This window comes from Artemia franciscana, chromosome 6, assembly GCF_032884065.1.
Source record: "Artemia franciscana chromosome 6, ASM3288406v1, whole genome shotgun sequence".
In the NCBI taxonomy this organism is placed as follows: Eukaryota; Metazoa; Arthropoda; class Branchiopoda; order Anostraca; family Artemiidae; genus Artemia; species Artemia franciscana.
Window position 1 is genome coordinate 34,749,210 of NC_088868.1, and position 144,179 is coordinate 34,893,388.

Consider the following 144,179-nt stretch of genomic DNA (forward strand, 5'->3'; position numbering starts at 1 on the left):
CCATGGATGATGATCCTCTCACTTATCTCCCCCCCTCAACTTCCCTCCCCCCCTTCAAACCAAAAAAATACTCTTGAAAACGTCTGTACATTTCCAAATAACCATTACTATATGTAAACAATGGTCAAAGTTTGTAGCCCCTCCCACGGGGACTGTGGGGGAGTAAGTCGTCCCCAAAGACACTGTTAACTTCAACTGAGGATTTTCGTTTTGGGTGGTGTTTCAAGGAGGGGGCCAGGTTTCTCGGCATTATTTGAAAAACCGTTACCCCTCTTCAGTACCTCACCCATTACCTTGACGTTTGACTTGTTGTCCCAAATCTTTATGGCAAATCCTGAAACACAAGCGCGTTTAATCAGAATAAGAAGCTTTTCAACAGTACTAAAAACTTTACTGCTTCTTTATTTGTTATGTCAAAAAACTGAAAACATTTAAAATGTATTTTATTTTCAGTAAAGTGCAAATTATGTTCTGGTTTTTAGGAGGTGTGGGGGTTTTCAGTCCTACTCATACTAATTTTTGCCTGTTTTGAGTTTGAATCGTTTATTTATTGTAATTTCAGTTCGTTTTGAGTTTATTTCATTTTTCGATTGTGATATGTGGTAGTTTTACGGTTTGAAAATTTTATTTTATTCATTTTTGGCTTAACGAGGCTATTAAATTATGTTAGTTAATTCTGTTAGTTTTTAAATAATACCGAGAAATTCAGCTCTCTCTCTTTGAAAGATCCCGGTACCTGCGTAATATATGCCACTCACTCAAGTTTACGATGTGTAAAACTCGAGAACAAACCAGTCTCTTCGTTACTACAGAAAAAAAATTTGGGCTATAAATTTGCAAATTAGAAGGGGGGGGGGGTAAAGTATTGCAAGTCGGCATGCAAAATGTGTTAGGTACAATTATTCTGCATATTATTAAGAGTTGTTTTCTGACTTTAAACTGTCTAAATACTTTACCCCCCCCCTCCCTTATGTGCAAATATACAGCCCAAATTATAAATTTCCCATCAATTCTGTCACTTGTCTTTGTCTTGTCTCGCGCTAAGCTGAAAGAAACTAACAAAGAAACCGGTTGGTTCTCGAAAGTTCTCCCCATTTTTTCCTTCGAGTTTTGCCTCTTTGTTCATCCTTTTCTGCTGTATTTTCTGTTTTACGGCAGAGATGAAACGATTTTGAATATATTAAAAAAAAAACAAAGAAACATATTTTTCGGGGGGTTTCGGAAAGTCGTCAAAGTAAAAGATGATGAAGCTTGTACGCATATTTTCCTCCAATGGGAAAATAAAAGCTTGTAACCTAGATGCCACGAAAACAAGCAGTGACCCAGGTAACTTTTTCGCTACCTGGTAAGTCCAGGCTTTCTCACCAGGACACCAAATACTGACAGCGTTATAAACCCAATGATAGATCGCTTGATTCAGATTTCCTATAGATATATATACTTTAAGCATAGCAAATATACCCGTTCAACGGTCAAATCCTATCTCGTCAGCTGTCTATCTTTTATGTATTTCTTTTGTTTTTCTCTACTGTAATATAGTTTCTACTGAATTTGAATTGCATGTTTTCACAGTTAAACCAAGTGCCAAGTTATTTTTTCCTGTTAAACTTAAGGAAATGGGAACTGAATGGGAGGGGGTTACGCATTACGCATTAAGGCTTTCTGGTGAACTTTTCTTTATATCTCAGCTGAGGTTGTCAAATTACGCCCTTACATGTTTGGGCAAACTTATCTTATCTTCATTATTACTTGGCAACATTCAATGTTAGTCACCTTTTTGAATCAGGAGTGTCAATTCTCGAAAATTAAAACGGTTTCTGAGCTTAGAATAATTAAATAAAAAAAAGTTTTTGCTACTGAAAGTAAGGAGCGACATTAAAACTTAAACCGAACAGATTTTATACTGTATATGAAAAGGGCTGTCCCCTCCTCAACCCTTGCTCTTTACGCTAAAGTTCGACTCTTTCTCACAGGTTTATTTTTAAAACAATAAAAAACTATAGCGTACAGAGCGATGCGTTGAGGAGGGGACAACATATTAAGAATAATTTCTGTTCATTTTAAGTTTTAATGTCGCTCCTTACTTTCAGTAGAAAAAACTTGTTTTTTTTTATTTAATCTCTGATGGTTTTTTAAATAATGCCAGGAAATCTGAACCCACCACCACAGAGAAACCACTTCACCCTGAAATATTCTCGAGACAGATCAAACCCAGTAAAATTTACTCCGGACAAGTACTCTTAACCACTCCGCGCGTAAAATTGTGACGGAAAAGACAAAGTTTTGTTATTTGCATCCAAATAACAAATACTATGAGTAAACAATGGGCAAATTTTATAACTTAAAGACCTATCCCCTGGGGCTGTGGGGGGGAGGGTTCATGTTATACCCAAAGGCATAGTTATTATCCAACTATTCAACTTCCAACTATGATGAACAAAATGACAATCTCAAAATTTTGACTAGACTATTTTGGGAAAAAAGTAGCGGGGGAGGTGACCAAGTTCTCCTACAATTGTGATTTTTAAAAAGCTTATTATTCTAATTAAACGGTCCCTGTGTGTCCGGGGTCATTTTCAAATAACTGGAACAAGAAGTCAAACATTAGCGTAAAGAGTGGGGTACTGAGAAAAGGCAACTCCCTCATTTATGTAATGTGTTTTTTTTCGTTTTAAGTTTTAATGTTGTTCCTTAATTTCAGTTGAAAAAAAGTTTTTTTTATTTAATAACAACAACAAGCAGAAAACATACAAAATCTTTGGTTTACTATCACACACAAATTATAGTTCAGAAGCTGTTTAAGATAATATTGTATGTTAAGATTGGGCAAAAAATAACACAAACAAATTATTGCTTAAATCAGGCATTCTTTAACAAAATTCTAATTTTAGCATAAAGAGCGAGGTAATGACAAGGAGATAAAACTCCATTATACGTAATATGAGAGGGTTCGCCCCTCGTCAATACCTCGTTCTTTATGCTAAAGTTTGAATTTTTTCCAATTCTTTAAGAATCCCCCTGAATCTCAAAAGCTGTTTAATCAGAATAAATAGCTCCTTTGAAATTATTAAAAATACTTTAGCGTAAGGAGCGAGCTATTGACAAGGGGACGAACCTCCTCATATACGTAATAATTTCTGTTCGTTTTAAGTTTTAATGTTCCTCCCTATTTTCGGTTGAAAGAAATTGTTTTTTTTTAATCTAATTTATGACTGTTTTTTTTTAAATAATGGTGGGAAATCCAGAATTTCCTTCATGGAAACTCTCTTCGTCCAAGAAAAAATTCCTCCGTGGAAAGATCCTCCCACGTAACACCCCCCAACCCACCCCCACCTGAAAAATCTATATATATAAAAATAAGTTGTCTGTGTGTCTTCGAGTGACGTCACTGTCCGCATATGACGTCTGAATTATTTCATCATATACCAATTCAAAAACGAATGTATTCAAGCCGAAGTAGCTCAGTTGGTAAAGCGTTATGTTCCAGGTTCTAGGTCCGAGAGGTTCCAGGTTCGAACCTTGGCTTTAGAAAAATAAAAAGAAAAAAAAACAACTAAAAACTAATAAAAAAAACTAAACAAACTAAAACAACTAAAAAAACTAAAAACTGAAAAAGAAAAAAACACTAAAAAAAAGAAAAAACTGAAAAATAAAGGAGAAAAAGAAAACAAAAAAAAAATAAAAAACGTAAATGTATTCAAGCCGAAGTAGCTGATTTGGTAAAGCGTTATGTTCCAGGTTCTAGTTCAGAGAGGTTCCAGGTTCGAACCTTGGCTTTAGCATTAATACAAAAGAAGAAAAAAAACTAAAAAAGGTAAAAACTACAAGAAAACTAAAAAAGAAAAAAACTAAAAAAAAACTAAAAAAGGTAAAAAGAAAAAAAAAACTAAAAAAACTAAAAAGAAAAAAGAAAAACAAACTAAAAAGGCTAAAAAAAAGGTAAAAAAAAACTAAAAATAAAAAAAGAAAAGAAATTTATTTCATCGTATTCCAATTCAAAAACGAATGTATATACAGACCGGGACACCGGGATACAAATGACGACCGAGACCAGGTTCGAATCTTGGCTTCAGCATTAATACAAAAGAAGAAGAAAAAAATAAAAAAGATAAAAACTACAAATTAACTAAAAATAAAATAATAAAAACAACTAAAAAAGCTAAAAAACTAAAAAAAAAATAAAAAAAGGTAAAAAACTAAAAACTAAAAAAGAAAAAAAACTGAAAAATAAAGGAGAAAAAGAAAACTGAAAAAAATAAAAATAAAAAACTAAAAAAGGTAAAAACTACAAAAAAAACTAAAAAGAAAAAAGAAAAAAAACTAAAGAAGCTAAAAAAAGGTAAAAACAAAAAAAAAATAAAAAGAAAAAAAGGGAAAAAACAAAAAATTTGGACACAAGGAATATAATTTTTATAATAACGACCGGGACACAGGGACACAACTACAATGGCGCGTAACTAATATGGCGCGTAACGACTTACGCGCGCGGGGGGGCTTGGGGGGCGCGAAGCGCCCCACCAACAAGGTGTTGGGGTGGCGCGAAATTGATATTTTTGTTGACATAGATATTTACTTTATTAATAAACACAATTATAACTCTTTAAATTTAAAAAATACTGCGCTGATGGAAAAATATACGTTCTTGTTGGCTTACAGTAGTAAAATTTAACCATTTTCTAAACACACCAAAAAATAGCATAATAAATAACTAACAAAAAAGAAAAAACATGCCACAAAAAAAATACAAAATAAAAAATATCAATCTCTTTCGCATTATCCCCTCCATAATAAATTAAAACCTCCCAACAACCCTACTCCCTCACTACCACCCACTCCTCCAGACCGCCTATCCATCCATTCCTTCCAACCAACCCCAACCAACCACCTCAAGTCTTAAGGGGATAAGACTTAAAAAAAAGATAATGTGCTGATTAAATAAAATGTATTATATTGCAATTCGACTTTTTGGGAAGACACGGTACAAAGCCCCCTACAGTCCCTGCACACGAGTTTTCTAGGGACTAAGAGGCGCAAGGAAACAGAGTACACTTACAAAATATCTTATGATACTTTTATGTTACTTTTAATAGATTATGTTAAAAGGGCGGGGTATTTGTCTTCCCTCTCTGACGTACGCTGAGGGAATCGTTAGATTGGTTTCAAATATATGACAATTGACGACACAAAATGGAACCAATGGAACTAAAACACACTTTTCAACGCAGAAATGAAGCTTAGTAATCATTCTTTTTGTCTCTGAGATTGTTGTATTTAATAATTTTGATAATTATTATATCACGATAAAGTTTTCAAATTGGTTTAAATGAGTATGGTATAAAGCAGAGTCAAATCCGTGACAATATCACTTCTGGCTTTAAGCTCAATGGTCAAAGATTGATTTTGTTTGATTGTATTCTCAGATACAATCAGCTATACCGTCAATTCCCTGTCTGTTCAATAATCCATAGTCCATTAGATGTTGTCAGATACGGAGCTATCAAGATGGTTTTGCACTGAAGTAAAACCTTGTCTGCAAAGTATTCTAAACATTTCGGTATTTTCAGTATTCAATAAAGGATATGGCTTTTTGACAGCAAATTTCGTGCTGAAGTTTAAGATATAATCATGTGGCAACAGATATGAGATGGTTAAACTGATTTATTTAGCCACTTAATGGGGGATTTTGATTTCTTGTATGAAAAGGACATTCCTTGCATTCAATATTGCTGTGAAAAAATTTGTTTTTCTCCTATCTTAATTCTTCTGGTGGAGGTATTTTTTACGTGTCTGGGCTATTTTTTGTGACAATGTATGGATTTTTGACAGCATTTTTTTTTTACTGAAATATGTTATAACCATGTAGAAAGATATGAGACGGCTAAACTTTTTCTTTGGCCGAGGATTGGGATTTCTAATTCCTTGGATGGGGATGATATGGCATGCATTCAATATTACGACAACAATTATTTAGCTCCTAGCGTAATTCTTTTGGCGGATTTTTTTCGTATTTGGGCTATTTCTTGCGGTAAGGATATAGATTATTGACAGTAATTTTGAGCTGAAACTCAAAATAAAACCATTTGACACTTGATATAAGACGACTAATTCGGTTTATTTGGCAACATATATAATACGAGTTTTTAATTTCTTGTATGAAAAAGGACGTTCTATATATAACATAAAATATTATATAATATAGTATATATAATAAAGAATATTTCAACAACAGAAAAGGGTTTTGCTCCTAATTTACTTTTTTGTTAAAGTCAATTTGGGACCTTTTTTGTGACTTTTATTTTTGTAGCAACGCCATAGCTTTTTGACAGTAATTTTCGTACTAAAGTTAATGTATCATGTGGCACATTTGTGGCAATCACATTTGTGATTGCCACAAATCATGTGGCAATAAATCTAAAACGGCTAAAATCAATTGTTTAGTCATTAAAAAGGGGATTGTAATTTCTTGCACGAAAAAGAAAATTCCATGCATTTGATTTTTTAGCAAAAAAACTTGATTGCCTCCTAATCTAATTCTTTATGTGGATTTGTTTTATTAATATAATTGGGTTATTAATTACTTGATGACCTAATTTAAAAATTACGGGTCCACCTTTTCTTGATAAGTACTTATTATCTGTTATTTATTTAATAGCATGTGTGCATGCTTTTGTGCTCTCTGCACTTAAAAACAGCTAACTTAATAAAGCTAGAAACGTAGAGGTTTTAACACAAGAATATAAAGCAATCTATGTAAGAAGGCTGTCCAGACTATTTCAAACAGTAAGTGGGGGGTTGTAATATATTGCAAAATAGGACCGCACAAGTTTTGCAGAAACGAGCTATTTTTGTTTGATGGTTGGATTCGATATTCCATTTTTTTTTTTAATGTTGACCGATCTGAAAGAAATCCTTGTGTAGCTGCCAGGATTGAGTGACCCTAGTGGAGAGGCTTGTCTAAAAAATGTGTCAAATGTTTTCAAATAATATTTTTGAATTACCTCAATCTTCTTCCGATGGAAAAAGGCTATATCTGGGGGGTTGAAAAATCGCTAAAATTTTCAAACAAAATGTTGATTATTTTATGACATCGTCGTGCTATTGAAATCGGATATTTAAGCGAAGGTTTATCAGCTGCTCCGTTCATACATTCCCTTTATAGTACCAAGGGCAGTGAAAATGAAACCTGATGGTCTAAATTGATTAAGTGGAAAGTTAGACAGCCGTATGTACATTAAAAATTAGGAAAAATCGAGAATTCAATTTTAATGAAAAAGACCTCAATATAATGTTACACAGCTCTTGGTAGTTGCGGGTACTGAATTTAAAAAGGAAGGGTCGTTGAAAAGGTAGTAAAAAATAAATAAAAATATTGGTAGTGCAATTTGCAAAAATGTAGGCTAAAAAAATATGTTTTTCAGAATCTAGGGGTGGTAGTTTAGTTTTTTTTTTCATTGAAAATAATGAACAACAACTTATTGTGAATGAAAATACCCAAAAAGAGGTACTTGTATATTATTCAGAACACACTCAATAAGTGAATTTAGGTTCTTTCGTAAAACAAACTACGATGCAGGTACATTATACCAAAGAGGTACTTGTGTATTATTCAGAACACGCTCAATAAGTGAAGTTAAGTTCTTTCGTGAAACAAACTACGATGCAAATACATTTTAATGAAATATTTGGTACTTGTTCATTATTCAATTGATTCAAATCAGAACACACTCAAGAATTTTGCTGAGAAAATCCGGTTCCATAGCCACAAAGACAGAACTCAATTTAGTTTGCTGCACATAGTGATATAATATAGTGTCTGAACATGGATTTTGGGATGAGGATTTTAGATTTGCCAAGGCTGAAAAAGAGTCAATTATGTTTTTCCAGGATAAAGTTGCCCACAACAAAACAATGCGTCAATGTTGCCCACAACAAAACAATGTTGCCCACAACAAAACAATGTTGCCCACAACAAAACAATGCGTCAATGGACACAACGTGACTTTATAACTTAACCTAACCTGACATCATAGTTTGTTTCAAGAAAGAACCTATCTTCACTTATTGAGTGTGTTCTGAATAACGCACAAGTACCCTAAAAGGTGTTGGGGGGAGCTAATCCTATCCCACTTCTCCCAAATTTAAACAATCAGTTTTACTTATTGATTTTCACGATGCAACGCGGTAAAACTGACGTAAATGTGACACTGAGCTATAACTTCATTCTGAACCAAACAAAAGGAAAATCATAGAAAATGGCTATTTTCTTGTGCGAATAGACATAAGCTACACGAAGAATATGTTTTCTTTTGATATTCTAAGTTCTTTAAATAAAGTTGGAAAAAAATCATGTAAAAAACTTATGTGACGAGAAAATGTCACATAATATCCGGATATTGGAAAAACACTAAAGTTATCTAGCTAGATTGTCACTATCTTATAACTTTTGCAGAAACAGAAGAAGATAAGAAACAGAAGGTTTTATTAGCCACCCGTTTCGCATATTTCGCCCAAAATATGGTTAAAAAAACTTGTATGACAAAAAAAAATGTCACATAATATCCGGCGATCGGAAAAGCACTTAATCTATCTAGCCAGATAGTCACCATCTTACGAGTTCTGTAACCAGAAACAGGAGGTTATATTAGTCACCCGTTTCACACACTCCACTTAAAGTATGACAAAAAAAAATCTCGAGACAAAAATATATCATGATATTTAGAGTTTAAAAAAAGCACTAAAATTACTGAACAAGATAGTCACCATTTCATGATATTGTTTCGTAAACCGGAATTAGAATGTTTTACTAGCTGCACGTTTTGTACATTCGGTTTAAAGTATTGGAAAAAAACAGTTACCTATGTGCCAAAAGTATGTTACATACTCTCTGAAGATAAGAACATGAGCCAAGAGCTCATATGGCACTTGTGACGAGCTCGGAACCTAAAATTAGACTTGGTAATAGAATTATCGATTTCATCGTCCTAGCACGTCAAAAAGCACCGAACTCGCCAAAGCACTAGAAATCCCTCCAACTCCCCCAAAGGGATTAGATCCGGTCCGCTTATGTCAATCGCGTATCTACAACTTGTGCTTATTCTCGAACTCGCCAAAGCACTAGAAATCCCCCCAAGTCACCCAAAGAGAGCGGATCCGGTCCGGCTATGTCAATCATGTATCTAGAAGTTGTGCTTATTCCTCCCATCGAATTTCATCCCGATGTCTCCATTCTAAGCGTTTTCCAAGATTAATGGTTTCCAAGATTTCCATTTCTCCCTTCCACCGCCTATATTCCCGGATCCGATCCGAAAATGGAACATCTGAGACATGCGATCTTTCTATATATCAAGTTTAATTAAGATAAGATCACCCATTCGTAAGATAAACATACCTCAATTTTCACGATTTCTCCTCCCTCCAGCCCCGGTCTGGTCCGGTTGTCAATACGTATCTAGGACTTGTACTTATTCTTCCCACAAGTTCCATCCTGATCTCTCCACTCTAAGCGTTTTCCTTATTTGCGGTTTCCCCCTCCAACTCCCTCCAGTGTCACCGGATCTGGTCGGGATCTAAAATAAGAGCTCTAAGACACGAGTTCCTTCTAAAAATCAAATTTCATGAAGATCCGATCACCTGTTCCTAAGTTAAAAACACCTTATTTTTCTAATTTTTCTGAATTGCCAAATTATGTCCCCCCCCAACTTCCCCAGAGAGAGCGGATCCAGTCTGGTTATGTCAATAATGTATTAAGGACTTGTGCTTATTCTTCCCACCAAGTTTCATTCCGATCTCTCTACTCTCTCTACTTTGGAAAACAGAGTTTTCCAAGATTTCTGGTTTCCCCCTTCAACTCTCCCCAATATAACCAGATCCAGTCGGGATTTCCAATAAAAAGCTCTGAGTTAAGAGGTCCTTCTAAATATCAAATTTCATTAAGATCCGATCTCGTAAGTTAAAATCCGGTTCGTAAGTTAAAAATTCCTCATTTTTTCTAACTTTTCCGAATTAACCGTCTTTCCACTCCCCCCAGATTGTAGAATCGGGGAAGCAACTATTTTTAATTTAATCTGATCTGGTCCCTGATACGCCTGCCAACTTTCATTGTTCTAGCCTATCTGGAAGTGCCCGAACTAGAAAAATCGGGACCGACAGACAGACAGACGGATAGAAATTTATGGCATCGTTTAGCGACCGAAATAAGAAGGTTTTAGCAGCTGTATGGTCTGTGTAATCTGCTTAAAGTATAGCCTAATAATTTCCAAGGATTAAAAAAACACTGAAGTTATCTAAAAAGACAGTCACCTCCTTGTGGCATCGTTATGGGACCGGAATCGGAAGGTTTGAATAGCTTCCCAATTCCTTCATTCTGTTTATAGTATGGTCAAAAATATATTTCTATGACAAAATATGTCACATAGTCCTCGGGGATGAAAAAACACCATCGCTATTTAATAAGACAGTTATCCTCTTGGTACAAGGGGGCACAGCTTGGGTTTTGAGTTTTTTTTTGGGTGGAGGGATAAAGATAGTACGACAAAATTGTCCAATGTGCCAGAAAATGTTGAAACATAGGCGAAATTAAACTAAAAACAAAAGTTGAATTATACTGTCAGTGCTGCACGCTACAGGGGGAGGAGTCCCGCTCTTAACTGCACCCCTGCTTAGGGCATTGTTTTGCGACCGGAATCTGTAGGTTTTATTAGAAGCACGTTTCTTAAATTTTGCTTAACGTAGGATACTTTAAAAAAAAAAAAAAAAAAAAAACCGAGTGACTAAAATAGGTCGCAGAGCCTCCGGGAATTAAAAATTCACTAAAACTATTTAGCAAGACAGCCACTCATTTATAATAGCTTCGTGCGTCCGGAATCGGAAGGCTTCATTAGCTATATGGTTTGTATATTTACATAAAGTATGGCTAAAAAAAAAACACTTGTGTGATAAAAGTATGCCCCATAATCTTTGAGGATTGATCAACAGTAAGCTATCTAACGAGACAGTCACCATGTTATGATGTCATTTTTGACCAGTTTGATTAGCTGCATGCGTCTTTATATTCTAGTTAAAATATGGGTATGAAATAAAATGCAACAACAACTCTGTGATAACAGTGTCATATTATCCCCCGGGATTAAAGAACCAAAAGTTTTTTAACGACCCAAGTCACCATATTATGACGTCATTTAAGACTTAAATCGGATACAATTAAGCAAAAGCTTGATTAGCTAACATGGTTCATATATTCCGCTTAAAGTATGGCTAACTTCTTATTTCCGCTTGGACTAAAGAAAAGACGGCAAACAATATTTACGAAAAGCGGCAGTCTTTGTTTACAAAGAAAATTGTCATTTTGCATAATCTTTTAGTTCACCACATCCTGTGTGCGTATTGTAACATGTGCACAATATTTATGCATAGTAAATTAAAAATTGATGCAATTTAAATCTTCCGCTGGTTTTCTTTGCCGGTGCATATAAGTTTTATCTCATTTAGATACCTTCCACGTCTTTTTAATCGGTCAATAATGCCGCAATGAAGATTAACAGGGATGAACGATCAATATTATTTAACAGCTTTGATTCGCTGTTTAATTAAAGCTGTATTTAAGAGCAAAGTTCTTCGGTACATTTTTATTAAATTTTGTTTTCTCGTGAGAAACTGTTTTGCTAGGAATTTTGAACAGAATCGTATTTTTTTTTCTTCATGTGTTGAACTCCACGACTCAGGTCATGGTGGCCCAATGTTAGCTCACAAAGTATCTACAGTGCTAGGGCTAAACCCATGAAGTTTTTTTTTGTCTCGCCTCCTCTCTTAAAATTTGGAAGAATACCTCTCCTAATCTCATTGGCTTTCTGATGAAGCTTCAGAAATCATAAAGGCACGCATTTTTATGTGTGAATTTGTCCACCTGTCTTGTACACATTACGTCTTCAACTGCTTTTAGTTGTGTATAAGATTGGAGGGAAGTAGAGAGGGCATTCTGGAGATCCGTATAAGGGTACAAATTCACAAAAATGTTTTTTCATAATCTGGGGGGATAATTTGTTTTTATTCTTTTAGAAGAAAATAGCGACGAAGACCACACTGCCTTTCCGTAACAAACAAATACAAAGTAGAAACAATAGGGAAAATCTTTTCAAGACAGTGGAAATCAGTTCTGTGAATATTTCGGCCCTATGTCCGAGGGCCGTCTTCAGCACAATACGAGAACAAGAGAGAAAACATGTATATATAAATAAACTTACATTAAATTGTGAGAATTAAAAGTAAATGATGTTATTTAAAAACTTTTTTAAAAACAGCCCTAGCATCCTTAATTCAACGAACTTCAACCAGGACTGACAAAAAGAATGAAGTGAGAATACAAACTCATTCAACTTAAAGAGAACAAAGTGATTAAATGCAATTTCTCAGAGCCAACCTTGCTTTTTTAGCAGCCTGTCTAAAAGGCCTTTTCGTAGCTGGTTCAGTACTATTATAAATCGGTTTAGTAAAATCAAACATTTCGTGGTAACGAACTGTAGTAAGGAGGGACCCGGCTCAATAGTAAACGAAACTCTAAAAAACGGAATTTTGATGCTAAAATATACATAAAAAGCTTTAAAATGCTGATTTTAAACATATAAGTTTCATCAAATTTAGTCTTTGTCATCAAAAGTTACGAGCCTGAGAAAATTTGCCTTATTTTGGAAAATAGGGGGAAACACCCCCTAAATGTCATAGAATCATAAGAAAAATCACACCATCGAATTTGGCGTATCAAAGAACCGTGTAGCAAAAATTTCAAGCTCCTATCTACAAAAATGTGGAATTTCGTATTTTTTCCAGAAGACAAATCACGGGTGCGTGTTTATTTTTTTTCCCCAGGGGTCATCGTATCGACCAAGTGGTCCTAGAATGTCGCAAGAGTGCTCATTCTAACGGAAATGAAAATTTCTAGTGCTCTTTTTAAGTGACCAAAAAAAACTGGAGGGCACCTAGGCCCCCTCCCACGCTCATTTTTTTCCAAAGACAAGGGATCAAAATTTTGAGATAGCCATTTTGTTCCACATAGTCAAAAACCATAATAACTATGTCTTTGGGAATAACCCAATCCCCCAAAGTCCCTGGGGAAGGGGCTGCAAGTTACAAACTTCGACCAGTGTTTACATATAATAATGGTTAATGGGAAGTGTACCGACGTTTTCAGGTTGTTTTTTTTTGGGGGGGGGGGTTGAGGGGAGGAGGCTATGTGGGAGGATCTTTCCTTGGAGAAATATGTGATCGGGGAACAGAAATTCAATGACAAGGGCGCAGGATTTTCTAAAATTATTATAAAAAAACAATGAAAAAATAAACATGGAAAAGTTTTTTCAATTGAAAGTAAGGAGTAGTATTGAAAATTAAAACGAACAGAGATTATTACGCATATGATGGGTTCTAAGAATACTTTAGCATAAAGAGCGAGGTATTAAATACCTCGCTCAGGAGGAGATAAATACCTCGCTCATTATGCTATAGTATTTTTAGTAATTTCAACTATTTATTCTACGGCCTTTCTGATTCAGGGGTTTCTCTTAAAGAATTGGGACAAAACTTACGATTTAGTGTAAAGAGAGAGGTATTAACGAGGGTACAAACCCCCTCATATACATAATAAAAATTTAAGAATATAAAAGTTTGTTACGTAAGTTAATTCTTAAGTTACGTATATTTTTTTTACTAACAAAACATCCGTTAAAAATTAAAATTTATAGTTGCCTTTTTATGTAACCGAAAAATTGCAGGGCAACTATGCCTCCTTCCCCACCCCTTATTTCTCAAAATCGTCTGATCAAAACTAAGAGAAAGCCATTTAGCCAAAAAAGAAATTAATGTGCAAATTTCATTTTAATAACTTATGTATAGAGAGCCAAAATCAAACATGCATTAATTCAAAAACGTTCAGAAATTAAATAAAAAAAACTAGTTTTTTTTAACTGAAAATAAGGAGCGACATTAAAACTTAAAACGAACAGAAATTACTCCGTATATGAAACGGGTTGTCCCCTCCGCAATCCGCAAAAGAATATATTTGATAAATTTCATTTCTGCATTTATATACGAAATTTATATTCGTATATAAATGCAGAAATAAACTTTATCAGAGATATTCTTTTTGGTAATGGATACCCCACTCCTTTTGTCAATTAAATAAAAAAAAACAAGTTTTTTCAACTGAAAGTAAGGAGCGACATTAAAACTTAAAACGAACAGAAATTACTTCGTATATGAAAGGGGCTGCTTCCTCATCAACGCCCCGCTCTTTACGCTAAAGCTTTGACTCTTTCTCTCAACTCTTCTTTTTAGAACAGTAACAAACTTTAGCGTAAAGAGCGGGGTGTTGATGAGGAAGCAGCCCCTTTCATATACGAAGTAATTTCTGTTCGTTTTAAGTTTTAATGTCGCTCCTTACTTTCAGTTGAAAAAACTTGTTTTTTTTATTTAATTTCTGAACGTTTTTGAATCAATGCATGTTTTGATTTTGGCTCTCCGCAGAGGAATAATTAAAACGAAATTTGTATATTTTTTTTTTTTTTTTGGCTAAATGGCTGTCTTATAATTTTGATCGATATGATTTTGATAAAAAAAAGAGCAGGGGAGGAACCCTAGTTGCCCTCCAATTTTTGGTTAATTAAAAAGGCAACTAGAACTTTTAATTTTTTACGAATCTTTTTATTAGTAAAAGATATAATTTTGTCCCAATTCATTAAGAATGACCCCTGAATCAGAAAAGCCGTAGAATAAATAGTTGACATTACTAAAAATACTTTAGCGTAAAGATCAAGGTATTAGGAGGAGGTGAGCCCCTCATGTGGGTAATAATTTCTGTTCGTTTTAAGTTTTAATGCTGCTCCTTACTTCCAGCTGAAAAAAAACTTTTTCATATTTTTTTTTTCATTGTTTTTTTTTTAAGTAATGCTAGTAAATCCTGCGCTCCCTTCATGGAAATTTTCTTCCCCCATGACATATTCGTCGATGGAAAGCTCCCTCAGCATATCCTCCTCTTCTCAACCCCTCCCTCCAACCAAAAAATCCTCCTGAAAACGCCTGTACACTTCATAATAACCATTACTATATGTAAGCACTGGTCAAAGTTTGTAACTTGTAGCCCCTCCCACGGGGACTCGGGGGAGTAAGTTGTCCCTGAAGACATAGTTATTAGGTTTTTCGACTATGATGAATGAAATGGCTATCTCAGAATTTTGATCCGTGGACTTTGGGAAAATAATTAGCGTGGGAGGGGGCCTAGGTGCCCTCCAATATTTTTGGTCACTTAAAAAGGGCACTAGAACTTTTCATTTCCGTTAGAATGAGTCCTCTCGCAACATCCTAGGACAACTGGGTCGATACGATCACCCCTGGGGGAAAAAAAACAAAAAAACAAACAAATTAACACGTATCCGTGATCTGCCTTCTGGCAAAAAATACAAAATTCCACATTTTTGTAGATAGGAGCTTGAAACTTCTACAGTAGGGTTCTCTGATACGCTGAATCTGATGGTGTAATTTTCGTTAAGATTCTATGACTTTTAGGGGTTGTTTCCTCCTATTTTCTAAAATAAGGCAAATTTTCTCAGGCTCGTAACTTTTGATGGGTAAGATTAAACTTGATGAAACTTATATATTTGAAATCAGCATTAAAATGCAATTCTATTGATGTGGCTATTGGTATCAAAATTCTATTTTTTAGAGTTTTGGTTACTATTGAGCCGGGTCGCTCCTTACTACAGTTCGTTACCACGAACTGTTGGATAAAATAATTAACCATAGAATAAAAAGACATTCTTGTAAAATCGAAGAAGATACTTCACAATGTGAGGCTACTGATAAGCCCTCAAATATTATCTATCTTCCGGGTATCCCAAAGATCACAACACAATTAAAAAATGTTTGCACAAAAAATAATCTGTATGTAGTTTTTACTAATAATTTTAAATCATTAATTTCTTAAATTCTGGTAAAGATAAGACTTGATTCTTCTATACAAGACCAACGGGATACAAAAAAAATGACTCTCACACATGATCGAAAATGAAAGGACTTATTTATTTTATTTAAACATTAACATTGTTTGTTCGAATATCTTGAAACCCAATCGGTAAGTAAATCATTTGCAGTTATCAACTGCATATATTTCCTGCCCTTCAATACATTTTCAGGGTGGCACTAGTTAGATTTCAGCTTGAAGGGTGGGGTCTTAATGGGGTGGCAGTTTCTCACAAACTTGATGATTTGTTTTGGCAAAAATGAATCAATACGAAGAAGAAAATGCTTAAAAATAATTAAAGACCTAGGGTGATTTTAAGTTAGAAATAAGTAAAACGAGGGTGAGTTTCAGCCAATGGGAAATAACTAGTTGATCCTTTTCTTCTGGCTGGGAATCACCCTCGTTTTGGTTTCTTAATTATTCATATAGGTACCTACGTTTTATACTAACTCCACTCAAGAAATGAAGTTAGGTTAATCCTAACGAAACATACCAAAAACTGATGAAAATACATTATTTTAGTAACAAATTTATGGAAATTATAAAATTTAGGAAATTATAAAATTTATGGAAATTATATTTACAGAATTATGAAAAGCAGGCTGTTAAGAACCCATTATATTAAATACGTGACTTATCTTAACCACCTCTGTTTAGCCAATTAAATATTTAATTTAAATATAGTAGCATCATAGTTTTCTCATTGAGACAAAGTTAATTATAACCGATTGCTGACAGGCTCAACTCAGATCATAAACAACAGTGTGGTCGCTATAATACATAAGTACCTTCATATGTATTTCTTCTTGCAAACTTCATGTATATACAGTGTGGTCAATGACGAGTTCTGATGTCGTCCCTCACTTTTTTTGAAAATTTTATTTATTTAAGTATTTAATTTTCTTTAGAAATCGCATTAATTCATTTACCGTTATTTTATTTAAAACCACAGAGTTGGCTGCGCTCCACAATCGGGAGTACTTCTCTGAATTTAAATAGTTTCGCCGTGCGTTGTAAACTTTCTCCATGTTGAGCCCCCATGCGCCACGGATCGCCACTCAATGTCATTCCTGGCGCGTGCCACCTTATGTACACAATTTTTTTTGAGAATTTAAGATTCCGATTTATGGTCTAAGCTAACCTTATATGATTTTACCTGGCTTAACACGGAAAGGCTTTCTAGTTCAATGTCTTCGTACAAAATTACAGCGTTTAGCTAAATGAATTGGCTTTAATTTGGCTGCAAGTAAAATAATGTCTGATTTTAAGTGAGCAAAAGGGACATAGAAACTGTTCATTGTGCCCAAGGAGGTATCCAAGAATTTTGTTTGGGGGGGGGGGGGTTAAAAAAATCTTTAAATAACGCATCAATAATCTGTTTATATGCGTCACGTTTTGCGAGTCGGGCGAAAATTCCGGTTGGGGGGAACCAATAACCCCCCCTTCCCTTGGATACGGTTTTGATTGTGCCTGTTTGCTATTTTGCTTAAAATTTTCGCTTCTTATCTTGAATATTAAAACAAGAGGAAATGTTATTTTTTTTTAAAAAGGTCTATTAAAATAACATGAACGTTTTGGCCCAAATACGTAAATATCAAAATTTTGAGATAGCCATTTTGTTCAATCTAGTCGAAAAGCCCAGGCTCAATAGTAACCAAAACTCTAAAAATGGAATTTTGATACTAATAGCTATATCAAAAGAATCGCATTTTAATGCTGGTTTTAAACATATAAGTTTCATCAAGTTTAGTTTTACCCATCAAAAGTTACGAGCCTGAGAAAAATTTGCGTTATTTTAGAAAATAGGGGGAAACACCCCCTAAAAGTCATAGAATCTTAACGAAAATCACACCATCAGATTCAGCGTATCAGAGAACCCTAAAGTAGAAGTTTCAAGCTCCTATCTACAAAAATGTGGAATTTTGTATTTTTTGCCAGAAGACAAATCATGGGTGCGTGTTTATTTGTTTGTTTGTTTTTTTTTCCAGGGGTCATCGTATCGACCAAGTGGTCCTAGAACGTTGCAAGAGGGCTCATTCTAACGGAAATGAAAAGTTCTAGTGCCCTTTTTAAGTGACCAAAAAAATTGGAGGGCACCTAGGCCCCCTCCCACGCTAATTATTTTCCCAAAGTCAACGGATCAAAATTCTGAGATAGCCATTTTATTCAGCGTAGTTGAAAAACCTTATAATTATGTCTTTGGGGACGACTTACTCCCCCACAGTCCCCGTGGGAGGGGCAACAAGTTACAAACTTTGACCTGTGCTTACATATAGTAATGGTTATTGGGAAGTATACAGGCGTTTTCAGGAGGATTTTTTTGGTTGGGGGGAGGGGTTGAGAAGAGGGGGATATGCTGGGGGAAGTTTCCATCGAGAATTTGTCATGGGAGAAGAAAACTTCCATAAAGGGAGAGCAGGATTTACTAGCATTATTTAAAAAAAAATTAAAAAATAAATGTGAAAAAGCTTTTTCAGCTGGAAGTAAGGAACAGCAATAAAACTTAAAACAAACAGAAATTATTACCCATATAAGGGGCTCACCTCCTTATGATACCTAGCTCTTTACGCTAAAGTATTTTTAGTAATTTCAACTATTTATTCTACGGCTTTTGTGATTCAGGGGTCATTCTTAATGAATTGGGATAAAATTTAAGCTTTAGTGTAAAGAGCGAGGTACTGACGATGGGGCAAATCCCCTCATATATGTAATAAAAACATGAGAATACAAAAGTTCTTTACGTAAGCTAATTTATAAGTTACGTAAATCTTTTACCAATAAAAAGATTCGTAAAAAATTAAAAGTTCTAGTTGACTTTTTAATTAACCAAAAAATCGGAGGGCAACTAGGCTTCGCCCCCGCTCTTTTTTTCTCAAAATCATTCGATCAAAATTATGAGAAAATCCATTTAGCCCCCCCCCCAAAAAAAAAAAAAATATGCAAAATTTCGTTTTGATTATTCCTCTGCGGAGAGCCAAAATCAAAACATGCATTGATTCAAAAACGTTCAGAAATTAAATAAAAAAAACGAGTTTTTTTAACTGAAAGTAAGGAGCGACATTAAAACTTAAAACGCACAGAAATTACTTCGTATATGAAAGAGGCTGCTTCCTCATCAACGCCCCGCTCTTTACGCTAAAGTTTTTTACTGTTTTAAAAAGAAGAATTGAGAGAAAGAGTCAAACTTTAGCGTAAAGAGCGGGGCGTTGATGAGGAAGCAGCCTCTTTCATATACGAAGTAATTTCTGTGCGTTTTAAGTTTTAATGTCGCTCCTTACTTTCAGTTAAAAAAAACTCGTTTTTTTTATTTTCTCAAAAAGAAACGGCCAGATTAGGAATGTCCAATTTACGTCATCAATTCGATCCAAAAATGACATAGCGTTGCCGGGACCCAGAACACAAGGGACAATGAGAATCCATATATAGAAGCCTGCCGCGTGCCATGCTTGGGCCCGGCGGCGAAGCCGTCGGGACCCAGCACTGTCTGCGGTTAGAACACAAGGGATAGTGAGAATTCATATATAGAAGCCTGCCGCGTGCCATGCTGGGGCCCGGTGGCGAGGCCGCCGGGACCCAGCAAGTACGTAATAAAAACATACAAATATAGAAGTTCGTTACGCAAGTTAATTCGTCAGTTACGTATATTTATTACTAATAAAAACATTTGTAAAAAAAATTCTAGGTACATTTTTGAGTAACCGAAACATGGAGGGCAACTAGGCCTCCTCTCTCACACCCTTTTCTTATCAAAATCGTCCGATCAAAACTATGAGAAAGTCTTTTGGCCAAAAAATAAATTAACGTGCAAATTTAGTTTTAATTATTCGTATGTGGTGAGCCAAAATCAAAACATACATTAATTCAAAAACATTCAGAAATTAATATTTTAAAATGTATTTTTCTTAACTGAAAGTAAGGAGCGACATTAAAACTCAAAAGGAACAGAAATTATTCCGTATATAAAGGGTCTGCCCCCTTCTCAACGTCCCGCTCTTTACGCTAAAGTTTGATTCTTTGTCACAGTTCTACTTTTTAAAACAATAAAAACTATAGCGTAAAGAGCGGGACGGTGAGGAGGGGACAGCCCCTTTCATATACGGAATAATTTCTGTTCGTTTTAAGTTTTAATGTTGCTCCTTACTTTCAATTGAAAAAACTTGATTTCTTATTTAATTTCATAAGGATTCCTAATATGACCTCTTGGATGTAATTGCTATAACTCGTAAGTACCTGCCTTTTGTTGTATTTTCTTTTAAAAAATTTGAAAAAAATCTTACCCCTAACATTTTCGTGAATTAGTGCCTCTGTCCCAAAAGAGCTTCTTTGGGCTGGCTTTAGTCCCCGTTTTTCCTTTCAACATTTGAGCCAAAGATACCTTTCTAACTATATTGGTGTCCCCACATTATTCTTCCTAAACGACTCTTTTGGCAAAACGGTAAATTTTCCTTCTAATCATGTTTAAATATTTAAAGACATGCTATATGGAATAGAGCCAAATATCTCTGATAGAGTCCTGTTTTTGGCAAGTAATTCACCATGAATGATGATTATATGATGACGATAATTAGGCCCTAAGAAGGGTATAAGGTGGGTCAGATGAATCGTTCAATTTTGTAAGGTTGTTATGTTGGCATTCAATCGGCCCGTCAACTATTGTTACTGAAGCATTTGGAGTTCTTTACAAATGGATCCTCAATTCTTTTATAATCGGCAAAACCTGATTCACATATGGGCATACCGCACGTCAGGATCTCTTAGAAATCTCGCATGTCATCTGTATAACCAAATACGTTTCGGTTGTCATTTGGAGCCTTCACAATCATGTGTAGAAGTCATTTAAAACTGCTAATCTTCCCGCGTCAAGAACCGCCTATGCGACGTTGTGACATATTATCTGATGCGCATTTTTGGGAGAGATCTCGCTTATTGGCGAAAATGTAATCAAGTCCCGCCTCGGGACCACCAACCTTTTGGAAACTGTGTGCGGGCAGGTATATAGAAAATTCAGGTGTTAGGAAGTAGTTTCGAAAGTGGATGGATGTTAATATGAAATATTTGGAAATTTGATAAATGTTACCCTGCTTTCTAATGGATGGTGATAGGCCTAGGGCCACTGATTTCTCAATCGCAGCTATTATGGCACGCTCGGCGGCCAGGCCTATGGAGAAAGGTAGCTAAACGATTTGTGATATAAACATCCAGGTGTAAGATTGCAGTTGAGTGGGACAAGTCATCTTTGTAAAACTGATAAATCTTCTTTTTACAAAAGAATGGCGAAAGGCCGGAGCCCACCGATTTTCAATTGTAGCAATTATTGCTGGCTCAATACCTTTATACAGGTCTAAACCCATGAAGAAAAGATTACCTGCTGTTTTATGATATACCCTCATTACACTTTACGACCTACTGTAAATACTGTGGTATCGCCTAAATATCTAATTCCATCTCATAAATACCTGGAATTTTCTTTATGTTCATTTGAATATTAGTGAAATTTCTGCGGGATAGCTTCCTATTCCATAAATCATTTGATCATAAAATTTCTCAAATAGCTACAAACTAACAAATGAATATAGCCAATTTAAGAGCAGAAACAATGTAATAGTTTTAACATGAAAATATAAAGCAGTGTATGATTTGCACAAGGCCCTATCCATGGGGGAGGGGTCCCCCTGAAACATTTGTTCTACTCGTAAAAAACATAATAAAAACGAATATAAACAAATTTCTGATGCGTTTTTTAAACTTTTTTGTAAATCCCTTCCCCCGAACAAAAATCTTTTGTCACCCCCCCCCAAACAAAAATAAATCCTGGATAAGGCCCTGGATTCATATTTATATTATTTTGTTACTAAAAAATCTTAACACAAAAATGTAAAAGCGGCGTAATGGCGGATTATCTTCCTTCGTCCCCAAGCATTCTTGTAGATATCACATGTTATCTATTGCCATCTCACAAGCACTAAGTTTTTTAATGTTCATTTCAATATTGATTGAACTTGTGTGAGTTTGCTATCTAATCCATTAATCATTTAATCAGAATATTTTTGAAATAGGTATAAGCATGGGACTAAATAAAGCAAAGTATAAATACAGAAATAGTGAAATGGCTTTAACATGAAAGTATAAAACTGTTTATGAATAATATTTCATCAGTTTTTTTACTGGAAAATTCAAGGCAGCTGAGGTAAGGCCAATTAGGGTGGAACCACCTCCTACATTTTTAAGAGCATATTTTTTATATTTGCATTATAGATCGAAAAACCCTAGCCTAGATTCTGCACCCCTACATTTTTTTAAAATATTTGTGGTTGTGTTAATCCCAAAGAAATCGAGAAAATCCTTATCCCAATTATGGGGCATATGCAGATTTTGAATATCACCTTAATATCTAATATCATCTCAACATACTTTGAATTGTCTTTATATTCAATAAAATATTCGTGGAATTTTTGCGGGGTAGCCATTCTACAAATCATTTAATCGTAAAATTCCTCTAAATAGGTATAAATACCAGAATATATAAAACAAAGCATAGATACAGAGACTGAGAAATAGTATTAACATTAAAGAATAGATCAGAGAATGAATTACATTTATATTATTTTTCTATAAAAAAAATCAAACGCAGCGATGGCAAGTCTAAAAGCGCTAAACAATGACACCAATTAGGGAGGATTACTTTCCAGATTTTGAAAAGAATATTTTTAGTAATTTCATTTTCAGTTGAAAAAAATGCCTTCTAGATTAAAGAAATGCTTTGTATCTTGCTTTAAAAAGAGCGAAAAAAATCCTTGCCGCCATACATTTTTCTGAATATTACCTAAATGTCTAATGCCGTCTTGTAAATAGTCTGTTTTTTTTTATTTATTTGGATATTATCGGAACTTTTGCTCGTTATTAGATATTCCACGAATCGCTGATCATAAAATTTCTCACATAGATAAAAATATGTAAATGAATAGACCAAAGTTTAAATGCAGAAACGATGAACTGGCTTTAATACAAATCTATTAAGTAGTGTATAAATTATATTTGATTTATATCAATCTATATACTTTATTTAATTTTTATATTTATTAATTTCTATTAATCTTTTTAATTTATTAGTTTTTATATTTATATCAATTTATCACTAAAAAATCTGATCCAGTTAAGGTAAGTCAAAAGGTTTTAGATAAGGGTACCAAATAAGGACCAGAGGGGAGGGAGAAATTGTCCCCTAGATTTTGAGGGATAATTTTTTTGGGCATTTTCATTTAAAAAGAAAAACACCTCTAGATTTTTTAACATTATCTTTATTGTATGTTCATAAGAAAATTGAAAGAAGTCCCGCCCTCCATATATCCCCGTAAATATGTATCCCTGGTACTTCATCAGTCAAAATAAATCTAAGCCAGGCAGCCAGAGTTTATGGTTGTTTACATTTTTTTAGTTATTAGCTGCCTTAATAAGACACTTTCATTTAGATCTTTGCGATACAGTAAGTGAACTTTCATATCAGAACCATGACTTTCAAACTGTTGTTATGAATAAAAAAAAGACGACATAATTTTATGAAAATATAATAACTATAAAAACTACGCTGAGGCCCTAATATTGGCAATTGAAGCACTCTGAAACAGATGGACTCAGTACATATAGCTTAATTAGTCTGATTGTAAGTAAGAGAAAAAAATGTAAGTTAATACCCTATAAAATATGTCCTATACCCTATAAAACCTATACGCTATAAAACATCTTAAATTACCACGGCAGAATACGCCACTCAAGCAACAGATTTTAACTCCATTCCGTGCATTGTGATATTGCCTGATTTTCGGTAAGATCTTAAATCGTTTTCACAGCAAACAAACTTAAAGTAATAATTTTTAAATAATAACAATTACCAATTTGATGTTAGGCATAGTAAATGATAATTGAAGATACTGAAGTTATTAGATAATAAATGATAAAAATTACAAAATAGTCATAAAAATAGTAATTAAAAATTGGCAATAGCTAAAAATTATAAAAGTAATAAGACCAAGAACGTATCTAGGGGGGGCTGCCCGTGTTGAATCCTCTCTCAAAATTTATGTCCAACTCATAACAAAATTACATAATAAAAACGTATAGGCTATAATTTTTTTACACTTTTTGTACCCCCTTCCTCTGAAAGAAAATTATTTATATGCCTATGACAAAAGTGATAAAAACTATAATAATCGACTGATCAATAATATTTACCAATTGTGTAATGCGATACATTTTTTTGGTAACAGGCAGTTACTTTGTACGTGTTAAATAAACAAAAGACTATTCTGTCTTTTCAACTCTGGAATCTGTTTTTCTTCTTTTTTGGTAAAGCACTATGCTAATTTCATACCTAGTCCAAGTTTGATACCTGATTCATATTCTGGAATATGTGGTCCATCTCCACTCTCCTTGTCTATACCCCTCTGTTTATTCTTCTCTGCTTTGTCTGTTTGCAAAGATCAAGAGATATAGATACCAATGTGCTACCTCCTCGCTTTAACAAGACGCATATAAGATCTGCGGGTTCAATGAATATTTCGTATATTTAAAATATTGACAATCATTACTGCAAGGCGGAAAAATACACAGCCGGTTCATAAGTTATATTGAATAATTAAACTATTAATTTTATATTAATTGAAATAAAATAAATTTATTGTCATTATGGATTATATTATGAAAAATATATTATGAAAAAAAAATATATTATATTATTATATAAATAATAATATTAATAAATATATTAATAAAATAATTAAATTAATAAATATTAATAAGGTGTGCAGAATAATTTCAAACTCAAATGGCTTATAAACGGGACTGAGCTTTAGTTAGGCCGACGGAGCGACTAGTGCTGCCCCATGTGTGTCCACAGTAGCTTCCCATATAAGGTAAGCCTACAAGGCAATTTAAAAAGGGTGCCAGTGGCGTCTCACAAGAATGATTGGAGGGAGAGCGAGTCGTATTTTACAAAATATAAGGGAGGCAATTTTATTATTTTTTTGAGTTTTTAATACAAATATATAAAACTCGCATTTTGCAATGGAAATTCAAGAAAGGCATCTTTTTAAATATAGGGCGGGTGTTAATCTATGGATCCTAAGTATCCCCCCCCCTTTTCACGTCCCTGGTGGCTGCTATATTTGAAAAAATGTAAGAAAAGTGTCAGAATTCCCTAAAGACCATGAGTATTATCTTGCATACTTATGGTCTTCAGGGAGGGGGGAAGTCATTTGTTACCTTGTTTTTCAGTCCCATCGCTTAAACCTGAAGTACCGCATGCCCAGGTATTTTTTTTTTAGAAATATGACGTATATTCAATTTTGCTGCATTTTTTTTTACTGTTTTTAATATTTGGTAAATGACGACTTATACTTATTGACGACACGACTGCCTGTCCATGGATTATTCTTTATGGTTGATTGTGTGAATGTAACTAATGTAGGAAAACAGTCTTCCTTTTCTCCTTCTGTCTCTCTCTTTTTTTTTGTGTGTGTTTGTGCTGTTGCATTGGTGATTTCTCTTTTCATGATATATATATATATATATATATATATATATATATATATATATATATATATATATATATATATATATATATATATATCATATATATGTAAGTATGTTTGTAACAGCATAATCAATGTAAAAAAAACAGGAATTGATGAGGGGTTTTTTTGGCACAGTTTTGTGTCCTCTTTCAGAAATTGTCGTTTCAAGTTCATGCTTCAATTGCAGTCAATACATTAATGGTTCACCAGCTGTGTTGAAGTCTTTTAACTAGGTCATCGGAAATTATAATTCTTAAAATCAGACATTGCATCTTGCATTCTGAATGCTTTAAAATACCAAGGCAAATTGAAACCTAATTGTTAGAATTGGTTAAGTATAAGCTTACACAACCTTGTTTGTCTTTAAAAGTTAAGGAAAGTCAAGAATTTAATTACTAAGCAGTTTTGGCAGTAGCGTAAGATAACCCGTAAAAAGATAAAGTCATACATCACCCAATAGTTTCAAATAGTGCAGCTTCCATTTGAAGGTGCAGTTGTCTTCGGGAGTATATAAGTTAAGGTTCATATAGTTATAGGTAACTATATATAATTAGTTATAGTTAACATATAGTTAAGGTTCATGTTCACACTGCTACAAGGGATTTTGTGGCAAGCTTGCTACTCTAATTTGCCTCCAAAATGCAAAATACTTATATAGTTAATTTATTTATTGTCAGAACTGTATATTCACCGAGCTACAATTACGATGTTACTTACAATTTGTCTTGGAGAAGGGTTTAAACTTACTAATAAAATAGGAAAATTGTCCCGCTTTCAACTATTTTCAGCCCATATTCAAGTATATAAAACAATACACACCAAATTTCAAAAATATAATTTGGTACATGGATGGAGCTGAATCTCAACTATGGAACGATTTCAAAATGGTATGTTACATTGATTTATTAATATCGTAAGAGAGCAGAGAAATAAGAGCGCAGTGGATATGTACCTTAATATTTGAATTTTGACAGCTGAAATTATTTCTCCAAATTGACTAATTAGATTAACGATTTATTTTCATGGTTAAATGTGGCAACACTGACGGAAATGTGGTACTACCCTAAAAACTTCATAACCTTTGAACAGCTTAAAAAAATAAATAAATTATGGTCTTCAGATATAAATAGACGTAAGACGGGTCTATGGGGTGCAAAAATGTTGTCTTATATCCTGGGTACCTTAAAATTTCCCCGTGATTTCTTCTATTTTTATAGACTTTCGAGTGGCTTGCGTGTAGCCTACAACAGAAATAACTAAATAATTCAGTTTGAAACATTTTTGAGAATCATCCGTTGCCGCATAATTTCAAGTCACAAAAGGCTCGGTTGCTAATTGCTGATGGAGCAGAAAATATGGCCATAATTGTTGCATTCTCTTTCGACTCGCGGCGAGTTTAATAATTTATAAATGCTTTATTACTTTTTTTTTAAAGACAGCTCTGTTTAATATCATTTATTTCTCATTTTAAATTTGATCCATATTGTTCAATATATCCTTCCTTAAATGGAAGGAGGCAATTTTCAATTAATTAATTTGTAGGCTTAGCGCCTCACACAGCGTATTGTCTGCTGACTTCATTAAGAAAGTAAAAAGTATCAAAGAAAATTAGTCTCCTATTTTGTGGGATAATTGCTGAAAAACCTGAAAATTTAATTTATAATTCATCTTTATTCTGTTTTCAAGAATAATTTTAAAGCAAAATCTTATCTGCATAAAGTAGGCTTATGTCCCCTTAAGACAATATCAGCAGCTTAAATATTCTAGTTGACTTAAAGCTGGTAGGTCTACTAAGGACAAAATTCTGGTTTCCTTATTCTTCCCTGAATTTTATAGTCCTTGAAAGGACAAGTATGTAATAGTTCAAAGTCAGCTAAAAAGGAGCTAAATGGCCCTGGGGATTTTTCTTTTCGACACTATAACCAGATTTCACAGTTACTAGTTTGAAGCACTTGACAGACGCTAAGTTGCAAAATATAAAGTTTCGGGAGGGAGAATAAATTCTTTAGATAGATTGGGAGTTGTTTCACTGTATGATAGTGACCAGTTTTTATTATGCAAGCAGGGAAAACAGTCATAAAGCAAATTATAAAAATGAAAACTTCTTAGAGCCAAAGAAGGCAAATTTTATATGCAAATGTCATTTTCAACAAATTTATACATTTCTAAACCTTATACCTCGAAGTTTAAAACGATTTCTGTATCCCTTAGATGAGTACATGAAGACAGAAACACCAATTTTTGTCAAATATTAAGAAAAAACACCAAATATTTTGAAATTCTTAAATTCTTCTTCGCCTTGAAGCAATTGCATTCATCAGGATCATTGAAGAAAGAGGGGTACATATCCGGGTAGTCAAGGGGCATGGGACTATATAATAGTTTTTTCTCCAAATTATTAGAAACAACTGCCACTCTTTTCTTGACCCTCCTCGCCCCCCGAAAAGATACCTCTGATCAGGATGCATCAGTGCTTTAGGACTTTCCTTCTTGGCTGTCCAGACTGTGTTATGGCTGGACATCAGTTTTATCTGAAAGTACGACTGATGTCTTCTGTTGATGCACTTTATTAGTCTTGACGTTACCTTGTTGTTGATGAATGTTTCTGTTCATGACGGAGGGGGATCAGCATTGATACCAACGGAGTTTATCTTTGACTGCAGTTTATGCTTGTTTACAAAAGTCAAAAATGTTTTCTGTCAGTTGATAGAGATTTGCATCGAGAAAACATGTTCTTGCTAAAAACTCAACAATCCACATCCCGCGTTGTCAACGTGTTATATTATGGCCCCCATCATTGTTGATAAGGTGTAGAGCTAAGATCCACGGTTCTGGCATTTACAAGACACGCACAAATTTGTGTAAAAACTTGTTTTTTAAAGATATAGATAACCCATAAGCAGCATCCCAAATAATACTTAGGTACCATAAGTGGTGGTCCATCATATAGCCGAGAGAATTTGTATGCTTGTGTTACCTTCTTATCCCATGGTGAAGATCAATGGTACAAGTCTACAGGTTTCATGTTCAGCAGAATTTCCATAAAATGTTTGTTTTCTCGAGCCTTCATACTACTTTTAAAGCACTAAGCACAGTGAAAACAAAAACTCACATAACCCCATAAATCTTAGAATAAAAGTCGAGTACTTAATTCTTAATGAAAAAAGCCTCTGTGTGTAACTGTTAATGTTTTTTGTAGTAGCAGGTGCCATATTAAAAAAAAGAAATTGAGGTGAAAAAACAGCAAAATAAGCTAAAAAATTACCCAAAATCTGCCAGAAGATGTAACTTTTGTTTGAAGGTGCCGTTGTCTTTGGGAATTACAGGTTTTGTTAATGTCGGGATTTTCATGGATATTTTTTTTTTTCAAATTTAGGCATTTAGTTTTACTTATTTATTTATGGTTTGACTTATGTTATGGTTGGCAACGTTGACGGAAATGTGATACTGCTCCAAAAATTTTATAATTTTAAACAAGCAAAAGAAATATCTTAATAATCTTAGTTTCCAGTTATGAATAGACCTAAGATAGCTCCAGGGAGCTAAAATTGTATTGGTTTTTGTTGTTTTTCGTACGTCAATATTAAAAATGGGCTAAATGATAGAAGTTCAAAGCTTCTTTCCCATTTTATCGTAAGATCCTAGTTGTTACCCAGGGTGATCCAAAAAGCCCCAGGGAACAATCTTAGTTCTTTGAACTAAGTTTGTGATATGTTACTTTATTAATACCTTTATTGTGAAGGTCTACTCGAGACTCTTTGCTAAAAGTATTTTTGAAACAATTTTATTTTTATATCACTTTTGTATTTATAGCATATATATATATATATATATATATATATATATATATATATATATATATATATATATATATATATATATATATATATATATATATATATATATATATTATGTTTCTTTTTTCATAGGTCTAACTGATATAAATGATCAGGATCCACTGGCAGATTCGTTTAATGATTACGATGTTGACATCGAAGATTGCTCTGATACAGAATCGATTCGTTTCGCCCCTAGCCCTGAAAAAGAAGTAAAACAAGAAACACTTACACCCTCGCCCCAACCTTCTCCAGTTTCATCAACCGTTGCCTCAATTAGTCCTGAGCCAGCAGCAGTGGAAGAAGTACATATAAGTAGTGGAAAGGACAGGAAAAAAATTCCTAGTTCGAAACTAGTCCCAAAATGCACCTGTGATGAACTATTGGCAATTGAATGCCATCTTGAAACCAAAGAACTATGGGATAAATTTCATGACCTAGGAACAGAAATGATTATTACCAAAACTGGGAGGTAAGTGGTGTCATTGATTAGCTCGTAACTATGCCTAGAGAAGAATTTTCTAGAGAAGAGAGGGACTAGCAAGTTTTTTGGGTTTCGCAAAACAGGCATGATTGGGAGGAGGATGCCTTTTAATTGTTTTAGGAATGCATAAATTACGCGAAATAAACTGATTTTCGCATCAAAATATGGTAAAAAGTGGACTGTGTTCATTTGGCTGAGCTGTTCCCTCTCACATGGAGTTCGCTTTTGGTACTTAAGGAAAATGAAATGAAGTCTGGTTCCCCCCCCCCCCAATTGACACGACTGATTTAGATGCAACCCATTTTTCTTTTTCCAACAATTATGATTTTCAAAAATAAATTAAGAGCTTAAATGAGATTAGTGGCTAGGTCTCTCTCGAAACTAGAAGGTCCTTAGATTACAATATTATCATCTTTTTCAATAAATAAGTAACAAACTTGATAAGTGGTTTACTTATCAATTTACTGTACATACCGATATAGAAGTAAAAAAAAGGGACATAATATTTCCTATTTATTCTAAAGGTTTCTTTCCTGGTAACTATGGGGCGTAGTCACGAGGGGTGAGCATCCAGGGATCCGTTTATCTTTCAGAAAATTGAAGAATGACGTCTTTCAGGTGAATGAACCGATTATTAACTGTAATTCACTAAACAAAGCGTAAAAGGAAAAAGTGCTTTTTGTAGCTATTGAACTGGTAGATTGTGGAATATATGGCACAGTCTGTATCTACATTGTAGCATATATCTCTGTAGACCATGAATTAATACAATCTAGGCCTAAAAATATAGAATATATACGGTAAAACTATGATAATTAATTAAAATGAGGGTGGCTAGCAGACGAATAGACTGAAGTCCCCTCTGAAACTCCCAATTTTTGTAATTATCTTCTATTTTCTTTTGTTTCCATGTAACTTGCCAATTTCCACGTAGTCTGTTGAGGCGTTTCCTCTTTGAAAACAAATTCTAAATCCTAGGGCCGCATCCAGGGTTTCGATCTGGGTCTGGAGGGGTATTTACGTTTTGGGGGAGTAAAAAAAAATCACTAAAAGCAACAACTTTTATATATATATATATATATATATATATATATATATATATATATATATATATATATATATATATATATATATATATATATATATATATATATATATATATATATATATATATATATTAGTTTTTTTGTAAGTCAAACAAATATTTCGGGGGGAGGGGGGCAAGGGTATTTAGGGTCCAAACCGGACAATTCCTCTTGGTATAGCCCTTTTACACACTTACCTGGTCAAAAAGTCAAATCATCTTACATGTTCGGCTTTTAATGTCAATCGAATGAAAAAACATTTTTTTTTAAATGAAAGTACGGAGCAACATTAAAACTTAAAACGAACAGATATTACTCCGTATATGAAAGGGGCTTGTTCTCCTCGACACCTCGCTCTGTACGCTTAAGTTTGACTCTTTGTCTTAACTCTACTTTTATAAGAAAAACTTAAGCGTACAGAGCGAGGTGTCGAGGAGAAAAAGCCCCTTTCATATACGGAGTAATTTCTGTTAGTTTTAAGTTTTAATGTTGCTCCGTACTTTCATTTAAAAAAAAATGTTTTTTGACTCTTTGTCTTAACTTTACTTTTATAAGAAAAACTTTAGCGTAAAGAGTGGGGCGTTGAGGAGAAAAAGCCCCTTTCATATACGGAGTAATTTCTGTTCACTTTAAGTTTTAATGTTGGTCCCTACTTTGCATGTTTTGATCTTGGCTCTCCGCACATAAATAATTAAAACAAATTAGCATATTAATTTAATTTTTTTGGCTAAATAGCTTTCTCATAGTTTTAATCGGAAGATTTTCAGAAAAAAGGAGCGTTCCCCCCTCGTTGATACCTCGCTCTTTACACTAAGGCTTAAAGTCTGTCCTAATTCCTTAAGAATGACCTCTGAATCACAAAGGCCGATGAATAAATAGTTAAAATTTCTAAAAATACTTTAGCGTAAAGAGTGAGGTATTGCGAGGAGGTAAACCCCTCATATGCGTATTAGTTTTTGTTCGTTTCAAGTTTTAATACTGCTCCTTACTTTCAGTAGAAAAAACGTTTCATATTTATTTTTTCATTGTTTTTTTTTTCAAATAATGCTGGAAAATCATGGCCCCCTTCCTCGAAATTATCTTATCCCATGAGAAGTTCCTTCATGGAAATATCCCTCCATGTAACCCCCCCCCCCCCAACTCTCCCCCCTAAACCAAAAAATCCCCCTAAAACGTCTGTACACTTCCCAGTAACTATTACTATACGTAAATAAAGGTCAAAGTTTGTAACTTGCAGCCCCTCCCACGGGGACTGCGGGGGAGTAAGTCGTTCCCAAAGGCATAGTTATTAGATTTTTCGACTATGGTGAATAGAATGGCTATCTCAGAATTTTGATCTGGTGACTTTCGGGGGGAAATGACCGGGGGAGGGGCCTAGGTACCCTCCAATTTTTTGTCACTTAAAAAGGGCACTAGAACTTTGAATTTCTGTTATAATGAGCCCTCTCGCGACACCACCGAGTCGATACGATCACCCTTGGGGAAAAAAACAACAAATAAACCCGCATCCGTGATCTGTATTCTGGCAAAAAATGCAAAATTCCATATTTTTGTAGATAGGAGCTTGAAACTTCTACACTAAGGTTCTCTGACACGCTAAATCTGATGGTGTGATTTTTGTTAAGATTCTATGATTTTTAGGGGGTGTTTCCTCCTATTTTCTAAAATGAGGCAAATTTTCTCAGGCTCGTAACTTTTGATGTGTAAGACTAATCTTGATGAAACTTATATATTTAAAATCAGCATTAAAATTCAATTCTTTTGATGCAACTACTGGTATCAGAATTCCATCTTTTAGAGTTTCGGTTACTATTGATCCGGGTCGCTCCTTACTACAGTTCGTTACCACGAACTGTTTGATGATGGAAATAATTATAATCTGGATCATAAGACTAACCAATAATTCTCATATGAACTAGAAAGACTAAAATAGGTACTAAACTTTATAATATTGGAAATAGTAATTTTCTGAAAATTGTAATGTATAGAAATTCAGTCTCCCTTCCTCTCTTAAATAAAATGTTTGACTTGTATTGGGTACTGACACAAGAACTTTTTTTTGAAGTGAAGATACGTGTCAACACGGTAGCTAAACTCTATAAGAAACTAAACAAGTCATAGAAATTTGTCTGATCTATTAAAAAGGGTTCTGGGTTTATCCTTGTCTACTACCTGAGTACATGATGGATAGTGTCTCCCTGAAAATTTTCAGCAGATACACTTTACAATAAACGTAATCTAATCTGTATTTGTGCAAATGGTGAATGACTACAAATATTAAAACAGTTTGTTTTTCACTTTTCGGATTTTTTCTTCAACCATCAGCAAATTTTTGTGAATTTTGACCAAGCAATAGTTTTGATTCCTTTTGGAATGCATATATTCGGAAACTCTGTGTTGAATTAAACTTGTTACTTTTCTATATACTTTTAATTAAGAATAACTAGTTGATAGTTACTTTTGGTTACCCTATTTTAATCTAATTTAAACTGCTCTAATTAATAATTACTTCTCAAAGCAAATTAGTATAAATACAACTTCAGTATAATTGTCACTACTTTAATTTAAGTTACTTTAACTAGTCTAACTAATTTTTCAAAACAATAAATGTAAGCACAGTTTCAGTACATTCTTCATTACTCTTCTTTAATTGACAAGGGCGAACCAGTTTAAGCCAAAATTCAATTGCAGGATCAATTCAACCCAAATCATTTCCTGTTCAACCAGTGTTATTAATATTGATAAATTATTTTTAATTATCTTAAAACCCAAATAGCGAAATTTTGACTGGGTATATCAAAACGACTGTTGAAGCATATAAGAGCTTCCTTACATCAATTACAAGTTTAATCCATCATTTTTGACACCCGAAAGTAGATCCATAGTGTGATTTTAACTACCCCCTTCGTGTTTGCAACTACCTCGGTTAATGTTTAAGGGGGCATGAACTTGCTAGAAAGCTGCTACTGTTGAGGCATATTTATAATTAGACAAGGTTGCACAGAAGGTAGCAGATTCACTCGTAGAAGGACCAGGGAGAGGGTAGCTGCAGTAGCTTCAATTCACGGAAATGTTGGAAAGCGGGTAGGGTGGGGGGATGCAAAACACATTTTCAAAATCTATGGCTGTCAACTTTTTAGTTTCCTTCAATGGAAATACTAATGCTCGGGCCACATTACAGTCGAACTTGAATCAGAATTACGCACTACTACAGCGCCTATTACGTTCGCCGTTCGTAATTTCTTGAGTTGAACATTGTTCAACTTTTAAGCATAAATTTTTGGTCTGATCAATCAGAGTCAAGATTTAAGGCATACTTTTTAAAACTAGAAAAGATGGAAACTTAGAACAGTGGCTCTTCTCTCTGGGATATGAATCTGACAAAAGCATTCGTTGGATACAAATTACTGCTGGTACAAACTCTTTAAACTAATTTTTCGCAATTTTAATTTTTTATGTTTTAAATACAGGTGTGACAATAAAATCAAGAAAGTTGCCCTGTCATTCATGAGATTTGACCTTCTTTATCGATAGATGTGACTATGATGTGGCACGGGCATAAGAAAAAATATATCAAAGAAAGCTTTTCAGAAAAAGATACTTTTCAAAATCTAGGCAAGGCAAAAAGTGTGTATGTGGGAGGGGGGCAACACATACACACACACGCGTAAATTTGACGTCTCCTGGGCCTGGTTAGCTACCTCCTCCCGCTGGTGAAAATTAAGCAAAATTTAGCTCCAAATTCGGCAGTTATTTTAAAAGATATTGTATTATACTAATAAATTAGGTAATTTTTGTTATAAGCATAAAAAGAGCGATCACTGTCTCATACTTTCATGGTAAAACGTGGTATTTTTGTGACGAATTTTCTCAAGACGATCGCATTATCTATAATTTTTCGAGAAAAAAATAGCCTTGTTGGAAAACCGGGTTAACTAATGCGTTGAGTTGGTTAACGCTGTGTGAGAAAACTAAACTGATAGGGCTTGAATCTCAAGACCTATTGAGGAGAAATTTGAAAATCCATTTATGGAGAGACATATAACTCCGCCTTTTTTCTAAGACATGACTGACTCTGTTTTGAGAAATCAGTAATAAAAAAAAAAACATTCTACTAGCAGACTGTCTGTTTCTTTGTGCCTGAATCTTAGCTCCGAGGGAAAATTTCTTTGGTTACTCTTGAAAGGAACCAGCCCATAAATGCAGAAAAAGAAAGCTGGATCCAACTATAACTTGAACCTAAAGTCAGTTATATAGGCCCAAGGCCTTATTCAGGATTTTTCGGGGGGGGGGGGGGAGGGGGTTACAAAATAATTTTTGGGGGGGGAGGGTGTCACAAAAACGCATAAAAATTTGTTTATATTCATTTTGATACGTTTTTTATGAGTCAGACAAAGATTTCAGGGGAAAGGGGGCTCAAATCCCCTAAGCTCTCCTCTCATGGATACGGCTTTGTATAGGCCTGTACAACAGTTTTAGTGATATCGTGAATTAGTGCCCACAGTAGCTGAGAGCGATAAACTTAGAAAATCGAGGGCAAGGAGTATTTTCTTCAATTTTTCTTAATGAATAATATAAGCTTACGAACTTGTTTGACGGCTTGACGGCAAGTTTACCAAAGTTTTTGACGGCTTGACGGCAAGTTTACCAAATAATTTGACGGCTTTAGCTTCTGTTCATCGTCTTGATTTTGGTCTGAATGGTTGACAAGTAAGTGATGTGACGTATGTTACACACTTCTCGGGTGTAAGAAATTTTTATTATAAATATTATTTTCTTTAACAATATGATTGTCGGCTACTAGATTGTCAAGAATAATCCAGACTGTCAACTTCTTTTCTGTCGGTAATTCTACAATCCTAATTTATATTCTGGATTGTCAAGCAACAGTGCTTTATGCTTATTCGAATTCATGCCTTACTATGTCGACTGCATTTATAGTGCAAACTTTTGAATTGAATTTTTAGAACGAGAGGCTCTTACCTAACCTTATGGGTATTTGGGTCCTATTACTTTTATGATGTGTTGTCTTCTGAAAATTTAAAAGTAGAATACTGGGTGTATGATTTTATAAATAACCAAGTTTTAACAGAATATAGAATAACAAGTTTCTAAAGACCTAAATTCAAAGGACCTTGGAAATGGTTTATAAGCGGATCTCTTAAGTGTTTAAAGTGAGTTCCTCTTGTGCAGTACTTCACTCAGGTTCTGGTCTTGTGTTTTTTTTCTTTTTTTTAAACATGTATATAGACGTTGTAGAATAGATGAATAATTTATAGTAAAGACACTCTTCCTGTACCTTCTCCCACGTCAACCCGTAGCCCTGAACGATTCGGCTACACGCTTACCAATACCAGATGATTGTTAAAGTAAATACACGACACCAAAAAGGAGTAGAGAAGGTTTACAATAGTTCTACCATCAGTTAACCTCTTGCTGTACCTATAACTTCCTTTCATCTTCCTGATTTATGTGTGACGGTTACAAGCCATCGAGACGACTCAAATTGCTCATTTTATGTTGTTGTTTTTTTTTTGTATTTTCTTTTGGGTACCTGCCTGACTGACCGTATTTCAAACAGTAAGCTTTTTAGTGCAACAATTAAAGATATGTTAATTATTAGAGGTTGATATGTCAACAATTAGAGGTTGATATGGCTAGGACACGCTCTGCGGATGAAAGATGAGAGGTTGCTAAAGATCGTCCTTTTCGGCCAACCTCACTAGGTCCAATTGGAAAGCAGATGGTTCCCGAATTAGGTGGGAGGAGATCGTAAGCAAGGATTTAAGGCAATTATGAAGCCGAGGGTGTAAATAGGTATAGTTTACATATATAGTTGGAGCACGCGTAGTTGTGTTGGCCCCAAGCGTCTTGGTGCTGAAGTGAGTTGTTAGTTGTGATAGCAATATTAATTACTCGAAGTTAGATTCTCAACGATAATCCAGAATGTGAGAAATATTTTCGCCTTGGAACTCCCAATCCTAACAAAAATTCCAGGTTCTTACGTGCAAAGGAATTATGTCTATTCAATTATATTTCCCGTTATATTAGTTAAACTAGCAGTTTTGTCATCAGTTTACCTCTCATAGTCTTCATAACTATTGCTTGTCTTTCAAATGTTGCTGCTTTTGCTTCCTGATTAGATTTCACAAGTCGTTGATCCAACTGAAATTACAGTTTACTGGTTGAATTATTTTTTGTAATTACTATTTTCTTATTATTGATTACTGGAAGTCAAACTGTCAATGGTAGCCCAAATTATTAGGAATTTATTTTTTGGTAGTCTCGGAATCCTAATTTGGTTTCCGGATTGTCAAGTGAAAAGATATTATGTTTGTTTACTTTCATCCCCAGCTACATCGAATCGACAGTATTGCCACTAGTTAACCTCTTATAGTCTTTGTAACTTCCGTTCATTTCCTGATTTGGGTGCGAAGGGTTAACAAGTCATCGATACTACTTAAATTACACAGTTCTCAGTTGGTGGTCCTGTCGGAACGGAATTCAGAACACGCGCAATCTCTTCTAATAAATGTCACCCAAGTTCTTAGACACCACCTTTCCATCCGTTGTTTTACTTGGATTTATGAGGAGGCTTTGTCAGGTGGCAATGATCGGTGAAGATTGAAATTAAAGAATCTTTGGTGATTTGGAGAGTCCGAACCTCATACCTTCCTTGACTAGGTGTTATGTAGCAGGACGTAAATATTTTCATATCTTTCAATAAAAAATGTATTCGTAAGTTAGCGCTTACCTCAGTACTGGAATTGGCTATGATCACCTTGGCTAACGCTTTCAACATTTTCCCTTCAAAAATGCTGAAGGAATTTTGACAGTTGCAAAGAAAAGAAGTGATGAGAATGCAGATTAAGCTGAAATTCTAACAAGTTGTTGGGAATAGAAGGATAATTAAGGGAAACAGGAATAGAGGGGGGGAAAGTTTGGCTTACTACAGTTTGTAGCTGTTGTTTATTCGAAATACCAAATAAGTTCAGTTACTTTTATACATTTTTAGAATTTTATTCTAATAATCCTTAATTTTTAATGCTCTTAAGTGCTCATGTCTTTAATTTTTCGTTACTGGCTGATAAATATTCTCATTCTTAAAGATGTACCCTAAAAGTACGGACAAATAGAAATAGGCTTGCTACTTGTCCCTGTAAAAAAAGGACCCAGAAACCAAAACCACGATTTGTTATCCATTGTGGAAGATGTTCGGCCTTTATATTTACGAAACTTCAATAAAAAAAAACAAAACGTTTTCTTCAACTGAAAATAAGGAACAAAATAGAAAAAAATACAGATAAATAGAATCAGGCTTGCTACTTGTCCCTGTAGAAAAAGGACCCAGAAACAAAAACTTCGATTTAATGCCCATTGTGGAAGATATTTGGCCTGTATCCTTACTGAAAGCAAGTATAACTGAAAGCAAGTGATTAAATAGAAAAAGTACGGACAAAAAGAACTAGGCTTGCTACTTGTCCCTGTAAAAAAAAAATAAAAAAAATAGAAATCAAAACGTCGATTTGATGCGCATTCCGGAAGTTATTCGGCCTTTATCCTTGAAAAATTAAAAAAAAAGTTTTTTTCAGCTGAAAGTAAGGAACAAAATAGAAAAAGTACGGATAAATAGAATTAGGCTTGCTGATGTCCCTGTAAAAAAGGCCCAGAAACCCAGAACGTCGATTTGATGTCCATTGTAGAAGATATTTGGCTCTTATCCTTAAGAAAATTCGAAAAACATTTTTTTCAACCGAAAATAAGGAACAAAATAGAAAAAAATACAGATAAATAGAATCAGGCTTGCTACTTGTCCCTGTAGAAAAAGGACCCAGAAACAAAAACTTCGATTTAATGCCCATTGTGGAAGATATTTGGCCTGTATCCTTACTGAAAGCAAGTATAACTGAAAGCAAGTGATGAAATGGAAAAAGTACGGACGAAAAGAACTAGGCTTGCTACTAGTCCCTGTAAAAAAAAGAAAAAAAAAGATAGAAAACAAAACGTTGATTTGATGTCCATTGTAGAAGATATTCGGCTCTTATCCTTAAGAAAATTCGAAAAACGTTTTTTTCAACTGAAAATAAGGAACAAAATAGAAAAAAATACAGGTAAATAGAATCAGGCTTGCTACTTGTCCCTGTAAAAAAAGGACCCAGAAACAAAAACTTCGATTTAATGCCCATTGTGGAAGATATTTGGCCTGTATCCTTACTGAAAGCAAGTATAACTGAAAGCAAGTGATTAAATAGAAAAATTACGGACAAAAAGAACTAGGCTTGCTACTTGTCCCTGTAAAAAAAAAAAAAAAAAAAAAAAAAAAAAAAAAAAAAAATAGAAATCAAAACGTCGATTTGATGCGCATTCCGGAAGTTATTCGGCCTTTATCCTTGAAAAATCAAAAAAAAGTTCTTTTCAGCTGAAAGTAAGGAACAAAATAGAAAAAGTACGGATAAATAGAATTAGGCTTGCTGATGTCCCTGTAAAAAAGGCCCAGAAACCCAGAACGTCGATTTGATGTCCATTGTAGAAGATATTCGGCTCTTATCCTTAAGAAAATTCGAAAAACGTTTTTTCAACTGAAAATAAGGAACAAAATAGAAAAAAAATACAGATAAATAGAATCAGGCTTCCTACTTGTCCCTGTAGAAAAAGGACCCAGAAACAAAAACTTCGATTTAATGCCCATTGTGGAAGATATTTGGCCTGTATCCTTACTGAAAGTATAACTGAAAGCAAGTGATGAAATAGAAAAAGTACGGACGAAAAGAACTAGGCTTGCTACTAGTCCCTGTAAAAAAAAGAAAAAAAAAGATAGAAAACAAAACGTCGATTTGATGCGCATTCCGGATGTTATTCGGCCTTTATCCTTAAAAATTAAAGAAAAAGGTTTTTTTCAGCTGAAAGTAAGGAACAAATTAGAAAAAGTACAGATAAATAGAATTAGGCTTGCTGCTTGTCCCTGTAAAAAAGGCCCAGAAACCAGAACGTCGATTTGATGCCCATTGTAGAAGATATTCGGCTCTTAAGAAAATTCGAAAAACTTTTTTTTCAACTGAAATAAGGAACAAAATAGAAAAAATACAGATAAATAGAATCAGGCTTACTACTTGTGCCTGTAAAAAAAGGACCCAGAAACAAGAACTTCGATTTAATACCCATTGTGGAAGATATTTGGCCTGTATCCATGAGAAAATCAAATAATTTCTATTCAACCGAAAGTAAGAATCAAAATAGAGAAAATACAGATAAATAGAATTAGGCTTGCTACTTGTCCCTGTAAAAAAAAAGACCCAGAAAACCAAAACATCGATTTGATGCTCATTGTGGAAGATGTTCGGCCTTTATCCTTAAGAAAATTCATTAAAAAAAAGTCCTCATTAACTGAAAGCAAGTGATGAAATAGAAAAAGTACGGAGAAAAAGAACTAGCCTTGCTACTTGTCCCTATAAAAAAAAAAAATAAAAAAAAAAATAAAATAAAATAAATCAAAACGTCGATTTGATGCGCATTCCGGAAGTTATTCGGCCTTTATCCTTAAGAAAATCCGAAAAAAAGAGTTTTTCAGGTGAAAGTAAGGAACACAATTAAAAATAAAAATGCACAGTGGTTCTGGAAGATGTTTAGCCTTAATCCTTAAAAAAACAATAAAAACAAGTATTTTTTCAACTGAAAGTATGGAACAAAATTAAGACTTGCACAGAAATTTTTACGTAATTGAGGAGAATTGCCCTCTGTTCAATACCCCACTCTTTACGCTAAAATTTTCTTATAACTTTTTAAAAAGGCTTATTATTATAATTTAACGGTCACTCTGCTTCAAGAGTCGGTCTTAAATAATTAGAAAGTCAAATAATTAAAAAGTCAAACCTTAGCACAAAGAGTGAGGCATTGAGGAGGGTGGAACCCCTTAATTACGCAATAATTTCCACACCCTCCTCAATGTTTCATGCTAAAGTTTGACTTTTGTTCCAGTTATTTAAGAATGACTTTTATTTTCTTAAAATTGACATACTAAAATTATCTGGTGTAATGTTTTTTAAAGTAGGTCACAACTTTAGGAAAATTCGTTTGCAGCCTTAATTTTAGGAAAAAAACATTTCTTATTTATGAATGATTTCATATGCATATCTTATCAAATCATTTCTTATGAATATTTGAAAAGTCACATTACAATTAACTCGATTTTTGATAGTACTGAATAATTTATCGGTATAAATATACAAAATATTTACAGTGTAAAATAAAACGAAATTAAAAATTCATGAAAAAACTGTCTTTCTTTTCATCGATTGTACTATGTTTGGTGATAGTATAAATAGGATAATAAATACAGCGCAACTGTCCTAACTTAAAAACACCGGCATACTGGAGGATTGGGTTCAGAGGCACCAATTGGGAGTGGGGGTAAGGGAGTAAATTATCCCTAATACATATTTTCAAAATTTCATTTTTGTGTGGTTTTATTGAAAAATATTACTCCCATCCGCTTAGGTTAATTTTTCTTTGTGCCTTTATTTTAAAAGAAATAAGATGTTCTTTGCCTTTAGATTTTCTTTAATCGGGGCCCCTGGCTGGGCTCTGATTTCTCCTTTGCGGAAATGGCAGTGAAGAGCTGTCAATTAAAGTACGAGAGATAAAGTGTCTTCGATAAATTTTTGTGTTTTCTTATCTTTTGGGACAATTATGTCAATTAGTGTTTTTGAAATCCAAAATATTATTGCCCAGCGGTTTATTTAGTACAATAGGACTTTACAATGGCCTTGTCAAAGCTTTTAAAGAATTAAGTTTTTTCTTGACAGAATTCTTGGTGCTTACACTTTGGAACTGCTTTATGTCACTTCAAGTAAGATTCAAACTATTTTTCTTTGGAGATTCGTGTCAAGAGTCCAAATTGAATTTTGTGATTTTCAAATAAACAATCTTATTGTTTTATAAGCGAATGTTTACAACTCTTAAGTTTCGCCTTCATCGATCCTTTGTGAGATTATGTCAAATACACAATTTACTCTTAAATTTCACGTCGTTTTTTTTTTATATTTTAGATTATCCCTACTGTCGCAGCAACATTTCTAAGTGGGAACTGGGAAGTAAGATATAAATTTATGTGATACTATTAGTTGGCTGGGCTGATTGCTCAGGATCAGCATGAGGAACATTACAAATTATAGGGCATTGTGGGATAGTTCTTATATAAATTTATTTATAAGATGTAGATTTATCAACTGTTTTATTATTTTGTTTATTGCAATGACCAGGTAACTTTCTGTTCTAGGCTTACCGGCAAAAATGAAGAAGGGGGGGAGATCTTCAATTAAAAATATGAACATGGGGACCTGAAATATCATTCTTACGTTTCAGGCCCCTTCTTAGGAAATCTTGTATGCAGGTTCTAGGTGTTTACCACCCAGAAAATACCCACTCCCCATAGAATACCCCTCGGAAAATACTCCTCGTAGATAATCCCCCCTTGGAAAATATTCCCCTCCCTCGTGGAAAATACCTCTTCCCCCGGGAAATTACCCCCAGAAAATAGAAATGTTAAGTCAGCAGACCAACTGATCATAAATAAGTATTAAGAAATTATCTAAAAACTGATGATTTTTTTAACACAACATATTTCCTTTTTCTATATTCTCCTTTGCTGAAAAAAGATCCCTTCTTCAAAATAAATTCATTCTCATAAGGTCCTCAGTCCTTTCTGATATTAAATAAAAAAACAAGATTTTTTTAAACTGAAAGTAAGGAGCGACATTAAAACTTGAAACGTACAAAAATATTCCGTATATAAAAGGGGCTATCCCCTCCTCAACGTCCCGCTCTTTACAAGTTTTTCAATGTTTTAAAAAATAGAGTTGTGAGAAAGAGTCATACTTTAGCGTAAAGAACGAGGCGTTGAGGAGGGGACAGCCCCTTTCATTTATAGAATAATTTCTCTTCGTTTTAAGTTTTAATGTCGCTCCTTGCTTTCAGTTAAAAAGACTTGTTTTTATTTAATTTCTGAACGTTTTTTTAATGCAGGTTTTGATTTTGGCTCACCGTACATGAATAATTAAAACGAAATTTGCATATTAAGTTTACTTTTGGCTAAATGGCCTACTCAAAATTTTGATCGCAGTATTTTGAGAAAAATGGGTGGGGAAGGGGGCCTAGCTGCTGTCCAGTTTTTTTGCTCTTAAATAGGGAACTAGAACTTTTAATTTTATTTACAATCGCTTTTATTAGTAATAAATATACGTAACTTACTAACTAACTTATGTAACGAGCTTTTCTATATTTGTATATTCTGATTACGTATATGAGGGTGTTCATCCCCTCGTCAATACCTCACTCTTTACGATAAAGTTCAAATTTTGTTCCAATTCTTTAAGAACGACCCCTAAATCACAAAGGCTTTAATTAGAATAAATTGCTCTTATCAAAGTACTAAAACAACTCCCTCATATGTACATTAATTTCAGTTCATTTTAAGTTTTGATGTTGTTTCTTATTTTCAGTTCAAGAAAATTGTTTTTTTTTTTAGTTTTTTAAATAATGTTGAGAAATCCGTCACCCCCTTCATTGAAAATCACGCATCCGTGATCTTTCTTCTGGCAAAAAAAAAAATACAAAATTCTACACTTTTGCAGAAAGGAGCTTTAAACCTCTTCAATAAGGTTCTCTGACACGGTGAATCTGATGGTTTGATTTTCATTAAGATACTATGACATTTAGGAGGTGTTTTCCCTGTTCTCGAAAAAAGTCAAATTTTCACGGGCTCGTAACTTTTGATGGGTTAGACTAAAATTGTTGAAACTTATATATTTGAAATCAGCATAAAAGTCCAACTCTTTTTATATATCTATTGGTATGAAATTTCCGTTTTTTAGAGTGTCGGTTACTATTGAGCAGGGTCGCTCCTTACTTACAGTTTGTTACCGCGAACTGCTTGAGTAAAACTTTCACACCGTCTTTTTTTTCTTTATTTTTATACAAATACCATAAGGGAGGGTAAGAAGTGGACTATGTTGCTAGAGTCAGAAGAACAACAGAATAGCTGAGGTGCATGGACAACTGAACAAAAGTTTTCAGGAGCGATTCCATTTTCTAAAGCCTACTCTTTTGAGGAATAGCACCCATTTTTTTATTGAACTCTGCCGTATCATCAGAATCATTCTAGTAAATGTTCTGGCTTATGAAATCAACAACGAATCCTGTATTCCGGAGCCAGCATACTAATAACAACTCACTGCATCACCGAGGTCTACACAGCTACGCGCGGTCTTCCTCCTTCCGATTTTTTCAAACCCTCCTAGGAAATTCCCAGCACACTATTGGACAAGGTTTATGGTCTAAAATAGACGTTGGCTATGAAAGTCTTTCCAAAAAATTAAAAATATTTTTCGAGAAAGGCTTTAATCCTCTAGAAATCAAATACATCTTGGTCGCAGGATTCATCTTCAGGCTGAGATACAGCAAAAAATAACAAAAAGGGCATCTAATTAAACTCAGATTTTCTGACAAAATCAAAGTTTGTGATCCAATCCCATCAACGCATCAAAAACTGTTCACAGCACGTTTTTAGGGGACGTTTTTTGGTTGGACGTTTTGGTTTGGACGTTTTTTGGCACGTAAATTGGTTGTGCGAATGCTTCTTGCTGTAGAATAATACAGCAAGCAATTCTTTTCCAGGTTACAGTGTAAGAAACATAGATTAAACATTATGCGAACTATAGATTAAATACAAACCAGTCGGCAAAATTGACAAGAAAGACAACAAACCTTCCTACCCTCGCCCTAGACATGTTGAATTGGAGTATACAAAGGACTGGCATGTAAACAACCAGTGGCATCGCTTAGGGGGGGGGGGGCAAGAAGTTAGAAGCCAAAAATTTGGAGAAAAATAATTGGGTAGCTTTGAAACTATAGCTTGTTTTAAGCTTAAACTTTGTTTTATACTTAAAGCAGATATTCCTTTTTATTAATCGATCCTCATTTTTAATATTTGACAAACGCAATAAAAAGAGGGATCCATTACAGTTCCTACTAGGTTCCAAATTAATATTTATTTTAATTCAGTTATTTAATTATTATTTGATAATTAATTATTAACATATTAATATTGCTAATTGTTAATATATTAATTAATATATTAATATTTAGCTCTTTACGCTAAAGTTTGACTCTTTCTCTTAACTCTATTTTTAAAACAGTAAGAAACTTTAGCGTAAAGAGCGGGGCGCTGAGGAGGAAAAGTCCCTTTCATATACGGAGTAATTTCTGCTCATTTAAGTTTTAATGTTGCTCCTTACTTTCATTTAAAAAAAAACTTGTTTTTTTTTTATTTAATTTATGGACTTTTTGAATTAATGCATGTTTTGATCTTGGCTCTCCGCACATAAATAATTAAAACGAAATTTGCATATTAATTAATTGCAATTAATCGGAAGATTTGAGAAAAAAGGAGCGAGGGAGGAGGCCTAGTTGCCCTTCAATTTTTAAATTACTTAAAAAAGCAACTAGAACGTTTAATTTTTTACAAACGTTTTTATTGGTAAAATATATACGTAACTTACGAGTTAATTTACGTAACGAACTTCTATATTCGTATGTTTCTATTGCGTGTATGAGGGGGTTCAACCCTCGTCGATACCTCGCTCTTTACCCTAAAGCTTAAATTTTGTCCCAATTCCTTAAGAATGAGCTCTGAATCACAAAGGCCGTAGAATAAATAGTTGAAATTACTAAAAATACTTTAGCGTGAAGAGTGAGGTATAACGAGGAGGTAAGCCCCTCATATGCGTAATATTTTTTGTTCGTTTTAAGTTTTAATGCTGCTCCTTACTTTCAGTAGAAAAAAACTTTTCATATTTATTTTTTCATTGTTTTTTTTCAAATAATGCTAGAAAATCCTGCGCCCCCTTCATTGAAATTCTCTTCCCCCATGACAAGTTTCTCCATGCAAATATCCTCCCACGTAGCCCCCCCTCAAATCTCCCCCCTAAACAAAAAGTCCCCCTTAAAACGTCTGTACACTTCCCAGTAACCATTACTATATGTAAACACAGGTCAAAGTTTGTAACTTGCAGTCCCTCCCACAGGGACTGCGGGGGAGTAAGTCGTCCCTAAAGACATAATTATTAGGTTTTTGACTATGGTGAATAAATTGGCTATATCAGAATTTTGATTCGGTGACTTTTGGGAAAAAATGAGCGTGGGAGGGGGCCTAGGTGCCCTCCAATTTTTTTGGTCACTTAAAAAGGGGACTAGAACTTTTAATTTCCGTTAGAATGAGACCTCTCGCGAGATTCTGGGACCACTCAGTCGATACGATCACCCCTGAGAAAGAAAACGACAAAAAACAAATAAACACGCATCCGTGATCTGTCTTCTGGCAAAAAATACGAAATTCCACATTTTCGTAGATAGGAGCTTCTACAATAAGGTTCTCTGATACGCTGAATCTGATGGTGTAATTTTCGTTAAGATTGTATGACTTTTAGGGGGTGTTTCCCCCTGTTTTCTAAAATGAGGCAAATTTTCTCAGGCTCGTAACTTTTGATGGGTATTACTGATCTTGATGAAACTTATATATTTAAAATCAACATTAAAATACGATTATTTTGATGTAACTATTGGTATCAAAATTCCATTTTTTAGAGTTTCGGATACTATTGAGCTGGGTCGCTCCTTAATGGACTGGGGTGGGAGAGAATCCTGCTCAACCTGTGTTAGCCTCAGGTGACTTGGTAACGCAGTGAGGTGCAAAGTTGAGCTAGAAGGGAGTGCAAGTAATGAGACCAATTAATAAGTAATGAAGTGGGGGGGGGCAAATTTTATTTGCCAAATTTTATTATTGGGGCAAAGCTTTTAATTGTTTTAAAAAGTAGAATTGTGGCAAAGAGTCAAACTTTAGCGTAAAGAGTGAGGTATTGCGGAGGGGACAACCCATTTTATATACGGAGTAATTTCTGTTCGTTTTAAGTTTTGATGTCGCTCTTTACTTTCAGTTAAAAAAACTAGTTTTTTTTCATTTAATTTCTGAACGTTTTTGAATTAATGCAAGTTTGATTTTGGCTCTCCACACATAAATTATTAAAATGAAATTTGTATATTAATTCTTTTTTTGGCTAAATGGCTTTCTCTTAGTTTTGATCAGACGATTTTGAGAAATAAGGGATGGGGAAGGAGGCCTAGTTGCCCTCCAATTTCTCGGTTACTTAAAAATCCAACTAGAACTTTTAATTTTTATTAGTAAAAAATATTCGTAACTTAATAATTAACTTACGTACAGGCCCGTACGCAGGAATTTTTTCGGGGGGGGGCAAAACCTTCGACACAGCAGATATAAAGTATCACTTTTTTATTTAGTAATGCAAAAAGCAGGTATATCGGAAAATACAGATCCTGTAGTATTGTAGCGGATGGGGGGGAAGAAGACTGAAGCCTCAACAGTATGTTTTAGGCTCAGGTTATGTTCATAGCGATTTAGAACCAGTGATTAATCTATTATATCCCACTGAAAGGGAAATTTTAGGGTTAACAGTGCAATATGGATTCTGTGGGGGGTAGTTCTTTTATTGCAAAAACGTAGATTTTGATGAAAAATGATAGTTTCCAAAATTGATCCATTAAAAGCTGTACTTTATCCTGAAAGGGGGGGGGGATAAACGCCCTAGTATATAGGATAATTCTATTTTGCTGTGGAAAGCAAACTCTCTTTACAAAAAAAAATAACAGCACAATTGCTAATTACTTCAAAGAGGGTAAAAAGTTAGACAGAAAATGGGTTAATAATTGGGCAGTGACTTGACCGGATAATGGCATGCTGTAAAATCCCCCAAAAAAGGCTTCACACATGTATCTAGATTCTTAATAAATGTCCTACTTTTGCCAGAAATCCCAAGAAACCATGGGGAAATTAAACATTTCACAAAGTTTCGGGGGGGGGGGCGGGCCCGAAGGCCCCCACCCTGCGTACGTGCCAGCTTACGTAACACACTTTTATATTCTTATATTTTTATTATGTATACGAGGGGGTTTGTACCCTCGTCAATACCTCGCTCTTTACACTAAATCGTAAGTTTTGTCCCAATTCTTTAAGAATGACCCCTGAATTAGAAAGGCCGTAGAATAAATAGTTGAAATTACTAAAAACACTTTAGCGTAAAGAGCAAGGTATTTATCTCCTCCTAAATACCTTGCTCTTTATGCTAAAGTATTTTTAGAACCCCTCATATGCGTAATAATCTCTGTTCGTTTTACGTTTCAATGCTACTACTTACTTTCAATTGAAAAAACGTTTTCATGTTTATTTTTTCTTTGTTTTTTTATAGTTATGTTAGAAAATCCAGCGCCCTTTTCATTGAATTTTTCTTCCCCCATGACATATTCCTCGACGGAAAGATCCTCCCGTAGCCCCTTCCCCTCAACCCCACCCCCCAAACCAAAAAAAGCACCCTAAAAACGTCTATACACTTCCCAATAACCATTACTGTATGTAAACACTGGTCAAAGTTTGTAACTTGCAGCCCCTCCCCCAGGGATTATGGGGGAGTAAGTCGTTCCTAAAGACATAGTTATTATGGTTTTCGACTATGTGCAACACAATGGCTATCTCAAAATTTTGATGCGTTGACTTTGGGAAAAAATGAGCGTAGGAGGGGGCCTAGGTGCCCTCCAATTTTTTTGGTCACTTAAAAAGGGCACTAGGAATTTTCATTTCCGTTAGAATGAGCCCTCTTGCGACATTCTAGGACCACTTGGTCGATACGATGACCCCTGGGAAAAAAAACTAACAAACAAATAAACACGCACCCCTGATTTGTCTTCTGGCAAAAAATACGAAAACCTACATTTTTGTAGACAGGAGCTTGAAATTTTTGTTATAGGGTTCTCTGATACGCTGAATGCGATGGTGTGATTTTCGTTAAGATTCTATGACTTTTAGGGGATGTTTCCCCCTATTTTCCAAAATAAGGCAAATTTTCTCATGCTCGTAACTTTTGATGACAAAGATTAAATTTGATGAAACTTATATATTAATCAGCATGAAAATCTGATTCTTTTGATGTATCTTTTAGCATCTAAATTCCGTTTTTTAGAGTTTCGTTTACTATTGAGCCGGGTCGCTCCTTACTACAGTTCGTTACCACAAACTGTTTGACAAGGGTCATAACGACGAGTCATATTCTATTTGGCACTCGTATATATTAAATGTCGCATATCAATTTATAAAGAAATTGGAGAGACAGATCTATAATGAATTAGTGATATTATATTCTAAATGAGCTATTCAGAACCAAGGGTCACAGAGTCACTGTATTAAATTATTTTAGATTAGCACATTCTCTAAATTAATATAAAATAAATATCAAAAAACATTTCGCCAACAATTCTTAAATAATTTTTTATAAGCTAACTCTATTAATCCACAGTAAGAAATACAGCGTTTGAACGAGATGAAATGTTTGTCATGGTCCAATGAAATATCATGGATCAATCATTCACCTAAGCAGTCTCCTATTTTATAGACGTATGTTCCCGACTGTAAGAGTGGCTTTCACCGGCCCTTTAAGAGCAGATGTCAAATATACAGTGATACTTGACGTGGCACCCGTAGACAGTAAGCGCTACAGATATGCCTACCATAGATCGTCCTGGCTTGTTGCTGGTAAGGCTGACCCTCCTGCACCCCAAAGACTGTATTCTCATCCTGACTGCCCCATGACTGGGGATCAGCTGAGGAAGCAGATTATCTCGTTTGAGAAAGTGAAGCTTACAAATAATGATATGGACAAACATGGTCAGGTTAGTAAAATTATTTGTGCACATCTTACTCTTACTAAAAACCTTACTAAAAACTCCCTGCAGGAACGAGCCACCTTAGGCCAATGCTGCTGCATACAGTGCTCCTCTACCCCAACCTGTTCAAACCTTCACAGTTTTATACCCCGTTGAAACTTCAATTTCCTTTTAATCCCTCCTTATGACCTTACTCTTACTACTACCCTACTAAAAACTCCCTGCAGGAACGAGCCACCTTAGGCCAATTATGCTGCGCACAGTGCTCCTCTACCCCAGCCTGTTCAAACCTTCACAGTTCTATACCCCCTTAAAACTCCAATTTCCCTTTAATCCCTCCTTATGATCTCTTTCCATTCAACCCCGGGATCATCGTTTTAGACTGTGGTGGATTTTTCCACGCATCTTTCAGACAGGTAAAAGTGAAATTTCATGGATCCCTTCGATGCCCTAAATGGTGTTTTATATAGGGACTCAATTACTTCGATCTCAAGGAGCAATGCAGGAATTTCTTTGTGCATTTCTGTGGATGTCCATAGCATTTTAGCTATTGGAGTAGAAAATTATCCTATTAAATTTGTTTGAACACATGGCACTGGCACTCAGTGCCAGTGCCATGTGAAAAAGATATTCTACTTTAATGAAAAACACACTTCTGTTAGACTTTTGGTCAAAGTTGTCACTAGGATGTTCTGGAATCAAATCCAGATACGGTTTATTGAAACTGTTCTATGTTAGAACTCTTAGAATATCGTTGTTTTCCTAGAACTTTTCGGAAAAGCCAGAAACTATGTAGGGTATTGTCATAAAGTCTCCTATAAAATGTTTGCTGGAGATGCAAATTTTTGCTTTCAGAGATCAGATATTCAATATTTTTCTAGTCATTTGTTGTTATTTTTTTTTCCTTGTGGCGTTTGTAGCTAGTAAAAAGTGATGTAAAATTAAAATAAATTAAAATTCCGACTACTAAAACACGAAAATTCAGTAGTCGCATATCTTTTTTTTTCAATTTGAAATTACAGGCTTAACAAATGTACGCAGGAATTTTTACTCAAAGAAGAGGATCACAGCCCCGCCAAAAAGATGAATGTTCCTGATCTGCATGTCGGTTGTACTGAACTGTAATTGTTCCAAATCAATCCATTGAAAGGAGGCTGGGCCTCCATAGTATAGTTCTATTTTTCTTTAGGACTGAACGTTAGAGTTAGTAATTCTTACAGAAGGATCAAAATTGAAGATATCCCGTTTTTGTTCTACTTTCAGGGAATGTTTCTCATCCTTTTTTACATATTACAGATTTTTTTATATTAAGTAGCTATACAGTTCAAAAGATGGGCTTGAATGTTCCCCAAACGGCCGTTTTGTCATATAAACAAATATAAACGTAAAGGAGAAAAATATTGTATTCTCTATATTTCTGTATTCTCTATATTTAGCATTAACAAAAACTACACTATTAGATTATTGAAATGCATTGAAAATAAACAATATTGTTGCTTACAAACGATAATATTTGCTTGTAAGCTTATCAACCACCCTTTCATTTTAGAGGGCCTAGTTCTTAGATAAAAGATTACCATATGCACCAGACATTTTTAAATGGTACGTGTCTCCAGAAGCCTCGTTTTAAATAGTGGTAATCTGGGGTGCCAATTAGGGGGCAGGAGGGAATTTAAAAAAAATTAAAAATGCTTTGTTTTGTGGTTTCTTTTAAAATTTCCGAAAAACATTCTTTCCGAAAAACATTCTTCTTCCTCTATGGATTTGAAAAACACAATTTTGTATGTAAAAAAAAAATGTCCCTCGTCTGCACTTTCATGAATTGGTGGCACAGAAAGCCGTACACAAAATCTGGGTCGTATCCAGGATTTTTTTCCCAGGTAGGAGGGGTTACAAAAGGATTTCTTTCGGGGGATACAAAAAATAGCTTTGAAAACCTATCAAAAATTCGTTTACATTCATTTTTGTTACAATTTTACGAGTCAGACAAAATTTCGTGAAGGGGGCTCAAACCCCCTAACCCCTTCTCCCTGGATACAGCCTTGCATGACATTACTTATATAGAAGATAATCAACTTTAAGTGGTATCTCACACTTATTAAAGCTTGCCATAATTTATAAATTCGTTTTCCAGATAACACTATTTTCCTACCTATCGAAGCAATCGATGCAGAAACATGTCTTTTTTTATCAGGTAGAAACTCTAAGGTTTGACAGGTCCAACGACACGCGCTCAGTTATGCACATCGTGAGGGCTAAGAAGTATGTTCCACCCCCTGTGTGACTGCCATTGTTTGCGCTAAGAGGACCGTAACCACTGAGCCCCCCTTGTCTGTCTACTCAATAACGAGACTTCAAAGATGTGGAAAAATAGGGGGATTGGCATGAAATCATACTGTCAAGTCCATTTTGGTGTGATGCCAGTTGTGGAAGCTATTGTGTGTGAAAGGAGACCGATTGATGTGATTGAGAGAAAATGACTTTTCGGCCCAGTCTTTTGGACATGTATTAATACGGGTGTTCAGAAAGAGGGTGGTTAATATTGTTATATTTATTATTTAGTTCATTTAACTTTAGAACGCTAGGACGATAAATGTTAAAGATGTACATTTTGGAGGAAAAAGTTGTTAATTTGAATTGATAATTAACGTGTTGGTAAGAAAGGAGGGGGATACTTTATTCAGATATTCATTATCTGAACTCTCTGAATCTTTCATTTTAAAAGCATTTTTTTTGTACTTATCGGTTATATAATAGACACTATAAAATTTCGACAGAAGAAAGTGGTCAAGTAACTTCTTTATACTGTCGATCATTTGGATGGCAAAGATCAGATGGAATAATAACCAATTAGTTTACTTTGACTAGTGATAGAAAATAGTGTCTCACCAAGGATGTTCAAGTTAAGATTTGGGATTTGCCAGGGACCGAAGGAGAGGTAATTATGTTTCTCCAGAATAAGGGGTTATTCCCAAAACAAAACAAAAATGTGGCTATGTATTTGCACATTAGCGGGGTGGGGGTAAAGCATAGCATATATTAAATACAGCAATGGCTAGTTTACATATTTAATATATGCTATGCTTCGCCCTCCCCCTAATGTGCAAATATATAGCCCAAATTTGTTTCTAATATATTATATATTCATCATATTTTGTTTCATTTCATTAGCATTAATCAAACTTCACTTCCCGCGTGTCTATTATATAACCGATAAGTACAGTTTTTTTTTGTATACAGCCAAGGATTTTTAATAATACTCTGTAATTGGCTACATTTCAAAATAGCTCAAATAAATTCAACTTCAGCGCTGGCTCTAATTAGCTCGTGAATTAGCAAAGTCTGTATATCAATGAATTTGGTATTAGCTAGATATGAGTGTTGGCTAATGTTCAATGACTAGGTATTTATTTTATATAGTTTACCCGGGGTAGGAGAGGAGCCCCCTCCCGTCCCTCTCTCCTAGAAACATTGGAAAAAGTGACCTAAAAATAGGCTTTCCATTTCACGACTATCGGTGGCAAGGACCAAACCTCAATAAAATTAAGTATAATGCCAAACTCGGATGAAGCTCCTAAGACTACCGTATAAAATTCTACTATACAGTATTTTTAGCTGCAAAGACTAAAATGAAATTTATGATTTTCTTTTAAAATTCTAATTAAATGGTACGAACTTTCTAGTCTTATCTATTTTGAGCTTATTTTGTATTTTCTTTTCCTATTTGTATTACGTTAGGGTGATATGTGGTATTGAGTTTGTCATTAACAGTCTTTCGACGATGATTCTGTTCGTTTAAAACATTTTCTATAGTGATTGCTGAAGTAATAACTATCTACAATTAGGGCCATCTCCAAGGAGAGAAGGCAAACCTATTTGAATACCCCCCTCCCTCCTCTCGGCCTGGAATTTAAACCGACTGGTACAAAGTAATAAAAACTTTTCTTTTTTTGTAACCTCCCCCCTTCCCAAACAAAAATAATACCCCCCCTAATTAATATGCATATATATATATATATATATATATATATATATATATATATATATATATATATATATATATATATATATATATATATATATATATATATATATATATATATATATATATATATATTCACCTATGCTTTAACTGACAAACCCTTGGTTTTCTGCTTTCACAGGGTACTCGGAATGAGTCTGTAAAGCTCGATTTATTTAATACGAATCATTGGTCTTGAACTCTAGCGTCTATTCCCAAGAATAGAGACCAACTTGATCAGCCCTCACCATTAGAATAGTGGAGCCCACCCTCTATCAGAACAACCCTTACGAAGAAAAATGACCTGAAAAGGATGACTGCGGAAATGCTTTTCTATAGAGTTCATTAGCGTGATAATTGTCAAATCTGTCACATTTCCTCTCTGTGGTTTGACTTGGGTGGGGTTCACGACCCACATGAGTGTGAGACAACTAAGTCGGCCCCCTTGTCTATATTTCAAGAGTGTCATCACATTCAAGGAAATGAAGCTCTGGCGGCTCATTATAGCTTAGAATTCGTTCATTACTAGTGACGACCACACAAGGTGTGAGATAGCTTTCCGGCCAGTATATTTGTCTTATTAACCTACTTACTGCAGCAACTTTATGACGGATTTGATTAGGCATATGCATAGAAATGTTTTTTTTTGAAGGGGGGGGGGAATAAAGAACAACTTTGGATGTGAAAATTCAAATAAAAATTGCGCAGGAATATTGAAAATATGATATTCTTGGGATGGGGGAGGATCAGGCCCAAACCCTCCCACTGACTACGTCTTTGTAATTGATGTGAGACTTATCAGAGTTATCTATAGTTTCATGACATTCCGGTCCCCTGCTAATAGGCTACCTAGATATAGACCTAGGCCATATACATAAGTTTGTTGATTTTGCTGTTTAGTATTGCTTGTTTTTTCTTATATTTTGTTTTTACTTATTTCTCATCAAGAGCTGGTTTACAATACCAATTAAAAAAAAAAAAAAAAAAAAAAAAAAAAAAAAAAAAAAAAAGATACTGACAAACTAATACTGACAGCTCACTGCAATATCTATCCGCCTGAGGCCAGCATAGCTGCGCGTTCTTCTGCTCCACTCCAATCTATTCAAAGCTTCATTAATTACAATACAGTTTTCCAGGTCAAACGACGGCTTTATCTGACTGGGACACCCTTATTTTCAGCCTGCCCCCCCCCAATAAAAACAGCCTGTTTTTGTATGCAACAAAGGTACTATCCAGTAATTAAGAAGGAATGAGCCGACTGAGATGTAGATAAACTAGAAGCAACTCTGATAAGTAATCTCTTCTGAATGCTTCTAAAAATTGTTCTAAAGTCTTCTAAAATTGTGTTACTGTAGTGTTTAATTCAGAAGACGGGATAACTATAGGGTTACTCAATAGATAAAATTAAATTTTGGAAACACAATAAAAAGAAGTTTACAGGAAGCCGAGGGGGTCTTTGTCCCCCCTCGAAATTCTCAATTTTCCCAAATTTGAGTTGGTTCTTATTTAAATTGTAATTTTGGTTATTGTTAATTAGTATAAAACTCGAGAATTGGGATCTGCTAGATTAAACAATTACCGTTTTTTAAATGCCTGTATACGGAGACAATTAGCTTAGGCTCAGTTAAAATCTAATGTAGGTGCATTTCTATTTGGTTTGGTATTAAAATAATGCGTTCTGGGTGGCCCCCCTTCGATATTTGTCGTTGCAGTTTCCATAATTTTGTTCCTAAATCATTGTATTTTAATCACATTTTGGTATATTTCATTTTGACTAATCTAACTTTAATTCTTGAGTGTGTACTGTCTAATAAGGAAGAATCTTTTTTTTTATCTTTACCCCCTCTCCCCAAACAAATTACCTTGTACGTGCCTGACAAGAAGTACTTAGAAACAGCAATAAGTTTAAAAGTGACAATACCTAATGTAAACACTAACAAGGACCACACAATGTGCGAAATAACTTTCCGGCCAGTATATTTGTCTGATTAAACTACTTGTAGCAAGTTTATGAGATATTTGACTCCAGTCATATGGAAGACAGATTTTTATTTTGCCTATTAGTCAGTCTTGTACATTTGTCAAATCAGAGGACTATAAACTAGTTCGTTTATCTAACTTTCAATCTCTTATAAACACTTAATCACAACGAAAGAATGAAATATGTATGCAAAACCTTTGGGATATATATATTAAATTAGTCGATCAATCAGTTCAATAAATCATATAGTTTTAATGCTTTTGCCCAAACTTTTCACAAAAAGACACAAAAATTTCTTGCGATTATTAAAGTAACCTGATTGTCAGGTATAACTTACATTTCAACATTTTTGTAGCGAAGGTGTGTTTAAACGCCATAGCTAGGGGGATGGGTATTCAGACCAGCTCTTCAAATCTAAAACACTACAAAGTATGCCTAATAGATACCATATAAACAACAGATACGAAACTTATATCAGCCCTCCTCCTTCAAATAAGTTTTGCCTTCTCAAGTAGAACTTTTGATACAACATTCGTCTATTTGACCCCTAAAAAGCCTGTTTGGCAGTCTCTTTCTAAATATTATGTAAATTTAAAAAATGTCGGGCCAGGGAGCATATCAAAGGTTTATTCTATAAAAGAGAAATAGAGGAACTACTTGAAACTTACCTAGTTGCCCTCTAATGCTTATTGTTACTTAAAAAGGGCACTAGAACTTTGAATTTCCGTTTTAATGAGACCTCTCACGATTTTCTAAGACCAATGGGTCGATACGATCATCCCTGGAAAAAAAATAAACACACATCATTGATCTTTCTTCTGGCAAAAAATACAAGATTCCGCAGTTTTGCAGATATGAGCTAGAAACCTTTAAAGTAGGGTTCTCTGATACGCTGAATCTGACGGTGTGACTTTTATTTAGATTATCTGCCTTTTAAGGGGAGTTTTCCCCTTTTTCCAAAAATCAGACAAATTTTCTCAGGCTCTTTGCCTTTGATGGGTACAATTAAACTTAATGAAATTTACATATTTGAAATCTTTCTTCTGGCAAAAAATACAAGATTCCGCAGTTTTGCAGATATGAGCAAGAAACCTTTAAAGTAGGGTTCTCTGATACGCTGAATCTGACGGTGTGACTTTTATTTATATTATCTGCCTTTTAAGGGGAGTTTTCCCCTTTTTCCAAAAATCAGACAAATTTTCTCAGGCTCTTTGCCTTTGATGGGTACAATTAAACTTAATGAAATTTACATATTTGAAATCAGTATAATAATTCGATTCCTTCAATGTATCTGCGGGTATCAAAATTCCATTTTTTTTAGATTCGGTTACTAATGAGCCAGGTCGCTTCTTACTTACAGTTCGTTAACACGAACTGTTTGAAAACTATAACTATTACCACTCCCCTGGGTTACAGCCTTGAAGATAGATAACCAGCTCTTGTAGATGTTCAGACCATCAGTTTTGTGGTTTCAACAAATGTTCAACTGCCACTTCTGTATACATGTATAAATCCACTTCTGTTGATAAAAGATGTTGAGACCAGCAACTAACTACCCCTACAGTTTGACCGTATCATTTATGGCACCCCTTCTGCTTTCGTCCACTTACTCATCATTAATACTATTTTTATTCTATTTTGTTTCTAACATGATTAAATCGATAAAAAAAAGTATCATCACTCAAAGGATTCTTACTGTTTTTACTGCTTTTTTACTGAGTTCTACTGCTGATGATGGACATTGTATATATGTCCAAAATATTCATTTTGTTTAACTGTCGATTAAGAGGTTTCATCCCTATTTTGAACTATTATCTCTTTGTGAATAGTAGTAAGATTATCGACTTTCATTGACAAATCAAAACTATAGAGGAGTGGAAAAATACTATACAAAAGCTCATAAAGGAGACATAAACCTAGAGTACTTTAAAAGTACCATCAGAAAGGCATGTTTTGGAATGCTCTCTCATGTTAGGTCAAATAACATCAGAAATACGCTATTTGGTTCTTGGCATATGAATAAAAAGTGATCAATATTAGTTATGCCCACAGCAAGCAATTCTTTGTTGTGAAAACGATGCTTAGACAATCTAAAAAAAAAACAAAATTAGAAGAAAATATTATAAATTAAAAAATAAAGTAGAAAAATCAAGATTTCTAGACCAAAAAGAATTGTGAGAGACCTCCTCCCCCCAGTGTCTCTGAGAAAGTGTTGGATCAACCTTGTATGAACCAGAACCTGGTTCTCGAAACTTTCAACCTTTTGATTTCTGGATAACAATTTCCAGCTTCATTATAATGCTACTACATTACGCATATTTTAAACACAAAATGTCATCTTTCTAATTTGATATACCATGTAGCCAAATGCAACTTTCTCATTCATAGCATCTAATGATAATCTTGTTAGTTAATTAAAGCGCTTACTCAATAAGACTAGGATTTAGCATGTAAAATGCTTCAGATCCCCAGGGGATATCTGAAGCTGGAAAGCCAGAGTTAGAATGACAGATTCGTTTCTAAGGCCAAATAGGTTTTCTATCTCTACCATATCGAGTTGAGTGATCTCCAGAGAGTGATCAAAGTAGCTAAGTATGAACAGTTTAAGTCGGCGAGTGATTGCGATGGGATTTAAGCAAGCGATTTGTTTCAGTCGTAATTTGAGAGTGATTTGCTATAATCATGCTAGTGGCAGATTCGATATGGTTTGGGAGGAAAATAATGAAACTCGAATTTAGACAGCTTTATGGTCTGAAAGGAAAAACACGCGAGGAAAAGGATTTTCTGTGGAATTGGGGGCAAAAAGATTTTCCATCTGTGTTTGGGATTGATTATTCATTCCACCAGATGGTGCATCAACACAAAGCTTTTTAAGGAGTAAAATCTATTTACTATAAGTATTGAGATTTTAGCGTTAAAGCCTGTGATACTTATGTATTATAGTGACGCAGCTCAAGAAGTGAATATACCTAATATGATGAAAATACGCTTGAGTAACAAAATTATGGAAACTGCAACAACGAATTACGAAAAGGAGGGCGACCAGAACGCGCTATATTAAAGACCTAATCGAACCAGAATATAAACTCTATACATTAAAAATTCGATTAAAATATACCTAAATAGTAGTTTATCTGTTATTTATGTATTATAGCGACCCCACTCAAGAAGTTTGATCTGATCTGTCAGCGTAAACTGGTTTGTCTGTCTGCATCCGAAGACCATTCAAAGACAATTGTTAATTGCCTAATTAACAATTAGCCAATAAAAGAAAAGGTGCATTTTAATTGAATATCTAGTATATAAGTTGGAATTTGGGATATGTTAGGTTAGGTATTTAATGTAGCACATTCTGGGTGGCCTGCTTTCCATAATTCTTTGTTGTAGTTTCCATAATTTTTTTACTGAAATATTATATTTTTTATCACATTTAGGCATACTTCATCATGATTAACTTTCCACTTAACCATGTAGTTAAATTGTTTTTACGCAGTTGTTCTGTTACTTGTCTTGTGTATATTTTCTTAACGCTTTCATTTGTAGTTTTTTTTTTGTTTTTTTTTTATTGCTCCTCTAAGAGTATTCATGTTTTGTATGGAAGGTCGAAAATTAGCAGAAAAGTTTCGTTTCAGTGTTTATGTAGACTTTACTCATGGTATAGACTCATGATATAGACTTCTAGCACACATATAGTATAGACTTGACTCATACTTTATTTTAAAGGAACCAGAAAACTAGTCCTTGAAATTACATCTGGAGGAGAACCATTAGAGATGGTGGGAGTCTAAACTGCAAAACAAGTAGAAAGCAAGGGTCTAATATAGATCCTTACATATAGATTTTAGTAGATCGTGCAACAAAGAAGTAAAATCGTTGCCTGATATAGGTGATAACTTTCTATTGAAACTGAACATTTCGACTTTTGCTTTGAAGTAGCCTGGGGACTAGGTGACAAGTAACGGTACTTTGAGGAGAATTGTTCTCCAGAGAAAACATCACTAAAAGTTATGAGATGGGATAATACTTCATTTTTGTCACTTTTAATTGAGGATATTTATTTTCTTTGAACAGTTACCTCTTCAATGACTTTTCCTGTCCCTCTTCCAATGCTTGCTTATTAACTTCAATACATTTTGTTTTTCAGATTGTCCTAAATTCGATGCATCGATATCAGCCCCGAGTATTCTTAGTGAAACTACGACCTGAGCAGAATCAAGCACCCACTGATCTCGAAGGAGAGCAATATCGAAGTTACCTCTTCTCTGAAACGGTTTTTACAGCTGTTACTGCTTACCAGAATCAGTTGGTAAGTTCTTTTTACTACAGATGCTTTAAATAGTAAGGCCGAGATTATACTTAGAAAAAAATTCCTCGTTAAATATTTGGGTTACAGTTTCTCTGGAATTCGTAGGTGTAGGTTTATAACCAAACAAAGCAGATCCATTTTCTATTTGGAAGTGAGGGAGGAGGTGAAAAAATTACTTTTAGAAGAGTAAATATAACATGTAAATTAAAATTTTGATATTCTTACGAGAATTAAGATGGGACTCCTGATTAGGAGACATGAGAACATATGTTCTAAGAACATCGTTCTAATATATAGAAAAAAAACTACTTTGATTTTATTTTTCCAAGGCAAATGCTGCAGATTTATACAGTTTTATGGTACATTTTAGAAATTATGGGAAAATTCTGATGAATCTCAAAACTAAGTAAGAGACAAGGGCCTAGGGACAATTAGTGACGTGCCAGTCGAAATTTTCTTCTTTTTTGCTTTTAAAAATGTCAACGTTAAGTTGAAACTGTAATTCGTCCACTTATTAGTTGATGAATGAAGACAATAAGTTATATAAAACTGTTACAACATATGACAGAGATATCTGATATTAAAATAGGCCTTGGACTAAAATATATTCATTTAGGTAATTCGAATAATCATAAGAATATTAATAAAGAAAATTAAAACTAAAGTTTGTAAGGTAATATTTTTTCCAGATAATTTTAAAACGTAAAATCAATAATTTGTACTTTTTTACACTAGCCTTTTGAATTACAACAGGATTGAAACTCAGCCTTAGTATATTTACTGAGGTTGGTGTATTGGCTTTTTAAAAATATATTTATATTTGCTTATTCGTGGGTCTCCAAGTTATTAAAGATTATAGCATGATATGCAAACTAGTAACCAAATAGGAAGAACAAACTTTTCTGTAGTTCAATGGTAAACTGTGTGTTATAATTTTATTAGTTTACGTTTGTGACGTATTTCCGTTAGCCAATAAGAAGATTCCTTGTTTCTGTAGAGACAGATATCCCATGTTCTTTTTATAAACTAAATAGATTTAAGAGTTTCTATGGATAATTTTTAAATCATTAAAAATAGCGAAAAGCCAAATTCCATTGACTGGTTCTTCTGTGTGAAAATATAAGCCGGTAAAAAGCAGGAAATGATTTGATCAGTAAGAATGTTCTGTAAATATTCTCTTTGTCTATCTGTGTATGTTTCGTAGAAAAGACGTAATTTTTATATTATTTTTTTTTTAATATTTCCTTTTTTACCACAACTCACCTCTTCTAATTCCCCTTTAATCTATTTTTTTCTATAGATGCAGCTAGAAAGGATATATATATATATATATATATATATATATATATATATATATATATATATATATATATATATATATATATATATATATATATATATATATATATATATATATATATATATATATATATATATATATATATATATATATATATATATATATATATATATATATATATATATATATATATATATATATATATATATATATATATATATATATATATATATATACTCAGGAAATTTGTCTCTTTCATTCTATCTACCATCCATATCTCGTTCAGTTTTTTTCCATACATTTCTCAACTCCATTCATACAATTTGACACATTCACACAAAAAATGTACCAAACTTTCATCCTGAGATCCACACATAGGACAAGCAATAGATTCTACCTCCTCCCCTTTTCTCCCTTGATACTTTCTTTTCTCACCAATCAAAAATGCATTTACCCTCCAATCCAAATAAGCCTTCAAATCCTCTCAACTTAACCCAACCTTCCAAAATACCTCCTTCACCCAACTATCCATTATCTGTCTGTAAAATTTTAACGATCCTGAACGATCCAGACTTGCCCACCATATCTGGATTTCTTGGTTCTTCAACCTCTCTTGTACCTCCCTTGTTGCTACTTCCTCCATACCCATAATCCCCATTATATCCATACCCATATATATATATATATATATATATATATATATATATATATATATATATATATATATATATATATATATATATATATATATATATATATATATATATGTATATATATATACGAGATACTGAAATGATATTAAGGTAATTTTATAAGTTTTTCTCGTGCGTCAGGTTTTTATCAACGAAACATTTTTTTTTTTTTAATTTTGTACCCTTAAACCCGTATTTTCCCTTCAGATTACCAAGCTGAAAATAGACAGTAATCCTTTCGCCAAAGGTTTCCGAGACTCAACAAGACTTACAGACTTCGAAAGGTAAGCCTTTTTAATCTCTTTTCCCTTTGTTCAGAAGAGCAAAATATAAAAAAAAATTCCAGCATTTCAGGTTCTGGTTCTTCTTTGTGAAAGACATAATTACTGGATCTTTGAACTATTCTGAACGAAATGGATATCTCAAAATTTTGATTGGATATGTTTGAGGAAATGATGAACATGGAGAGGGTGGACTGAATGTAGGGTCGGGGGATATAAAATGGTGACTACGACTCGTATTTTATGGGGGGAGAAAGGGTGAGCACCTTGAATTTTACTATTAGTGCAAAAACTAAACGAAACTTTAGTTTTAAACTTTTTTAGAAATAATTTTCCTTTTAGACATATCCTTAGTGTTGAAAAAAAAGAACAGGTCGTACTACCTTCCACGGTCTAAAGGGAGCTATAAGCCTTTTTCAAAGTCAGCTGCTTCAGAAAAAAAATCAACTAATGAAACCTAGGAAATAGGGGGAGGTCTATTAGGATTATTTAATACAGGGGTAGAACTGGCATACAGGAGGTAGGGTAGTAGAGTCGACTTCACAAGATTCAAAACAATGAAAAAAGTTTTGGTTGTGAGTTACGAAGAGAGAAATTTGGCCTTTCATCCAATTTTGAGGTATTTTGTTTCAAATGTTTTGAATAGATAGGATTTTTTTTAGCCAGGAGTTCATTTGCCTAAAAAGAAAGCTTAACAGGGGAGGATAAAATCGTCCCTAGGAAACCAACAATTACATATACCTTACAAAATTTCCCTATATTTGAATAAAATATAGGGAACTCTTTACAGGCAACAGACTTTTTTTCTCATTTTGTTTTCCTTTGCCCCTCCTGGAGAAATATCTTACAAATTTACCTTAGATACAAATTTCCAGAGGAAACTTAGAGGGACTTCAATAATTTTATCAGCATTGACAATGTAATCACAGGTAAGTGTAACCGATTATACCATTACTGTATGAGGAAAGAAATAAATTAGCCCTTATATTTTATTCTCTTTGTCACATTTTAAATAATTAATTGCATGTATCAACTGATTTCTTAAAATTTAGCATTTTTAACACCTCCGCCGTTTGCAATTAATTAGTGCCCAGTTGTCATTGACAATTAATTGTCATTAGTTGGGTAAGAACAATTAAATGTACATATCAACTGATTTCTTAAAATTCAGTATTTTAAACACCCTCGCCGTTTCCAATTAATTAGTGCCCAATTGTCATTAATGCCCAACTAATTGTCATGAATTAGGCAAGAACAATTAAATGTACATATCAACTGATTTCTTAAAATTTAGTATTTTAAACACCTCCGCCGTTTCCAATTAATTAGTGCCCAATTGTCATTAATGCCCAACTAATTGTCATTAATTAGGCAAGAACAATTAAATGTACATATCAACTGATTTCTTAAAATTCAGTATTTTAAACACCCTCGCCGTTTCCAATTAATTAGTGCCCAATTGTCATTAATGCCCAACTAATTGTCATGAATTAGGCAAGAACGATTAAATGTACATATCAACTGATTTCTTAAAATTTAGTATTTTAAACACCTCCGCCGTTTCCAATTAATTAGTGCCCAATTGTCATTAATGCCCAACTAATTGTCATTAATTAGGCAAGAACAATTAAATGTACATATCAACTGATTTCTGAAAATTTAGTATTTTAAACACCTCCGCCGTTTCCAATTAATTAGTGCCCAATTGTGATTAATGCCCAACTAATTGTCATTAATTAGGCAAGAACAATTAAATGTACATATCAACTGATTTCTTAAAATTCAGTATTTTAAACACCCTCGCCGTTTCCAATTAATTAGTGCCCAATTGTCATTAATGCCCAACTAATTGTCATGAATTAGGCAAGAACAATTAAATGTACATATCAACTGATTTCTTAAAATTTAGTATTTTAAACACCTCCGCCGTTTCCAATTAATTAGTGGCCAATTGTCATTAATGCCCAACTAATTGTCATTAATTAGGCAAGAACAATTAAATGTACATATCAACTGATTTCTTAAAATTCAGTATTTTAAACACCCTCGCCGTTTCCAATTAATTAGTGCCCAATTGTCATTAATGCCCAACTAATTGTCATGAATTAGGCAAGAACGATTAAATGTACATATCAACTGATTTCTTAAAATTTAGTATTTTAAACACCTCCGCCGTTTCCAATTAATTAGTGCCCAATTGTCATTAATGCCCAACTAATTGTCATTAATTAGGCAAGAACAATTAAATGTACATATCAACTGATTTCTGAAAATTTAGTATTTTAAACACCTCCGCCGTTTCCAATTAATTAGTGCCCAATTGTGATTAATGCCCAACTAATTGTCATTAATTAGGCAAGAACAATTAAATGTAGCCTACATATCAACTGATTTCTTAAAATTCAGTATTTTAAACACCCTCGCCGTTTCCAATTAATTAGTGCCCAATTGTCATTAATGCCCAACTAATTGTCATGAATTAGGCAAGAACAATTAAATGTACATATCAACTGATTTCTTAAAATTTAGTATTTTAAACACCTCCGCCGTTTCCAATTAATTAGTGCCCAATTGTCATTAATGCCCAACTAATTGTCATTAATTAGGCAAGAACAATTAAATGTACATATCAACTGATTTCTTAAAATTCAGTATTTTAAACACCCTCGCCGTTTCCAATTAATTAGTGCCCAATTGTCATTAATGCCCAACTAATTGTCATTAATTAGGCAAGAACAATTAAATGTACATATCAACTGATTTCTTAAAATTCAGTATTTTTAACACCTTCGCCGTTTCCCATCACTTTGGGAATCACTTTACAGGCTTAAGTAGCGTGTCATCGAATGTAATCAAATAACTCTATAAAACACAAACAGAAAGTAAAAATAAAAAAGAAGGTGCCATGCTTGTTCCCGCTATAATAGCCTATACAATGAACGCGCGTAAGATTTTTTTGTTGAAGGGGAGGGTGTTACTGCATATATCACTTATCGCACTAGAAAAAACATCAATTAACCTTTATGTCTCTCTTTCCTTTCTGTCTTTCCTATTTAAACTATTGGAAGCAAGAACCACTTGATATCTTAAAGGTTCAGAATTTCAACATCTTGCCTCTCCCCAAATATTTAAAGGGTCGAGCAGCGTGTCATCAAATATAATCAAAAGTCTCAACGAAGCAGAAACCTTATTTCATATCTTTATTTAATGATGTCAAAAAAAAATCTTGCCCCCTGCCTACATTTTTGTGAAATGGCGTCCCTGCTTATAATTAGAAATTTGTTATTTTTCCTCTTCTTTTTGCTTTTGTTTGAGGATAGATTCTCTTATTACATTTAAGTATTGAAATAGTTACATTAATCCTTCCACAGATCTACACAACATTCAACGGACAAGTAATTTGTTTTGTCATTCAAAGCAATTAATCTTGTTTAGATAACTTCTTAAGAAACTTATTAAGTTAAAACTCAACCAAGTGTGCTCTGACGCTAAGATCGGAAAAGTCAAAATTAAACTCCCACGAAAAAATATTATATATCACAAATACTTATATCTTCACGAAGTCTGTCTTCTTGTTCCTTTCCCTAGATTAATCTTTTACTTTAAAGCCGCTGATTTTTCGACAGAAACGGGAACATCACCCGGTGAGAGAGCTTCAGGGGTGTGCCTAGCACTAATGGCATATACAAGATTTCCCTTCGGGGGTGGGAGGGTGTTTTTTCAAGAGAAAGGGTACAAAAAATTTTCAATCCCGGTAACCCCCTCCCCTGTATAAGACCTAAGCACCAAAATTCTCAAGATTTTTACGATCTCTACTATAAATTTCCTGTAGTTTCAAATATAGATCGCCTTTTTTTCTTTTTTTTTTAATAATGACGAAAACTACACAGACTTACCTTACAGTGGAACTAAGGAAGTTACTAAAGAACTTTCTGAAGACAGTGGTTGCAATATAACACCTGCCTTTATTTTTTTGAGATTCAGAAGGTAAAAAAGATTCAGAAGATTGCTGATAATTGAGCAAATACCACAGCAAGGAACTGACAAAATATTTCCAAATTTATGGTATGAGTCAGTAACCTTTTTTTTGCTGGTTTTGGTCGAACGCTTTTGGGGTAATGAAAGTAACATTCTGTGAAAATTTTGGTATTTTGTGGTGTTTTTATTTCATTGTCATTTTGAAAATAAGCTTCCAGCTCCCTTTGTTGCAGCATTTACATTTTATATTGTATCGGATTAACGACGCTTCTTGACTACTGAGGTCCCTGCGTCGGCCCTGCAGTGCATTCCTGCAGCATGATTCGATCTCTGGGTCCCGTATTACCAAGCTAAGAGCATTTACATTTTCTCGCTAGTATTCATGTATCCAAAATATATGCTTGGGTTGTATTTAATCAGTGTCTTCACAAAATTTCTTATGAGCTCCTTATATTTTGTTATTTTCTAAGTTTTGTGCTCCCTTCCTTCTCCTGGAAACCAACTCCTGCCACACACTTAATATGAAGTGTCCACCAGGGGTGCCAATTAATGAAAATACAGGGAAGGGACAAGGATTTTTCTTCATTTACTTATGAAATCACAAAAACAAATTCCTTTATTTCAATGATCGGTGCAAGCCAATTTCCTTTTTTTCGATTAATTTCAATGAAAATATGCTCAAAATCGAGGGGGGTCCTTCTGCCCCTTTTAGCGTATTTTGGGGCTGAAATGTGGTTATGACTGTTTTTATTACTATAAGCCAAAGAGTAGCAGAAAGTTTTAAAAACCTAGGTTTGATAACCCAGTTCTAAGTATTCTAATAACTAAAAATACCTTTAACCAAATCGCCGTACTTATCGGTTATATAATAGACACTCGGGAAGTGAAGTTCGATTATTGCTAATGAAAGGAAACTAAATATGATGAACATATAATAGTTTAGAAACAAATTTGGGCTATATATTTGCACATTAGGGGTGGGGGTAAAGCATAGCATAGATTAAGTGCGTAAACTAACCATTGCTGTATTTAATATATGCTATGCTTTACCCCCATCCCCCTAACATGCAAATATATATCCCAAACTTTTGATAAAGCTAATGAAATAAAACAAAATATAAAACAAAACTAGCCGGTTATTATCCCATCTGATATTTGCCATCCAAATGATCGACAGTATAAGGAAGTTATTTGACCAGTGTCTTGTGTCGAAATTTTATTGTATCTATTATATAACAGATAAGTATTCAAATTGCTAACACCAAACAAATTTAAACAGAATAAAACACTATATAAACAAACAGGTTTCTTACACCCCAAAATCGATATCATCCAAGACCATTTAGCTCATAGTTAAGCCTATTTAACCATAAAAATATGAAATAGGTTTTCTCCTGTAGTCTATCGGCTGTATTAACACCTTCTGTGTTATCAACCTGAACTTCTTTTGATTAAGTTTTCGCCGATATGTGCAAGGGGCGTTTTAGATTGCGTGCATATAGGAAAGTGTTGATTGTTTTTTCTTTGTGTAATAATCATACATTGCTGTTATGATTAGACCACCTTGAGTTTGTCTCCTTTATCATGAAATAGCTATTTATTGGCTTACTTAGGGGGTGATTAAGATAATTAAACAATGATGATGAGAGCGTACGTATAACTTATTATTAAGCCTTAATGAAATCAGGTTTCTATGGGATCTTCATACGACTTTCTCAGAAACCGGACTGAATTGTACTTGTCATAAACGAAAATAGCTGTTCACTATAAAAAAAAAAGAGAAAAAATTGTCAGGAGGATTCTATCCCTCGCTCAAAATTTTTGACTCTCCTACTGATCGTCAATGCAGATGACAAATGTGTGAGGCAGGATTTCTATGTAGGAATTACAGTTCCAAATATGGAAAACGGTATCGATAGCAGAGCATAAAATATGAATTACAATTACTGGTTTATGTGGGGGGAATTAAGAACATTAAACAATGATGATGAGAGCGTACATATAACTTATTATTAAACCGTAATGAAATCAGGTTTCTATATGAACTTCTCATGACTTTCTCAAAAACCAGACTGAATACACGTATTACACATGTCATAAATGAATATAATTGTTCACTTTCAAAAAAAGAAAAAATGTCAGGAGGATTATATTTATCGCTCAAAATTTTTGACTCTTCTGCTGATCTTCAATGCAAATCATAGGTGCAGGATTTCTATGTAAGAATTACAGTTCCAAAATACATGGAAAATGGTATTGATAGCAGAGAATAAAATTTGAATTGAGATAGTGATAAGAATTCTATCCCTCTCTCAAATTTTTTGACTCTGTCACTAATGGTCGATGCAAATATGCGGTGAAAGATTTCTATGTTGGACTTACAGTTGCAACATATATGGAAATGGTATTAATAGGTATAATATGGGGAATTGGCAGATGATGATAATTCTATCCCTCCCCTCCCTGAATTCTATCCCTCTCTCAAAATTTTCTACTCTGTCACTAATAGTCGATACAAATATTCGGTGAAAGATTTCTATGTTGGACTTACAGTTGTGAAACATAAGGAAGTGGTATTAATGAGTATAATATGCGGATTGATAGGTGATGAGAATTGTATCCCTCCCTTCCCTCAGTTTTTTCACTCGGTTGCTGTTGGTCAATACAGATTTGTGATGAAGGATTTATATGAAGAAATTAAGTCATTTTATATACAGAAGTACTATTGATAGTAAAGTACAATTTTTCGAATTGAGATGTTGAGCTCTTCCTTTTAAGTACGATTAAATAAAAAAAAAACAAGTTTTTTTAACGGAAAGTAAGGAGCGACATTAAAACTTAAAACGAACAGAAATTACTTCTTATATGAAGGGGATACTTCCTCATCAACGCCCTGCTCTGTACGCTAAAGTTTGAATCTTAACTCTTAACTCTCCTTTTTAAAACAGTAAAAAACTTCAGCGTAAAGAGGGGGGCGTTGATGAGGAAGCATCCCCTTCATATACGGAGTAATTTCTGTTCGTTTTAAGTTTGTTCGTTTTAGAATCAATGCATGTTTTGATTTTGGCTCTCCGCATATGAACAATTAAAACGAAATTTGCATATTCATTTTTTTGCTAAATGGCTTTCTCATAGTTTTGATCGAATGATGCTGAGAAAAAAAGGAGCGAGGGAGGAGACCTAGTTGCCCTCCGATTTTTTGGCTGCTTAAAAAGGCAACTAGAACTTTTAATTGTTTTACGAATGTTTTTATTAGTAAAAGATATACGTAACTTACAAATTAGCTTACGTAAAGAACTTCTGTATTTTCATTTTTTTTATTACGTATATGAAGGGGTTCATCCCCTCGTTAGTACCTCGCTCTTTTCACTAAAGCTTAAATTTTGTCCCAATTTCTTAAGAATGACCCCTGAATCACAAAAGCCGTAGAATAAATAGTTGAAATTACTAAAAATACTTTAGCGTAAAGAGCGAGGTATTAGGAGGAGGTGAGCCCATCATATGCGTAATAACTTTTGTTTGTTTTAAGTTTAAATGCTTCTCCTTACTTTCGGATGAAAAACTTTTTCATATTTATTTTTTCATTGTTTTTTTTTAATAATGCTAGAAAATCCTTGACTCCCTTCATGAAAATTTTCTTCCCCCATGACAAATTCCTCTAAGGAAAGCTCCCCAAACATATCCCCCTCTTCTCAACCCCCCCCCCAACCTAAAAATCCCCCTGAAAACGTCTGTGTACTTCCAAATAACCATTACTATATGTAAGCACTGGTCAAAGTTTGTAACTTGTGGCCCCTCCCATGGGGACTGTGGGGGAGTAATTCGTCCCCAAAGACATAGCAATAAGGTTTTTTGAATACGCTGAATAAAATGGCTATCTCAGAATTTTGATCTAGTGACTTTAGGAAAATAATTAGCGTAGGAGGGGGCCTAGGTGCCCTCCAGTTTTTTGGTCTCTTAAAAAGGGCACTAGAAATTTTCATTTCCGTTAGAATGAGCCCTCTTGCAAGATTCTAGGACCACAAGGGTCGATACGATCACCCTGGAAAAAAAAAATAAAAAAAATAAACACGCACCCATGATCTGCCTTCTGGCAAAAAATACAGAATTCCACATTTTTGTAGATAGGAGCTTGAAACTCCTACAATAGGGTTCTCTGATACGCTGAATCTGATGTGTGGTTTTCGTTAAGATTCTATGACATTTAGGGGTTGTTTCCTCCTATTTTCTAAAATAAGGCAAATTTTCTCAGGCTCGTAACTTTTGATGGGTAAGACTAAACTTGATGAAACCTATATAATTAAAATTAACATTAAAATGCGATTCTTTTGATGTAGCTATTGATATCAAAATTCCGTTTTTTAGAGTTTTGGTTACTATTGAGCCGGGTCGCTCCTCACTACAGTTCGTTACCACGAACTGTTTGATGATGGAAATAATTATAATCTGGATCATAAGACTAACCAATAATTCTCATATGAACTAGAAAGACTAAAATAGGTACTAAACTTTATAATATTGGAAATAGTAATTTTCTGAAAATTGTTGTTCCCGCGAACCGTTTGATCTCTGTGTATTTTTTAAAGATACGATACTATATTCATAAAAAAACAAAATCAGGCAACAAATATGAGGGACTGACCATGTCCAGTGAATTAGGGGGAAGATACTACGTTATTGAAACGCTTATTCATAAACAAGAGAGAGAGAGAGAATGAGAACAAAAGAGTCCATTTGGCTCAAGTTGGTAGTAATAGAAAAAAAGGCTATAATAGTAATAATAATAGAAACCACCTTCTCGAGCTGAATCAGGAAAAACATTCCGTAGAATATAATACACAACAGAAGGATTTAAAATATGATATCACTCTTGGAGAAAGCAAGACTTGAATATTTTGAGAGCTATGGAGGTGACATAAACTACCAAATCGCCTTCTTCTATACTTTCCATTAAGGACTTTCAAATGGTTATTTTGGTACCTTTGCCCCTTATGGACTTTTTCAATACGCATTCCTTCTTCCACTTTTAGACACACACTTAAGAATATGTCTCATTGGGGAGGGCTATGAAGCAACAAAAAATTGTAAGGAGGTGAGTTTATTTGGGCTAATTTGAGTCCCAATAGTAGCGAACTGCACGAAAATCAAAAAAAATTTCTTCGTTCAATAAAAATTGAACTTTTGAAATCAATAAATTATTTCAAAAAGCAACCAAAATTGCTAAAATTGGCAACTTGCCATGACAAACAAATATTGCTCCTGTTTGGACCTAGAACAAGATGAAAAAAGACAAAAGTAGCCTATATATTTTCAGGTAATCCAATGGCTTCATTTGTATCCGCATTTAGGGGAATTAATTGGGTTGGGGGGATTGGGAGTAATTTTCCTTCCCCTAGATTTTGTTGGCCCCTCTAGGCGCTTGAAAAATAGGTTTTTTGGTATTTTCATCGCAAAAATCATAAAAACAATAAAATTACCCCCTCCCCCTCCTTTATACTTTGAAAAATACATTGCCCTCTGTATTTTCATGGATTGACACCACTGCTGCTTATGGAAGCTTTGTAATAAGCTTCATATTCTGCTCCATCATTTTGCACGTAATTTAAGTTCACGGTTTTTGCAATTTAGGGCTTTTCATAACATGAGTGAATAGACACAGAATCATCGCGTGTGTAAAGGGGTGTATAGCCAGGAACTGCGGATAGGTCCATAGTTTTAATTTACGAGGTTAATTTCCGACAAAGCGGCCCATAACTTTTGGTAATCAACGCCCTTGTCTATCTATTTCGGTTAAAAGTGAGAAAAAACGGATCTTTTCGACATTTTTGGGTTTGATGAAATGTACTCATCAGAAACCATAAAATTCTCAAGTGTTAAAATGAGCCCCTATTAAATAATGGAGAAAGATTGCTTTTATAAAGCACAAAACGAAGCGGCTAAAATAACCCTTATTTAAAGGCAGTAAATTTGCTGCTTTTAGACTAATTTCAACTACTATTATAGGTTGTTTTCTTCTCCTGAATTATTTAAGCTGAAAAAAAAATCATTAGATTATTAATAATATGCCTTGATATTGCGCCGCCACTAGACGAATAGTTGAAGAATTTAGAAAAGGAGACTAAACATTATCTAATAATTAAAATTCATTTATTTGTCTATTTACACAAAGAAAATATTTAAAAAATTTGATTTTCTTCAAATATGTACAAATAAAAGTGATTAATCTTTTATTGAGGAAGAAGATAGAAGAAATGTTTCGGGAATAATCTTTGAAACGGTTGACAAAAGTATGCCATTTTCAAACAGTAAATTGGTTAAGAGTGACAAAAAAAAACAGATCTTTTCGAGATTTTTGGTTTTGATGAAATTTACTCATCATAAGCTATAAGATCCTCAAGTCTTAAAATGCGCACTACAAATAATGGAGAATGTTCACTTTTATAAAGCACGAGACAAAGCGTTTAAAATACCCTTATTTGAAGGCAGAAAAATTTGCTTCTCTTAGACACACTTCAGCTATTATTACATGTTATTTTCTTCTAATGAATTCTTCCTCTTCTTCTGAAAAATTAACATTAAGAATTAGTAGATTATTAATAGTAAAACGGTATGTGGTGCCGCAACTTTAACTGTGCTTGCAGGACGTAGGAGAGGAGACTAAATTCTATTGAATAATTATTATTTATTTATTTCACTATTTACAAAATAATATTTAACGATTTAAATACTATTCAAATATGTCCTAAATAAAGATGGTAAATTCTCTTTCTTATTTTAAAAGAGGAAAGAATTATTTCTTGAGCAATTTATTGAAAAAAAAAACTCTTTAAATTTGAATGCTAATACTTAAAGTTACCCGGATCATTTATTTGGCATTTAACCAAAAACTACCCAAATCTAACATCGGCCTATGTATTTTGCAGGGTTTTCTTCTGGCATACGGCTCCCCTCCTGCGGTAGCACCAAAATTATAAAATTAAGAAAATATTTGTTCCAAAATCTCTGTCTACCTTGTACCCCCTTTCTCCAATTTTATGCACCCATACCCCAAATATAACCCTTGTAAAAAAACCTAGTCTCTACACAATCATACACAACAATGTAATAAATAATTCAAAGAGTACTGGTGGTACTGAATTAAGAAAGTACTGAGGTACTGAATTAAGAAAGTACTGAGGTACTGAAATAAGAAAGTACTGAGGTACTGAATTAAGAAAGTACTGAGGTACTGAATTAAGAAAGTACTGAGGTACTGAATTAAGAAAACACTCAGGGTATTTCTCAAACTAAGGGCTCATCAAAGGAACTTATGCAAGTGGAAGGGCTTTTCTTGCAAGAAATACCCATGCTTCTGCTTTTCCTCATATCTCCTATGTTCTTTGTAAATTCACTTGTGTTTTGCTGTTTAACAAAATTGCCTCCTCCTAAAACGAATTTCAGCGTACGTGCCTGGTTCCTTCGACCCTAGACTGAGTAAGTTTTAATAAACTATTTAATCCAGGCACAGGAAGCACGTGAATTCAGACTGTTGACATTGGAACAGCATATTTTCCCAGAAATAATTACTTACGACGCTTGCATTAGATTCAAAGCAGTAATTTAATTCGGAATAGGCCTAACTTGGGGGGGGGGAGGGTGGTAAAGTTGAGAAATAATGGGCGAAAATACAAAAAAGACAGGGGAAATTTTGCTATTGGGAGAGGGGCACCTGCCAAGAGACACTCCCTTTCTCTGCTTACCTGCTTCTGCTATACACTTCTTAAAGTGGGTGTTCCTTCTGAAACAAGCAATTTTATGGTAAATCTGCTGCCGAAATTTGTACCAAATCGACAAAATACTTATGTCATTGCTTTCATTAATTCACTGAGCCAAAATTATTATACTGTTTAGACTTTTTCTTAGAGAAGAATCTAAAATTGCTTAGAAAATAGGAATACTTTAGCTACTTCAGTAAATTCTCTCCGTATTTTTAATCCAACATACCGAATTTCAAGAATTTAAATCAGCAGATAGATAGAACTGAATCGCAGCTTCCGGTAATAGTAAAATTTTCCTTTTTCGCTGACTTATTAAAATCGCAGGAGAGCGGGGAAACGACATACTGAAACTGAGCCCCCCCCCATCTTAAAAAGGGCTCTAATGTATGACGTAAATGTCGCACTGAGCTCCCTGTCAAACAGTTCGTGGTAACGAGCTGTAGTAAGAAGCGACCCGGCTCAATAGTAAACGAAACTCTAAAAAACGGAATTTTGATACTAAAAAATACATCAAAGGAACTGGATTTTTATGCTGATTTTAAATACATAAGTTTCATCAAATTTAGTCTTTGTCGTCAAAAATTACGAGCCTGAGAAAAATTGCTTATTTTGGAAAATAGGGAGAAACACCCCCTATCAAACAGTTCGTGGTAACGAACTGTAGTAAGGAGCGATCCGGCTCAATAGTAATCGAAACTCTAAAAAATTGAATTTTGATATCAATAGCTACATCAAAAGAATTGTATTTTAATGCTGATTTTAAATATATAAGTTTCATCAAGTTTAGTCTTACCCATCAAAAGTTACGAGCCTGAGAAAATTTGCCTTATTTAGGAAAATAGGGGGAAACGCCCCCTAAAAGTCGTAGGATCTTAACGAAAATGACACCATCAGATTCAGCGTATCAGAGAACCCTACTGTAGAAGTTTCAAGCTCCTATCTACAAAAATGTGGAATTTTGAATTTTTTGCCAGAAGAGAAATCACGGGTGCGTGTTTATTTGTTTGTTTTTTTTTTTTTTTTTTTCCCCAGGGGTCATCGTATCGACCAGGTGGTCCTAGAATGTCGCAAGAGGGCTCATTCTAACGGAAATGAAAAGTTCTAGTGCCCTTTTTAAGTGACCAAAAAAATTGGAGGGCACCTAGGCCCCCTCCCACGCTCATTTTTTCTCCAAGTCAACAGATCAAAATTTTGAGATAGCCATTTTGTTCCGCATAGTCAAAAACCATAATAACTATGTCTTTGGGAATGACTTGCTCCCCCAAAGTCCCTGTGGGTGGGCTGCAACTTACAAACTTCGACCAGTGTTTACATATAATAATGGTTATTGGGAAGTGTACAGTCGGTTTCAGGGGATTTTTTTTTGGTTTTGGGGGTGGGGTTGAGGGGAGGGGGCTATGTGGGAGGATCTTTCCATGGAGAAATGTGTCATGGGGGAACAGAAATTCAATGAAAAGGGCGCAGGATTTTCTAAAATTACTATAAAAAAACAATGAAAAAATAAACATGGAAAATTTTTTTTTCAATTGAAAGTAAAGAGTAGCATTGAAACTTAAAACGAACAGAGATTATTACGCATGTGAGGGGTTCTAAAAATACTTTAGCATAAAGAGCGAGGTATTTAGGAGGAGATAAATACCTCGCTCTTTATGCTATAGTATTTTTAGTAATTTCAACTATTCATTCTACGGCCTTTCTGATTCAGGGGTCATTCTTAAAGAATTGGGACAAAACTTGCGATTTAGTGTAAAGAACGAGGTATTAACGAGGGTACAAACCCTCTCATATACATAATAAAAATTAAAGAATATAAAAGTTTGTTACGTAAGATAATTCTTAAGTTACGTATATTTTTTACTAATAGAAAAATTCGTTAAAAATAAAATTTATAGTTGCCTTTTTATGTAACCGAAAAATTGCATGGCAACTAGGCCTCCTTTCCCATCCCTTATTTCTCAAAATCGTCTGATCAAAACTAAGAGAAAGCCATTTAGCCAAAAAAGGAATTAATATGCAAATTTCATTTTAATAATTTATGTGTGGAGAGCCAAAATCAAACATGCATTAATTCAAAAACGTTCAGAAATTACATAAAAAAAAAACTAGTTTTTTTAACTGAAAGTAAGGAGCGACATTAAAACTTAAAACGAACAGAAATTACTCCGTATATGAAATGGGTTGTCCCCTCCGCAATCCCTCGCTCTTTACGCTAAAGTTTGACTCTTTGCCACAATTCTGCTTTTTAATACAATTAAAAGCTTTAGCGTAAAGAGCGAGGGATTGCGAAGGGGACAACCCATTTCATATACGGAGTAATTTCTGTTCGTTTTAAGTTTTAATGTCGCTCCTTACTTTCAGTTAAAAAAACTAGTTTTTTTTTTATGTAATAAGTCATAGAATCTTAACGAAAGTCACACCATCGCATTCAGCGTATCAGAGAACCCAATTGCAAAAATTTCAAGCTCCTTTCTACCAAAATGTGGAATTTCGTATTGTTTTGCCAGAAGACAGATTACGGGTGCGTGTTTATTTGTTTTTTGTTTTTGTTTTTTTCCCAGGGGTCATATCGACCAAGTGGTCCTAGAATGTCGCAAGAGGGCTCATTCTAACGAAAATGAAAAGTTCTAGCGCCATTTTTAAGTGACCGAAAAATTTGGAGGGCACCTCGGCCCCCTCCCACGCTCACTTTTTACCCCAAGTAAACGGACCAAAATTTTGAGGTAGCCATTTTGTTCAGCATAGTCAAAAACAACAATAACAATGTTTTTAGGGATGACTTACCCCCCCACAGTCCCCGGGGGAGGGGCTGCAAGTTACAAACTTTGACCATTGTTTACATACAGTAATGGTTATTGGGAAGTGTACAGACGTTTTTTTCGGGGGGGGGGGGGGGGTTCTGGTTTGGGGGGGTTGAGGGGAGGGAGCTATGTGGGAGGATCTTTCCTTGGAGGAATATGTCATGGGGGAAGAGAAAATCAATGAAAAGGGCGCAGGATTTTCTAGCATTACTTAAAAAAACAATGAAAAAATAAACATGAAAAAGTTTTTTCAGTTGAAAGTAAGGAGTAGCATTAAAACTTGAAATGAAAAGAGATTATTACGCTTATGAGGGGTTCTTCTCCTCCTAGATACCTCGCTCTTTAAGCTGAAGTATCTTTAATGATTTCAACTATTTATTCTAAGGCCTTTCTGATTCAGGGGTCATTCTTGAAGAATTTGGGCAAAACTTAAGCTTTAGTGTAAAGAGCGAGGCATTAACGAGGGGACAAAACCCCTCATATACATGATAAAAATATACGAATTTTGAAGTTTGTTACGTAAGTTAATTCTTAAGTTTTGTATATTTTTCCTAATAAAAAAGTTCGTTAAAAATTAAAAGTTCTAGTTGCCTTTTTAAGTAACCGAAAAATTGGTGAGCAACTAGGCCTCCTTCCCCACCCCTTATTTCTCAAAATAGTTTGATCAAACCAAAGAGAAAGCCATTTAGCAAAAAAAAAAGAATTAATATGCAAATTTTATTTTAATAAATTATGTGCGGAGAGCCAAAATCAAACATACATTAATTAAAAAACGTTCAGAAATTAAAATAAAAAACTAGTTTTTTTAACTGAAAGTAAGGAGCGACATTAAAACTTAAAACGAACAGAAATTGCTCCGTGTATGAAAGGGGTTGTTCCCGTCTCAAGGCCATGCTCTTTACGCTAAAGTTTTTTACTGTTTAATAAAGTAGAATTGATAGAAAGAGTCAAACTTTAGCGTATAGAGTGGGACGTTGAGAAGGGAACAGCCCCTTTCATACACGGAGTAATTTCTGTTCGTTTGAAGTTTTAATTTCGCTCCTTACTTTCAGTTAAAAAAACTAGTTTTATTTTTAATTTAATTTACCCAAGAATCGACAGCTGATAATATGAATGCTGCAGTGATTGCTAAGGTTTTTTGATTAATTATTAGCGGATGATAGCTTTTTTAAATAACATAAGAGATCGTCCCCTAGCAAAGTGGCGATTCAGAGCCTTTGTGCCACAAAACATCAGTTTTACCCAAAGAGGGTGGAAATACTAGAAAATGTTAATTCTAACACAGCCAATCGATTTTTCAAAGTCCGAAACCTTAGAAACACCAAAAACAATAAGAACAATAGGGAATATTTTAAGACAGTGGGAAACAAATTAGAATGAATATTTCGGCCCTATGTCCAAGGGCCGTCCTCAGCAATGTAAATAAGAAAAAAACAACTTACAAGAGGATAAAATCAATAAAACTAAAATGAGCAGTTTTCAAAACAGTCCCAGCATCCTTACCTCAGCAAAGTTCAACCAGGACTGATAAATAAATTGTTATGAAACGAGGCAACTCAATGAAATGAAAGAAAATGATTTAAAAACAGGTTTTCAATGCCAGCCTGGCTTTTTTCGCTGCTGATCTTATAGATCTATTTGTGACAGGTTCTGTGTTAATATCTATTGTTTTTTTTAAAATATTTCGTAAGGTCATTTTTTATTAAATTTGTGTATAAAGCCTCAGCCAGGCAAATTTCAGCCTCCCCCCTCTCAAATTGAAAAACGGGTGAACGTTATGCAGATCAAGGCTTATAGTATAACGTGAATGCCACCGTGAGTTCTGTTTATTCATAAAAGCATGAGGTAATAACAAAATGGCTGCTTAAATTATTGATCAATCCTCAGCAGGTCACGGTCTTTTTAAGTAAGTAATTTAAGGCAAATTTTCCACAAATATTGTTTTCGAAGAAAAGTTAAGAGCTACATTAAACTAAAGATGAGCAGAAATAAAATCAAATAATAGTTCAAGCGCAGAAAGGCCATAAATCACTATCAGTCAATAAAAGAAACCCAATCAAACAGAAATAACAACAAATAGCCGAATCAAACTTCAGAAAAACAGAAACTACCATAAATAGGAGAAAAAAACCCATCTCGGGGCAAAGCTACTCGGCCCAATAGTAACCGAAACTTAACAAAATATAATTTTAATAACTGTAGGTACATCAAAAGAATTGAATTTTTATGATGATTTTAAATATAAAGAATTCATTAGATTTAATGACAACCATGAAGAGTTAAGAGTCTCAGGAAGTTTGCCTGGTATTCGGAAAGGGGAAAACACCCCCCAAAGTCAAACAATCTTAATGAAAATTACATCATCAAATTCAGCATATCAGAAAACCCTACCATAGAGGTTTCAAGCTCCTATTATTTGTATCGTATTTGTAATGACGCTTCTTGGCTATTAAGGTCCTTGCGTCAGACCTGCAAGGTGTTGCTACAGCCACGTTCGATCTCAGGGTCCCGTAGACCAATACAGGACTAGATTAATCAGGAATCATACCCCTAGACCAGCAGGCCGATAGTTTCAAGCTCCTAATGTGAGCAAAGTGGTCCATCCTCCAGGGTCATTCTAGTGACTGTTTCAAATTATCCCTCAAACAAGGCCGATGCAATTGCACCCTTGCACACCTCAAGCCATGCTCTATTGGGGCAAGCTCACCTCCACTCCCTTTAGTCTCGCGGGTGGTATCCATTATCCTTGAGTCACAGAGCCACTCTAGTCCCCATATGATTATTTTCCACTGCGTATTCACACGTAGAAAATATACATCGATATTTCAAGAGCATGTTGGCATATTGATTGCAAAATCGATGCTACATTAGTGCAATTGTAGTGCAAGACTTTTCAAGCTCCTATCTACAAATGCTACATGCTACAAATGCTCCTATGCTACATTAGTGCAATTGTAGTGCAAGACTTTTCAAGCTCCTATCTACAAATGCTACATGCTACAAATGCTCCTATGCTACATTAGTGCAATTGTAGTGCAAGACTTTTCAAGCTCCTATCTACAAATGCTACATGCTACAAATGCTCCTATGCTACATTAGTGCAATTGTAGTGCAAGACTTTTCAAGCTCCTATCTACAAATGCTACATGCTACAAATGCTCCTATGCTACATTAGTGCAATTGTAGTGCAAGACTTTTCAAGCTCCTATCTACAAATGCTACATGCTACAAATGCTCCTATGCTACATTAGTGCAATTGTAGTGCAAGACTTTTCAAGCTCCTATCTACAAATGCTACATGCTACAAATGCTCCTATGCTACATTAGTGCAATTGTAGTGCAAGACTTTTCAAGCTCCTATCTACAAAAATATAAATTTTAGAAGTTTGTGCCAGAATAAGCATCACGGATGCGTGTTTTTTTATTTTTTTTTTCTTAGGGGTGGTCGTATTCAGCCAATGGTCCTAGAAGACCAGTAAATGGATCAATCGAATGGAAATCCAAATTTACATTGACCTTTTTCAGTGACCAAAATGATTGGAGGGCGACTAGCCCCCCTTCCACGTCTATTACCCTAAAAAAAACCAAGCCAAATTTTGAGATAACCCTTTGATTCAAAAGAATTTAAAAGACCAGTAACTGTGCCTTTAAGGATGATATCACCCCTGTAGTTCGTGGAAAACGGGCTTTAAGTTCCGTGATTTGCCAATTGTTGACTTACAGTATTTGTTATTTGGAAATATATGGATTTAGGGGGGATTTTCTGCGGGGGAGGGTGATTTTCTATGTCAATAATTTTCTGTGAGGAGGGAAGTTTCTTGGGGAATTTTCCAGAGAAATTGTTAACATATGGGGGAGAGGGGATTTCCTGCCATTATTTCAAATATGGTCAGAAATTAAAATGAAAAAATGTTTTTTCAACTGAAAGTAAGAAGCAATATCAAAAATTAAAACAAACAGAAATTATTCCATATTTAATTCAAGCTGCCCCTTCCTCAGCCCTCACTATTTACGCTAAAATTTTGACTTTTTGTCACAATTCTTTGAAAAAGACTGCTCATGCACAATGAACATTGATTTTAAATGTAAAATATGTTCAAAGAACTTCAAGAAGTTCAAGCCAACATCAGTAGTAGCTGTAATAATATTAGCACTGAAAGTTTCAATTTAAAACACTTGGCCGTTCATGTGATAGTACTGATAAGTGCTTTTGACAACCTGCTCGCACATAGTGTGTTTCGGTTTAGTGTGACATAACCCTCAATATTCCCTAAGAGCTTCACCTCAACACCCTTAGTCATCCCAGGGACGTTGAATATACACCCTTTGATTAACCAGGACGCACATAGTTTCTTTTGATTTGGCTCAACACCCCCACAACATACCCGGACAGTTTTAACTTAATACCCTTAGATGTTCCTGAGTTAGCGCAGATATGCCTTTTCGACAATCTTGGATGCACATAGTGTCATCAACATGCCTAACAGCATGTCCTGAAACTTCTAACGTAGTACGTTTAGCAAATAATTTCTTAGACCATAGTGCCTTTCTTTTTACAGAATTCGACAAATGAAAATATAGTGAAAACAGGTATAATATTGAGTTTTTCTTTAGTAAATCTGTAAATTAACTTTTGTAAAGTAGTTTGTTGAGCAGTTTCTGGTAAATTTTTAGTTTTATTTATTGTTTTCCTTTTCATGTTCTATTAATTTAGCTTAATTCACTTTTTTCCGGCTGATCAAGGCTTCCGGAAGTGAAGTCGAAATATTCAGATTTGATTATTATTTAGTCTGTTGTTTTGTTTCCACAGCTTTGTTTAAAGTATTATTCCATTTATTAAATTCTATAATAAGCTTTGCTGTTCCTGGGATATTGTACAGACACCTTTTTGACAAGAAGCACACCTAGAAGCACTTCTTAATTTAATTTTCCGTGCATCTCAACTTTCCCAGATAATTTCATTTTTATCCAGTATTCTGTTCCTCACAAATAGTAGGCATGCTATTTTGACAACCTGGATGGATTTATAAATTTATGAGATAGTTCAATAATAGTAATAACAACAACAATAATAATAAAAGCAATAAGTTCAATAGCAATAATAGTAGTAGTAGCATTGAGAATTTTAACTTAATGCCTTCAGTCGTTCCTGAGATATTGCTGGTGTATCATTTCGAAAACCTGCATGCACTTAGCGCCTTTTGATCTAGTTTTACATCCCATCTTTTTTCCTTGAAAATTTCAAGCCCATTCCATTCCTAATATATTAAACCTATGTCATTTTCACAACCTGGATTTACTTAAACACTTTTGATTTAGTTAAATAGTAGTGGTGGTAGTAAGAGTAATAGCATCAGTAATAGCAGCAATGTTAGTAGTAGTAGCATTAGTAATAGCCGAGGAAGTTTCAACTTAATATCCCAAGCCGTTGCTGAAATGTTGCTGATACACCGTTTTGAAAACGTGTATGCACATAGGTTGTTTTGGTTTAGTTTAACACCCAATATGTAAACAATAGGCAGCTTGCATAATTTATAGTCTTTGCCCCATTGGACTTTGCCCCATTTGGCGCTTGTCATCCCCGGAGGTAAAGTTATTAGACTTTCCAACTAATTTGATCTTAAAATTTTGATCGGACATCTTTTTTAGGGGTAGGCAGCAAAAACGGGCGTGAAAGTGGAACTGGTCGCCCCCCCAATCACTCTTGAATCTTAAAAACGGCATTAGTACTTTCAAATTCCAATCAAATGAGTCCCTCCAAAGTTTGTATGACAACTCCTTCCATACGAAGTGGTCTACGATAAAGAATAACACATAAAATCCGCCTCGCTCTTTTCTTTGACCGCGCTATTGTGCTGCTTATGACAGCGGAGATTGTACTGCAGGAAATACCATAATAATATCAATTGTTGTAAATATTTAACCGCTGGTTTCCGTTCCCTTTCTTGCAATTTTAGTGAACGAAAACTGAAGAAATCACGCTAAAAAAAACAAAAAAACTGCCCAATGAAAACTTGTTGCTTACTATTTTCTTACTTTATGAGAATAATAATCTCTACGTGTAAATTTCCAAAGATACATACCAGTGACACGCCCCTCAGTATTACTAGTTATGTGATAAATTGCGAATACCGTGTTGGGCGTGAAAGTGGAACTGGTCGCCCCCCCAATCACTCTTGAATCTTAAAAACGGCATTAGTACTTTCAAATTCCAATCAAATGAGTCCCTCCAAAGTTTGTATGACAACTCCTTCCATACGAATTGGTCTACGATAAAAAATAACACATAAAATCCGCCTCGCTCTTTTCTTTGACCGCGCTATTGTGCTGCTTATGACAGCGGAGATTGTACTGCAGGAAATACCATAATAATATCAATTGTTGTAAATATTTAACCGCTGGTTTCCGTTCCCTTTCTTGCAATTTTAGTGAACGAAAACTGAAGAAATCACGCTAAAAAAAACAAAAAAACTACCCAATGAAAACTTGTTGCTTACTATTTTCTTACTTTATGAGAATAATAATCTCTACGTGTAAATTTCCAAAGATACATACCAGTGACACGCCCCTCAGTATTACTAGTTATGTGATAAATTGCGAATACCGTGTTGGAAATTACAAGGAAAGTGGAAGTAAAACTTAAATTTGATATCGTTTTTTAATAAAAAAAATATATATTTATGTTTCATCGCAAGGCTTAAACGAACCTAAAACCTAACCTAACCTATAAAGTTTGTTGTCCATGCTTAAAAACATAAAATGAACAAAAATTAACTATAAAATATAAGCAATTTTTTCATGCAAAAGTAAAGAGAGAAGCTTAAATTTAAAACGAACAAAAATTATTGCTTTGAAGATTATGTGAGTTATATCTACAAAACTAGCTTATATAAACTATATCGTGATATTTTCCAACATCCACAGAATTTAAAAAACGAACACTTTACTGAAAACTGAGCTTGCTTCGTTCTTTATAGAATTATAATTGTATACTAAAAGTTATCGATACCGTGGTCAGTGGCAGACTGTTGCAACTTGCAAGGCTTATAAGTTAGCCTTCTATTTTCTGCATGCTACTCACGGAATTTTTTCATTCCGAGAGAAGAGAACATTTTGTTGTTTTTAATCCAGTTTTGAGTTTTCAGCAAAGGGCTTATTTTTTAGAATCTATAAATATTAGAAAATATAACAAGTTAGTTGATTTAAGCTAGTTTTGTAGATATAACTTGCGTAATCAATAATTTTTGTTTGTGTTTAGTTTCAACATCATTCTTCACTTCCACGAGAAAATTTTTTTCAAATTAATTGTAACTGGGAGCTTTTGCAGGGGGTCTTTTTATAACTCGATACTTGCGTGTTATAGTAACCATGCTTTGTTCTTGATCTGTGGTGAAACCGGTTTACTGTGTCCATTCGGAGATAATCAGCTTAGCCTGAGCAAGACAAACTACTATACAGGTATATTTTCTTTAAATATTTAATATATAAAGGTGGTTGGGTATTTAAAATAATGCGTTCTGGGAGACCTGTTTTCTATAATTCTCTGTCGATTTTTCCATTAAAAATATTACTAAAGTATTATATTTTCATTATATTTTGGTATATTTCATACAAAATAGCCTAGCTTCACTTCTTTGGTGTGGTCGCTATAGCACATAAGTTCCTATAACTTATCTAATTATACAAATCATGATTAACATGTTATCCTATAGCTTGACTTTTTATTTACTTTGTTTAAGAGGAGCGAACGCCTTACATCTCTTATGTCTAATTCCACAAAAAAAGGAAAGAAGGGGATATGAAAGAAAAGTGTTTGACTTTAAAAAAATACGAGAATGAAGCAGGCCTAACATCATTAATTAACTCTGCTCATGCTTGTTTCACAGTATAACTGTTATTAGACAAGTCGTCATTGAAACCTTAAGAAAAATTAAATTTAACGCAACCCATATCGAATTTCACAACATACCATTTGCGCTATACCTAATACTGAAACCATTTCAACTGCGGTTTTCAATTATATACGACAGAAGAATCGGTGTAATCAGACACACGTTTGATTTATGGGCTGATACACTCTTCTGTGACACATAGTGATGCTATCAGATATACCAGCATCAATTTGTTATTCGACAAATGTTGGTTATGTTTGTGAAACCCAATCTCACCGCCCTGAAATTTGTTATAAGTGCTCTCAACAGCAAAAAAAGCAAGTATGCGTAGGCGTATCAATTAGGAGTGAAGGGGAGTGACCCTTTCCTAGTTTTTTTGTCCCCTAAATTTGAGAATACTTTTTTGGGGATTTCAAATGAAGATACCCTTCTCGGTATGTTCATTGAACATATTGATAAAACAACGAAAATAATCCCCCCCCATAAGTTTTCAAAATCTATCTTTCCCATCCCTTACATTTTCTTCAATTCACACGACTAACCGTGTAACTGAAATGTTTATTAACCGTAATGTAAATTTTTAAGAATAAAGAAAAGCCAAAAATAGCATTTTGTTCCAGGGGTTGTTTGAATATGTGTTTCAGCCGGATTTGTGCCTTACATCCAAGTTAATCCTATTTTTCGGTTTAAAAATGGGTTTTAACTCCATTGCTTTATTTTTGTTACATTAGTTCAGGAGCCGATCGCATAAAACAAAACAAAAGGTTTTTAAGTCACAACATTTTTACAAATGAACCGCGGGTTTTTAAATTTTAACATGCTGCTTAACTAGCATGAAAAAAGGAACCTATTTTAATTTTTGAACAGATTCCTAATTTTAATAAGTATAATGTTGTCTTAATTTTGGGGGCTTTCGCTCCTCCTCCAAACATGACTCCTTTTCCGGGCGTGCTTTGGCTTGCCACCAAAAAGGGGTAATAAGGTTAGGAGTTTTGCCCTCTCTTGTGCCCGGGCCCACAAAATTGTCAAGCAAAATTTTAACATAATTTTTATTTATCAACAAAATTATTTTCGATTTATTAGTTAATTAATACAAAAATTTTATTATTTTTTAGTTTGTTATTTAAATTATTTAGCTGTTAACAATTAATTTAAGTATTTTTAGTTTATTATTTTATTTTTTTAATGTATTTTTATTTAGTTAATCATTCAATAATTTATAGATTATTTTCATTTATAAGGTGCCTCTTACTAATTAATAAAAATTCAAAAAATACAAAATCATTGTAACCCTTAGATTATTTGTTTGAAATTTCGCTCCCTTAAAATTTCTTTGCCCGGGTTAAGTGCCCCCTTTACCCTTCCCCTAAAACTACCTCTGGGTAATATAAACAAAATATTCGTCAGCAAGATACCCCTCCCACTTTTATATAATCATGTTTGGATAACCAACTGAATGCAATCATTATCTGAGAGAAGCCCAAATAACAAACTAATAAACACACATCTTTAAACAATTAATTTTTGAAAAAATGTTACTCTGGGTTTGTGTGGAGGGATTGCCCTCTGATAAATATATTGAAAAAAAAACCCTAGATGGTCATTTCATGCTATTCTGATGTAGTCTTTATTAAGGGTAGAAACTAACCTGGTTCACGCCAGTCTGAACCCAGATCATGCAGGGTTTAATAGTTCAACAGCTTCCTGATTCAGTTGCTACAATCAATAGGACCACTGAATAGCATCAAGGTCGCAAACTCTTTTGTCGATTTGAATTATCAAAAAAAGAGTACACTCTTTTTCCTAAGGCATCTTGCTCTTTGTTCATCAAGGATCAATATTCATTTATTACTGTGCGTGTTTTACAAGTGTTACCGTTCTTCTTCTCTTGCTGTTGCCCCGACAAACTACTAATAACTCACTGCAACACCATACCACCTGAGGTCAACACAGCTACGCACGCTCCTCTTCCAACCTAATCTATTCAAAGCCCCCCTCTTTACACCCTCCAAGGAAGTTCCCATTTCCTTTAAATCTTTATTTATGACATCCTCCCGCTACAGACGAGGACGACCTACTTTCCGTGTAGCCCCAGACGGCTGGCCAAAAAGGACAATCTTCGGCAATCTGTCATCCTTCATCCGCAGAACGTAGCCTAGCCATCTCAACCTCTCTTTAATTATAGCCCTAGGAAGCAGGATTGAACCAAATTTTTCGTACAACCTACTGTTTGAAATACGGTCAGTCAGCCGGGTACCCAGAACAATCCGTGGGCAATTTCTCTGGAAAATATCTAGCAAATTTTCGTCCGAAGGCCCTGACGAACCTTCCTCCTTTTTCTGATAATTTACCGCTAGACAGAGAATTGGAACGTAAAGATCTATAGGGCCTGAGCAGATGAGATAAGCCATCTCTCGTCAGACCATTCATTCCAGCCTTGAATCAAGAGGCTAATAATTATGCTACCTTTGTGTCATTAGTGTACCGTAGCCCTTCAACAAATTAGTGAGTACCTCCATAAATCACTTCAACCAGAAATTAGTTATATGGTTTAGTTTTACCCTTGTATTTTACGCTCATAACTCTTTTTTTTCTATTTCTACCCCTTCTCATTTTTTTTTAATATAAACTTGGCTTTAACTGAGAAGTCCAGTTCAGTCCACCCAACATATACAGCAATCCCTCAAAACTGATCCGAACGACATTCCATTAAAATTCGTAAACTTTTTATTGAAATATATTTTTGTTAATTTACAGATACCCCCAAGGGAATGATGGGGAGGGGGATTTTAAACCATTTGTTTGATACCTTTGCGAACTTTATTATGAATCTGCCCTCGAAAGATGTTAGACAGCAGTTTTCCCATTAAACCAACAACGTCGGGTCAAACGCTTTCTAGGACTCATGCGTACACAAGATTTTTTCCTGGGGGGGTATGCCCTGGCTCCTCCCCTTTGTGTTTGCCTCTTATTCACGATTTTAGGTCTGTAAGTTGACGCTGCCAGAAATATTGGAGAGCTAAAGTTGAATTTGAAGCCTTAGAAAAACTTGTTGAAATAAGTTGACATAAGTCAAATAATAATAACAATAATAAATAAGGCCTATAAGTCAAAATAACCAGATTATAGTTTATCATTTACTAAATTTGTTTTTGCTAATCCCGTCCTTCATAAGTGAAAGCAGATCTGAACCTTAGGGAGAGCCCTACACAATTTGACTTCAAAAGGGATAATACCTCTAGCTTTTAAACTTAAATTTTCTGCAATATTCCCCCCCCCATCCTTCTGTGTCAATCAAACTTTCTGTGTGTCCAAGCATGCTTAGCTACTTCTCAAGATGTTAAACTGTTTTTTTGTCTCACTGTTTTACTCGGTAACATGTAATTAAAATTTGAAATATGTAATATCTAATGATCAATATGAACAAAATTTATTTTTAATTTGGCAGAGAAGACTGTCAAATGATACGAATCAATGACACCATTAATACGCGTTGCATACTTTCGTTTGCACCATGAATCACTTTCTCGGGCATCAGATCTTCAATTGTGGGCGCGCTGCTATTAGCCGCCTGACACCTTATAATCAGATCATCGCTAGAAATAATTAATACCGATGAATCTGGCATTCAAAAGTCCTTAAGTGTCATTACGTTCTTTGGCTGGATCATAATTTGACGTGGAACGTATTAACCAACCATGCCGAAATCTGGCGTTCTCCGTTGTACCTATAATTTTCTGTGAAATGAGATTAGACAGATTAATAAATTGATAATAAACAACTGTGATAAGAAGAAGAAATACATGGCATGACGTTATTTTGTTACTTATTTATTACTCTTCATTATTTATATATTATTTGGCTATTTATTATATTTATTAAATACTAATTATTATATCCAATTATCATAGCGCCGTACAGCCGTCAACTGGCATGTGCGCAGGGGGGGGGGCCTTTGCCCCCCCCCCGAAATTTTATGAAATGTTTAATTTTCCCATGGTTTCTTGGGATTTCTGGCAAAAGTAGGACATTTATTAAGAATCTAGATACATGTGTGAAGCTTTTTTTTGGGATTTTACAGCATGCAATTATCTGGTCAAGTCACTGCCCAATTATTAACCCATTTTCTGTCTAACTTTTTACCTTCTTTGAAGTAATTAGCGATTGTACTGTTATTTTTTTTTGTAAGAGAGTTTGCTTTCCACAGCAAAATAGAATTATCCTTGATATTAGGGCGTTTAGCCCCCGTTTTCAGGATAAAGAACAACTTTTTAATGGATCGATTTTGGAAACTATAATTTTTCATTAAAATCGACGTTTTCGCAATAGAAGAACTACCCCCCACATCACCCATATTGCACTATTAACCCTAAAATTTCCCTTTCAGTGGGATATAACAGATTAACCACTGGTTCTAAATCGCTATGAACAGAACCTGAGCCTAAAACGTACTTTTGAGGCTTCAGTCTCCTTCCCCCTATCCGCTACAATACTACAGATTGAAGTTAATCTGTATTTTCCGATATACATACTTTTACATTTATTTAGTTACTAAATAAAATAAATCCTACTTTATATCTGCTTTTTCGAAGGTTTTGGCCCCCCCCAAAAAAAAAATTCCTGCGTACATGCCTGGCCGTCAATCTGGCCCTTTACTCTTCACCTGTAATATTCTGTGACATAAGTCGTCAACTATTTATTATATTATTATTTATTTCATTACTATTTATTATGTTACAATTTATTACAAATTATGCGTTACTATTTTGAAAAGAAAGTGTATATTGCATAACCTTGAAGCTATGGCTACGAGCCCCACTCCAAATCCCTTTATAAATATTGAATACTAAAAGTCTTTTGATAAACATTATTCTCTGATATTTCCTCTGCCAAAAACTGTAAAGTATCAAATACAAAAATATACGTGGAAGATAAGAAGGGGTTTTGAGCCCAGCCTTTTCCAAAGCCCAAGATTTTACCCATAACGCTTGATTTTCTTTCCTTTTTTAATTTGGCAAACAATGTCGAATTTGAATCTTCCGACTGAAATTTCATGATTCTTTCAAAAAAATTTCATGAAGTATGTTAAATAATATGTGTATCCGAATTTTTCAGTAGTTTTTATTTAATCTGGCGTTCAAAAGTCCTTAAGCGTCATTACATTCTTTGGGTGGATCTAAGTTTGACATGGAACGTATTAACCATACGCAATGGTGCCATAGAGCTGAAATCCTAGCGCTTTGCTTTGTATCCATAATTTTCTGTGAAATGAGGTCTTCTACTACTTGTTATATTTAGTATATTACTACAAAATTATGTTACCATTTATAAACCATTACAAGCTACTATTTAGAAAAATTTCTACATGGCAAAACCGTTAAGGTTTGGGTATGAGCTCCTCTTTGTATCCCTCTATAGATATTGAATATTAAACTTCTTTTGAGAAACATTATTTTCAGAAATTTCTTCTACAAAAATTGTAAAGTATTTAATGCAAAAATATACGCGAAAGAGAAGAAGGGGTTTTGAGCCCAGCCTTTTCCGAGATTCTTAAATTTTTACCATAACGGGGAAAATCTTAGCTCCCTTTTGGCCCATTTAATTATTTGTGTTTGTTTATGTATGAAATCAAAATTAATCCATCTATCTATAAAGCTTGATTTTTTTTTAATTAGCCAAATAGTGTCGAATTTGAATCTTAAAGTATTTTGTGCAGCGTATACTAGGGTATCCTTAGTTGTCACCGATCGTTACAGTAGAACCTATAGCGATATATCGTCCAAATTATTCAAAAACAACGAAAATACAGACAGTGCACTTTTATTTTCGATTTCCCAGCCCCTCGGTAAAAACCTCAATTTCAAAGAATTCTGGGTATTTACTTTAAATGGGGCGTATCAAGGTTAAAATAACTTAATTGACTCTGTGATGAATTCAAAGCCGCTACTTTTAACAACGGATAGGATTTGAAGTCTATATTTTCGCAGTTATTTATTCAATTTTTAATTTATTGCGTGCCAGAATTTGCAAGCAATTTTGCTATGCTTCGCTAAATCACCCATACTCATTCTCACTTTTTCTCATGGCAAAAATATGGGGACATACAACTAAAATTTTATGGCCTGGAATTTGGCTTGTCAACCATTTTCTTGGGTTTTCCTCCGAAAGTTTTGCCAGTTGCCGTACCGGCTTGCAAACTGTGGAACAAGCAGAGGTAGCTTCTCAGAAGGAGGATACTGGATGTACTTACAGAAAATGGCCATTGATATCAAATCTCTCCCTTAAATGTCACTTAGATAACCAAGTGGCACCATTTTCTGCAGCATCCTTTTTTGTAAGATTCAAATGGATCCTTTGAGGAGTGCCCCCAGGATTTTAGAAGACCCTGTGAGAAGCAAAAACATTTGTATTCAGCGATATTTGGTTAGCGGTGTATTGATCACACCAACACAATTATTGGTAACTTAGTCAAGAATGGTTCAGACCTTTCTTCCTTAAACAAATCCAAAATGGAAAGTCCTTTCTTCCATTGAATCACTTCCAAAATGGAAAGCCCACTTCCTAACCCGTCCTACTTAATTTGTTGCTAGAACTATATTTACATCAAACTTGATTATTTTTTTCCTTCTTTGGAGGTTTTGAAAGTTCAGGACGCAAAAACAGATTTGCAAATTAACTATAAGAATATCAAGTCGCTTAGACTAGGGATAAATGGCGGTGAGATGGGGATGTTTTGGCAGGGCAAATCTCCAGTATTTTATTGGAGGGGGACAATAGGGGGACCATGTCCAGATAGTCAAAGGGCACGGGATATATGATAATTTACATTATTGGAGGCAAATACCCCCTTGCCAACACCCCCCTCCAAAGGCGCCCCCTGATATTAGGTAAAGAGAAAACAAATCAAACGTATAGATTATCTTACCTGGGTAGTATTACTAGAAAATTTGGTGGGTACATGAAGAAGTAAAAAGTAGAATAGCCACAGACTAGGGTGTTTTTTCTACAGTTGGAAAAAAAGTTTTGAATAATGGAAAGATAAGTCTGCATACTAAGATTAGAGCATTGGAGATAAGGTAATAATAGTGATCAAGTATGGCTCTCAGATGTGGGGAATAAAAAAAATCAGAAAGGTATGTTAAATGTTTCCCAGAGGGTTTGTCTATGAATATCTTTTTCTTAGTCTAGACCTTACATTCTCTTGTGCCTCTAGGGGTGTATAGAGGACCGACAAGGAGTCTACGGTCTTTGCGATATCCTGCTATCGCCAGCATATTTTGCCACTCGGATTGCAGGAAAGTGCTAAGAGAGTAGAGATCCGACTGATAATTACGGTATGTTGTAATCTTGGGACGACTCCTCCCTTTTGATCCTGCAGGTTGCCACAAGAAAATTGCCTTAGGAGTTCTAAGGTAAAACATTCTCAAGACACGGCCTAGATATTGCCATCGATGGTGGCGGATGACATCTGTACTAAGAGGCTGCTTGGTTATTTTTCAGCTGTCAACATTTGAGACTCAATATTTTGATTGTATACTCAGGATTCTTTGGAGACATGCATCGTCAAAGTCCAAGAATCGACGTTCTAGCTCTCCATTAATATGCCGTTATTTGGCTGCATACGTCAGAATTGACAGAACACTGCTATTGAAAAGTCTAAGTTTTACACTAAGCGAAAGACATTTGATTGCCAGATTCTCTTTATTTTATTAAAAGCTCCAATTAGTTGGTGTTTACGGGACGTTATTTCTTTCTTCAATGAACCAATGTGATCAATTATGCTTCCCATGTATTTGAATTTGACCCCTTGTTCTAGCTCCTCAACCCCGCGCTTGTTTTGAAGTGGTGAGTTCAATGTCAGATAGTTTTAGGATATTGTCGAGGATAGTTTTTGGTGCTCTTTTTACAGATTGTATGTTGAACAATAAGCTTAAAATTGAACATGTTTAGTTCTGGATTTCTAAGGCTATAATACCAGAAAGTTTAAGCTGGTTTGGTCATCCTTTGCCAATGGAGGATAACAGATTGTTAAAGATTGTGGTCTTTGACCATCCCCCTGGGATCAAACGAACAGTAGATCTTACCCGAATGGAATGAAAAGAGGTAATGAGTTTAAAGAAAATTTGAACCACATGATAGGGGGTTAAGAATGAAGCTTTGAATAGACTGTGGTGGAAGAGGAGTGTATCCAGCTGATATAGTCTCAAGTGGTTTGGCGCTGCAGTGAGTTTGTTTATAGTAGTTGTAGTAATACATAGTAGTATTATAAGATCGGGTTTCTCAACTCGGTGCCTGTATCTTGATGTTTTTTATTCAGTTGAATCTAATTTAAATTACTCTAAATTTCCATATTTCCCTTTTTCGTATTTTTTTTCCTCCCTGTGTTCTACCTGTGGTTCGATCTCTATTGTGTTTAATCCGGGAATTGTTATCTTCAGTCGGTATGTTCTGCGTTTGTTTAATAGCAGGAAAAAATGGTTGGAATATATAAAATGTCAGATATAAATGTATTAAGATTAAAATGAAATATAAAGTTGCGTAGCATATTGTAGCAAAACACTCACTTTTAATCTATGTTCCACGGATGGTTCATAGAACATACAACCGGCTTCTTTTGGACGAAGAAACACAATAGAAGTCCTACGCTAGTTGCCATACGCTAATTTAGTTTAGCTTTAAAGTTCACCTTGAAAACGATAAATGCTTTAGTTCTGAAATCTATAAAAACATTTCCCTACCCACTCTTTCGACTGTAGTGTCACTATCCTTATATTACTTTTATATGTATTGCTGTAGCAACCAGGGGCAGATACAGAATTAATGCTTTGTGGGGACACGGGGGAACCAATATGACTTTGGTTTTCCCATTGGTATTTTTAGCTTCTCTGACCCTGTAAGTATTACCAAGTTCTAACAAACCGGGAGGAGGTGGCACGTGCACCTAAAACCAACCCCTGGGTCCTCCTCTGTTAGCATCCAAAATCACCTCAAAGGTTAGGATTTGCTTACAAGAGATTTGAAATAAGATTATCTATTTAGTCTTATAAAGATTGGATTATTAATTATTATGTAAAACATAATACAAGAAGTTTTAATTGCAAGTTCCTCGCATGTTTATATTAATAATTTGACAAAAATAACATTTAGCATAGCTTAGACCCCCCTAAGATAGGAAAACGAGTTTTAATTTTGTGGGTTTGTTAGTATTAAATAAATGATTGATTAAACTTGCGGTAGCGCAGTGGATTAGTGTTCTGCTAGTTAATACGAGGCAAAAGGCCGGCAGTAAGGCTGGGCGACAGGGATATCTGTCCTTTAACAGAGGACCCAACAACTGAAACATCATTTCAACACCCTATGTATCATCAGTAGCATCAGGATATCATCAGGAAACCACTGTATCATCACTGATATCGTCACTGAAACAACTGTATCATCAGGAAACCACTTATCTTTTTTTTATCCTAAATAATTGAGTAGGACGGTTAGAATGTTTAAAAGTATATTATGTGTACGAATATGTACGTATGTGTATGAATAAATAAAACATGTTTTTTAATTTTTCTAAATTTGTAGAGGAACGTTAAATTTTGTAAAATTAAAGTAGATAGTTTAGGGCAATGTAAAAAAAATAAAGTGGAAAGAGTTCATCTAAGACGCAAGCCATTTGATAAGCTGTTTTTTCGTTTTGAAGTAATTGAGGAAAAATTTGTACATTGGTCAATTTATGTTTCAATAAACATAATTTATAATAACAATACCGGTACTTGTGTCTTATAGCCACCACACTCTGAGAATCTGTATCGCGAACATGAAACAATAACCGGTTTTTAGGTCTTTATACCAGATAATTAGCTTCGGCTCGGTCAGAAACTACATTGTAGTTATATTTTAATTAAATATTTATTTGGTATTTTGTTTAGGTTGCGTTCGTTTAGGTTACGTATTTTATATACTGCAGTCTGGGCGGCCCCCTCAATAATTCTTTGTTGTAGTTGCCATACTTTTGTTACTAAACTATTATATTTTCATTATATTTCGGTATATTTCGTTATGATTAGCCTAATTTCATTTATTGAGTGTTGTTGCTATAGGACACAAGTGCCACAATACTTATATTTTGTATTTTTCAGGGATACAATGGATACCTTACTTCTCGATCCATCTTATACACGGCCTCCACCGTTGCGGCTGCATCCTGATCCAGAAGTTGATGCAATTCTTAGTGATCGTGCCCGAGCTGCTGCTCTTGGCAACCTTTTATGGTCAGCAAGCAGACCTCCCTGTCCCGATTTTAGCATACAAAATCCAGCAATGCTATTACACAGTGCTATGAGAAACCAACCATCCAATATTTCTTTGCCAACAAACCTATGGACGCAGTGGGCTTCTTTGCATGGACTTAATTTAAATCATTTGAGTATGTTCTGTCTGAATATGCCGGGATCAAGCGGAAGTCCTAGCAGATTAACTTTGCCACAAGTTGATCCACGAGTTGGAAGACAGTTTCCTCCAATTTCTGGATTTCATCTACCACCTTTTGCTTCATTATCTCCGTCAAATAACGCTGATAATTTACATATTCCAAAAACAGAATAGAAAAAAGAGATTTTTTATTTCTTATTTAAATGTCATCTCTTTTTAAACATTTTGCATAGCTCAAAAATTCTTATTTAGAGAAGATCTTCTATTATTTGCGAAAGGCCTGGTTCAAGTGGAAGTTTGAGCAGATAAATTTGTCATAAGTGGATCCGCATCTTGCCCGACAACAGCTATTAATAAAACAAATAAATAAAACAGATATTTTCCGAAAATAATTGCTTAAACCAGACTGCCTTTATATTTACAATTGAAGCGAAAATATAGTAAAAACTGGTTAACATTTTTAACAAGACAGTGAAAATAGAATAAAAAAACTTATTAATTCAAAAAGAATAATAAAAGTCACAATATTTTGGCTTCATATCTGTAAGCATTTATCAACTCAGGTTTAAGCTAGTTTTTTTTTCGGTTGATAAAGGCTTCCAAATGTGAAGCTGAAATATTCGGACCTATTGAATAGTTTCTATTTCATTTTCTATACTCGTTTTTAAAATTTTTGCCTTTCAAAGATAATTAGTGTGCTCAACAACTGAATAAACAAAGTTATAATTATGAATTTTTTCAATTTCTGAACATTTAAGAAAGCCTGTATTAATAGAAAAGTCCACAAAAGTCCGCATTAATAGAAGATCTTCTATAATTTGTGAAAGAGAAGAGTAATCCAAACGGCTGAATTTTATTTCCACTGTAGTAAAAGGATTTTGGTCCAGAATAACGCTCCCTTTAAACTTTTTTTCCGCTTATTTATTAAAAATTGAGCGATCATCCTAATAAGCTATAAAATTAAAAAAAATAGCTTGGGAGGCTAGTTACTATAAAAGTTTAAGCTCAAACACTCTCACTTAGTATAGCCTTTGATGGCTTGGCCAAGTAAATATCCTTGGTGGAGTATCCGTGCGTTAAGATTTAAATTATCTGCCAAGAATAAGGTCCATATTCTGTAAAAAATCCGGCTTATGGTCCAGCCGCGTATGCTTTTAAAACTCTGGAAGAAGAAGCTAAGTCTGTCAACCCTTGAAAAACAGTATGATGGACTTATCGATTACCTCAATGGATCTATTTTTAGGGAGGGGGAACAACATTTAGGTGATCAATATTAGGTAAAAAATATAAATCCAAAGTAGGTGAATTACTTGGAAAATATATGGTCGTCATCAAGAAAATCATCATAATCAATATAGGTTCGCGCTTATATCAAGAATGGGATTTTTTATTATTATTTCGCTTATGCGTGATTTTATAAGAATAGGCTCCTTTCTAATCATGCTGCGTTGAAAATTATCTCAGTATGCCTTTTAAGTTTAATTAAGTTTATTGTAGGTAAGATCATTAAGTTAAATTCAAGTCCATATCCAAAAAAACTTTCCATAATTATGCTTAAGGGTGCCAAGTCTTACCATTGGTTTTTTACCTAAAATCAATTATAGTTTCTCAAAAATTAGTCTTCGTGAATAGCTTTGATAATATTTTGTCGCCCAACTTCAATCTTGTTTTCCGGGTATGACAGTTTAACTGGGTTTAAATGAGTACGTGGAAGTGTTTTTGGGTTTTAGACTCTCTTCCAGAAGCTTGGAAAAATATATGAAGAAGCTGTGTTTTGGGGATAAAAAACATATGCCCCATGGAAATAGGCCGGGCCCTCGATAAAAGAAGTTTTTCCACGGTTTTCTATTGTAAAAATAGCCCTTTAGGGCTTACTGCTTGTGCGTAAGCTCCAACACTTAGACCGAAAGATCCAAGATAAACACACTTAAAGTGGCCTTATGGGGATTTGAGATAGCTATAGCCAGGCAGTTATTCAAAGAGTGATCGGTCCGCTTCTCCCATTTTTGAAATTTGCACATTTTTCTCCATAACGTTTCCATATATCTCATTATTTTTTTTTGCGAAGGTATGTCCCAAACGTTGTTCCAGTTCCCTCCTTTGTTCCTCATTACAAGTTATGCGCCTTGGGACCTATGATATAGCAAATTCCTTTGCCTTAAACAAATTCTGGCGTTCGGAACTGCTTCTGGAAATATTACTTCCCCTGAAACAATTTCTTTTATTCGGAGGTGCTGGGTATACTCTTCAGAACTTAGATTGTTGGATGACCAATGAAACAATGACCAAGTGAAAGACTAGGTTCGAAAATAAAGAAATAAATGATTCTCCTTTATGACAGAAATGAGCCTTTTCAGCCACAATGAAGAACACTCATACTGCTATCTTTAAAAATCTTCTGTCACGTGCGTGCATGTACTTTACTGGGTACCTTACAGTTAAATAAATTCAAAAGCAACAGCTGAATTTCAGATGCCACATTAGGTGGAAAAACACCCGATCCTTCTAAAAGAACAAGAAGGACAAGAACAGTACTTTTCTAGAGGGGAAAATCAGGAGATCCCTATAGAGGGAGAACATATTGCCCAAAACCCATGGACTTATTTTAATGTCGTCATACGTTTCGCTAGTGTATTAGATACAGGGGAATGCTAGTCCTAGGGGGTTGGTCCTTAGCTCTAAAATGTATAAAAACCCACAAGGAAAATAATGTTATCCATACCAAAGTATAACCGTATTTATTTTAACATGTTTTACTTGTTTCACCTCTATTTATGCTAAGTCTAAAGTATTTTTCTAAAATGTTAGATTGTGAACGGATAGTTAGCATGTTTACGTTATTATGGTGTTATATATTTAGACATTTCTGGGCTTTCAATTTTGTTTTCTCTTCAATATATCTTTAATTAGCCTCTACTTGGGATCGTCAAATCAATTATTCAATAATCTCCAAAAGCACTCTTTAAGAAAGAATTCGCAATTGATCACTTTTTTATATTCTAAAATGCAGGCTAAAAGATAATAGAATTGAAGACTACTATTTAGAGGCGAGAACTTGTTTTGTAAGAATTTTAAAATACCTTTTGACTATTTTTCCTGCTACATTTTATTGTTTCGTCTTTATTTGTGACCGTTAATCCAAGGGGCAGTCTATTTTCGTTTACACCATGGACCACATGGCACTCTCAGGAACGTTAACTAGGGAGTAGGATAACTGCCCCCTTGATTTTTTTCCAATCTCCGATTTTGAAAATAGTTGTTTTAAGTATTCTCATTTAAAAAAAAAATAACCTTTTCTGTTTTTTCCTACTAAAAAAAGAAAACAATGGAATTACCCCCCCACACCCTGATTAGAATAATATATTTTACCCCTCCCCCTAATTTTGATAAATTGACGCACCTGGTAACTCTTGAGAGATGTTTGCTATCTGTGGTGTGAGGAGTCACGGTTTGGCTGAAGTGAGCACACACGAGGCGTAGTTGACCAAGCATGGTTGAACAATTTCCCTCTATGATATCTACCAGGTGATGCAGAGTGGACAGCCCCTTAGTAAAATCACCACTCTCCAGTATTTCCATAAAATATTTATTTTTAATTATTAGTACTTGATCTGCTTTTATTTTTCAGGGGGAAATTTGTCGTTTTTTTTTCAATAAAAAACCAATAAAAACAATTTTTAAATGAAAACTAAAATATTTTTTTTAATAAAGGGAAGGGGTTGAAAATCTAGGGGACTTATGCCCACGATCCCTACTTCCCCTCCAACTTACACCACTAAAATACATGACGTCCCAATGTTGAGTTCGGCTTCTCAAAACCAAAACACATTCTTTCGGTTCTTCACAGTTTTGAGGCAGATATACCATGCGCGATTACTTTCAATACTGTAACGATTGGTAAAACCAGAGTTTATGACAGAGCTACATTTCATCCTTTTTTACCATCAAAAAGACAACATTAAAAAAAAGGCTATTTAGCTAAATAACTTCAAAGTGTAACTGCTCCAAACTCGAATTGCAGATTTAATGTGTTTTGACCTTGAATGGCCAAGTTTAGCTTTAAAGTACCCAAGTGCTTTTTCCCTTGTATATAAGCTTCCAATTCAAAAGAGTTGTTTTTGTTAAATGATTTTAACCTAATAAAAGTTTTTTTTAATAATTATTAATTAACTACAAGGTTATGCCAGTCATAGTAGACACGACCCAGTGCTTACCGATAGTAGTCATATAATTGACTTGTAGCTATATGAGGAAAAACTGAGCTAAAAATTGTTGTTTTTTTGGCTTTTTTTCAATTTGGTATGTTAAAAATTGAGATTTAAAAAAAGCGCAATCAGATCGGCTGTAACAATTCAAAAGGTGTTATGTGGTAATTTATGTCAAATTTATATGGATAGTCTGCCACATAAAATGAAATTTATGACTCGATTGATTCGATGTACTTTACGATTCAAAAACACTCAAAATGGGACTTGTGATATCAAAACAGTTTTTATCTTATCTTTGAAGCCCTTATACCTTCATTGCACATACAACTGTTTATTGATCACACTAGAAACTCAAAGGAATTTCTTTTCACTCTTAAGCAACATCCATCTTGTGCAGCATACCAACATTCATCTTGTGCAGCTACTATGGATTGAATTCGCTGAGCTTAGTAGTTAAGTCAAGAGGACTATTCTACAGGATGTGAATTTGAAACTCTCGCTTAAGCTGCTGAAGCAACCCATATCCAAATTTCTCTGATATCTATTTCAAAGGCATTATATCCCGTTTCCTTTGTGAGGAATGGAGGGAAAAGCCAAACATTTTATTAGAGGAAGTCTCTGACGGAAAATTTGCATTTACCACCCCCCCCTTTTTTTGGAAACTTGTCCCTTATTGGCGTAATTGCCAATTCTAAACCTTTGGAGGACTCCAAACCTTTGGAAGATTTCTCCCCCTGTCCTTCCCTGCTTAACGCCTCTAACACATTTGAAAATAGGAGGGCCTCCTTGATATTTCTGAAATTTATGTTCTTCGCGTTTTTTTTTTTTTTTTTTTTTTTTTTTTTTTTTTTTTTTTTTTTTTTTTTTTTTTTGACACAAATGGTTTTCATGCAATCCACCAATAGATGCTTTTCTAATATGAAAAAAAAACAAGAGCTCATATGGCATTTGTGATGAGGTTGGAAGAGCCAAGAGCTCATATGGCATGAGCTCCAGCAAAATTTTAAGAACCAATAAATTGATTTTTTTTAAAAATCAGAGGCTCAATGCAGTTCGTGATTTAAAACAAGTGCTCCGAGACAAGAGGTCCTTCTAAAAATCAAAATTCATTAAGATCCGATCACCCTTTCTTAAGTTAAAAATACCTCATTTTTTCAATTTTTCCTCTCCTCTCAGTCCCCCGGATCGTCGAATCGGGGAAAACGACTGTTATTCAGTCAATTTGTGCAGGTCCCTGACACACCTACCAATTTTCGATCGTTCTAGCACGTCCAGAAACACCGAACTCGACAAAGCACAGAAAATCTCCCCCCCCTCAACTCTCCCAAAGAGAGTTGATCCAGTCTGGTTATTTCAATCATGTGTTTACGACTTGTGCAAATTCTTCCCACCAAGTTTCATCCCGATCTATCCACTCTAAGCGTTTTCCAAGATGTATGAAAACAAGAAAGGAAATAATAAATGAAAAGACAAAAATCAAATTGGTGAAAAATGAGGATTTTGTCACCCAGTAGCAAAATATGAAAAACAAGCAAATATTTCGACAAGGACCTCCGTCAAGTCGTCCTCAGTGCTCAAAAAAATAAGAACGAGGAAAAAGAAAAGAAAAGAAACAAAGAAGAAACAACAACAAAATCTAACCTTCTTAAGTGAACTGTACGAAAGGAAAAAAGACACTGAATCAAACAACAAAAACCAACTTAAAATCAATGAAAGAGAAGTTACCAATTAGATTGAGTAAGTATCCTTTGCCTTGCAACAGATTTCGCCTGTCTACAATTTCGATTTTCATTAGATATGCGGACAGGTTTTCTTAAATTAGACTGGGTAAAATATTCATAGAGTCTTTAAATATTAAATTGTTATAGATTGGGCTTAAGGAAATATCTCTCGTATTTATTTGTTGTTTTTTTATCTCAATTGCCTCTTTAAAAGATTGCGGTAGGCCATTTACGGTAGATATTAAAGTTGCCTCTTCAAAAAGAACTAAACTGTCAGGATTTTCGCATAGATGCTGGGCCAGAGCTGAATCAAAGTTGTCATTTTTATTTTCAAATCTCAGGGACTTATCTATCGAAATTTTGTGTTCATGCAATCGTTCCCCTAGTTGCTGATGGGTCCTGCCAATGTAAAATTTTCCACATGAACACGGGACTCTGTAGACACCACTACTTAGTATAGGGTCCGTTTTATCCTTTCCCGAGTTGAAAAATGTTCAACTTTATGTTCAGTTTTGAAAGAAACAGAGAGATTTTCTTTTTTTCTTTTTTTCAAGTTTGTCGCTGAGTTTCAAAACGTATGGTAATGTGGTGAAAGTTTTTTTCTCAATTGGCAGTGTAACTGAATCAAGGGGGACGGGCTCCCTTTTTTCCTGTTTTACCTTTTTTTAATCGTCTATCTATTATATTTCTTTTTTGTTTCTTTTTTTTTTTTGTTTTTCCTCTTTCTTATTTTTTGGAGCACTGAGGACGACTTGGCAGAGGTCCTTGCAGAACAGCAATAGAATAACAAAACAATAGAATAGCAATAGAATAACAAAATAGAATAGCAAATGTTTTGGCTGGAATCTCTGCCAAGCACTTTTGTGCTAAAAGAAAAAAACATATAGAAAACATGAATAACCTTTGGAATACTCAAGAATAAAAGCCAAAGATTGAAACAGGAATAAAAACGGAAGAAACAGAAGATTAGTAGTTTTTATGCTTTTGTATATTTTTTTGCCACCTAAGACGGCTTGGCATATTACAGGAAGAAGAAAATAAAACAGACGAAAACAAAGGGATACATCACTACTTCCCATGCAATACCATACAAAAAACTGATTTTCCATGATGCTTTAACATGGTGGACTGCAATTCTTGTTTTTAAGGTTTCAGCCATGGTAATTCCAATAGTCCAGTTTTTTTCCTGATCCGAAGTCACTATTGTAACGTTTCAGGCAGTTTTTTGCAATTCTCATAAATTTGCTTTCGCTAAAATAACTTGTTACCATTTAGGGTAACGGAAATAATAGTTACTATTTCCTGAATCAGCATTAAATGGCAGTTTTTCCTCACTTGACGCTTTTTCTCAAAAATAATTTTTAAATTTTTAGCTACTATGGGATAGAGTTCGCTCTTTACTAGGTAGGTAACTGGTGGACTGGTAGATGGACTGGTAACTGGTAACTGGTACTGCAATTCTTCTTCTTCGGGTTTTCAGCCATGGTAATTCCAATAGTACAGTTTTTTTTCTGATCCGAAGTCATTATTTTAAGGTTTCAGGCAATTTTTCGCAATTCTCATAAATTTGATTTCGCTAAAATAACTTGTTACCATTTAGGGTAACGGAAATAACAGTTGTCCTTTCTGAATCAGCTTCAAATGACAGTTCTTCTTCCACTTTACACTTTTTTCAAAAATAATTTTTATATTTTCTGCTAATACGGGCTAGAGTTCGTTCTTTACTAGGTTGTATTTGACTCTGCAACCATAATGGCGATAGACCGGCTTATGACATCTTTTTTTTCTTTTTCTTTTTTTTAAATAATATTTCATAGGGAGCATTATCCATAAATTTCAAGGCATTGACAGCTTTATTGTTATGATCTACATCAGAAAATAAAATCGGATAATTTCTCTGAGCAAAATCCAGCTCAATCTCCATCCAAATGGCCAAAGGCCAAATGGCCATGGCCAAAGCAAAGTTGGGGGCATTAAGAAAGCTCGTGGAGCCTCCATTATCCCTATACCTTTCACCCATCAACTTTTTATTAGACAGGTTAAACAGTATTTAAATCAAATTATAATAAACATTATCAATCTGTGTCATCAGAGTCACAAAGGTACTCTGTCAAACACCTCTGCTCCTCCCGTCTTCGATTATCCATGGCTGTGGCATCTACCATAAACTAGTAAAGAAAGAATTGCAGCCTATCAAACAATTCGTGGTAACGAACTGTAGTAAGGAGCGACCCGGCTCAATAGTAAACGAAACTCTAAAAAAACGGAATTTTGATACTAATAGATATATCAAAAGAATCAAATTTTTATGATGATTTTAAATATATAAGCTTAATCAAATTTAGTTTTACCCATCAAAAGTTACGAGCCTGAGATTGACATTTTCACTTGTCTATCTTAGGGTAAGGTTGATAGTCATAGAACCTTAGGGATAATCGAGATTTGGTTGACTCATGACGAGGAATATCGATGGGACTTGTATGCAAAAGGATAGTTTATGTTGGTATATCCCCCCTTCCGTGAAAATTTTCCCGGGAATCCAAACAACGTGAAAAATAGCCCCTGGATAATCTCTCTGGAACATCTTCACGCGCAAAATCGAGTTGGCAAAGAGAAAGTAAGACAATTAGAACTAATTTCGTATAAAAATTCTGTGAAATCCCCCTATTGTAAAATATCTATATAGTAATTCTTTCAAGTTTCCCTCCCTCCGCCCAGTGTAAAATTCCCCCAGGAAAATTCATCCCCCAGAAATTTTGCTCCTTAAGGAGATTCTCCCTATGGAAACCCACCCCAACCACAAAATCCTCCTCCCCTCAAAATATGTTTGTAAGGTTCCCAATAGCAAATACTATACGTAAACAATGGGCAAATTCCATAGCTTACAGGCCTCTCCCTACAGACTGTGGGGGGTCATTTTACCCCTAAACACATAGTTATTGGATCTTTCAACCATACTGAACAAACTGGCCATCTCAGAGTTCTTATTGGATAGCTTTAGGGGGAAAAGGGGCTAGTTGCCCCATAATCTTTTTGATCATTTAAAAAGGGCGATAGAGCCTTTTATTCAGTTTGAATTTACCCACTCCCAATCTTCAGGAGCCATTATTTTGATTCAATCGCCCCTGGAAATAATAATAATAAAAAAAAAACAGTAAACAAACACACATCCATGATATTTCTTCTGGTGAAAAATGCAAAATTCCAAATTTCTGTATAGCTTGAAGCTTCTATAGCTTGAATCTTTCTATAGCTTTCTATAGCTATAGAAAGCTTTCTACAGCTTCTTTGAAGCTTTCTATAGCTTCTTTGAAGCTTTCTATAGCTTCTTTGAAGCTTTCTATAGCTTCTTTGAAGCTTTCTATAGCTTCTATCCTTCAAGCTGTATAGCTTGAAGGAGCTTGAAGCTTCTAGAGAAGGTTTTTCTTATGCGCTAAATCTGACGGTGTTATTTTCATTCAGCTTACTTAACTCTTAATGGGTGTTTCTCCCCAATTCAAAAATCGGGAAATTTTTTCAGGCTCGTGACTTTTGATGAGTAACACTAAACTTGATGAATCTTATATATTTGAAATTAACATAATAAGCTGATTCTTTTGATGTATCTTTTTATTTAAAAATTCTGTTTTTTAGAGTTTCAATTAGACCTACTATTGAGCCGAGTCGCTCTTTACTTACAGTTCGTTACCACAAACAACAAATTACAAACCAACTATGGTGTCAACTGGTTTCTACCTGCCAACATATTTTATGTTAAAAGCTGCCCTTCTACCGGTCCTATATTCTGTTACGAGTTAGTAGCATTTCTAGTAAAATACCCATGAAGAGCACTGTTTAATATTAGAATGATCAAAAAACCCAAAAGGAGACAACTTATTAAGACATTGGTAAGTAAACAATGGTGAGACATTAGTAAGTGAAACCAGTAGATTTGTAATGTAGTGTTATTTATATTTTCGACACAACTATCAACAAAACGAGAAACCTTATTCCATAAACATTTGAACACCTATAAAACTAATATAAACGTTGCTAGCCCATAAGACAAAGCCATAATATGCACAAACTTTCGTTTTTGAGAGCACTGTGGAAATTTATCATATTTTTTGGGATTAACAGATTATAAGATTGACGTGTTATAAGGATTATATAAGGATTAGTGATTACATGGTACAAGTTGAGCATAGACTTGGCAAATGTGTTGCATTTTGAATTGAATTTTAAAATTAAATCAAGTCCTGTCAGATACTCTATATACCCTTCCTCCATATTTCCTCCTAAAACTGCGATCAAGAGGGTTGCTCGAACCAAATCAGTACAATAGTCGTGAAATGTTGGGAAACAGTTCCTTTGAACAAAAATGGCTAATTGAACAGAAAATGGCAGCGATTATTGGGTAAAAAAGCCTATTCCTTACCAGTTTGGCCCGGGGCTCCCTAACTTCATAGCAAGATGACATCGAAAGTCAAAATATTTATTCCAATGAGAGAGACTGAAAGTTACGTTCATGGAGACAAAACTCCCTTAAATACGTTAATTATGATTTATAGACAAACAGATATTAACTTAAAAACATGTATTTCCCAATGGAAATAAATACCGATATTAAAATTTAAAATAAGCAAAAAGTCACTCCCATTCTTTACAGTAAATTTTGACTTTTTGCCCATCAATACTTCAAGAAAAATTGCTTCAACATAAGATCAATGTAATTAGTTGGTTTTTTTGCCAGTAATTTTTAAAATGTTATTTTCCAAAAAAAATTCCAGCATCAAAAGAAAGCTTAGATAGATTTGTTAATGTTTTCCAGAGGAACTGTCTAGTGTCTTAGGATAGTCTTGGGTGCTCATTTGACCGGCCGTATATAAAACAATAATCTGTGCAAAAGACGTGGTTTGACCCAACCTTAGAAGCATAATAAAAGGTCTAAGATTGCTAGGTCGTGTTTTACGGCTGGCGGATGAAAGCCTAAAATTACGTTTTTTGGCCATTCATCTAGGTCCAGACGAAAGCAGGCTCTGGCTGAAAGGGTTAGAAAATGTAATAAGAAAAGATATAAGGAAGACTGGATCTTCCTTAAAGAATATAAGAAAGACTGGAGGGAAACAAAAATAGAAAGTAGGAATAGATTTGGGTGGGTTCAGCTGTGCTGACTTCAGGCGGTTTGCTGCTGCAATGAGATATTAGTAGTAGTAGTAGTAATGAAAGGAATATTGATTCACGCTCTCATTAAGTTTTCCTTTCAGCTCTTTGCCAAGTGGGTAAATTTCCCGAATTCTAAAATGATTTCAGTTAAGTAATAGTTTATTTCTTTAATTTGAAAACATGATGGGCTCCCCTGTGAGCCTGGTGAAAAGAAGGACATTTTTTAAACTCTTTTGCAAAGTTGGATTTTCTTATTCCCTTATCGTATGCATAGGGTTTTATGCTCATGTTAATCATCTAATTTCACGCAAGCTAGTTTTTTTACACTTTAGCTTAGCTTCTAAAAAGGACTCGATTCTATTTAATGCCATAGTTCTGGGTGCAGATAGATTTGTGTTATGGCAACAAAACTTCGGTGTACTTTAATTTTACAACGGTAATATAAATGACCAAAACTTAAACTGTTTTAATGAGTCTTGGGCTCCAGCAGTACCCCTTCAATCTCGGGTCTATTGACCAATTTTAACTAGGTTTTGTATTGATTACCCATCCATATTGGCCAAGAAAACAAACCCAAGTCGTAAATTTATCCGACATTTTTATCACATGGGTTACCGCTTTGTCAACGCAATAAAGTCATCGACCACCCATAATGTCCCTCCTCCAAACTTTTTTCGAGATAATTTGTCGATCAAGTGAGAAACCTTAAGGTAGTGTCGGGTAGTTTTAACAAATTCTTGGCTCGTGTTGTTTCAGTTCTAGGCACGGGGTTGTTACTATTCTTGAATGCTTTAAAATGTCAACCAAAACTTTAACTGTCGGTAATTTATTTGGTTAACATTTCGTGTAGGCTAATGGAAGAGTCGTTAATAAAAAGGGAAGGAATCTTAGGTGTCAATGTTTCTATACCTGTGTCTAGTTCCGGTGATGGGTAAGTGATTGGAGGGGTAAGTGATTACATCTTGCTGCGTAACAAATCCCTTAAATGCACTAAACTTTTCAAGAAAACGTCTACTTTTCGGATTCTAAGCCCACATGCAATGGGGTATATTTGCACTATGTTTGGGTATCAATTTTACCTGGCATTTCTTTTAAATAACTGTGTTAGGGGGTTGAATGTCTCTTTCTCATCTACAGAGGAGCTCGGTCAAATCGTATTGAAACTAGAATCGCGCTAAAATACCTAAAGCATAGGTAAAAATAATGTTCACATTATTGTTAAGAAAATAATGATAGGTGGCTCACATGTCTTTTTGTCAACAAAATACTGGCCTGAGATGCAACTTATTGATTTTATCATAGAAATTTTACTGTCCTCTTACAAAATGGGATAAAATACAAGGGACCAAAGGAAAAGATAATTTTGGTGTTCTTATTAATATAAAAATTACAGGCATAATAATAATAAAAATAATAGGTATAATAATAAGAATGAATCTACAAATTCTGCAGGATGTGAGAGGATAAGGCAAAAATATTATCATATGGGGAGGGAGTTTCAACTTACTTTTGTCAATTGTTCACTTATTCTTTATTAATTTTCAAAGAAGAAAAGACTCAAAAGTCACAAAAAATACAAAATTAGCATTTAAAACTGGCAAATACATACTTTTGACCATTTCATAGTTATGAGTGCTATTGAATTTAACTAATATTGAAATTCAGGAGATTTGCAAGCCTATTTTATTTATTTGGCCCTTGTCCAAAAAAAATTAAAAAAATGCCATTTCTGATACAATTTACCATTTGGTATTTTTTTATCCAATAAAAATCATAAGCAATTTTTAGACAATTCTCATGAAAAACAACTAGTATATCCTCCTCAATCGCTTAGAGTGCCCATGTTGCACAGTTATATTTAACCATTATCATGTCATTGTAGCTATAGAAAAAAAACACCCTCTAGGCCCTCTACGTCACCAAACAGATATCACCACCCCTGCCATCATGTTTTTTTTATTGTCACTGTTAGAACATCCTGTTCAGGCAACAAACATACTACACCCAATTGAAGGTGTTAAATTGTTGAATACAATAAATCAGACAGCGTATCGAAGCCTATTAATTATTCGTCTTCACTGAGACAAATAATTAACCAACAAGTGAAGTGGATATCTTCAGACCTAAAAATTCTATTTTTCTAATTGAGTTTTCTCTCAACTGAGAAACGCGGAAATTCTGATAGAACGTGACCAATTGTTTTTTAATATGTATACAACTCTGAAAAGAGACCCTAGTCATTACCGTATCTCCCCTTATCCTGATTTTGGTTTGAAGAGTTATCATCCTATAAATCTAAACTTTTTTTAACCTTGAAAAATACCCTGATCCCAAACAGTGGTGGCAGAATCCCGTGTTTTTTAGTTAAAGCATTATATTTTAATAGAATTCAACGAGGGTCGGTATTTGTTTCGAAGAGGATAGAGCCTCCCAAACGACTTGTTTCTGAACGGGTTTTCCAGCAAGAGAAAATAGCTTTAAATATCAGTCATATAATCATACCAGTACATTTTGGCTCAGTATGATTTGTCTTGTATATTTCTATATCACGGCTGATTCTTTTGACTTTTTGGAATTTCACCTCTCCTCCCTTGGCACCTAGAGAAATAAGTTCTTACTAAATTTGCGCCTTCTTTCAAATCTTGAACAATTTCGCAAAATCTAAGTAAGAAGAGCAATTGGGTGAGATCTGGCATATTTCAGCTAAGTACCTGCGTAGCCCCCCCCCCCCCCCAACAAAACAATAGTTTAAAATCAAGAGTATACCACGCAAATCCAAGGGGGTACAAGGTTTAAACCTTAGCCCCAAGAATTTTGTGTGATTCATAATAAAACAACAAAAAAGCATGTAAAAAAATTTCTGATCTGTTAAGTGTTTTTCCATCCTGAAAACAATAACCCCCCTCGAACCAAAACTATTGTTACGGCCTTGCAAGTAAAAATTCTTATATCTTTGTATATCACCTTTCTACTTCACGCAGAATAGCAGCACAGTCCCCTCTTCCTTGCCCTGAAGACAGAAAAAAAAAAATCCATTTTTGAAGAAATTCCGGCATATTTCTCCCCCATAAAATTTTCCCCGTGAAATGTCTTGTGGACAATTCCACCTAAAAAATTCTTCTTAACATACTTTCATCTGAAAAAGGCATCAATTCCTAATCATTTTTCAAATCATGCTATTTACTTGTCTGTTTCTCTCTTCGTCTTTGTGTCTGCGCGGCTGTTTGCTTTTCTCTGTCTGTTTTCGAGTCTGACTCCGTGTGTTTGTAGGTTTTTTTTTGTCTCTCTCTCTCTCTCTTCTTCTGTGCCATTGTGTCTGAGGGGGTGATTGCATTTCTCTCTTTCTCTATGTGCCTGTGTGTCTGAGCGGATGTTTGCTTGTCTCTGTGTTTGTCTTTGAGTGTGTGACTCTGTATGTGTGTATGTTTGCTTCTCTCTCTCTCTCTCTCTCTCTCTCTCTCTCTCTCTCTCCTCTCTCTCTCTCTCTCTCTCTCTCTCCTCTCTTTCTCTCTCTCTCTCTCTCTCTCTCTTTCTCTCTCTCTCTCTCTCTCTCTCTCTCTCTCTCTCTCTCTCTCTCTCTCTCTCTCTCTCTCTCTCTCTCTATCTGTGTTTCTGAGTGGGTGTTTACTTTTCTCTGAGTCTGTCTTTGCGTATATGTGTGTCTGACTCTGTGAGTGTGTATGTGCTTTTGTCTCTCTTTCTGTCTCTATTGCCTTTGCGTCTGAGCGGCTGTCTCTCTCTCATATTCTGTGCCTGTGCGTTTTAGCCGGTGTTTGCTGTTCACCAATGTGTTTCACAAACGAAAATCATCATAAAATAAGCTCCACGAACAGAAATCAGCACGCAACAAGTTCCATGAACAAAATCAGTTCCATGAGGAGAAAAATCAATGTACAAGTTTTAGGAAGAGAAAAGACAATATGCAAGAAGTTTCACGAAGAGAAAATCAGCATGCAATAAGTTACATAAACAAAAATCAACTCTCAACAAGTTCTATGAGCAAAATCAGTTTGGTGAGGAGAAAAATCGATATACAAGTTTCACGAAGAGAAAAATCAACATGTAACAAGTTCCACGAACAACAATCAGTACGCAACAAGTTCCATGAACAAAAAATCGACATGCGACAAATTCCCTGAACAAAATAAGTTTCAAGTGGAGAAAAATCAATTTAGAAATTTCACGAAGAGAAAAATCAACATGCAGCAAGTTTCACGAACAAAAATCAGCACGCAACAAGTTTACAAACAAAAACAGCACGCAACAATTTCCATTAACAAAATCAGCTTCACGAGGAGAAAATCAATAAACAAGTTTCATGAAGAAAAAATCAACATGCAACAAGTTTTGGGAACAAAAATCAGCACACAGAAAGTTCCACGAATAAAATCAACATGCAACAAGCTCCATAAGCCAAATCAGTTTCATGAGGAGAAATATTATTGTAAAAATTTCATGATGAGAAAAACAAGATACAACAAGTTTCACGAATAAAAATCAGTACGCAACAAGTTCCATGAACAAAATCAGTTCAAAACAATGAGAAAAGCCAATGCACAAGTTTCGCGAAGAGAAAAACCAACATGCAACAAGTTTCACGAACGAAAAATAAGCCCGCAGTAGCCGATAAAAATAAGCCGATAAAAAAAATCAGCAGGCAACAAGTTGCATGTACAAAATCAGTTTCACAAGGATAAAAATGAATCTACAAGTTTCACGAAAAGAAAAATCAACGTGCAACAAGTTTAACGAACAAAAACTGGCACGCTGCAAGTTCTATGAGCAAAAATCAGGTTCATGACGAGAAAAATCAACGTACAAGTTTCACGAGGAAAATTAAAAGTACAACAAGTTTCACAACAACAAAAAATTAACATACAACACGTTTTACGAAGAAATAATCAATATAAATCATGTTTCATGAAGAAAAATCAACGAGCAACTAGTTTCATGAAGAAAAGAATAACATAGAACAAGTTTCATGAAGAAGAAAAATCAATATGCAACATGTTTCACGAAGAAAAATCAACATAAAACAACTTTCATGAATATAAAATAAAAATACGAGTTTCATAAAGAAAAAAAACATACAATAAAATTCACGAAAGAAATTCGACATGCGTTGGCCTTGTATGAAAATTCTAAAATATTCAATGGATTCGAAAATTGCTTTCCTTCAGTTTCAGAGTTAACAAGAGTTAACATAGACGTTTATTTTAGCCAAAAAGACTGTCCGGCAGCAAAGGGGTGTTATCAGCTACTTTTTGTGCAAAACAGCAATTCTAGCCGAGAGATGTTCAAAATCCTATGGTGTGAAAATTTTGAGATAGTCTATTGAATTAGAATTATCAAAAAAAAAAAACCCTACGCTGATTGAGCCTCGAGTTTCAGAGATAGTAATACCGTACGGTAGCTTGTTCATTTTAAAGTTGCAGATAAGTCCTGAAAATTAAACGTCCCACAATCCACGCGTATCCGTGATCGTTGTGCTTTGTTTTTGTTTATAGGAACTTTTAAAACTTGAAGTAAAGAGTAAATAAAATTTCATCTCTGATAACAAACCTTCCACTCTGAAATTGCCTGCTAGGGTGGTCTAACCACATATTGGCACGGTGGTGTGAATATGCATAGCCTTGGCTCAATGAACCGTGGCATTTTCATTGAAACCTCTTAGAACCAACTAAATGCAAAAATCTGTCTCTGTTTTTTCTTCGCTTGCATGTTTCATTTTTCAAAATTTGATTTTGCTAGTATCAAGATTTAAATTAAAGGAATGTAACAGGCAGGCACATCCTATAGTGCAATAGAACGAGATATTTTCACTAAAACGTCTCAGAAATAGCTCTTAACAGGGCTTAAATTCACCTGAACAAAGAAATGCACTAAGAGCAACCGACAATGTCATCTGATAACGCTCTCTAAAATTATTGCTTGATATGCAGGTCCACTTTAAATATGAACAATTTCCAGTAATCAATTTTTCTCTCTGTGTGTCAATTATTTCAGGCATATGGGAACATGTAATTCATTTAATCATTCTAGTATGAGTGAACAGGGGGTTCTCTTTGCGTGCAATGGGTTATCATGTAGAATTTATTAGCTGAGTCATAGCATTAGAAAGGTTTTCAGGGTCCAACTAGTTAGCGCTCCATTCTATTTCGGGGAATCCCTTTCGAATCCTATTGTGAACAAAAAATCTTGAGATAATAACTGTTCCATGAGGAAAAAAACAATAAATCTTGAAAGAAAATAAAAATCCCTTAAAGTATTATGTAGCACCTCACGTGTACATCGTCATTCCGTAGCATCCCGTGTGGTTGTCCTCCTTGTGAATGTCTTGTGACGTGAATGCGTCATCCTTAACATAAATAAACATTATCTACTACGTAAGAACTAAAGAAATCTTGAAACCGTCTAGAAGAAAAATGTCTAAGAAAACGTCTTGGAATGTCTTGAAAAGTTATGAAAAAACGTCTTCAGGAAAAATGAATTAAAAACGTCTTGTAATGTCTTGAAACTTTATGAAAAAGGTCTTGAAAAAAGTCTTAAAAAACGTCTTGGAAAGTCTTGAAACATCTTGAAAAAATTTTTGAAGAAAATTGTCTTAAAAAACGTCTTGAAATGTCTTGAAACGTTTTAAAAAATGTCTTGAAGAAAAGTGTCTTGAAAAAATTTCTTGAAGTGTTTTGAAACGTCTTGAGAAACGTCTTTAAAAAAAAATGTCTTAAAACGCGTTTTGGAATGTTTTGAAACGCCTTTAAAAATATCTTGAAGAAAAATGTCTTAATAAAACTCCCTCGCTTGACTAGCGGACTCTAACACGTCCTATTACGTAACAATAAAAAACTGTGATGCAGCAACCAAACCATAATACATAACAACATAACAACAAAGTAAACCCTCCTTTTACGTAATTAACACCTACATCTCTCAGAAAATTAATAAGACCTGCATCTCTTAGAAAACATTCTCTATTGCTTAATATGCACCTGCGTCTCTTAAAAAACACCCCCTATTACATAACCCATACATGCATCTTTTACTAACGGAATAGCCGCTCAACTTAAATCATTAAAGGAAGAAAGGAGTATTGGCTATGGGCCATGTTAAAATCAGAGTGGCGTCATTACTCATTGATTTGATACGATCAATCTTGGTGGGAAAAAAAATAGAAAACACACACCCGCAATCTGGAATAAAGTACAAAATTTCAATTTTTTGCAGATACCAGCTTGAAACCTCTAGAATAGGGTTTTCAGAAACGCGAAATCTGATAGTGGGATTTTCATTAAGATTCCTTGAATTTTAGGTAGAATTTCCCCCCTTTTCAAAGTCAGGCAAATATCATCAGGCTTGTAGCTCTTTATGGGTAACACTAAACTTTATGAATTTTATGTCTTTGGAGTAAGCATAATAAGCCAATTCTTTTTATTCCGTTCTTTTTTTAGTTTCGGTTGCTATTGGACCGAATCGCTCCTTACTTACAGTTCGTTACCACGAGTTGTTTGATTTTCATCCATATAGGGCGCCTCATAAGGAATGTAAGCGGAGAGTGTCCTCAGACACCTATGCTTTGGACCTGCAACTCCCCAAAATATTGAGGCTGTTTACCTGTAATTTCTTTTGTCTTTTCTTCTAACCTTCGCATATAGTTGGTCAATGTCTGTAACTCTAGAGATACCGGTTTATAGGAAACTCTTTTTTTTGGTGTGTAAATAGACCAAAGTGTAAATTAATGGCATTTTTCTATCGGGGAAAGTAAAATAAAAGTAGTATAAAAATAGAATATATTGCTTTGTATAGAGTTCGATGTGTCCAATGAAAAAAAAACAAATCAAACTGCTTTACGCGTGTTGTAGGATTAACAAATTCAGTTAAATAGGGGGAGGGCTCTTGTTTTGTAAATGGGTGTTTCAAAGGTTGTTGTTTTGGTAGGCCTACGCACAATGTTTTGCGGTAAGTCTGGGGATCGAGTTGAATAATCTCATGACAGTTATGTCGAGAGAGAAGGGGAAAAATTTTTCTCCTATCTTCACAAGAGAGTATACTCTATGGGTTACTGGCAGGTTTCACAGCTAGCTTGGTTATAGTTGATACATAATTCAAACTGAAAAAAGAATGCAGTCATCAAGTCGAGCTTTAACTTCTCTCACCAAATCTCTGTACTTGCTGATTGAGATTTCCCATTTTATACCTGATTACCTTTCGGCAAGCTTAAAAACAAAGTCGTTTGCAACTCAAAACATATTTTTATTAGCAATTTTATTTCACACCGCTTTTCGCTCTGAGAAATTCTCGTCACCATGCATAACGTCGTAATAACACGAAAACGTGCTTTTAGATTAGAAACATTTTTCTATCAAAGCAATGCCGACTGTCGAATAAACAACGGATGTGACAAAACATTCGGTTCTTATTAGAACTCTGTCGATTTGTTTCAACACGGCCATAGATCCTGAGGGCCCACCAACGTTCTATAAATTTCACGGCTGATCTCAGGGTCTCTCGTCCAAACTTCCGGAATGGTTTTCGTAACGCTATAACTGGCAAATTTCTTTCTCTGCTAAATTGGAAAGGGGGACATGTTACGTCCTTATGCAAATAACAAGTTTGACGGATTTGAAGATAAGTATTCGGCAAGTCCTTTTAGAAGCCAAGCTGTCTTGTGATCTATCTCTTTGACTTCCAGTAAATAGAAAGATGTAGGACTTTAATTTGAAGATTTTCAGACTTGTTGAACTTGCAGCGGATATTTCATCACATAGATTCATTTAAGGTTATCTTTCTAATTACTTTCTAATTACTATCTTTCTATTACAAGCAATTCCCTTCAGGAGCATTCGCAGGGGGTCTTTGGGCCCAGACAAAAATCTAGACGATAATTATACGAAAATACAAAAATATACGTTTTATATCTAAGTTCAGAGCCTCTCTTCCTACCCCCCTCCCATGTAAGCTAATTGAGCAACAGAATATCAGCATTATATATAATTGGATGGGCATTGCTGTTAAATACAAAGTTTTGTGCACCCTCTTCTGTAAGAGGAATATGCGGCACATGTAAGAGAGAATACGATAATATTAATTTCAGAAAGTTTATCACTATCGCTAACATTCGCTTTTTTTTCTTTTTCGTGTTCATTTTCATCACTTTAAATATAACGACCTAAACTCTAAATTAGCTTATTGCCCAAAAAATGGAGAAAAAGGAAATCAAGACGTATGGTTGACCCAGAATCACTGCTTTTCATGGGAGAAGAAGCGACGACCTTCGGGAAACATAGTTATTGTTTTATCGAATATAAAAAATGATAATATTGAATAATTTTGCATGTTTTTGCAGACTTATAAGATGAAACAAATTTATTCGAAAACCAAACAATGAATTGATATATTCTCCCCCCCCCCCCCCCTCCGGACAAGTTATCCCACCATCATTCCACCATGGAGAGTTCCTCCTGCTTTAAACCTCCCTCCCCCGGCAATTTCATCCTCGCTGCAAGTTCCCCGCAGACAATTTCTCGCGGAGAAGTCCATCCGGAAATACTCTCCATGGCCTGCTTTCATTTGTAAAGAGAGATGTTTTTTTATTTCATCGTTTTTCAAATTATGCTGAAAATATCCCCTCTGTGGAAAGTTTTTCCTGGAAATTTTCCCTCCCCAATTGAAAGTTTCTTCCGTGGAAAATTCCATCATGGGGAATGCCTCCTGCAGAAAATTTTTCCATGGAGAATTTTTCTTGCAGAAAATCCTTCCTTCCCACAAAAAGACCTCCTGACAATTCCAACTCTTTTGAAGACACCCCTCAGACAATTACCCCAAACATATCCACATGTAAAATGGAGTCGGCAAAGGGATATTAAGATATTTGCCAATAATTTTGTATAGAAATTCTGGCAAAGTCTCCCATGTAGGCTTTTCCTCTTGAAATTTCATCCCCTTCCCCGAAATTTCCCTTCCCATGCAAAATTATCCTCTTGGAAACTCCCCCTTTGTAAAATTCCCCCTTCCTGCCAGTTGTCTGTTTACTTCCCAATAGGTAAATCTCATAACATACATCACTTTCCCCAGGGATTGTGGGAACTCATGTCATCCCCCAGCAGCATGGTTAATTGTTCCCTCTACTATGCTGAAAAAAATATCTATTTTAGAATTCTGATCGGATAACTTTGGGGAAAAAGAGACATGGGAGGGGGGTAGTTGCCCTCCAGTCTTTTTGGTTACTTAAAAAGGGCAAGAGAAGTTGTAATTATCATTTAAATGAGCCTTCTCCCGATCTTCTAGGACTACTAGTTTGATACGATTACCTTGGCGTAAAAAAACAACTACTGATAAACACGCATCCGTGATGGGTTTTTTTTCTGGCAGAAAAGGACAAAACTTCATATTTTTGCAGATGGGAACTCCAAACTTCTACAGTTGGGTCTTTTGAAATGCTGAATCTGACTGCATGATTTTCATTAGGATTCCTCGACCTTTTGGAGTTGTTTCTCCCTTTCCAAAATCATAAATAATTTCTCAGAGTTATAGCTTTTGATGGGTAACGTTGAACATAATGGATTTTTTTTATATTTGAAATCAACATAAAAATCCAATTCTTTTGATGCATCTATTTTAATCAAAATTTTGTTTTATAGAATTTTCGTTACTATTGCCCCCTGCGACTCCTTATTTACAGTTCGTTACCACAAACTGTTTGAAATTTCCATCAGCCCATTCGTCCTGATACAAACAAAATTGAGCTATCAAAATACATGATACCAGCTCACCCCTTGCAATCAAGAACGCACTCGCTAGTCGTAGATCAGAAGGTTTTTCCGTCTGAAGTACCTCAAAGGGGTATTTTTTTCTATTTTTATTTAAATAGCAAGGATTCAAACTTTAAGTCCGAATCCAGCAGATCTAAGATTGATAGAACTTCTTAATCCAGTTAAGCAATCAACAGTTTAAGTAAAGAAAGTTTTAAAAAGTTCATCAAGCCCTGTTCACAGAAAAAATATTGATTATCGTCCACTAGGCATACATCAGAAGATTTTCCCGCCTGAAGTACAATTTATTGTGTTGACTGCGAGAATTTTCTTTATCTCGATTAGAATCTTCTTTATCTCGATTAGAATTTTCTTAGATTCCACCAAGGTTTATTGGTGGCTGTTACCTTAATATGTTTTGTGTAATTGTTTATTTTAATTTTTGTTCATTTCGGATTTCAATAGCACTTTCACAGCAATATTCTGGTCTTTTTCAGTTCGAATTCTTTTTGAAATTCATTTGGGTTCATCTTAAGTATTAAGCAGCTTTTTACTTTTCTTTGAAAGCTTATTTTTTCGAAAGTATCTTTTAATTTATTCTTAGTGCAAAAACGAGCTTTATTACTTCTATTATGGTGAAGATGTCCTCTTGTTTTATCACAAAATGGCGGAATTTTAAGGTGTTAGGGTCTTTCATTCTTGGTAACATTGTGACTCTCAAGAGTTCTATATAAAAGTGGATATATCTTACAGGGCTGCGACACGCTTGTTCGTTTGTTTTTGTTTTTTTCCAAAGTAGCATTTTAGTTACATGGCAAATTATTGGTAGTTATAGTCCTCTACCCCCTCAGCACTGATTGAGTTGCTAAATAATTAAGTATGGAATACCTCTATTTGCGTATTTTAGGTATGATTTGAGATCTGGCGTACTACTGCAGTGTAAATGCAACGAATATATCCACATGTGATCTTGGCCGCGCGGGTCATTTCCTCCAAGTTCGTTACAAGGCTTAGAAATGTGTTTTAAATCTTCATACCCTTTCTCTTCCTCCTATGGAAGACAATGGGAAACTTGTAACAGTGTAATCTTCTTTGATTTAACATATAAACTAAGACTGTATCCAGGGTTTTATTGGGGGGGGGGGCAAAATAAATTATGAAACGCATCAAAATTTTTATTATTTTTACTTTTTTATGAATCGGCATTTTTTTTGGGGGGGGAGAGGGGTTTGAACTTCGTACCCCTCCTGGCTGCGGTCATGATAGGAACTAAAATCTAAAAGGACTAAAGACAAGAAAATGTCAGGACCTACTTACTGAATTGGAATATGTCATTAAAATGTAAGATTGTTTGAGAAAATTTAATAATCAATATATTCGGCTGGCAATTCTATATGGGTACTGCCACAGACAAATTGATCTGAACCAGTAATAATTTTTAGTGATTAAGAAATTAAATAATTATTGTCTGTTCTCCTTTTTGGTTGATCCTATTCAGACACACACTTTGGGAGCAACCTCTCTCCCCACCTTTCATCAGAATATTATTGTTTGTTAAGTTTTGTATTTCTGTATTAGAGTTAAATTTAAGCTTTATGAACTCTATTCGGTAAATTTGGTTTCAAAAATAAATTCTATTACCTGTTTTTTGTTTTGTTTTGTATAACCTGCTTATAGCTGCGAGAGGTGTTCCAGTCTACTTATCATTGTGTCAACATTGTGACATGGAAAAGTGCGAAATACTTATTTTTTAGAGTTATACACATTTAGAAAACAATAAAGCAATACGTCATTATCCACCCTCTTGGGTACTTTTTTCTGCTACCCCCAATAAAAAACAACAATAAAAAATCTGTTTTCAAATTTCTGAGAGTACTCCAGTCGTCGTGGAATACAAATGAAATTTTCATGTTGGATATCTTTGCCACTTTAAGTTATTCGTTTGACATTCTTCTCCTTTTGTAACATTGGAGAGAAAAAAAAACCCACAAGGGAAATAAGTTGCCAAAACTCAAGTAGTGCATACAGCATCATTATTGAAAAAAAAGTATGCATGTCATTCTAGGTGAAGTTCATTTACAGCATTCAGGAAAGGAACTAGACCGTAGGGAAAAGCTTGAGATCCTGACTAGCAAATGCTTATTTGATAACAAGTGTCACCAAACAAATGAGAAAATAGAAAATTTTTAGAAGTGCCAATTTCCAAAAGTGCTTTTGACCATTGTTGAATTCCTTGGAGAAATATTGTCTAGAGGTGATAAACGAATGTTGAACAACAGACTATGACATAGTATAACTTCAATTTGGAAAGAACTGTGTATTTCTAGTGGGAAACTTTAAATACTTAGGAAAAAACAAAGTTTGTTATGCTGGAGAGCAAAGGAAAATTTTTATGATCTCTTTTTCTTTTGGAAAAATTGGAAAATAGTTTTCTTTTGGAAAATGTTATTCTTAACTTTCCCTGAATGCTTCATCCTAATACCCTTAGGTTTTTATAGATCCAGGATTAAAAATGTCCCCCTTTCACAATAATACAGTGCGTGTAAACTTGCATAATTTACAGCCTTATCCCATGGGATGTGAGGGGAGGGGGCAAATTGTCTCTGGAGGAATATTTATTTGACTTTTTGATTACTTTGAACCAAATGGGTATCTCAAATTTTGATGTTACGTCTTTCGGGATTGAGGTGGAGGACACCTATGAAGGCCCCAAGATGGAGGCTTGCTGTTTTCGAATCATTTTTGATTCTTAAAAAAGACACTATGAGTTTCGACATCCAACTGAATGAGCCCCCTCCAACATTTCGACAACAGCTCCTTCCATACGAGTTAGTCAAGTAAAAAAATATTCTTTGAAGTAATATCACTCTTTACCTAGGCAGCGCTATTGCAATGATTGACCTTCGCTGCGCTAATGAGTGAAACTTAAGTTTGGCCTTTGCTTCGTGACAGCGAAGATCTGACGCCCTTCCTACTGGTTTTGTAGGGGTTGACTTATACGACTTATTTTCGCCTTCTGAGGGTTGGAGTCCAAACCGGTAGACATTATTGCTTGTTTTCTCAGCAATTACGACCCACAAGTTACAGTTGCTGTAATATTTCATAGCCCCTTGATACCAGAACTTGTTATTGGTTATCAAGTGTCTTCACTTGATATTCAAATCTGTAGAGGCCAGGTTTATTAATTCTGGTATGTTCGTGAGGATAAGGCCTCATGGCCAAATTTCACAAAAATCATATGAAATAAGAATTTTGAAAATAGTTTCTTGCAATTTTCACGAGATTTTTCTACTCTTTTTTTAAGACTTTTTTTCTATTCTTGTTTTTTTTAATAGTGGTCCCACGGCAACCCAAAATGTATTCCAAGAAGCCCCTCCTTTGAGCACCACATGTTCCATCATGCAAGGCATATTTCTCTTTTGTCCAGTCGCGCCACATATGGCAGGCGTCATACCACAAGTGTCACAAAATATAACAAGTTTCGAAAGAAAAGAGTTCAACACGCCATCCAATTTTACTATGTATAGATGAAAGTAAAGAACCCAAATAAGAGATGGAAAAGACTTCATAATGACAAATCAATCCTGTTTTTCATCGTATTTTAGGAAAGTTTCTCCATTTTTCTATTTCTTATGAGCCTTTAGGTTTGAATCCCTCTTTAAAATGGCACCCCTCCTAAGAATAATTTTATTCCATTTGAAGAATATTTTAATTCTTTGTACTTTGATTTTGTATAAAAGACTTGTTTAATAGAAGCTCTATAGCCAAAATGGTCAACAATGACAAAACCAAAAAAGCAAATATTGGAAGACAACCAGTCTATGGCCTGTAAGAACAAAAAGAAGAACGATCATTTCGCTATTTCGTCAGTACGCAAGAAGGCGTCATCAGCGTTGAAAATGGGGAAGAATTAATATCATAAGAACTAAAAACAAAACTTAAGTTAAAATAGAACAACAAGAACATGTTTTAATCTTTTCTTTTTTTTGTCTTAACTTTAGATTTCTTACTTTTTTAAGTTATTACGATTTAGGTTTTTCTTTTTCTCAACGCTGAAGACACTTTTTGTATATTGAATATAGTTCTATATTTGCTCTTCTTCTTATTCTTCTTCGGTTTTTTGTTCTTCTTGTTTTTTAAAATTTTCTTCCTTGATTTTTGAAAAATCAAAGATTCACTGCTTTTGTTTGTTTTCTTTTCAATATTCTTCTTTGATTGTGAAAAGCTTCTCACAAGAATGCCAAGATAAAAATATGTATAAAAATTCTAAAAACGTTTATTTAACGTTAAAGATTAAAATATTTATTAATTAAAATCAAGATAAGAATTAGACATCCTCAGCGTTGAAAAAAGTTAAGAATCTAGATTACAAAAACTAAAAGGGTAAAGTATCCTTCAATAATAAAAAAAAGAATCACAAAAACGTTTTTAATCTTTTCTTTTCATCTGTCTTAATTCTAGATTTCTTACTTTTTTAAGTTATAACAATTCATGGTCTTCTTTTTGTCATTGCTAAGACGCTTTGTTGCATATTGACTATAGTCGTATGATTGCTGTTCTTCTTATAGAATACTCTATAGAAACTTATAGAAACTCTACAGCATTACAAACTAATCGCATTAATTGCGTAATTTCATTTGAATTGTTCTACTTTTTAATATAAATCGCTAGATACTACTTTCTGTTCGGTGCTTTTTATGGCACTTGGTATTAACCAAGTGACATATAGCAATCGCCAATTCTGTCGGTCTGTCTGTCTGTCGGTCCCGGTTTTGCTACTTTAGGCACTTCCAGGTAAGCTAGGACGATGAAATTTGGCAAGCGTATCAGGGACCGGACCAGATTAAATTAGAAATAGTCGTTTTCCCGATTTGACCATCTGTGGGGGGGGGAGTGGGGGGCCGGTTAATTCGCAAAAAATAGAAAAAAATGAAGTATTTTTAACTTATGAGCGGGTGATTGGATCTTAATGAAATTTGATATTTGGAATGATATTGTGTCTCAGAGCTCTTATTTTAAATCCCGACCGGATCTGATGACATTGGGGGGAGTTGGAGGGGGGAAACCCAAAGTCCCGGTTTTGCTACTTTAGGCACTTCCAGGTAAGCTAGGACGATGAAATTTGGCAAGCGTATCAGGGACCAGACCAGATTAAATTAGAAATAGTCGTTTTCCCGATTTGACTATCTGGGGGGGGGGGGAGTGGGGGGCTGGTTAATTCGGAAAAAATAGAAAAAATGAAGTGTTTTTAACTTATGAGCGGGTGATTGGATCTTAATGAAATTTGATGTTTAGAATGATATTGTGTCTCAGAGCTCTTATTTTAAATCCCAACCGGATCTGATAACATTGGGGAGAGTTGGAGGGAGGAACCTAAAATCTTGGACAACACTTAGAGTGGAGGAATCGGATGAAACTTGATGGGAAAAATAAGCGCAAGTCCCAGATACATGATTGACATAATCGCAACTGATTCGCTCTCTTTGGGGTAGTTGGGGGGGGGGAAGTAATTCTTAAAAATTAGAAAAAATGAGGTATTTTCAACTTACGAACGGGTGATCCGATCTCAATGAAATTTGATGTTTAGAAGGATATCGTGTCTTAGAGCTCTTCTTTTAAATCCCGACCGGATCTGGTAACGGGGGCGGGGATTTGGTAGGGGGAAACCTAAAACTTGGAAATCACTTAGAGTGGAGGGATCGGGATTAAACATGGTGGGAAAAATAAACACAAGTCCTAGATACATGATTGACATAAACGGAACGGATCCGCTCTCTTTGGGGTAGTTCGGGGGGGGGGGTATTTCTGAAAAATTAAAAAAATGAGGTATTTTTAACTTACGAACGTGTGATCCGATCTCAATGAAATTTGATATTTAGAAGGATATCGTGGCTCAGAGCTCTTATTTTAAACCCGACCGGATCTGGTGACATTGGGAGGGAGTTGGGAGGGGGGAACCTAAAACTTGGAAAACACTTAGAGTGGAGGGGTCGGGATGAAACTTGGTGGGAAAAAACACGAGTCCTAGATACATGATTGACATAACCAGAATGGATTCGCTCTTTTTGGGGTAGTTCGGGGGGGGGTTAATTCTGAAAAATTAGAAAAAATGAGGTATTTTTAACTTACGAACGGGTGATTGGATCTCCATGAAATTTGATATTTAGAAGGATATCGTGTCTCAAAGCTCTTATTTTAAATCCTGACCGGATCTGGTGACATTGGGGGAAGTTTGCGGTGGGGAAACCTAAAATGATGGAAAACGCTTAGATTGGAGGGATTGGGATGACACTTGGTTGGAAAAATAAGCAGAAGTCTTGCATACGTTATTTACATAATTGGAACGGATCCGCTCAATTGGGGGGAGGTTATTCTGAAAAATAAGAAAAAATGACGTATTTTTAACTTACGAAGGAGTGATCGGATCTTCATGAAACTTCATATTTAGAAGGACCTCGTAACTCAGATATCTTATTTTAAATCTCAACCGGATCAAGCGTAATTGGGGGGGGGGGCAGTTGGGGGGACCGGAAATCTTAGAAAATACTTAAAGCGGTGAGATCAGGATGAAACTGGAGGGGAAGAATAGAAACCTGTCTAAGATACGTGACTGACATAACTGGACTGGATCTGCTCTCTTTGGTGGAATTGGGGGGGGGGGATAATTTTGAAAATTGAGGTATTTGTAACTTACGAAAGGGTGACCAGATCTTAATGAAATTTGATATTTAGAAGGATCTTGTGCTTTAAAGTTGTAATTTCAAATTCCGACCAGATCCTGTGACATTCGGGGGAGTTGGAGGGGGAAACCGGAATTCTTGGAAAACATGAAAATTGGGGTATTTTTATCTTACGAATAGATGATCGGATCGTAATGAAATTTGATTTTTAGAAGGAATTCATGTCTCAGAGCTCTTATTTCAAATCCCGACCAGATCTTTTGACATTGAGGGGAGTTGGAGGGGGAAATCTTGGAAAAACACTTGGAGTGGTGGAATCGGGATGAAGCTTGGTGGATAGAATAAACAAATGTCCTTGATACGTGATTGACAGAATCGTACTGGATTCGCTCTCTTTGGGGGAGTTGGGGGTTCAGTTCAGTGATTTGGCGAGTTCGGTGCTTCTGGACGTGCTAGGGCGATGAAAAGAGCTGCACAAATTGACTTGATAAAGTCGTTTTCCCAGATTCGATCATCTGGGGGGCAAAAGGGAGAGGAAAAATTAGAAAAAAATTAGGGATTTATAACTTACGAGTGGGTGATCGGATCTTAATGAATTTTGATATTTAGAAGGACTTTGTGACTCAGAGCTCTTCTTTTAAATCTTGACCGGCATTAAGCCTCTTATTTTCTTTTTAAATCAACCTATTGATTCATAGAATTTTGTTAGAGCTCATACCATATGATCTCTTGGCTCTTAGCTCTTCTCGCCTCGTCACAAGTGCCATATGAGCTCTTAGCTCTTGTTAATTCTTATTTTTGGTGTTTGATTTCTAACTTCCCATGTAACATTTCCAAGCTGATCTAACGCTTATAAGTTTCCTGTCCTTTTTGACTGCAATTAGCATTTTCTTACCTAGGACTAGGACTCCATTTATATACTCTCCTGCCATCACATTTAATCATAGCTTTGTTCAAGTAAGAAATTAGAGAAAGCAGTAAAATATGAATTACGGATAGGTATAATTTAAGCTATTATTATTATTATTATTATCGTTATCTATTTACTTTTCGTAATAAAACATACGAAATATTGGGGGAAAAAATTGAAATATGTTTTGACAGCAATCATACGACTATAGTCAATGTACAACAAAGCGTCTTCGGCGATGACAAAAAGAAGACCATAAATTGCTATAACTTAAAAAAGTAAGAAATCTAGAATTAAGACAGATGAAAAGAAAAGATTAAAAATGTTTTTGTCATTCTCTTTCTTCATATTGGCCCTAGCATCCTTTTTTTTCTTTTTTCTTTTTTTATTCTTATTTGTGTGATAAGATTCCTAACCAGCAATGTGAAGGCCTATTGTAATCAGAAACATAAGAAAAAGAATTAAGCTCTGAAACGCATAAAGAATCATTTTATTGCAGAAAATAAACCTTTTCCTTCAAAGCAATAAAAATTAATGAAGACACATATACGACTAATTGGACTAATGTTAAGAAAACTATCAGTCGTATAAACTTTTTCTTTCCCGAGCAAATGATGATAAAGACGCGTCATAAAGTACCAATAAATGTTTATATTATGACGTTCAATGCAATTTAGAAATTGAGGAAAAACAAATATATTCCTCATTTCCCATGAAATGGTTTATTTGATTTTCCAATTTTGATAAAACAAAGTGCAGAAGTAAAATACGCCCAAAATATCGGCTGTTAAAATCTCTGAGGGGATATAGGGGATATCTTACTCTTTATTTAGCTAGTCGATGTTCTGTTGGCTTGGCACTCATGTTGGCTTGTTCTGTTGGTGCTCATCATTTTCTGACCAATAAAATCAATTCAAAACAGAAGAATGTTCTTTTTTCTTAGAGATTTCAACCGAAATAAAATCCTCTCCCTATCCACCTCCAAACTTGTCTAAATGTAAACTTCCGTTTCAGAAACCCAATCTGTTCAGGAGGTTTATGACCTTGAAGCTTATGGCTAAAATCCCAGCTTCTTTTCGTGCACTATTCATCACAAAAATCCTAACCAAAAGTTTTTGAAATGTCTTAGTGTGAATAATCCCTTTTTTCATGTAGAATACAAAGATGAGAAAGTTTTTCATATTCCTACTGTGTATTTAATGACCCTCTCATAACAGAAAACCCTAAAATATTGCGACAGTGGAGTTTTCATACATTAAAACTGTCCTTTTTTACGACCTTAACTATTTTACACTGAAAAGATACTCAGAGCTTACACTGTCCACGCATTACTATGTTGATGATTTGTAAAGTGTATAAAATCATAAATCAACCAATGAAAAGAGCAGAGCGATGGTAGAAGAAATCTGGGAAGCTGATCAAGCCACAAAAAGTGTCAAAATGGCTATATACCTCTCTTGGTTTATATATATGGCTCTTTATTGTTCAGATTTATTCCCTGAACAGAGCGTTGATTGTTCGGTAATTAGTACCCTATTCAACTTGTCATATGGGAAAATGAAACTTATTCTCAATGCTCAATTATATATACAACGTGATGATAGCATTTGAGGGGAATTTTTACTACATTTTAGGGGAGTATTGACAGTATAGAAAGGAATCGTTAGCAGAAACTGACATCAAAAGAAGGTTCGTGTAACTGATGTGGCTGTTGGAGGCTAGAAGATTCGGGAGGTTTTACCCAGGGAATAGGATTCTGGGTATTTTTTTTTGTAGTTTTAACAATCCATGAAAGTCCAGAGTTTCAGACCACTATTAAAAGCTGAGCCGTTGCGATTATCAAGTCATTCTTTTAAACTAGCGGACATTGGACAATCGCTCTATTACATAAAGTGGCACAAATTGAGTGGTTACGGTGGTAAGGGATATTTTGAGGAGGGTAATTACGATTCCTTGAGTTTAATCACCCGTTGTATTTTGAAAATTCATTTTTTGGTATTTCCATTGAAAATTTTTATGAAGCGAAATTCCCCCCTCCCCTCCTAGATTTTGAGAATTATATTTTTTGGTATATTCATTTTCAGAAAACGACAAGGAATCTTTTCCACCCCCAAAATTTTCTAAAAATGGCTCCCCTGGTTGGAAGTAGCACTGATGGATAAAAAAAACCTAATGTAGCAATTTCCTGGCCTTCTTCTGTAGGCTAATCACACTCCCGGGTTGAATACTATTTGTCAAGGTATTTCAAACTTAATTAACCACAAAACTCTTTTGACTTTAATTTATCTTTCAGAACTGCCATTACTAGCTACATATGTATAGCAGCTAGAATTACACTATAACAGTTAGCAGACCCCTGATGTACTGCTCATAAACGTGTTTGGGGGTTGTGGGATTACAGTTTAAAAATTCACTCGAAAGCTACATGATTTATTCAAAAGCTATATTGAATAAATACACGAATACTACAGTAAATTATTCGGAAAATTTCCACGTACATGGTTGGCTGTAACATTATCAGGTCTCGTGGTCAGTGAGAAAAAGTAGTTATGTAGTAGTATATTCAGAAGTAAAACCTACATAAAAGCTAGAATAAATAAATCTCACTATACTTTAAACTTGAAAAAAAAATTTAAACTTAGATGGTGATTGTTCATGTTAAATATTTCCTACAGAAGATCCCTTTGAGGGTCAGGCCCTTGGACCCTTTCCTCTTCTCACAAAACCTTACAGTTGGGTATCTACCTGCAAATTTGGTTTAAAAAAAATTCCTGATCCTATTCATATTTTAAAAGTTCTTATGTGTATTTCTGAGGGAATCATCCTTTTTTGGAAGGGGGAGGGGGGCTTTCTAAAAGCTATGAAATATGAAAATTACGTGAAAAATCTCGGAAAGTATTTTGTTAAACGAAATTTTGGAATAGAAACAATTTTGACCTTAGGTTGCCTCCTTTCCCTTTCCCTTTATAAGTATTTCCCTTGAAAATTCATACTTTTAGAAATAGAATAGGGTACGAATATGCCCTTATAACTCTAACCGAAAGTCTTTCCCAAAGTACAACCTATATAATTTACTATTGGATAATTTACCCTTTGGATCCTTTCCCTCTTCTTCATATGTGCGTATAAGCATTTTTATTCTTCTGGTCGGTGGTTTATCTGGGTGGGGGGGGGGGTTGACAGGGGTAACATTGTCTCAGGTTGCAGCAATTGTTAACACGCCATTCAGATAAATCTCTTGAAAAATAGGCATCCTTTTATTATTAAAAGGGAGTGGAGGAATAACGTTTCCCCTTGGTGTTGAAAAACTTACCTATATCTCTGATTTATCCCCTTTCTGATTCTGATCGCTTTTAGTTTTAATTTTTCATAAAGTAGAAATCTGGTTAACTAGCGTTTGAAAATATTATAGAAATTTAAGTTATTTAGCAGATTTAAAAATTTAGATTTGGACTTTGTTTATATCCTGGATTGCATCATTAATTACTTCAAACGCCTTGTATACCAAATTCTTTAAAATGTCATACAAATACAAATGAAGAATTAAATTGTTCGGCAATAAATATCAGGAAAGATGAGGCATCACAAACTTCTTGAGGCAAAAGCTCTATCGGTTTTCATATCCGTAGCTAGAGAGGAGGTCATCCAGGCCTCCTCCTCCGCAATGGCACAAGTTCTTCAAAATCCTGGGGGAAGGGTAAAGCCCAATTTTCCCGGTTCAAGTGAAAATGACCGTAACAGAGAGGAGAAGTGAGCCATATAGTACCATAAAGGCAAAGATATACCATTGAAAACTGATCGTTTCTGTGGATGCTTGAATTATGCAGGCCTAACTTGGTTTCGATAAGATTTTTGAAGAAGCTAAATTTTGGCCGGAGGGCAAACTGGGGTCTGGGGAGGCAGTCCCCCCTCTCTGTGCCATAGTAAATTGAATCGCTGCTCCTCCAGTCTTCAATGTGATAAATTGTACCTTACTGTTACTTGATGGTAGAAATACTTCATGTGAATTTTATCCCCCCCCCCCCTCGCATTGCAAAAAACACAAGAAACACCATTTTCTGAGTCAATATCCAGAGTACAGCCCTGTTTAAGCTCATTAATATCTTCTTTCAGTTTAACTGGAAATCAAACTAAATATAGAATATAAGTATATATAAAAATCGGACTGGATTTATATATTTTTATGATTTTTAATGATAACCATCGTAATACAGATTGTAGCCTAACATACTACAAATTCAAAAATACAGGTATTTTCGCCTATATTGTCAAATGTAGATAATAAGTCTTAAATATTCCAAACTTAATATCCATATTTTTTGATTCCAAAAGGTTTTTTTCAATTTTCCGACGAAATTTTCGCTACTTTAATAAAGAATATTGACAATCCTGGACTTGATCATATAAATAGGATAGCATCCTTATCTAACGTCAGAATTCAATCCGCACTCATAAAAATGTTCCAAGTTGTTCATCCCATTTCACTCATTATTGCCAAAGACTCTTGTTCTCATCTGCTATCACCTATCATTCCTAATTTCTAACTCGTAATTCTTCATAAGACTCTGCATTCATTTCATCAGTGAGCAACACCCCCTTATCACTTTTAATTACCGCTAGGATTCCAGAGTTTACACCTACAGCCATTTTTGTCTTTCAACGACTCTTTCGCTCAATGAACATAACGGTGACTGAAATTTTGCGTCATTAAATTTATTTTTATCACAAAGATTTTTTTAGTGATAAGTAATTGCAAATAATATATATTGGAACAATCATAGGAAATAAGTAAGCCAATAGACAGCACATTTTTGACCATATCCAAGCCCGAAGTGGAAAAGGGAAAACAAAACAATACTAGGTAAATAAAGAACAGGCTTCAGAGCCCAATTTTAAACCATTAAGTTTCTTTTTATTGCAATGATTTTTTTTTGTGAAAACTAATTACACTGATTATTTTTGAAGGATCCTTCGAGACAATTTTAGGGTATGAATATAAAAGGCAATTGGGCGGAGGAGGGTAATCCCCTTCATGAGCATATAAAAGTTATTTAAATATAGTTATTATATATATAGTTATTTAAATATTTATTTTAAACATAAAAATTATTTTTATGCTCACGAAGGGGATTACCCTCCTCCGCCCAATTGCCTTTTATAATCATACCCTAAAATTGTCTCGCAGGATCCTTTACAAAAATTTGACTGCTCTAGACAAAAAAAAACTTCTTGACGTATCCACTACAGCCAAGATTAGCGTAATATTCTTTAGCGTAAGGATAGTAATATTAGCATAAAATTCTAGTAATAAAAAAAAAATAAGTAGGCTTACACACGGCATACCTTACCACAAAGGGAAAAAGAGATAACAGAAAACAATTAGGTAAATGAAGAAGAGGCTTCCGACAGCAAGGTTTTTCTTATCATTTTTAGTCTGTTTTTGTTATGCTCAGAAATTTATTCTATCTATCTGGTGCACATTTATTTATTCCTTGGTTTTTTCACCTTTATCTGTTATATAAACTTATTGATATGACATATTGATTATATACAAGTTTAAATTTAAGAGAAACTGTAACTGTAACTGTTACAGTTTCTGTAACTGTTACAGATTTTAGAGAAACTGTAACTGTAACTGTTACAGTTTCTGTAACTGTTACAGATTTTAGAGAAACTGTAACTGTAACTGTTACAGTTTCTGTAACTGTTACAGATTTTAGAGAAACTGTAACTGTAACTGTTACAGTTTCTGTAACTGTTACAGATTTTAGAGAAACTGTAACTGTAACTGTTACAGTTTCTGTAACTGTTACAAATTTTAGAGAAACTGTAACTGTAACTGTTACAGTTTCTGTAACTGTTACAGATTTTAGAGAAACTGTAACTGTAACTGTTACAGTTTCTGTAACTGTTACAGATTTTAGAGAAACTGTAACTGTAACTGTACCTGTGTATTTATAACTTACGAACGGGTGACAAGATCTTAATGAAATTTGATTTTTTAGAGGAATCTTGTGCTCTCATTTTAAACCCCGACCAGATCCGGTGACACTGGGAGAGTTGGAGGGGGAGACCGGACTTCTTGGAAAACGTGAAAATTGAGGTATCTTTATCCTACGAATGGGTGATCGGGTCTTAATGAAACTTGATGTATAGAAGGATCTTATGTCTTAGATGCTCCACAAGAAGCAAACTCACTGACCTGCGTTCAGATGCTTCATTTGTATCGCTTTTCAAGAGGGCTAAAGAGTTTGCAACAGAACTCGAAATTGAAGTACCTGCTGTGTATGGACTGGCGACTAGACCCTCCTCTGTTGGTCAGAAAGGACGACCTTGAAGAATTCAAAAGATCACCAAGCATCGGAAACAATTTGTGACAACTTTGACGCTAGGAAAGAATTTCATCGAATCTGGAAATTGGACTACTACTTTGGCGGATGAAATAAAGCAGAAAGCATATTGCTTTCTGCAATCTCAGATGCTCCAGATCTTATGTCTCAGATGCTCCATTTTCAATTTGAATCGGATCTGGGGACATAGGGGGCTGGAGGAGGGAAACAGAAATCTTGGAAACCGGAAATCTTGGAAAACTCTGAGAGTGGAGAGATCGAGACGAAACTTAATGGGAAGATTAAGCACAGGTTATAGATACGTGATTGACATAATTGGAACGGACCGTTCTCTTTGGGGGAGCTGAGGGGTGTTAATTTGGAAAAATTAGAAAAAGTGAGGTATTTTTCAACTTAAGAACGGGTGACCAGATCTTAATGACATTTGATATTTAGAAGGAACTCATGTCTCTGTGCTCTTATTTCAAATCCCGACCAGATCTTTTGACATTGGGGGAGTTGGAGGGGGGAACCGGGAATCTTGGAAAACGCTTAGATTGGAGAAATCGGAATGAAACTTGGTGGGTAGAATAAGCAAATGTCGTACATACGTAATTGACGTAACTGTACTGGATCCGCTCTTTTTGGCGGAGTTAAGGGGTGGGGTTAAGTGCTTTGGCGAGTTTGATGCTTCTAGGCGTGCTAGGACGATGAAAATTGGTAGGCGTGTCAGAGAGCTGCACAAATTGATTTGATAAAGTCGTTTTTCCCGATTCGACCATCTGGGGGGGGGGCTGAAGGGAGAGAAAAATTAGCAAAAATGAGGCATTTGTAACTTACGAGTGAGTGATCGGATCTTAATGAATGTTGATATTTAGAAGGACCTCGTGATTCAGAGCTCTTACTTTAAATCCCGACCGGCATTAAGCCTCTGATTTTCCTTTTAAATCAATCTATTGATTCTTAGAATTTTGCTAGAGCTCATACCATATGAGCTCTTGGCTCTTGGCACTTCGGACCTCGTCACAAGTACCATATGAGCTCTTAGCTCTTGTTTTTGATTAAATAAAAAAAACAAGTTTTTTTTAAACTGAAAGTAAGGAGCGACATTAAGACTTAAGACGAACAGATATTACTCCGTATATGAAATGGGTTGTCCCCTCCTCAACGCCTCGCTCTTTACGCTAAAGCTTTTAATTGTTTCAAAAAGTAGAATTGTGGCAAAGAGTCAAACTTTAGCGTAAAGAGCGAGGGATTGCGGAGGGGACAACCCATTTCATATACGGAGTAATTTTTGTTCGTTTTAAGTCTTAATGTCGCTCCTTACTTTCAGTTTAAAAAAATACGTTTTTTTATTTAATTTCTGAACGTTTTTGAATTAATGCATGTTTGATTTTGGCTCTAATAATAATAATTTATTTATAACCCACAAAGTACATTAAACTGTGGAGTAAACACACAAAAAAAGAAAAAACAAGACAAAAAACATAATAACATAAATAACATAGCAGCATAACGACATACAACATAAATAATTTTTTTTTTTTTTTTTTTTTTTTTTTTTTTTTTTTTTTAATAATAATAATAATATTAAATAATAATAATAAATATAAATTAATTGTATGCGCTCTCCGCACATAAATTATTAAAATGAAATTTGTATATTAATTCTTTTTTTGGATAAATGGCTTTCTCTTAGTTTTGATCAGACGATTTTGAGAAATAAGGGGTGGAGAAGAAGGCCTAGTTGCCCTCCAATTTTTCGGCTACTTAAAAAGGCAACTAGAACTTTTAATTTTTAACGAACGTTTTTATTAGTAAAAAATATACGTAACTTAAGAATTAACTGACGTAACAAACTTTCATAACCTTATATTTTTATTATGTATACGAGGGGGTTTGTACCCTCGTCAATACCTCGCTCTTTACACTAAATCGCAAGTGTTGTCCCAATTCTTTGAGAATGACCGCTGAATCAAAAAGGCCGTAGAATAAATAGTTGAAATTACTAAAAATGCTTTAGCATAAAGAGCGTTGCATTTATCTCCTCCTAAATATCTCGCTCTTTATGCTAAAGTATTTTTAGAACCCCTCATATGCGTAATAATCTCTGTTCGTTTTAAGTTTCAATGCTACTCCTTACTTTCAATTGAAAAAACTTTTCATGTTTATTTTTTCATTGTTTTTTCTTATAGTAATGCTAGAAAATCCTGCGCCCTTTTCATTGAATTTTTCTTCTCCCATGACATATTCCTCCAAGGAAAGATCCTCCCACATAGCCCCCTCCCCTCAACCCCACTCCCAAACAAAGAACACCCCTTTGAAAACGTCTGTACACTTCCCAATAACCATTACTATATGTAAACACTGGTCAAAGTTTGTAACTTGCAGCCCCTCCCCCAGGGATTGTGTGGGAGTAAGTCATTCCCAAAGACATAGTTATTATGGTTTTCGACTATGCGAAACAAAATGGCTATCTCAAAATTTTGATCCGTTGACTTTGGGAAAAATGAGCGTGGGAGGGGGCCTAAGTGCCCTCCAATTTTTTTGATCACTTAAAAAGGGCACTAGAACTTTTCATTTCCGTTAGAATGAGCCCTCTTGCGACACTCTAGGGCCACTTGGTCGATACGATGATTCCTGGGGAAAAAAAAACAAACAAACAAACACGCACCCGTGATTTGTCTTCTGGCAAAAAAATACGAAATTCCACATTTTTGTAGATAGGAGCTTGAAATTTTTGCTATAGGGTTCTCTGATACGCCAAATGCGATGGTGTGATTTTCGTTAAGATTTTAAGACTTTTAGGGGATGTTTCCCCTATTTTCCAAAATAAGGCAAATTTTCTCAGGCTCGTAACTTTCGATGACCAAGACTAAATTTAATGAAACTTATATATTTAGAATCAGTATGAAAATTCGATTCTTTTGATGTATCTTTTAGCATCAATATTTCGTTTTTTAGAGTTTCGTTTACTATCGAGCCGGGTCGTTCCTTACTACAGTTCGTTATCACGAACTGTTTGATACCTTTACGAAGCAACTGTTGATCAGTAATAAGCACAAACAAGAAAGGAAAAGGATAAAATCGGCAGACTTTCTGATTTAATCTCGGGCTGCATTGATATACTAGGGTAGGAGGAGGGGATATAAGTAAACTACGCTTAAACCTCAACTAAATAAAGTTAAGTACCGCATATGTTAACGAACTGTATGGAAAGATCGATTCATGTTAATAGAAGTTAAAGTTCTAAAAACCAAAATTTTGATAACAGCAGATATATTTAGCTTGAGATCAGGGAAAGTTAAACTAAAATTTTAAATTTTAATGTTGTTCTTTACTTCCTTTTGAAAATTCTATTTAATTACCTCTTAAGACTTTCGTTGGAAGGGTAGTCTTGCATTAAGGTTACCGAAATGAAATATAATTCCTTTAAAAAATGGCCTTACTGTCATACTTAAATAAAAGAGTGCCTAAAATGGAGATTATTACGGAAGGAGTTAACAGACTGAATCAAAGCTTAAGCCACAAAAACAACATAGGTACACATTTGGAGTGGGTGCTTTAACGCCACCGCTGTTTTCGCCACTGTATGTTTTTCGCTACCCAGGAAATCTTACATCATCAAGAGGATTAGTTGGGTCAGAATAGACAGGTTAGGTTAGTCTATGTCTATGTCTTTATCTATGTTTTTGTCTATATCTGTGTCTATGTCTATGTCTATTTCTATGTCTATGTCTATGTCTGTTCTTATTTCTATGTCTATGTTTATGTCTATGTCTATTCTGACCTGCCTGAATTAAAAGGTGGTGGGAACATTTGGTGGTGGAAAACCGCGGTGGCATTAAAACACTGCTACGACACATTTCACTTATCACAAGAGGCAATGACGGTTCAAAAAGGCAAGCGGGGCTATTCAATTACAATTACTCAATTTACTCGAACTACTCGAATGCTATGAATTCTATTTACAAAAGAAAATGAGAAAAATAGAGAGTAATTATTCGATGACCGTGATAACTTAATTTAGACCATCCACCAAAATTATTCCCGAGAAAAAATGAATCGCTTTACACTTGGCTTGAAACAAGGAAAACTAGGAGTATCTGTAGCATACTACTACAACTACTACTAACAACTCGCTGCAGAACCAAGCCGTTTGGAGCAATAATTTGGTAGAATATTTCGAACACGAGGAGCATTACAAATATAAGTTGTTTGTGTGGCGACTGACGTCATGTTTGTGTGTTGACTGACGTCATGTTTGTCGACTGACGTCATTATAAGGATTGAGCATTATGCCGTCATGAAGTTGTTTGTCGACTGACGTCATGTTTGTTATGACGTCAAAGGCTTGTATATGACGTCATTATAAGTATATAAGAAGGCCTTTCAAAGAGAAATTTTTAATATAGATCTTAAAATGACAGAAGAACCTACAATGGCAGAAAAAACAGCCGAGGAAGCTGCTCAAAGAGCTAATGCCAAAAGGCTTGCGGCTAGTAGAGAAAGTAAGAAAAGAAAGCGTGCCGAGGAATCACAACAACAGCGTGAAAACAGGCTTGCGGCTAATAGAGAAACTATGAAAAGAAAGCGTCCCGAGGAATCACAACAACAGCGTGAAAACAAGCTTGCGTCTCAAAGAGAAATCACCAAAAGAAAGCGTGCCGAGGAATCACAAGAGCAACCTGAAACAATCTGGACAGCGAGAGTCAAAACGTATCAAAACTGAAAATGATAGCGATGATGATTGGGTTTGTGATTTTTACTTGGATAAGGTCATCAATGCCTACCAGATTTTAGTTAGAAAAACAAAGGTTCGGCGATACGTATTTCATCGTGACGGAAGACAAGTCAAGGTAAAACAAACCAAACAACTTGAAAGTGATACCGATGATAAAAAAAAAAAACGACGTTGAAAGGACTATCGTTTCCCAGTTGCAACATCTTTTCAAAACAGCAATCGAATTGATGCCTACTGATACGCAACTATCAACGAAGTGACAATCGTTATGGTCGGTGATTTGTATATGACGTCAAAGGCTTTATATAAGACGTCATTATAAGTATATAAGAAGGCGTTTCAAAGAGAAGTTTTTATTAAACTCATCGATGCTACGATGCCCTACAATATCCTATCATTTTTTGGGATGGAGCCGACGGCTATCACTTTAATATTAAATTGATAAATCCAGTCACTAACAATGAAATGGATAAGAAATGCAGCGCAATGAAATATTATGCCTATAGATTCATGATTCGCCATTTATTACATTTATATATAATCCATCTTGGGATTAAATACAACAGCTTTTACATCCTGGACAATCGCCGGTTCATAGACATGACATTACGGCCCGTGTCTTCCGGCAAAAGTTCCTCCCCTTCATCTCCTACAGAGTTATGGGAGAAATACAAATTGCAAATGGCCGAGAATATGCTCCACCGAATACGGCTAGAAAGGTCAGATATGACCTTGCACTTTACAACAGAAATTTTATAACTGCACTTTAGTTATGATTGAAGATTTGTGCTTATCTATTGCAAACAAACTTCTCAAGCATTTGGGAATGCCTTCACCTAATCGTACTGCTTCTATTTCTACATGTGCAGAATGGGATCGTGAACAAAGTTACAACACAATTGATCTATTGTCGTATGTTGCAGACCGGGACACCGGGACACCGGGACACAAGGAATATAAATGACGACCGGGACACTCAAAGAGAAATTAAAGACCGGGACACCGGGACACAAATGACAAGCGGGACACAGGGAATATAAACGACGACCGGGACACTCAAAGAGAAATTACAGACCGAGAAACCGGGACACAAATGACGACCGGGACACAGGGAATATAAATGGCGACCGGGACACAGGGACACAACTACGACGGGGACGCCGGAAGGGCACATGGGGGATATATAAATGACGACAGGGAATAATCGATTAGCAATTACCATCAACAAAGCCCAAGGGCAATCGTTAGAAAAATGCGATATAGATCTGAATACGGATTGTTTTCCCATGGACAATTATATGTTGCATGTTCAAGAGTCGGTAGACCTGACAATCTATTTATATGCACAGACAATGGGACAGCGAAGGATATTGTATATTCGCAAGTTTTACGTAGTTAAAAACATGTATATATATATATATATATATATATATATATATATATATATATATATATATATTCACAGGTGGGACACAGGGACACAACTACAATGGCGCGTAACTAATATGGCACGTAACGACTTACGCGCGCGGGGGGCTTGGCGGGCGCGAAGTGCCCCCACCAACTAGGTGTTGGTGTGGCGTGAAGCGCCACACCAACAGCTAGTACATAATAGATAGGTACATAATAGATATCAAACAGTTCGTGGTAACGAACTGTAGTAAGGAGCGACCCGGCTCAATAGTAACCAAAACTCTAAAAAATGGAATTTTGATATCAATAGCTACATCAAAAGAATCGCATTTTAATGCTGATTTTAAATATAAAAGTTTCATCAAGTTTAGTCAAAAGTTATCATCAAAAGTTACGAGCCTGAGAAAATTTGCATTATTTTAGAAAATAGGGAGAAACAACCCCTAAAAGTCATAAAATCTTAACGAAAATCACACCAAAAGATTCAGCGTATTAGAGAACCCTATTGTAGAAGTTTCAAGGTCCTATCTACAAAAATGTAGAATTTTGTATTTTTTGCCAGAAGGCAGATCACGGATGCGTGTTTATTTATTGTTTTTTGTTTTTTTCCCAGGGGTGATCGTGTCGACCCAGTGGTCCTAGAATCTTACGAGAGGACTCATTCTAAAGGAAATGAAAAGTTCTAGTGCCCTTTTTAAGTGACCAAAAAAATTGGAGGGCACCTAGGCCCCCTCCCACGCTAATTCTTTTCCCAAAGTCACCAAATCAAAATTCTGAGATAGCCATTTTATTCAGCGTAGTCAAAAACCTTGTAACTATGTCTTTGGGGACGACTTACTCCCCCACAGTCCCCGTGGGATGGGCCACAAGTTGCAAACTTTGACCAGTGCTTACATATAGTAATGGTTATTTGGAAGTGTACAGACGTTTTCAGGGGGATTTTTAGGTTGTGGGGGGGGGTCGATCAGAGGAGGATATGTTAGGGGAACTTCCCTTGGAGGAATTTGTCGTGGGGGAAGAAAATTTTCATGAACGGAACGCAGGATTTTCTAGCACTATTCAAAAAAAAAAAAAAAAATAAATATGAAAAAGTTTTTTTTAACTGAAAGTAAGGAGAAGCATAAAACTTAAAACGAACAGAAATTATTACGCATATAATGGGCTCACCTCCTCCTAATATCTCGCTCTTTATGCTAAATCATTTTTAGTAATTTCAACTATTTATTCTACAGCTTTTGTGATTCAGGGGTCATTCTTAAGAAATTAGGAACAATTTAAGCTTTAGTGTAAAGAGCGAGGTACTAACGAGGGGGTGAACCCCTTCATATACGTAATAAAAACGTGAAAATACAGAAGTTCGTTACGTAAGCTAATTTGTATGTTATGTATATCTTATAAAAAACATTCGTAAAAAATTAAAAGTTCTAGTTGCCTTTTTAAGTAACCAAAAAATCGGAGGTCAACTAGGCCTCCTCCCCCGCTCCTTTTTTCTAAAAATCATTCGATCAAAACTATAAGAAAGCCATTTAGCCAAAAAAATAAATATGCAAATTTCGTTTTAATTATTCATCCGCGGAGAGCCAAAATCAAAACATGCATTGATTCAAAAACGTTCAGAAATTAAATAAAAAAAAGACAAGTTTTTTAACTGAAAGTAAGGAGCAACATTAAAACTTAAAACGAACAGAAATTACTTCGTATATGAAAGGGGCTGCTTCCTCATCAACGCCCTGCTCTTTACTCTAAAGTTTTATACTGTTTTAAAATAGTAGAGTTAAGAGAAAGAGTCAAACTTTAGCGTAAAGAGCGGGGCGTTGATGAGGAAGCAGCCCCTTTCATATACAAAGTAATTTCTGTTTAAGTTTTAATAGGTTTTAAGTTTTAATAAGTTTTAAGTTTTAATGTCGCTCCTTACTTTTCGTTAAAAAAAACTTCTTTTTTTTTATTTAATTTTTTTAAAAGTCGCTCTCAGGAAAAGTGCTAACGTGTTGATTAGGATAAAACTGAATTTTTGTTGTTAAGCAACAAAGGGTCCCCATGAAGACCATTCAAAGGAACATAAAAAATTATGCTAAATGGCAAAATATAGCTTAAATGTTTCTTCTTAAGGAATAGTATGATTTTGTCTTTCAGATCACGTAGCGCTTTACTGAAAGCATTTCAGAGTTCAATATACGTAGCCAACTGGTACTTGAAACTTTAGCCAAGTGTAGCAAGCACAAAAAAGGAAGGTATATAAGAAATATAGGAAATTACGAGTTGAATTTGAATAAAACTTGAAACCTCAGAATATTGAAAATTTATTGAGATCACATTTTTGGGGTTAGTATGAAGTAAGCCGAAAACAATCATAAGAATTTGTGATGGTAAGATAATCATCTTTTGCCATTTATATGACTTTTTGGTTACAAAAGCAACATTTTTCAAATGAATCCTTATTAATGCGAATTAGCAAAAATGTAGCCGGTGGGATATGTATTTCTTGAAATTTAGGAGGAACTTTGTTGTTGTTTTTTTTTTCAAAATAATTTTTCAAATTTCAAACTAAACTGTAAACAATTACATTGTAAACAGTAAAAATTGTAAACGACACTTTTTCGAATTTTCAAATAAAGTATAAACACCAGCAAAAAGCCCCTAAGAAAATTTATGCATAACAAACTGAAAAAGAAAAAATTTGGTATTTCAGGCAGATCTAAAGGAATCACCTTCTTCGGGCATACTTTTCATTTCTTAATTTATAAAACTTACTAAACTTTATGCTTTAGCAAATAAACAGGAGTGTCTAAAACGGAAGCTCTAATCATGTTTAGATAGAAAAAAGATAATTTATAAGGACCAATAGTAAAATTAACTTTCAAATATCATTTTTTTCAAACAAAATTAAGAAGCAGCATTACAACTTAAAACAAGCTCCTATATAATATGAGATTTGCTACCGCTCCCGAGGTATCCACCATATGGATAATATGGGGGTAAAGTTCATTTGTGACGCAAACAAATGTTATATTGAGATTCAGAATGCAATTCTGGGTGTATATTTGCACATTACGGGGGTGGGGTTATATATTCTATAAACATACAGGTTCTAAGAAATTGATGAATTTCTTAGAAAAACTGGAAAAACAAGGAAAGAGGTGGAAATAAAGGTTTTCCCCCTGAAAATGTGTTAACTATAATTATTCTGCCTATTACTGATTAAGAATTGTTTTCTTAGCATATTTCTTTATGTTACAACCACAGAAGAGAGAATAATGAGGACTTCTTTCCCAAGACAGTGAACCAACAAAACCTATTTGAATATTTCGGCCCTAATTCTAAGGGCCGTCTTCAGCAAATAAAATAATAAACAATAAAACACTTACAATAACAGCTCTCGGCTAAAAATCTACTTTTTTTAAATAGCCTTGGCGACATTACTTCTTAAAGAAAAGTTCAGTCAAGACTGTCTGATAAAAGCTAACATTTTACAAGCTAAAAGGGTTCATTCATTGAACTAACTGTATTTATTAAAAATTGGAATACTGAACTAGTTTTCAAGGTTACAACATATAAACTAACTGGATTATCTTTTTACATTGTTCATGATCTGAGCTAGCTACTGCTTTGAATTAAATGTGCTGTTACGAAGTAACTTACAATTACTGAAATAAGTTTTGCAAATTGGGACTGAAATTTTTGGAGGATTATTTATTGTGGAATTGGTAAATTGTAGGCCCTCTTTGGGAAAGCGCACTGCTCAGTGATACGCAAGAAAGTCTTTTAGGCCGACTTTACACAGGTTGGATTGGAATACACTTGGATGCAATAGGGAGGCTCGGCTTTCACTTAAAGGTAAGTCTTTTTGCTCTGTTTATCGACTTCTAAAAATGAGATACTGTTAATGATGCAGCGTTTCAAGCAGTTTGATGTTGCGCTAGCTAAATTCAAGAACTACCCCCTATGGCCCGTGAAAATTATGCAAATAGGAAAGGATTCGCACGGAAAGCCCACTTATCTGGTCATTTGCTACGGTAGTCACGATGAATTTAGGTTAATAGATGCGAATCTTCAAGAATAGAACCTAAAACGAAAGATTCATCCACGCCTGCTGTCAAAAAAGCAATTGTGGAACTTGATAAAAGTAAAGTTTGATTTAAAGCAAAATTTAAAAAAAAAACATTTATTGGGAGTAGGGAGATAATTTTTTATTATTATTATTGTTAGCCTTTATTTATGTATATTCTGGTATTAAGGGATAATTGAGTGAGAGTGTTTTTGTCCTTCTTTAATTTTTGTTTTTTTACTTAATTAGGCTGAGAATCAGAGGATTGCAGCCGTCCAACATCAGGCTGTTTGAGCCTTCCCAGGGCGGTTGTGTGTATTTATAGTTTTTGTAATTTAGTAGTTAATAAAGAGTTCATTCATTCAAGAATAATTTCTTATTGCGATATTTGCCTTCTCTGCAGCTAATCTTGTAGTTCTTTTGGGATTGGGCTTGTTCTTGTTCGTTCCTATTTTTGTTTTATCTTGAATTATAACATTTTCTATAATTAATTTTGTGTATATAGGGTTGAGTGTGTATTAACCCAAGTCTCTATTTAGGGATGTATTATTATTTAACTTTCGTTTGATTTCAATTGCCTCGCGGACAGTTTGTTTGATTCCTAGGTCATTGCTAATAACCTAGCAATTCCACGAGGAAATCGATTCCACGAGGCAATCGAAATCAAACGGAACTTAAATAATAATATATCCCTAAACAGAGACTTCGGTGAATACACACTAAACCCTATGTTCACAAAATTAATTATAGAAAATAATATGATTCAAAATAAAACAAAAATGGGAACGAATAAAAACAAGCCCAATACCAAAAGAACTACAAGATTAGCTGCAGAGAAGGCAAATATCAAACAGTTCGTGGTAACGAACTGTATTAAGGAGCGACCCGGCTCAATAGTAAACAAGACTCTAAAAAACGGAATTTTGATGCTAAAAGATACATCAAAAGAATCGAATTTCCATGCTGGTTTTAAATATATAACTTTCATCAAATTTAGTCTTTATCATCGAAATTTACGAGCCTGAGAAAATTTGCCTTATTTTGGAAAATAGGAGTAAAAACCCCCTAATTGTCATAAAATCTTAACGATAATCACACCATCGCATTCAGCGTATTAGAGAACCCTATAGCAAAAATTTCCAGCTCCTATCTACAAAAATGTGGAATTTCGTATTTTTTTGCAAGAAGACAGATCACGGGTGCGTGTTTATTTGTTTGTTTTTTGTTGTTTTTTTCCCAGGGGAATGTCGCAAGAGGGCTCATTCTAATGGAAATGAAAAGTTCTAGTGCCCTTTTTAAGTGACCAAAAAATTGGAGGGCACCTAGGCCCCCTCCCACGCTCATTTTTTCCCAAAGTCAACGGATCAAAATTTTGAGATAGCCATTTTGTTCTGCATAGTTGAAAACCGTAATAACTATGTCTTTGGGGATGAATTACTCCCCCACAGTCCCTGGGAGAGGGGCTGCAAGTTACAAACTTTGACCAATGTTTACATACAGTAATGGTTATTGGGAAGTGTACAGACGTTTTCAAGGGAATTTTTTGGTTTGGGGGTTGGGTTTAGGGGAGGGGGATAAGTGGGAGGATCTTTCCTTGGAGGAATATGTCATGGGAGAGGAAAAATTCAATGAACAGGGCGCGGGATTTTCTAGTATTACTATAAAAAAAACAATGAAAAAATAAACATGAAAAAGTTTTTTCAATTGAAAGTAAGGAGTAGCAGTAAAACCTAAAACGAACAGAGATTATTACGCATATGAGGGGTTCTAAAAATACTTTAGCATAAAGAGCGAGGTATTTAGGAGGAGATAAATACCTCGCTCTTTATGCTAAAGTATTTCTATTAAATTCAACTATTTATTCTACGGCCTTTCTGATTTAGTGTAACGAGATTTAGTGTAACGAGCGAGGTATTAACGAGGGGACAAACCCCCTCATATTCATAATAAAAATATAAGAATATAAAAGTTTGTTACGTAAATTAATTCTTAAGTTACATATATTTTTACTAATAAAAACGTTCGTTAAAAATTAAAAAGTTCTAGTTGCCTTTTTAAGCATCCGAAAAATTGGAGGGCAACTTCCCCACCCCTTATTTCTCAAAATTGTCTGATCAAAACTAAGAGAAGGCCATTTAGTCAAAAAAAGAATTAATATGAAAATTTCATTTTAATAATTTATGTGCGGAGAGCCAAAATCAAACATGCATTAATTCAAAAACGTTCAGAAATTAAATAAAAAAAAACTAGTTTCTTTAACTGAAAGTAAGGAGCGACATTAAAACTTAAAACGAACAGAAATTACTCCGTATATGAAATGGGTTGTCCCCTCCGTAATCCCTCGCTCTTTACGCTAAAGTTTGACTCTTTGCCACAATTCTACTTTTTAAACAATTAAAAACTTTAGCTTAAAAAGGGAGGGATTGCGGAGGGGACAACTCATTACATATACGGAGTAATTTCTCTTCGTTTTAAGTTTTAATGTCGCTCCTTACTTTCAGTTAAAAAAACTAGTTTTTTTTATTTAATATTACAAGAATCGGCTTGTTCTTTTGATTCAAAAAATAAAAGATTTATTAAGTTTAGTATTATCCATAAAAAGCTAATTGCCTGAGAAATTTTCTGATTTTTGAAAAAATGGGGAAACAGCCACTAAAAGTCATAGAATCTTAACGAAAATCACACCATCAGATTTGGAATATCTGATAATCCTTCTGTAGAGGTTTCAAACTCCTGTCTGCAAAAAATGTGGAATTGTTTCTTTTTTTGCCAGAAGAAAGCTCACAGATTATTATTTGTTTGTTTGTTTATTATTTTTTCAGGAGTGGTTGCATCCAATCAGCAGTCCTAGAATATGGGAAAAAGGCTCATTCAAATAAAAATTAAAATCCCTTATGCCTTTTTTAAGTGACCAAAGAGATTGGATGACAACTAGCTCCCCTAACCCCCATTTCTCCTCAAAGTCGTCCGATCAAAATTTTGAGATGACCATTTCGTTCAACATAGTTGAAAAATCCGCAATTATGCCTATGGGGATAACTTGAC

The 144,179-nt window shown here is 34.7% G+C and overlaps 1 protein-coding gene across 1 annotated transcript; it reads left to right on the forward strand.

Annotated features, from left to right (window-relative positions):
• The first annotated feature begins 21,009 nt into the window (after nt 1-21,009).
• On the forward strand, nt 21,010-99,350 carry LOC136028350 (T-box transcription factor TBX20-like). The gene is made up of 6 exons (XM_065706137.1): nt 21,010-21,173; nt 29,502-29,880; nt 49,490-49,766; nt 59,907-60,068; nt 62,268-62,344; nt 94,900-99,350. Exons 1-6 carry the CDS (start codon nt 21,074-21,076, stop codon nt 95,363-95,365), a joined length of 1,461 nt encoding a protein of 486 aa, XP_065562209.1. The 5' UTR covers nt 21,010-21,073; the 3' UTR covers nt 95,366-99,350.
• Nucleotides 99,351-144,179: the final 44,829 nt, after the last annotated feature.

Coding starts and splice junctions, on each gene's coding strand:
- LOC136028350 (XM_065706137.1), top strand. CDS start 21,074: ATGTTACCCTGCTTTCTAATGGATGGTGATAGGCCTAGGGCCACTGAT. Junction 21,174..29,501: donor GGCCAGGCCTATGGAGAAAG/GTAGCTAAACGA, acceptor CTTTTTTCATAG/GTCTAACTGATATAAATGAT. Junction 29,881..49,489: donor ATTATTACCAAAACTGGGAG/GTAAGTGGTGTC, acceptor CCTATTTTATAG/ACGTATGTTCCCGACTGTAA.